This window comes from Anopheles marshallii (genome assembly GCF_943734725.1).
Source record: "Anopheles marshallii chromosome X unlocalized genomic scaffold, idAnoMarsDA_429_01 X_unloc_9, whole genome shotgun sequence".
NCBI lineage: Eukaryota > Metazoa > Arthropoda > Insecta > Diptera > Culicidae > Anopheles > Anopheles marshallii.
The window spans coordinates 192,275-330,598 of NW_026525942.1; the positions used below are offsets into that span (position 1 = coordinate 192,275).

Below are 138,324 nucleotides of genomic sequence, written 5' to 3' on the forward strand. Positions count from 1 at the left end.
GGTGGTAGGTAATGGGTGACTGGTAGGTTGTGGGTGGGTGGCTGACACGGGGTGGTGGGTGGTAGGTGGGAGGTGGGGTGGGTGGTAGGTAATGGGTGACTGGTAGGTTGTGGGTGGGTGACTGACAGGGGGTGGTGGGTGGTAGGTGGGAGGTAGGGTGGGTGGTAGGTAATGGGTGACTGGTAGGTTGTGGGTGGGTGGCTGACACGGGGTGGTGGGTGGTAGGTAGGAGGTAGGGTGGGTGGTAGGTAATGGGTGACTGGTAGGTTGTGGGTGGGTGGCTGACAGGTGGTGGTGGGTGGTAGGTGGGAGGTAGGGTGGGTAGTAGGTAATGGGTGACTGGTAGGTTGTGGGTGGGTGGCTGACACGGGGTGGTGGGTGATAGGTGGGAGGTAGGGTGGGTGGTAGGTTATGGGTGACTGGTAGGTTGTGGGTGGGTGTCTGACACGGGGTGGTGGGTGGTAGGTGGCTGGTAGGGTTGGTGGTAGGTAATGGGTGACTGGTAGGTTGTGGGTGGGTGGCTGACACGGGGTGGTGGGAGGTAGGTGGGAGGTAGGGTGGGTGGTAGGTAATGGGTGACTGGTAGGTTGTGGTTGGATGGCTGACACGGGGTGGTGGGTGGTAGGTAGGAGGTAGGGTGGTGGTAGGTGGGAGGTAGGGTGGGTGGTAGGTAATGGGTGACTGGTAGGTTGTGGGTGGATGGATGACACGGGGTGGTGAGTGGTAGGTGGAAGGTAGGGTGGGTGGTAGGTAATGGGTGACTGGTAGGTTGTGGGTGGGTGGCTGACACGGGGTGGTGGGTGGTAGGTGGGAGGTAGGGTGGGTGGTAGGTAATGGGTGACTAGTAGGTTGTGGTTGGATGGCTGACACGGGGTGGTGGGTGGTAGGTAGGAGGTAGGGTGGTGGTAGGTGGGAGGTAGGGTGGGTGGTAGGTAATGGGTGACTGGTAGGTTGTGGGTGGATGGCTGACACGGGGTGGTGGGTGGTAGGTGGGAGGTAGGGTGGGTGGTAGGTAATGGGTGACTGGTAGGTTGGGGGTGGATGGCTGACACGGGGTGGTGGGTGGTAGCTGGGAGTTAGGGTGGGTGGTAGGTAATGGTTGACTGGTAGGTTGTGGGTGGGTGGCTGCGGTGGTGGGAGGTAGGGTGGGTGGTAGGTAATGGGTGACTGGTAGGTTGTGGGTGGGTGGCAGACACGGGGTGGTGGGTGGTAGGTGGGAGGTAGGGTGGGTGGTAGGTTATGGGTAACTGGTAGGTTGTGGGTGGGTGGCTGACACGGGGTGGTGGGTGGTAGGTGGGAGGTGGGGTGGGTGGTAGGTAATGGGTGACTGGTAGGTTGTGGGTGGATGGCTGACACGGGGTGGTGGGTGGTAGGTAGGAGGTAGGGTGGGTGGTATTTAATGGGTGACTGGTAGGTTGTGGGTGGATGGCTGACACGGGGTGGTGGGTGGTAGGTGGGAGGTAGGGTGGGTGGTAGGTAATGGGTGACTGGTAGGTTGTGGGTGGATGGCTGACACGGGGTGGTGGGTGGTAGGTGGGAGGTAGGGTGGGTGGTAGTTAATGGGTGACTGGTAGGTTGTGGGTGGATGGCTGACACGGGGTGGTGGGTGGTAGGTGGGAGGTAGGGTGGGTGGTAGGTAATGGGTGACTGGTAGGTTGTGGGTGGATGGATGACACGGGGTGGTGGGTGGTAGGTAGGAGATAGGGTGGGTGGTAGGTAATGGGTGACTGGTAGGTTGTGGGTGGGTGGCTGACTCGGGGTGGTGGGTGGTAGGTGGGAGGTAGGGTGGGTGGTAGTTAATGGGTGACTGGTAGGTTGTGGGTGGATGGCTGACACGGGGTGGTGGGTGGTAGGTGGGAGGTAGGGTGGGTGGTAGGTAATGGGTGACTGGTAGATTGTGGGTGGATGGATGACACGGGGTGGTGGGTGGTAGGTAGGAGGTAGGGTGGGTGGTAGGTAATGGGTGACTGGTAGGTTGTGGGTGGATGGCTGACACGGGGTGGTGGGTGGTAGGTGGGAGGTAGGGTGGGTGGTAGTTAATGGGTGACTGGTAGGTTGTGGGTGGATGGATGACACGGGGTGGTGGGTGGTAGGTAGGAGGTAGGGTGGGTGGTAGGTAATGGGTGACTGGTAGGTCGTGGGTGGGTGGCTGACAGGGGGTGGTGGGTGGTAGGTGGGAGGTAGGGTGGGTGGTAGGTAATGGGTGACTGGTAGGTTGTGGGTGGATAGTTGACAGGGGGTGGTGGGTGGTAGGTGGGAGGTAGGGTGGGTGGTAGGTTATGGGTAACTGGTAGGTTGTGGGTGGGTGGCTGACACCGGGTGGTGGGTGGTAGGTGGGAGGTAGGGTGGGTGGTAGGTAATGGTGACTGGTAGGTTGTGGGTGGATGGCTGACACGGGGTGGTGGGTGGTAGGTGGGAGGTAGGGTGGGTGGTAGGTAATGGTGACTGGTAGGTTGTTGGTGGGTGGCTGAGGTGGTGGGAGGTAGGGTGGGTGGTAGGTAATGGGTGACTGGTAGGTTGTGGGTGGGTGGCTGACACGGGGTGGTGGGTGGTAGGTGGCTGGTAGGGTTGGTGGTAGGTAATGGGTGACTGGTAGGTTGTGGGTGGATGGCTGACACGGGGTGGTGGGTGGTTGGTAGGAGGAAGGGTGGGTGGTAGGTAATGGGTGACTGGTAGGTTGTGGGTGGGTGGCTGACACGGGGTGATGGGTGGTAGGTGGGAGGTAGGGTGGGCGGTAGGTAATGGGTGACTGGTAGGTTGTGGGTGGATGGCTGACAGGGGGTGGTGGGTGGTAGGTGGGAGGTAGAGTGGGTGGTAGGTAATGGGTGACTGGTAGGTTGTGGGTGGATGGCTGACAGGGGGTGGTGGGTGGTAGGTGGGAGGTAGGGTGGGTGGTAGGTAATGGGTGACTGGTAGGTTGTGGGTGAGAGGCTGACACGGGGTGGTGGGTGGTAGGTGGGAGGTAGGGTGGGTGGTAGGTAATAGTTGACTGGTAGGTTGTCGGTGGGTGGCTGAGGTGGTGGGAGGTAGGGTGGGTGGTAGGTAATGGGTGACTGGTAGGTTGTGGGTGGGTGGCTGACAGGGGGTGGTGGGTGGTAGGTGGGAAGTAGGGTGGGTGGTAGGTAATGGGTGACTGGTAGGTTGTGAGTGGATGGCTGACACGGGGTGGTGGGTGGTAGGTAGTAGGTAGGGTGGGTGGTAGGTAATGGGTTAGTGGTAGGTTGTGGGTGGGTGGCTGAGGTGGTGGGAGGTAGGGTGGGTGGTAGGTAATGGGTGACTGGTAGGTTGTGGGTGGATGGCTGACACGGGGTGGTGGGTGGTAGGTGGGAGGTAGGGTGGGTGGTAGGTAATGGGCGACTGGTAGGTTGTGGGTGAGAGGCTGACACGGGGTGGTGGGTGGTAGGTGGGAGGTAGGGTGGGTGGTAGGTAATAGTTGACTGGTAGGTTGTCGGTGGGTGGCTGAGGTGGTGGGAGGTAGGGTGGGTGGTAGGTAATGGGTGACTGGTAGGTTGTGGGTGGGTGGCTGACAGGGGGTGGTGGGTGGTAGGTGGGAAGTAGGGTGGGTGGTAGGTAATGGGTGACTGGTAGGTTGTGAGTGGATGGCTGACACGGGGTGGTGGGTGGTAGGTAGGAGGTAGGGTGGGTGGTAGGTAATGGGTTACTGGTAGGTTGTGGGTGGGTGGCTGAGGTGGTGGGAGGTAGGGTGGGTGGTAGGTAATGGGTGACTGGTAGGTTGTGGGTGGATGGCTGACACGGGGTGGTGGGTGGTAGGTGGGAAGTAGGGTGGGTGGTAGGTAATGGGTGACTGGTAGGTTGTGGGTGGATGGCTGACAGGGGGTGGTGGGTGGTAGGTGGGAGGTAGGGTGGGTGGTAGGTGGGAGGTAGGGTGGGTGGTAGGTAATGGGTGACTGGTAGGTTGTGGGTGGATGGCTGACACGGGGTGATGGGTGGTAGGTGGGAGGTAGGGTGGGTGGTAGGTAATGGTTGACTGGTAGGTTGTGGGTGGGTGGCTGAGGTGGTGGGAGGTAGGGTGGGTGGTAGGTAGGAGGTAGGGTGGGTGGTAGGTAATGGGTGACTGGTAGGTTGTGGGTGGGTGGCTGACACGGGTTGGTGGGTGGTAGGTGGGAGGTAGGGTGGGTGGTAGGTAATGGTTGACTGGTAGGTTGTGGGTGGGGGGCTGAGGTGGTGGGAGGTAGGGTGGGTGGTAGGTTATGGGTGACTGGTAGGTTGTGGAGGGGTGGCTGACAGGGGGTGGTGGGTGTTAGGTAGGGTGGGTGGTAGGTAATGGGTGACTGGTAGGTTGTGGGTGGGTGGCTGACACGGGGTGGTGGGTGGTAGGTGAAAAGTAGAGTGGGTGGTAGGTAATGGGTGACTGGTAGGTTGTGGGTGGATGGCTGACAGGGGGTGGTGGGTGGTAGGTGGGAGGTAGGGTGGGTGGTAGGTGGGAGGTAGGGTGGGTGGTAGGTAATGGGTGACTGGTAGGTTGTGGGTGGATGGCTGACAGGGGGTGGGGGGTGGTAGGTGGGAGGTAGGGTGGGTGGTAGGTAATGGTTGACTGGTAGGTTGTGGGTGGGTGGCTGAGATGGTGGGAGGTAGGGTGGGTGGTAGGTTATGGGTGACTGGTAGGTTGTGGGTGGGTGGCTGACAGGGGGTGGTGGGTGGGAGGTAGGGTGGGTGGTAGGTAATGGGTGACTGGTAGGTTGTGGGTGGGTGGCTGACACGGGGTGGTGGGTGGTAGGTGGGAGGTAGGGCGAGTGGTAGGTAATGGGTGACTGGTAGGTTGTGGGTGGATGGCTGACACGGGGTGGTGGGTGGTAGGTGGGAGGTAGGGCGAGTGGTAGGTAATGGGTGACTGGTAGGTTGTGGGAGGATGGCTGACAGGGGGTGGTGGGTGGTAGGTGGGAGGTAGGGTGGGTGGTAGGTAATGGGTGACTGGTAGGTTGTGGGTGGATGGCTGACACGGGGTGGTGGGTGGTTGGTGGGAGGTAGGGTGGGTGGTAGGTAATGGGTGACTGGTAGGTTGTGGGTGGGTGGCTGACACGGGGTGGTGGGTGGTAGGTGGGAGGTAGGGTGGGTGGTAGGTAATGGGTGACTGGTAGGTTGTGGGTGGATGGCTGACACGGGGTGGTGGGTGGTAGGTGGGAGGTAGGGTGGGTGGTAGGTAATGGTGACTGGTAGGTTGTGGGTGGGTGGCTGAGATGGTGGGAGGTAGGGTGGGTGGTAGGTAATGGGTGACTGGAAGGTTGTGGGTGGGTGGCTGACAGGGGGTGGTGGGTGGTAGGTGGGAGGTAGGGTGGGTGGTAGGTAATGGGTGACTGGTAGGTTGTGGGAGGATGGCTGACAGGGGGTGGTGGGTGGTAGGTGGGAGGTAGGGTGGGTGGTAGGTAATGGTTGACTGGTAGGTTGTGGGTGGGAGGCTGAGGTGGTGGGAGGTAGGGTGGGTGGTAGGTAATGGTTGACTGGTAGGTTGTGGGTGGGTGGCTGAGGTGGTGGGAGGTAGGGTGAGTGGTAATGGGTGACTGGTAGGTTGTGGGAGGGTGGCTGACAGGGGGTGGTGGGTGGTAGGTGGGAGGTAGGGTGGGTGGTAGGTAATGGTTGACTGGTAGGTTGTGGGTGGGTGGCTGAGGTGGTGGGAGGTAGGGTGGATGGTAGGTAATGGTGACTGGTAGGTTGTGGGTGGGTGGCTGACAGGGGGTGGTGGGTGGTAGGTGGGAGGTAGGGTGGGTGGTAGGTAATGGTTGACTTGTAGGTTGTGGGTGGGTGGCTGACACGGGGTGGTGGGTGATAGGTGGGAGGTGAGGTGGGTGGTTGGTAATGGTTGACTAGTAGGTTGTGGGTGGGTGGCTGACACGGGGTGGTGGGTGGTAGGTGGGAGGTAGGGTGGGTGGTAGGTAATGGGTGACTGGTAGGTTGTGGGTGGATGACTGACACGGGGTGGTGGGTGGTAGGTGGGAGGTAGGGTGGGTGGTAGGTAATGGGTGACTGGTAGGTTGTGGGTGGATGGCTGACACGGGGTGGTGGGTGGTAGGTGGGAGGTAGGGTGGGTGGTAGGTTATGGTTGACTTGTAGGTTGTGGGTGGGTGGCTGACACGGGGTGGTGGGTGGTAGGTAGGAGATAGGGTGGGTGGTAGGTTATGGGTAACTGGTAGGTTGTGGGTGGGTGGCTGAGGTGGTGGGAGGTAGGGTGGGTGGTAGGTAATGGTTGACTGGTAGGTTGTGGGTGGGAGGCTGAGGTGGTGGGAGGTAGGGTGGATGGTAGGTAATGGGTGACTGGTAGGTTGTGGGAGGGTGGCTTACAGGGGGTGGTGGGTGGTAGGTGGGAGGTAGGGTGGGTGGTAGGTAATGGTTGACTGGTAGGTTGTGGGTGGGTGGCTGATGTGGTGGGAGGTAGGGTGGGTGGTAGGTAATGGGTAACTGGTAGGTTGCGGGTGGGTGGCTGAGATGGTGGGAGGTAGGGTGGGTGGTAGGTAATGGGTGACTGGAAGGCTGTGGGTGGGTGGCTGACAGGATGAGGTGGGTGGTAGGTGGGAGGTAGGGTGGGTGGTAGGTTATGGTTGACTTGTAGGTTGTGGGTGGGTGGCTGACACGGGGTGGTGGGTGGTAGGTAGGAGATAGGGTGGGTGGTAGGTTATGGGTAACTGGTAGGTTGTGGGTGGGTGGCTGAGGTGGTGGGAGGTAGGGTGGGTGGTAGGTAATGGTTGACTGGTAGGTTGTGGGTGGGTGGCTGAGGTGGTGGGAGGTAGGGTGGATGGTAGGTAATGGGTGACTGGTAGGTTGTGGGAGGTTGGCTGACAGGGGGTGGTGGGTGGTAGGTGGGAGGTAGGGTGGGTGGTAGGTAATGGGTGACCCACCCACAGGTGGCTGACAGGGGGTGGTGGGTGGTAGGTGGGAGGTAGGGTGGGTGGTAGGTAATGGGTGACTGGTAGGTTGTGGGTGGGTGGCTGACAGGGGGTGGTGGGTGGTAGGTGGGAGGTAGGTGAGGTAGGGGAGGTGGGAGGTAATGGGTGACTGGTAGGTTGTGGGTGGATGGCTGACACGGGGTGGTGGGTGGTAGGTGGGAGGTAGGGTGGGTGGTAGGTAATGGGTGACTGGTAGGTTGTGGGTGGGTGGCTGACACGGGGTGGTGGGTGGTAGGTGGGAGATAGGGTGGGTGGTAGGTAATGGGTGACTGGTAGGTTGTGGGTGGGTGGCTGACAGGGGGTGGTGGGTGGTAGGTGGGAGGTAGGGTGGGTGGTAGGTAACGGATAACTGGTAGGTTGTGGGTGGATGGCTGACACGGGGTGGTGGGTGGTAGGTGGGTGGTAGGGTGGGTGGTAGGTAATGGGTAACTGGTAGGTTGTGGGTGGGTGGTTGACACGGGGTGGTGGGTGGTAGGTGAGAGGTAGGGTGGGTGGTAGGTAATGGGTGACTGGTAGGTTGTGGGTGGGTGGCTGACACGGGGTGGTGGGTGGTAGGTGGGAGGTAGGGTGGGTGGTAGGTTATGGTTGACTGGTAGGTTGTGGGTGGGTGGCTGACACGGGGTGGTGGGTGGTAGGTGGGAGGTAGGGTGGGTGGTAGGTAATGGGTGACTGGTAGGTTGTGGGTGGATGGCTGACAGGTGGTGGTGGGTGGTAGGTGGGAGGTAGGGTGGATGGTAGTTAATGGGTGACTAGTAGGTTGTGGGTGGGTGGCTGACACGGGGTGGTGGCTGGTAGGTGGGAGGTAGGGTGGGTGGTAGGTAATGGGTGACTGGTAGGTTGTGGGTGGGTGGCTGACAGGGGTTGGTGGGTGGTAGGTGGGAGGTAGGGTGGGTGGTAGGTTATGGTTGACTGGTAGGTTGTGGGTGGGTGGCTGAGGTGGTGGGAGGTAGGGTGGGTGGTAGGTAGGAGGTAGGGTGGGTGGTAGGTAATGGGTGACTGGTAGGTTGTGGGTGGGTGGCTGACACGGGGTGGTGGGTGGTAGGTGGGAGATAGGGTGGGTGGTAGGTGATGGGTGACTGGTAGGTTGTGGGTGGGTGGCTGACAGGGGGTGGTGGGTGGTAGGTGGGAGGTAGGGTGGGTGGTAGGTAATGGGTGACTGGTAGGTTGTGGGTGGGTGGCTGACACGGGGTGGTGGGTGGTAGGTGGGAGATAGGGTGGGTGGTAGGTAATGGGTGACTGGTAGGTTGTGGGTGGGTGGCTGACAGGGGGTGGTGGGTGGTAGGTGGGAGGTAGGGTGGGTGGTAGGTAACGGATAACTGGTAGGTTGTGGGTGGGTGGCTGACACGGGGTGGTGGGTGGTAGGTGGGTGGTAGGGTGGGTGGTAGGTAACGGATAACTGGTAGGTTGTGGGTGGGTGGCTGACACGGGGTGATGGGTGGTAGGTGGGAGGTAGGGTGGGTGGTAGGTAATGGGTGACTGGTAGGTTGTGGGTGGGTGGCTGACAGGGGTTGGTGGGTGGTAGGTGGGAGGTAGGGTGGGTGGTAGGTTATGGTTGACTGGTAGGTTGTGGGTGGATGGCTGACACGTGGTGGTGGGTGGTAGGTGGGAGGTAGGGTGGGTGGTAGGTAATGGGTGACTGGTAGGTTGTGGGTGGGTGGCTGACACGGGGTGGTGGGTGGTAGGTGGGAGATAGGGTGGGTGGTAGGTAATGGGTGACTGGTAGGTTGTGGGTGGATGGCTGACAGGGGGTGGTGGGTGGTAGGTGGGAGGTAGGGTGGGTGGTAGGTAACGGATAACTGGTAGGTTGTGGGTGGGTGGCTGACACGGGGTGGTGGGTGGTAGGTGGGAGGTAGGGTGGGTGGTAGGTAATGGGTGACTGGTAGGTTGTGGGTGGATGGCTGACAGGGGGTGGTGGGTGGTAGGTGGGAGGTAGGGTGGGTGGTAGGTAATGGGTGACTGGTAGGTTGTGGGTGGATGGCTGACAGGGGGTGGTGGGTGGTAGGTGGGAGGTAGGGTGGGTGGTAGGTAATGGTTGACTGGTAGGTTGTGGGTGGGTGGCTGAGGTGGTGGGAGGTAGGGTGGGTGGTAGGTTATGGGTAACTGGTAGGTTGTGGGTGGGTGGCTGACACGGGGTGGTGGGTGGTAGGTGGCGATTAGGGTGGGTGGTAGTTAATGGGTGACTGGTAGGTTGTGGGTGGGTGGCTGACACGGGGTGGTGGGTGGTAGGTGGGAGGTAGGGTGGGTGGTAGGTTATGGGTAACTGGTAGGTTGTGGGTGGGTGGCTGAGGTGGTGGGTGGTAGGGTGGGTGGTAGGTAACGGTTGACTGGTTGGTTGTGGGTGGGTGGCTGAGGTGGTGGGTGGTAGGTGGGAGGTAGGGTGGGTGGTAGGTTATGGGTAACTGGTAGGTTGTGGGTGAGAGGCTGACACGGGGTGGTGGGTGGTAGGTGGGCGGTAGGGTGGGTGGTAGGTAATGGGTGACTGGTAGGTTGTGGGTGGATGGCTGACACGGGGTGGTGGGTGGTAGGTGGGAGGTAGGGTGGGTGGTAGGTAATGGGTGACTGGTAGGTTGTGGGTGGGTGGCTGACACGGGGTGGTGGGTGGTAGGTGGTAGGTAATGGGTGACTGGTAGGTTGTGGGTGGGTGGCTGACACGGGGTGGTGGGTGGTAGGTGAAAAGTAGAGTGGGTAGTAGGTAATGGGTGACTGGTAGGTTGTGGGTGGATGGCTGACACGGGGTGGTGGGTGGTAGGTGGGAGGTAGGGTGGGTGGTAGGTAATGGGTGACTGGTAGGTTGTGGGTGGATGGCTGACACGGGATGGTGGGTGGTAGGTAGGAGGTAGGGTGGGTGGTAGGTTATGGGTAACTGGTAGGTTGTGGGTGAGTGGCTGACACGGGGTGGTGGGTGGTAGGTAGGAGGTAGGGTGGGTGGTAGGTAATGGTTGACTGGTAGGTTGTGGGTGGATGGCTGACACGGGGTGGTGGGTGGTAGGTGGGAGGTAGGGTGGGTGGTAGGTAATGGGTGACTGGTAGGTTGTGGGTGGGTGGCTGACACGGGGTGGTGGGTGGTAGGTGGGAGGTAGGGTGGGTGGTAGGTAATGGGTGACTGGTAGGTTGTGGGTGAGTGGCTGACACGGGGTGGTGGGTGGTAGGTAGGAGGTAGGGTGGGTGGTAGGTTATGGGTAACTGGTAGGTTGTGGGTGAGTGGCTGACACGGGGTGGTGGGTGGTAGGTAGGAGGTAGGGTGGGTGGTAGGTAATGGGTGACTGGTAGGTTGTGGGTGGATGGCTGACACGGGGTGGTGGGTGGTAGGTGGGAGGTAGGGTGGGTGGTAGGTAATGGTTGACTGGTAGGTTGTGGGTGGGGGGCTGAGGTGGTGGGAGGTAGGGTGGGTGGTAGGTAGGAGGTAGGGTGGGTGGTAGGTAATGGGTGTGTGGCGAGACTATCACGCAATCTCGCACGCAAGCTAGGGTGAGAAACAAACGCCGCAGCATAAACCGCATAAGTTCGGATATCCCTATTCGGGTATCCTAAATGTTAACCAACATTAACCTGAACGCTTTAGGCGCAATAAAACGCTCTCTACCATTGTAACAGCGAACCCAATCGGACGTGTTAAGTATTCTTCTCCAAATCCGAAAATAGGTAAATTCTTATCCTATAACTGGTGACCCCGAACGCGAAAACTCGAAAAGTTTAAGTTTCGACTGCAAACATTACAATCGTGTAATTTTTCGTCGCGTAGTTTTACATCCGTGTAAAATCGTATAATTCACCGTTGCGTAATTCATTTCCGCACAAATCGCAAACCTCTCGCGTCGCGTGTACCACGTGTTTTATTAACCCACTTAGTGAACGCGAGTGTTAAACCTTCGACACGATGACGGATCCCGAACCAGGAAAGATGACCAAGCAGGAAGACGCGGGAACCAAAAACCAAAACGCAGAAACAAAATCAGTGGCAAAAATCCGTTTCCCCGATTTCGATCCCGAGGAGGTGGAAACGTGGTTCGTGTGCTTAGAAGCGGCATTCTGTGTGAATAGTGTGATTTCGGACAAGCACAAATTTAACGCGGTGATAGTAGCACTCAACACCCGCGCAAAATTTTTCCATCACGCAATATCTAAATGTAACAAGTCGACCTTGGCTGATCGATATGCTACCATAAAAAAATCGGTCATTGACTTTTATCTGCCGTCGGAAAACCAACGCCTCACAAGCTTACTCTCCGGCGTCGCGCTAGGCGATCGGAAGCCGAGTGTGCTTCTTTCCGAGATGCGCAGAATGGGAGGAGAAGGCTGCTCCGATAGTGTCCTGTGCAACATTTGGCTACGCGCGTTACCGACCACCGTCCGTTCTATCATCGCCGCTATGCCATCAGCATCGCTTGACGATCAGGCCAACGTGGCCGATAAGATACTCGAAGCACCCACCAATGTCATTTGCACCGTAAATGAAACCGATGCACCTGCAACCGCCTGCAGTTTAGAGGCTCGTATCGATGCACTCTCTCGTCGCCTAGACGAAGTTCTATCAGCTCGATCAGCTGATCGATACCCGTATTCGAACGCACACAGAGATCCCCGATCCAGACAGCGCCTTCCGCCTAGACAACCATGGGGGCAACGACCTTTTAGTGCCACGCGGTCACGAACACCATCACGAGCCCCACGCCGCTGGATCTGTTGGTTCCACTATCGCCATGGAAACAAGGCAGAGAAGTGTGAGAAGGAACATTCTGACGATCCACATACTAAATGTATTTTTTTCGGCGAGCATCTCCCGGTTTACTCCCGAAAAAAATAGTGCGTTTCTCTCTCCGCGCGCCTGAAACTCTCACCGGCCCAGCCGAACCCGTTAGCACCAGCTACAACGCATCCTCTCGTCAACCCGCAAGCAGCACCAACTCTTCTTCACACGCCAACACAACGTTAAACACATCCAACACCAGTATCAAGCTGAACCCCAGTAAGGCTGAAATCATCGAGCGAATTTATGTGAACGACAGCAGAACCAACAACAGATTCCTGATCGACACCGGCGCTGAGATTTCGGTCATACCACCGTCTTACAAGGACAGAATGAACCCGACGTCAGCTAGAAAACTCTTCGCAGCGAACGGAAGCTCAATCGGTACGTACGGCACTAAGAACCTCACTTTAGATATCGGTCTTAACCAAACATTTATGTGGCCTTTCACCATAGCAGACGTAGAATCTCACATTATCGGAGCTGATTTTTTAAAGCACTTTGATCTGCTAGTAGATATTAAACGTAATCAGCTGATTAAAAATAAGACCGTCATCACTAACACAATACCAGCCCACGTAGCCGTATGTAGTTCAAGCGATAGTTTCTCTCATCTAATACACGAATACAAGGATATCACAATACTCGACAACAAGCACAAGCCGGTCAACACAAATGTTACGCACCAAATAATCACCACCGGTCCACCTGTCTTTTGTCGCCCTCGTCGTTTGGACCCAGAAAGATTGCGCGAGGCAAAGATAGAATTCGATTTTCTTATCAAAAATGGTATTTGTAAACCATCTAAAAGCTGTTGGGCAAGCCCTTTGCACTTAGTAAAAAAACCTAATGGGAAATGGAGACCATGTGGGGACTACAGAAATTTGAATGCGATCACTGTACCGGACCGTTACCCCGTGCCTCACATACAAGATTTTTCAACAATACTTTTCAACAAGAAATTTTTTTCCTGCATCGACCTACAACGTGCATATCACCAAATCCCCGTCGCCCCTGAAGATATACCAAAAACCGCAATTTCAACACCTTTCGGGTTATTTGAATTCAATTTCATGACATTTGGTCTACGAAATGCTGGTCAAACTCTGCAACGACACTTACACTCCATCCTGGGAGATTTAGATTTCGTGTTTCCATATGTCGACGATTTATGCGTTGCATCGGAAGACAAAAAGCAACACCAACAGCACTTGCGCACAGTATTCGAGCGCTTAAGAAAAAATGGTTTAACCATTAACCCCGAAAAAAGCCAAATTGGTCGTTCAGAGGTCGAATTCCTCGGCCATCTTATAAGCGCAAAAGGTATCAAACCGAAACCCAGTAAGGTACAAGCTATCCTCGACTTCCCGAAACCAGTCATAGCGAGACAATTGAAACGTTTTCTTGGCACGATTAATTTTTACCGGCGTTTTATACCACACGCAGCAGAAAGCCAGCAAATTTTGCACGGCATGATAAATGGTAACATTAAAAATGATTCTACCGTACTGAATTGGAACGAAAAAAGCACTCAAGCCTTTGAAAAGTGTAAGCACGATTTAGCACACGCAGCCTTGCTAGCACATCCTTCACCAAGTGCAAACCTCGTCTTAGATGTTGACGCTTCCAATCATGCTATAGGAGCTGCACTTAACCAACTGACCGCCAAGGGTATCGAACCATTAGCTTTCTTTTCGAAGAAATTGACACCTGCGTTACAGAAAACCAGCACTTATGATCGCGAACTTTACGCCATTTACGAATCTGTCAAACATTTTAAAGACCTTTTGGAAGCTCGCGAATTCACAGTATATACCGACCACAAGCCGTTAACTACAGCGTTTCAGCAGAAGCTCGATAACGCTAACCCCACACAACAAAGACGACTCCTTTTCATCAGCGAGTACACAACCGATATTCGACACGTTTCCGGCAAGCACAACCTGGTTGCTGATATGTTAAGCCGCATTGACTCCTTGAGCACACACATCGATTATCACCACATAGCCGAAGCGCAACAAACCGATACCGAACTAAAAGAATTTTTAAGTAACCCACCGGAAACAACATCACTAGTACTTAAATCATTGACGGTACCAAACTCTACCAAAAAACTGTTTTGCGATATTTCAACAGATCATATTCGACCTTTCGTTCCTAAAGCTCATAGAAGAATGATTATCTCCAAGCTACACAACCTATCGCACCCCGGTATAAGAGGAACCACTGACCTGGTATCAAAACGTTTTGTTTGGCCATCTATACGAAAGGAATGCAAAACGTTAGTAGAGACATGCATTGAATGCCAAAAAAACAAAATAATACGCCACAACAAGTCGCCGATCACTACTATAAATACACCGAACGCACGATTCGCACACGTCCACATGGATCTAATCGGCCCACTACCACCATCAGAAGGAAATGCGTACTGTTTAACGTTGATCGACAAATCGACTGGTAGGTTGTGGGTGGGTGGCTGACACGGGTTGGTGGGTGGTAGGTGGGAGGTAGGGTGGGTGGTAGGTAATGGTTGACTGGTAGGTTGTGGGTGGGTGGCTGAGGTGGTGGGTGGTAGGGTGGGTGGTAGGTTATGGGTGACTGGTAGGTTGTGGGTGGGTGGCTGACAGGGGGTGGTGGGTGGGAGGTAGGGTGGGTGGTAGGTAATGGGTGACTGGTAGGTTGTGGGTGGGTGGCTGACAGGGGGTGGTGGGTGGTAGGTGGGAGGTAGGGCGAGTGGTAGGTAATGGGTGACTGGTAGGTTGTGGGTGGAAGGCTGACACGGGGTGGTGGGTGGTAGGTGGGAAGTAGGGTGGGTGGTAGGTAATGGGTGACTGGTAGGTTGTGGGTGGATGGCTGACAGGGGGTGGTGGGTGGTAGGTGGGAGGTAGGGTGGGTGGTAGGTGGGAGGTAGGGTGGGTGGTAGGTAATGGGTGACTGGTAGGTTGTGGGTGGGTGGCTGAGGTGGTGGGAGGTAGGGTGGGTGGTAGGTAGGAGGTAGGGTGGGTGGTAGGTAATGGGTGACTGGTAGGTTGTGGGTGGGTGGCTGACACGGGTTGGTGGGTGGTAGGTGGGCGGTAGGGTGGGTGGTAGGTAATGGTTGACTGGTAGGTTGTGGGTGGATGGCTGAGGTGGGGGGAGGTAGGGTGGGTGGTAGGTTATGGGTGACTGGTAGGTTGTGGGTGGGTGGCTGACAGGGGGTGGTGGGTGGGAGGTAGGGTGCGTGGTAGGTAATGGGTGACTGGTAGATTGTGGGTGGGTGGCTGACAGGGGGTGGTGGGTGGTAGGTGGGAGGTAGGGCGAGTGGTAGGTAATGGGTGACTGGTAGGTTGTGGGTGGGTGGCTGACAGGGGGTGGTGGGTGGTAGGTGGGAAGTAGGGTGGGTGGTAGGTAATGGGTGACTGGTAGGTTGTGGGTGGATGGCTGACACGGGGTGGTGGGTGGTAGGTGGGAGGTAGGGTGGGTGGTAGGTGGGAGGAAGGGTTGGTGGTAGGTAATGGGTGACTGGTAGGTTGTGGGTGGATGGCTGACACGGGGTGGTGGGTGGTAGGTGGGAGGTAGGGTGGGTGGTAGGTAATGGTTGACTGGTAGGTTGTGGGTGGGGGGCTGAGGTGGTGGGAGGTAGGGTGGGTGGTAGGTAGGAGGTAGGGTGGGTGGTAGGTTATGGGTGACTGGTAGGTTGTGGGTGGGTGGCTGACAGGGGGTGGTGGGTGGGAGGTAGGGTGGGTGGTAGGTAATGGGTGACTGGTAGGTTGTGGGTGGGTGGCTGACAGGGGGTGGTGGGTGGTAGGTGGGAGGTAGGGCGAGTGGTAGGTAATGGGTGACTGGTAGGTTGTGGGTGGAAGGCTGACACGGGGTGGTGGGTGGTAGGTGGGAAGTAGGGTGGGTGGTAGGTAATGGGTGACTGGTAGGTTGTGGGTGGATGGCTGACAGGGGGTGGTGGGTGGTAGGTGGGAGGTAGGGTGGGTGGTAGGTGGGAGGTAGGGTGGGTGGTAGGTAATGGGTGACTGGTAGGTTGTGGGTGGGTGGCTGAGGTGGTGGGAGGTAGGGTGGGTGGTAGGTGGGAGGTAGGGTGGGTGGTAGGTAATGGGTGACTGGTAGATTGTGGGTGGGTGGCTGACAGGGGGTGGTGGGTGGTAGGTGGGAGGTAGGGCGAGTGGTAGGTAATGGGTGACTGGTAGGTTGTGGGTGGGTGGCTGACAGGGGGTGGTGGGTGGTAGGTGGGAAGTAGGGTGGGTGGTAGGTAATGGGTGACTGGTAGGTTGTGGGTGGATGGCTGACACGGGGTGGTGGGTGGTAGGTGGGAGGTAGGGTGGGTGGTAGGTGGGAGGTAGGGTTGGTGGTAGGTAATGGGTGACTGGTAGGTTGTGGGTGGATGGCTGACACGGGGTGGTGGGTGGTAGGTGGGAGGTAGGGTGGGTGGTAGGTAATGGTTGACTGGTAGGTTGTGGGTGGGTGGCTGAGGTGGTGGGAGGTAGGGTGGGTGGTAGGTAGGAGGTAGGGTGGGTGGTAGGTTATGGGTGACTGGTAGGTTGTGGGTGGGTGGCTGACAGGGGGTGGTGGGTGGGAGGTAGGGTGGGTGGTAGGTAATGGGTGACTGGTAGGTTGTGGGTGGGTGGCTGACAGGGGGTGGTGGGTGGTAGGTAGGAGGTAGGGTGGGTGGTAGGTAATGGGTGACTGGTAGGTTGTGGGTGGATGGCTGACACGGGGTGGTGGGTGGTAGGTGGGAGGTAGGGTGGGTGGTAGTTAATGGGTGACTGGTAGGTTGTGGGTGGATGGATGACACGGGGTGGTGGGTGGTAGGTAGGAGGTAGGGTGGGTGGTAGGTAATGGGTGACTGGTAGGTTGTGGGTGGATGGCTGACACGGGGTGGTGGGTGGTAGGTGGGAGGTAGGGTGGGTGGTAGTTAATGGGTGACTGGTAGGTTGTGGGTGGATGGCTGACACGGGGTGGTGGGTGGTAGGTAGGAGGTAGGGTGGGTGGTAGGTAATGGGTGACTGGTAGGTTGTGGGTGGATGGCTGACACGGGGTGGTGGGTGGTAGGTAGGAGGTAGGGTGAGTGGTAGGTAATGGGTGACTGGTAGGTTGTGGGTGGATGGCTGACACGGGGTGGTGGGTGGTAGGTGGGAGGTAGGGTGGGTGGTAGGTTATGGGTAACTGGTAGGTTGTGGGTGGGTGGCTGACACGGGGTGGTGGGTGGTAGGTGGGAGGTAGGGTGGGTGGTAGGTAATGGTGACTGGTAGGTTGTGGGTGGATGGCTGACACGGGGTGGTGGGTGGTAGGTGGGAGGTAGGGTGGGTGGTAGGTAATGGTGACTGGTAGGTTGTTGGTGGGTGGCTGAGGTGGTGGGAGGTAGCGTGGGTGGTAGGTAATGGGTGACTGGTAGGTTGTGGGTGGGTGGCTGACACGGGGTGGTGGGTGGTAGGTGGGAGGTAGGGTGGGTGGTAGGTTATGGGTAACTGGTAGGTTGTGGGTGGGTGGCTGACACGGGGTGGTGGGTGGTAGGTGGGAGGTAGGGTGGGTGGTAGGTAATGGGTGACTGGTAGGTTGTGGGTGGATGGCTGACACGGGGTGGTGGGTGGTTGGTAGGAGGTAGGGTGGGTGGTAGTTAATGGGTGGCTGGTAGGTTGTGGGTGGATGGCTGACAGGGGGTGGTGGGTGGTAGGTAGGAGGTAGGGTGGGTGGTAGGTAATGGGTGACTGGTAGGTTGTGGGTGGATGGCTGACACGGGGTGGTGGGTGGTAGGTGGGAGGTAGGGTGGGTGGTAGGTTATGGGTGACTGGTAGGTTGTGGGTGGATGGCTGACAGGGGGTGGTGGGTGGTAGGTGGGAGGTAGGGTGGGTGGTAGGTAATGGGGGACTGGTAGGTTGTGGGTGGGTGGCTGACACGGGGTGGTGGGTGATAGGTGGGAGGTAGGGTGGGTGGTAGGTTATGGGTAACTGGTAGGTTGTGGGTGGGTGGCTGACACGGGGTGGTGGGTGGTAGGTGGCTGGTAGGGTTGGTGGTAGGTAATGGGTGACTGGTAGGTTGTGGGTGGATGGCTGACACGGGGTGGTGGGTGGTTGGTAGGAGGAAGGGTGGGTGGTAGGTAATGGGTGACTGGTAGGTTGTGGGTGGGTGGCTGACACGGGGTGATGGGTGGTAGGTGGGAGGTAGGGTGGGCGGTAGGTAATGGGTGACTGGTAGGTTGTGGGTGGATGGCTGACAGGGGGTGGTGGGTGGTAGGTGGGAGGTAGAGTGGGTGGTAGGTAATGGGTGACTGGTAGGTTGTGGGTGGATGGCTGACAGGGGGTGGTGGGTGGTAGGTGGGAGGTAGGGTGGGTGGTAGGTAATGGGTGACTGGTAGGTTGTGGGTGGATGGCTGACACGGGGTGGTGGGTGGTAGGTAGGAGGTAGGGTGGGTGGTAGGTAATAGTTGACTGGTAGGTTGTCGGTGGGTGGCTGAGGTGGTGGGAGGTAGGGTGGGTGGTAGGTAATGGGTGACTGGTAGGTTGTGGGTGGGTGGCTGACAGGGGGTGGTGGGTGGTAGGTGGGAAGTAGGGTGGGTGGTAGGTAATGGGTGACTGGTAGGTTGTGAGTGGATGGCTGACACGGGGTGGTGGGTGGTAGGTAGGAGGTAGGGTGGGTGGTAGGTAATGGGTTACTGGTAGGTTGTGGGTGGGTGGCTGAGGTGGTGGGAGGTAGGGTGGGTGGTAGGTAATGGGTGACTGGTAGGTTGTGGGTGGAAGGCTGACAGGGGGTGGTGGGTGGTAGGTGGGAGGTAGGGTGGGTGGTAGGTTATGGGTGACTGGTAGGTTGTGGGTGGGTGGCTGACACGGGGTGGTGGGTGGTAGGTGGGAGGTAGGGTGGGTGGTAGGTAATGGGTGACTGGTAGGTTGTGGGTGGGTGGCTGACAGGGGGTGGTGGGTGGTAGGTGGGAGGTAGGGTGGGTGGTAGGTAATGGGTGACTGGTAGGTTGTGGGTGGATAGTTGACAGGGGGTGGTGGGTGGTAGGTGGGTGGTAGGTGGGAGGTAGGGTGGGTGGTAGGTAATGGGTGACTGGTAGGTTGTGGGTGGGTGGCTGACACGGGGTGGTGGGTGGTAGGTGGGAGGTAGGGTGGGTGGTAGGTAATGGTTGACTGGTAGGTTGTGGGTGGGGGGCTGAGGTGGTGGGCGGTAGGGTGGGTGGTAGGTAGGAGGTAGGGTGGGTGGTAGGTAATGGGTGACTGGTAGGTTGTGGGTGGGTGGCTGACACGGGGTGGTGGGTGGTAGGTGGGAGGTAGGGTGGGTGGTAGGTAATGGTTGACTGGTAGGTTGTGGGTGGGGGGCTGAGGTGGTGGGAGGTAGGGTGGGTGGTAGGTTATGGGTGACTGGTAGGTTGTGGGTGGGTGGCTGACAGGGGGTGGTGGGTGGGAGGTAGGGTGGGTGGTAGGTAATGGGTGACTGGTAGGTTGTGGGTGGGTGGCTGACAGGGGGTGGTGGGTGGTAGGTGGGAGGTAGGGCGAGTGGTAGGTAATGGGTGACTGGTAGGTTGTGGGTGGATGGCTGACACGGGGTGGTGGGTGGTAGGTGGGAGGTAGGGTGGGTGGTAGGTAATGGGTGACTGGTAGGTTGTGGGTGGATGGCTGACAGGGGGTGGTGGGTGGTAGGTGGGAGGTAGGGTGGGTGGTAGGTGGGAGGTAGGGTGGGTGGTAGGTAATGGGTGACTGGTAGGTTGTGGGTGGGTGGCTGACAGAGGGTGGTGGGTGGTAGGTGAGAGGTAGGATGGGTGGTAGGTAATGGGTGACTGGTAGGTTGTGGGTGGATGGCAGACACGGGTTGGTGGGTGGTAGGTGGGAGGTAGGGTGGGTGGTAGGTAATGGTTGACTGGTAGGTTGTGGGTGGGTGGCTGACAGGGGGTGGTGGGTGGTAGGTGGGAGGTAGGGTGGGTGGTAGGTAATGGGTGACTGGTAGGTTGTGGGTGGATGGCTGACAGGGGGTGGTGGGTGGTAGGTGGGAGGTAGGGTGGGTGGTAGGTGGGAGGTAGGGTGGGTGGTAGGTAATGGGTGACTGGTAGGTTGTGGGTGGGTGGCTGACAGAGGGTGGTGGGTGGTAGGTGGGAGGTAGGATGGGTGGTAGGTAATGGGTGACTGGTAGGTTGTGGGTGGATGGCTGACACGGGTTGGTGGGTGGTAGGTGGGAGGTAGGGTGGGTGGTAGGTAATGGTTGACTGGTAGGTTGTGGGTGGGTGGCTGAGGTGGTGGGAGGTAGGGTGGGTGGTAGGTAGGAGGTAGGGTGGGTGGTAGGTAATGGGTGACTGGTAGGTTGTGGGTGGGTGGCTGACACGGGTTGGTGGGTGGTAGGTGGGAGGTAGGGTGGGTGGTAGGTAATGGTTGACTGGTAGGTTGTGGGTGGGTGGCTGAGGTGGTGGGAGGTAGGGTGGGTGGTAGGTTATGGGTGACTGGTAGGTTGTGGGTGGGTGGCTGACAGGGGGTGGTGGGTGTTAGGTAGGGTGGGTGGTAGGTAATGGGTGACTGGTAGGTTGTGGGTGGGTGGCTGACACGGGGTGGTGGGTGGTAGGTGAAAAGTAGAGTGGGTGGTAGGTAATGGGTGACTGGTAGGTTGTGGGTGGATGGCTGACAGGGGGTGGTGGGTGGTAGGTGGGAGGTAGGGTGGGTGGTAGGTGGGAGGTAGGGTGGGTGGTAGGTAATGGGTGACTGGTAGGTTGTGGGTGGATGGCTGACAGGGGGTTGGGGGTGGTAGGTGGGAGGTAGGGTGGGTGGTAGGTAATGGTTGACTGGTAGGTTGTGGGTGGGTGGCTGAGATGGTGGGAGGTAGGGTGGGTGGTAGGTTATGGGTGACTGGTAGGTTGTGGGTGGGTGGCTGACAGGGGGTGGTGGGTGGGAGGTAGGGTGGGTGGTAGGTAATGGGTGACTGGTAGGTTGTGGGTGGGTGGCTGACACGGGGTGGTGGGTGGTTGGTGGGAGGTAGGGCGAGTGGTAGGTAATGGGTGACTGGTAGGTTGTGGGTGGATGGCTGACACGGGGTGGTGGGTGGTAGGTGGGAGGTAGGGTGGGTGGTAGGTAATGGGTGACTGGTGGGTTGTGGGTGGGTGGCTGACACGGGGTGGTGGGTGGTAGGTGGGAGGTAGGGTGGGTGGTAGGTAATGGGTGACTGGTAGGTTGTGGGTGGATGGCTGACACGGGGTGGTAGGTGGTAGGTGGGAGGTAGGGTGTGTGGTAGGTAATGGTTGACTGGAAGGTTGTGGGTGGGTGGCTGACACGGGGTGGTGGGTGGTAGGTAGGAGGTAGGGTGGGTGGTAGGTTATGGGTAACTGGTAGGTTGTGGGTGAGTGGCTGACACGGGGTGGTGGGTGGTAGTTAGGAGGTAGGGTGGGTGGTAGGTAATGGTTGACTGGAAGGTTGTGGGTGGGTGGCTGTGGTGGTGGGAGGTAGGGTGGGTTGTAGGTAATGGGTGACTGGTAGGTTGTGGGTGGATGGCTGACAGGGGGTGGTGGGTGGTAGGTGGGAGGTAGGGTGGGTGGTAGATTATGGGTGACTGGTAGGTTGTGGGTGGGTGGCTGACACGGGGTGGTGGGTGGTAGGTGGGAGGTAGGGTGGGTGGTAGGTAATGGGTGACTGGTAGGTTGTGGGTGGGCGGCTGACACGGGGTGGTGGGTGGTAGGTGGGAGGTAGGGTGGGTGGTAGGTAATGGGTGTCAGCAATGGCTGGGTGGCTGAGGTGGTAGGAGGTAGGGTGGGTGGTAGGTAGGAGGTAGGGTGGGTGGTAGGTAATGGGTAACTGGTAGGTTGTGGGTGAGAGGCTGACACGGGGTGGTGGGAGGTAGGTGGGAGGTAGGGTGGGTGGTAGGTAATGGGTGACTGGTAGGTTGTGGGTGGGTGGCTGACACGGGGTGGTGGGTGGTAGGTGGGTTGTGGGTGGGTGGCTGAGGTGGTGGGAGGTAGGGTGGGTGGTAGGTGGGAGGTAGGGTGGGTGGTAGGTAATGGGTGACTGGTAGGTTGTGGGTGGATGGCTGACACGGGGTGGTGGGTGGTAGGTGGGAGGTAGGGTGGGTGGTAGGTTATGGGTAACTGGTAGGTTGTGGGTGAGAGGCTGACACGGGGTGGTGGGTGGTAGGTGGGAGGTAGGGTGGGTGGTAGGTAATGGGTGACTGGTAGGTTGTGGGTGGGTGGCTGACACGGGGTGGTGGGTGGTAGGTGGGAGGTAGGGTGGGTGGTAGGTAATGGGTGACTGGTAGGTTGTGGGTGGGTGGCTGACACGGGGTGGTGGGTGGTAGGTGGGAGGTAGGGTGGGTGGTAGGTAATGGGTGACTGGTAGGTTGTGGGTGGATGGCTGACACGGGGTGGTGGGCGGTAGGTGGGAGGTAGGGTGGGTGGTAGGTTATGGGTAACTGGTAGGTTGTGGGTGAGAGGCTGACACGGGGTGGTGGGTGGTAGGTGGGAGGTAGGGTGGGTGGTAGGTAATGGGTGACTGGTAGGTTGTGGGTGGATGGCTGACACGGGGTGGTGGGTGGTAGGTGGGAGGTAGGGTGGGTGGTAGGTAATGGGTGACTGGTAGGTTGTGGGTGGGTGGCTGACAGGGGGTGGTGGGTGGTAGGTGGGAGGTAGGGTGGGTGGTAGGTAATGGGTGACTGGTAGGTTGTGGGTGGGTGGCTGACACGGGGTGGTGGGTGGTAGGTAGGAGGTAGGGTGGGTGGTAGTTAATGGGTGACTGGTAGGTTGTGGGTGGATGGCTGACAGGGGGTGGTGGGTGGTAGGTGGGAGGTAGGGTGGGTGGTAGGTAATGGGTGACTGGTAGGTTGTGGGTGGATGGCTGACAGGGGGTGGTGGGTGGTAGGTGGGAGGTAGGGTGGGTGGTAGGTAATGGGTGACTGGTAGGTTGTGGGTGGATGGCTGACACGGGGTGGTGGGTGGTAGGTGGGAGGTAGGGTGGGTGGTAGGTAATGGGTGACTGGTAGGTTGTGGGTGGATGGCTGACACGGGGTGGTGGGTGGTAGGTGGGAGGTAGGGTGGGTGGTAGGTTATGGGTAACTGGTAGGTTGTGGGTGAGAGGCTGACACGGGGTGGTGGGTGGTAGGTGGGAGGTAGGGTGGGTGGTAGGTAATGGGTGACTGGTAGGTTGTGGGTGGGTGGCTGACACGGGGTGGTGGGTGGTAGGTGGGAGGTAGGGTGGGTGGTAGGTAATGGGTGACTGGTAGGTTGTGGGTGGATAGTTGACAGGGGGTGGTGGGTGGTAGGTAGGAGGTAGGGTGGGTGGTAGGTTATGGGTAACTGGTCGGTTGTGGGTGAGAGGCTGACACGGGGTGGTGGGTGGTAGGTGGGAGGTAGGGTGGGTGGTAGGTAATGGCCCAACGAGCAATTGAACCACGCCCATGCCAATTTTACTCGGATCTCTCGTTCTGGCCTACACGCCACGTGAGATAAAAGACAAACACACACGTCATACACACGCGAAATCACGGTACGCCCTCGATCGAGCGTGTACGGACGTACGAAGCGCACCAACACATGCAAAGCGACCGACCGCAAGGCGTGTGTCGACAGCGTACGTACCTATGTACAGTGTGTGTTGCCGCCTGCGCGACCTGGAATGCCAATTCGGAAACAGCGCAGGTGGTTTTCGGACTCGTCGTACTGCCACAGCGCTGGTGCAATTCGGACTCAGCGTACTGCGCTGTACACAGCGCGGGTGCAATTCGGACTCAGCGTACTGCGCTGTACACAGCGAAGGTGCAATTCGGACTCATCGTACTGCGCTGTACACAGCGAGGGTGCAATTCGGACTCATCGTACGGCGTTTTACATAGCGCGGGTGCTTTTCGGACTCATCGTACGGCGTTTTACATAGCACGGGTGCAATTCGGACTCATCGTACTGCGCTGTACACAGCGAAGGTGCAATTCGGACTCATCGTACTGCGCTGTACACAGCGAGGGTGCAATTCGGACTCATCGTACTACGCCGTACACAGCGCGGGTTCAATTCGGACTCATCGTACTGCACCGTACACAGCGCGGGTGCAATTCGGACTCATCGTACAGCGTTTTACATAGCACAGTGTCCGCGTTCGACTTCCGCATGGTTCTATGGAGTCCCGCTTCATGGCATTACCGGTGTGTAATTTCGGTGTTGCATTTCATGCATTTAATAGCATGTAATTTATTATTTATTTACAAACCATCGATTGCAAGGTAATGACAACACTTTAAGCTAATATTTGGAATACTTTTTGCTAATATATTTTGAAAAACAAGTGCTTAAATCAGGGCCAATACTTGGTATAATTAGATACATTCCGAGGCAATGCATTGCGGCGGTCGATTGAGACGGGTGTTTGAGAATAGCAATATTTAAATAATTGTACTAAAAAAAGAAAATTTATTTCTCTATGACTTTCCTATGTAAAATTTTTACTGCCGAAAGAATGAAAAAAATTCGAACAAATATAAATAAAACGAGACTAAAATTATTAATCATTAATGCGATAATAATGAAGCAATACGCAAAACGCGTAAATACAATACAATACGCAGAAAGCATACAATATTTTTTTTTATTCATTAAATTTTTAAAATTAAATTATTTAATAAAATTTTTAATTATTTCGTCTACAAATGTACACTATACGAAATGAAAAAATTTCTTAATATTCGTACATGTAAAATATTTCCCGTTCCGTCTCGTTCATATATGATACGCAACGTACGCAACTCAACAATAGTCAGACGGCAATAATGTAAGTACCACTTTCTTCTGTACCAATGCTTTAATCCAATGTTCTCTTTCATTACAGCACCAGCGACAAGAAAATTGTATGGGAAAAAGAGCGACGTATCGAAAAAAGATACGAGAGCACATACCGAATGCTCCCCATGAGCGTATCGCGCTCACCCCGGCTTGTCGCGGCAGAGAAAAAAATAATAAATTTTATTTTTAGCCAAATTTCCCCCTCCACTCGAATCCAATATTTCGTCATCAAATCGATCATAATTTTGTTGCAACCTGGCGTAAGTCTTCACGCTGCAAACGCCGGAAGGCGACTGAAGCGGGCGTGGCTACGCGGGGCCTTATATACTACCGCGTGAGAGTGTGTGCGTGAAGGTCGAAAGTGTCTGACCATCGGTATCTAGATTGAAGGTCGATTCGGTATATCCGCGGACAAAAGAACAAAAGGTTTTCGGAAACTTTGCATGGCTGGGGGGTAACTGGTCGGTTGTGGGTGAGAGGCTGACACGGGTTGGTGGGTGGTAGGTAGGAGGTAGGGTGGGTGGTAGGTTATGGGTAACTGGTCGGTTGTGGGTGAGAGGCTGACAGGGGGTGGTGGGTGGTAGGTGGGAGGTAGGGTGGGTGGTAGGTAATGGGTGACTGGTAGGTTGTGGGTGGATGGCTGACAGGGGGTGGTGGGTGGTAGGTGGGAGGTAGGGTGGGTGGTAGGTAATGGGTGACTGGTAGGTTGTGGGTGGGTGGCTGACACGGGGTGGTGGGTGGTTGGTGGGAGGTAGGGTGGGTGGTAGGTAATGGGTGACTGGTAGGTTGTGGGTGGGTGGCTGACACGGGGTGGTGGGTGGTAGGTGGGAGGTAGGGTGGGTGGTAGGTAATGGGTGACTGGTAGGTTGTGGGTGGATGGCTGACACGGGGTGGTGGGTGGTAGGTGGGAGGTAGGGTGGGTGGTAGGTTATGGGTAACTGGTAGGTTGTGGGTGAGAGGCTGACACGGGGTGGTGGGTGGTAGGTGGGAGGTAGGGTGGGTGGTAGGTAATGGGTGACTGGTAGGTTGTGGGTGGGTGGCTGACACGGGGTGGTGGGTGGTAGGTGGGAGATAGGGTGGGTGGTAGGTGATGGGTGACTGGTAGGTTGTGGGTGGGTGGCTGACAGGGGGTGGTGGGTGGTAGGTGGGAGGTAGGGTGGGTGGTAGGTAATGGGTGACTGGTAGGTTGTGGGTGGGTGGCTGACACGGGGTGGTGGGTGGTAGGTGGGAGATAGGGTGCGTGGTAGGTAATGGGTGACTGGTAGGTTGTGGGTGGGTGGCTGACAGGGGGTGGTGGGTGGTAGGTGGGAGGTAGGGTGGGTGGTAGGTAACGGATAACTGGTAGGTTGTGGGTGGATGGCTGACACGGGGTGGTGGGTGGTAGGTGGGTGGTAGGGTGGGTGGTAGGTAACGGATAACTGGTAGGTTGTGGGTGGGTGGCTGACACGGGGTGGTGGGTGGTAGGTGGGAGGTAGGGTGGGTGGTAGGTAATGGGTGACTGGTAGGTTGTGGGTGGGTGGCTGACAGGGGTTGGTGGGTGGTAGGTGGGAGGTAGGGTGGGTGGTAGGTTATGGTTGACTGGTAGGTTGTGGGTGGGTGGCTGACACGGGGTGGTGGGTGGTAGGTGGGAGGTAGGGTGGGTGGTAGGTAATGGGTGACTGGTAGGTTGTGGGTGGGTGGCTGACACGGGGTGGTGGGTGGTAGGTGGGAGGTAGGGTGGGTGGTAGGTAATGGGTGACTGGTAGGTTGTGGGTGGATGGCTGACAGGGGGTGGTGGGTGGTAGGTGGGAGGTAGGGTGGGTGGTAGGTAATGGGTGACTGGTAGGTTGTGGGTGGATGGCTGACACGGGGTGGTGGGTGGTAGGTGGGAGGTAGGGTGGGTGGTAGGTAATGGTTGACTGGTAGGTTGTGGGTGGGTGGCTGAGGTGGTGGGAGGTAGGGTGGGTGGTAGGTTATGGGTGACTGGTAGGTTGTGGGTGGGTGGCTGACACGGGGTGGTGGGTGGTAGGTGGCGATTAGGGTGGGTGGTAGGTAATGGGTGACTGGTAGGTTGTGGGTGGGTGGCTGACACGGGGTGGTGGGTGGTAGGTGGGAGGTAGGGTGGGTGGTAGGTTATGGGTAACTGGTAGGTTGTGGGTGGGTGGCTGAGGTGGTGGGTGGTAGGTGGGAGGTAGGGTGGGTGGTAGGTTATGGGTAACTGGTAGGTTGTGGGTGAGAGGCTGACACGGGGTGGTGGGTGGTAGGTGGGCGGTACGGTGGGTGGTAGGTAATGGGTGACTGGTAGGTGGATGGCTGACACGGGGTGGTGGGTGGTAGGTGGGAGGTAGGGTGGGTGGTAGGTAATGGGTGACTGGTAGGTTGTGGGTGGGTGGCTGACACGGGGTGGTGGGTGGTAGGTGGTAGGTAATGGGTGACTGGTAGGTTGTGGGTGGGTGGCTGACAGGGGGTGGTGGGTGGTAGGTGGGCGGTAGGGTGGGTGGTAGGTAATGGGTGACTGGTAGGTTGTGGGTGGATGGCTGACACGGGGTGGTGGGTGGTAGGTGGGAGGTAGGGTGGGTGGTAGGTAATGGGTGACTGGTAGGTTGTGGGTGGGTGGCTGACACGGGGTGGTGGGTGGTAGGTGGGAGGTAGGGTGGGTGGTAGGTAATGGGTGACTGGTAGGTTGTGGGTGAGTGGCTGACACGGGGTGGTGGGTGGTAGGTAGGAGGTAGGGTGGGTGGTAGGTAATGGGTGACTGGTAGGTTGTGGGTGGGTGGCTGACACGGGGTGGTGGGTGGTAGGTGGGAGGTAGGGTGGGTGGTAGGTAATGGGTGACTGGTAGGTTGTGGGTGGGTGGCTGACAGGGGGTGGTGGGTGGTAGGTAGGCGGTAGGGTGGGTGGTAGGTAATGGGTGACTGGTAGGTTGTGGGTGGGTGGCAGACAGGGGGTGGTGGGTGGTAGGTGGGAGGTAGGGTGGGTGGAAGGTAACGGATAACTGGTAGGTTGTGGGTGAGAGGCTGACACGGGGTGGTGGGTGGTAGGTGGGTGGTAGGTAATGGGTAACTGGTAGGTTGTGGGTGGATGGTTGACACGGGGTGGTGGGTGGTAGGTGGGAGGTAGGGTGGGTGGTAGGTAATGGGTGACTGGTAGGTTGTGGGTGGGTGGCTGACACGGGGTGGTGGGTGGTAGGTGGGAGGTAGGGTGGGTGGTGGGTAATGGGTGACTGGTAGGTTGTGAGTGGGTGGCTGACAGGGGGTGGTGGGTGGTAGGTGGGAGGTAGGGTGGGTGGTAGGTAATGGGTGCTGGTAGGTTGTGGGTGGGTGGCTGACACGGGGTGGTGGGTGGTAGGTGGGAGGTAGGGTGGGTGGTAGGTAATGGGTGACTGGTAGGTTGTGGGTGGGTGGCTGACACGGGGTGGTGGGTGGTAGGTGGGAGGTAGGGTGGGTGGTAGGTGGGAGATAGGGTGGGTGGTAGGTAATGGGTGACTGGTAGGTTGTGGGTGGGTGGCTGACAGGGGGTGGTGGGTGGTAGGTGGGAGGTAGGGTGGGTGGTAGGTTATGGGTAACTGGTAGGTTGTGGGTGGATGGCTGACACGGGGTGGTGGGTGGTAGGTAGGAGGTAGGGTGGGTGGTAGGTTATGGTTGACTTGTAGGTTGTGGGTGGGTGGCTGACACGGGGTGGTGGGTGGTAGGTAGGAGGTAGGGTGGGTGGTAGGTTATGGGTAACTGGTAGGTTGTGGGTGGGTGGTAGGTAATGGGTGACTGGTAGGTTGTGGGTGGGTGGCTGACACGGGGTGGTGGGTGGTAGGTGGGTGGTAGGGTGGGTGGTAGGTAATGGTTGACTGGTAGGTTGTGGGTGGGCGGCTGACACGGGGTGGTGGGTGGTAGGTGGGAGGTAGGGTGGGTGGTAGGTAATGGGTGTCAGCAATGGCTGGGTGGCTGAGGTGGTAGGAGGTAGGGTGGGTGGTAGGTAGGAGGTAGGGTGGGTGGTAGGTAATGGGTAACTGGTAGGTTGTGGGTGAGAGGCTGACACGGGGTGGTGGGAGGTAGGTGGGAGGTAGGGTGGGTGGTAGGTAATGGGTGACTGGTAGGTTGTGGGTGGGTGGCTGACACGGGGTGGTGGGTGGTAGGTGGGTTGTGGGTGGGTGGCTGAGGTGGTGGGAGGTAGGGTGGGTGGTAGGTGGGAGGTAGGGTGGGTGGTAGGTAATGGGTGACTGGTAGGTTGTGGGTGGATGGCTGACACGGGGTGGTGGGTGGTAGGTGGGAGGTAGGGTGGGTGGTAGGTTATGGGTAACTGGTAGGTTGTGGGTGAGAGGCTGACACGGGGTGGTGGGTGGTAGGTGGGAGGTAGGGTGGGTGGTAGGTAATGGGTGACTGGTAGGTTGTGGGTGGGTGGCTGACACGGGGTGGTGGGTGGTAGGTGGGAGGTAGGGTGGGTGGTAGGTAATGGGTGACTGGTAGGTTGTGGGTGGGTGGCTGACACGGGGTGGTGGGTGGTAGGTGGGAGGTAGGGTGGGTGGTAGGTAATGGGTGACTGGTAGGTTGTGGGTGGATGGCTGACACGGGGTGGTGGGTGGTAGGTGGGAGGTAGGGTGGGTGGTAGGTTATGGGTAACTGGTAGGTTGTGGGTGAGAGGCTGACACGGGGTGGTGGGTGGTAGGTGGGAGGTAGGGTGGGTGGTAGGTAATGGGTGACTGGTAGGTTGTGGGTGGGTGGCTGACACGGGGTGGTGGGTGGTAGGTGGGAGGTAGGGTGGGTGGTAGGTAATGGGTGACTGGTAGGTTGTGGGTGGGTGGCTGACAGGGGGTGGTGGGTGGTAGGTGGGAGGTAGGGTGGGTGGTAGGTAATGGGTGACTGGTAGGTTGTGGGTGGGTGGCTGACACGGGGTGGTGGGTGGTAGGTAGGAGGTAGGGTGGGTGGTAGTTAATGGGTGACTGGTAGGTTGTGGGTGGATGGCTGACAGGGGGTGGTGGGTGGTAGGTGGGAGGTAGGGTGGGTGGTAGGTAATGGGTGACTGGTAGGTTGTGGGTGGATGGCTGACAGGGGGTGGTGGGTGGTAGGTGGGAGGTAGGGTGGGTGGTAGGTAATGGGTGACTGGTAGGTTGTGGGTGGATGGCTGACACGGGGTGGTGGGTGGTAGGTGGGAGGTAGGGTGGGTGGTAGGTAATGGGTGACTGGTAGGTTGTGGGTGGATGGCTGACACGGGGTGGTGGGTGGTAGGTGGGAGGTAGGGTGGGTGGTAGGTTATGGGTAACTGGTAGGTTGTGGGTGAGAGGCTGACACGGGGTGGTGGGTGGTAGGTGGGAGGTAGGGTGGGTGGTAGGTAATGGGTGACTGGTAGGTTGTGGGTGGGTGGCTGACACGGGGTGGTGGGTGGTAGGTGGGAGGTAGGGTGGGTGGTAGGTAATGGGTGACTGGTAGGTTGTGGGTGGATAGTTGACAGGGGGTGGTGGGTGGTAGGTAGGAGGTAGGGTGGGTGGTAGGTTATGGGTAACTGGTCGGTTGTGGGTGAGAGGCTGACACGGGGTGGTGGGTGGTAGGTGGGAAGTAGGGTGGGTGGTAGGTAATGGGTAACTGGTCGGTTGTGGGTGAGAGGCTGACACGGGTTGGTGGGTGGTAGGTGGGAGGTAGGGTGGGTGGTAGGTAATGGGTGACTGGTAGGTTGTGGGTGGGTGGCTGACACGGGGTGGTGGGTGGTTGGTGGGAGGTAGGGTGGGTGGTAGGTAATGGGTGACTGGTAGGTTGTGGGTGGGTGGCTGACACGGGGTGGTGGGTGGTAGGTGGGAGGTAGGGTGGGTGGTAGGTAATGGGTGACTGGTAGGTTGTGGGTGGATGGCTGACACGGGGTGGTGGGTGGTAGGTGGGAGGTAGGGTGGGTGGTAGGTAATGGTGACTGGTAGGTTGTGGGTGGGTGGCTGAGATGGTGGGAGGTAGGGTGGGTGGTAGGTAATGGGTGACTGGTAGGTTGTGGGTGGGTGGCTGACCGGGGGTGGTGGGTGGTAGGGTGGGTGGTAGGTAATGGGTGACTGGTAGGTTGTGGGTGGGTGGCTGACACGGGGTGGTGGGTGGTTGGTGGGAGGTAGGGTGGGTGGTAGGTAATGGGTGACTGGTAGGTTGTGGGTGGGTGGCTGACACGGGGTGGTGGGTGGTAGGTGGGAGGTAGGGTGGGTGGTAGGTAATGGGTGACTGGTAGGTTGTGGGTGGATGGCTGACACGGGGTGGTGGGTGGTAGGTGGGAGGTAGGGTGGGTGGTAGGTAATGGTGACTGGTAGGTTGTGGGTGGGTGGCTGAGATGGTGGGAGGTAGGGTGGGTGGTAGGTAATGGGTGACTGGTAGGTTGTGGGTGGGTGGCTGACCGGGGGTGGTGGGTGGTAGGTGGGAGGTAGGGTGGGTGGTAGGTAATGGGTGACTGGTAGGTTGTGGGTGGGTGGCTGACACGGGGTGGTGGGTGGTAGGTGGGAGGTAGGGTGGGTGGTAGGTAATGGGAGACTGGTAGGTTGTGGGTGGATGGCTGACACGGGGTGGTGGGTGGTAGGTGGGAGGTAGGGTGGGTGGTAGGTAATGGTTGACTGGTAGGTTGTGGGTGGGAGGCTGAGGTGGTGGGAGGTAGGGTGGGTGGTAGGTAATGGTTGACTGGTAGGTTGTGGGTGGGTGGCTGAGGTGGTGGGAGGTAGGGTGAGTGGTAAAGGGTGACTGGTAGGTTGTGGGAGGGTGGCTGACAGGGGGTGGTGGGTGGTAGGTGGGAGGTAGGGTGGGTGGTAGGTAATGGTTGACTGGTAGGTTGTGGGTGGGTGGCTGAGGTGGTGGGAGGTAGGGTGGATGGTAGGTAATGGTGACTGGTAGGTTGTGGGTGGGTGGCTGACAGGGGGTGGTGGGTGGTAGGTGGGAGGTAGGGTGGGTGGTAGGTAATGGTTGACTTGTAGGTTGTGGGTGGGTGGCTGACACGGGGTGGTGGGTGATAGGTGGGAGGTGAGGTGGGTGGTTGGTAATGGTTGACTAGTAGGTTGTGGGTGGGTGGCTGACACGGGGTGGTGGGTGGTAGGTGGGAGGTAGGGTGGGTGGTAGGTAATGGGTGACTGGTAGGTTGTGGGTGGATGACTGACACGGGGTGGTGGGTGGTAGGTGGAAGGTAGGGTGGGTGGTAGGTAATGGGTGACTGGTAGGTTGTGGGTGGATGGCTGACATGGGGTGGTGGGTGGTAGGTGGGAGGTAGGGTGGGTGGTAGGTTATGGTTGACTTGTAGGTTGTGGGTGGGTGGCTGACACGGGGTGGTGGGTGGTAGGTAGGAGATAGGGTGGGTGGTAGGTTATGGGTAACTGGTAGGTTGTGGGTGGGTGGTAGATGGGAGGTAGGGTGGGTGGTAGGTAATGGGTGACTGGTAGGTTGTGGGTGGGTGGCTGACACGGGGTGGTGGGTGGTAGGTGGGTGGTAGGGTGGGTGGTAGGTAATGGTTGACTGGTAGGTTGTGGGTGGGTGGCTGACACGGGGTGGTGGGTGGTAGGTGGGAGGTAGGGTGGGTGGTAGGTAATGGGTGACTGGTAGGTTGTGGGTGGATGGCTGACAGGTGGTGGTGGGTGGTAGGTGGGAGGTAGGGTGGATGGTAGGTGATGGGTGACTGGTAGGTTGTGGGTGGGTGGCTGACAGGGGGTGGTGGGTGGTAGGTGGGAGGTAGGGTGGGTGGTAGGTAATGGGTGACTGGTAGGTTGTGGGTGGGTGGCTGACACGGGGTGGTGGCTGGTAGGTGGGAGGTAGGGTGGGTGGTAGGTAATGGGTGACTGGTAGGTTGTGGGTGGGAGGCTGACAGGGGTTGGTGGGTGGTAGGTGGGAGGTAGGGTGGGTGGTAGGTTATGGTTGACTGGTAGGTTGTGGGTGGGTGGCTGAGGTGGTGGGAGGTAGGGTGGGTGGTAGGTAGGAGGTAGGGTGGGTGGTAGGTAATGGGTGACTGGTAGGTTGTGGGTGGGTGGCTGACACGGGGTGGTGGGTGGTAGGTGGGAGATAGGGTGGGTGGTAGGTGATGGGTGACTGGTAGGTTGTGGGTGGGTGGCTGACAGGGGGTGGTGGGTGGTAGGTGGGAGGTAGGGTGGGTGGTAGGTAATGGGTGACTGGTAGGTTGTGGGTGGGTGGCTGACACGGGGTGGTGGGTGGTAGGTGGGAGATAGGGTGCGTGGTAGGTAATGGGTGACTGGTAGGTTGTGGGTGGGTGGCTGACAGGGGGTGGTGGGTGGTAGGTGGGAGGTAGGGTGGGTGGTAGGTAACGGATAACTGGTAGGTTGTGGGTGGATGGCTGACACGGGGTGGTGGGTGGTAGGTGGGTGGTAGGGTGGGTGGTAGGTAACGGATAACTGGTAGGTTGTGGGTGGGTGGCTGACACGGGGTGATGGGTGGTAGGTGGGAGGTAGGGTGGGTGGTAGGTAATGGGTGACTGGTAGGTTGTGGGTGGGTGGCTGACAGGGGTTGGTGGGTGGTAGGTGGGAGGTAGGGTGGGTGGTAGGTTATGGTTGACTGGTAGGTTGTGGGTGGGTGGCTGACACGGGGTGGTGGGTGGTAGGTGGGAGGTAGGGTGGGTGGTAGGTAATGGGTGACTGGTAGGTTGTGGGTGGGTGGCTGACACGGGGTGGTGGGTGGTAGGTGGGAGGTAGGGTGGGTGGTAGGTAATGGGTGACTGGTAGGTTGTGGGTGGATGGCTGACAGGGGGTGGTGGGTGGTAGGTGGGAGGTAGGGTGGGTGGTAGGTAATGGGTAACTGGTCGGTTGTGGGTGAGAGGCTGACACGGGTTGGTGGGTGGTAGGTAGGAGGTAGGGTGGGTGGTAGGTTATGGGTAACTGGTCGGTTGTGGGTGAGAGGCTGACAGGGGGTGGTGGGTGGTAGGTGGGAGGTAGGGTGGGTGGTAGGTAATGGGTGACTGGTAGGTTGTGGGTGGGTGGCTGACAGGGGGTGGTGGGTGGTAGGTGGGAGGTAGGGTGGGTGGTAGGTAATGGGTGACTGGTAGGTTGTGGGTGGGTGGCTGACACGGGGTGGTGGGTGGTAGGTGGCGATTAGGGTGGGTGGTAGGTAATGGGTGACTGGTAGGTTGTGGGTGGATGGCTGACACGGGGTGGTGGGTGGTAGGTGGGAGGTAGGGTGGGTGGTAGGTAATGGGTGACTGGTAGGTTGTGGGTGGATGGCTGACACGGGGTGGTGGGTGGTAGGTGGGAGGTAGGGTGGGTGGTAGGTTATGGGTAACTGGTAGGTTGTGGGTGAGAGGCTGACACGGGGTGGTGGGTGGTAGGTGGGAGGTAGGGTGGGTGGTAGGTAATGGGTGACTGGTAGGTTGTGGGTGGGTGGCTGACACGGGGTGGTGGGTGGTAGGTGGGAGGTAGGGTGGGTGGTAGGTAATGGGTGACTGGTAGGTTGTGGGTGGATAGTTGACAGGGGGTGGTGGGTGGTAGGTGGGAGGTAGGGTGGGTGGTAGGTTATGGGTAACTGGTCGGTTGTGGGTGAGAGGCTGACACGGGGTGGTGGGTGGTAGGTGGGAGGTAGGGTGGGTGGTAGGTAATGGGTAACTGGTCGGTTGTGGGTGAGAGGCTGACACGGGTTGGTGGGTGGTAGGTAGGAGGTAGGGTGGGTGGTAGGTTATGGGTAACTGGTCGGTTGTGGGTGAGAGGCTGACAGGGGGTGGTGGGTGGTAGGTGGGAGGTAGGGTGGGTGGTAGGTAATGGGTGACTGGTAGGTTGTGGGTGGGTGGCTGACAGGGGGTGGTGGGTGGTAGGTGGGAGGTAGGGTGGGTGGTAGGTAATGGGTGACTGGTAGGTTGTGGGTGGGTGGCTGACACGGGGTGGTGGGTGGTAGGTGGGAGGTAGGGTGGGTGGTAGGTAATGGGTGACTGGTAGGTTGTGGGTGGGTGGCTGACACGGGGTGGTGGGTGGTAGGTGGGAGGTAGGGTGGGTGGTAGGTAATGGGTGACTGGTAGGTTGTGGGTGGATGGCTGACACGGGGTGGTGGGTGGTAGGTGGGAGGTAGGGTGGGTGGTAGGTTATGGGTAACTGGTAGGTTGTGGGTGAGAGGCTGACACGGGGTGGTGGGTGGTAGGTGGGAGGTAGGGTGGGTGGTAGGTAATGGGTGACTGGTAGGTTGTGGGTGGGTGGCTGACACGGGGTGGTGGGTGGTAGGTGGGAGATAGGGTGGGTGGTAGGTGATGGGTGACTGGTAGGTTGTGGGTGGGTGGCTGACAGGGGGTGGTGGGTGGTAGGTGGGAGGTAGGGTGGGTGGTAGGTAATGGGTGACTGGTAGGTTGTGGGTGGGTGGCTGACACGGGGTGGTGGGTGGTAGGTGGGAGATAGGGTGCGTGGTAGGTAATGGGTGACTGGTAGGTTGTGGGTGGGTGGCTGACAGGGGGTGGTGGGTGGTAGGTGGGAGGTAGGGTGGGTGGTAGGTAACGGATAACTGGTAGGTTGTGGGTGGATGGCTGACACGGGGTGGTGGGTGGTAGGTGGGTGGTAGGGTGGGTGGTAGGTAACGGATAACTGGTAGGTTGTGGGTGGGTGGCTGACACGGGGTGATGGGTGGTAGGTGGGAGGTAGGGTGGGTGGTAGGTAATGGGTGACTGGTAGGTTGTGGGTGGGTGGCTGACAGGGGTTGGTGGGTGGTAGGTGGGAGGTAGGGTGGGTGGTAGGTTATGGTTGACTGGTAGGTTGTGGGTGGGTGGCTGACACGGGGTGGTGGGTGGTAGGTGGGAGGTAGGGTGGGTGGTAGGTAATGGGTGACTGGTAGGTTGTGGGTGGGTGGCTGACACGGGGTGGTGGGTGGTAGGTGGGAGGTAGGGTGGGTGGTAGGTAATGGGTGACTGGTAGGTTGTGGGTGGATGGCTGACAGGGGGTGGTGGGTGGTAGGTGGGAGGTAGGGTGGGTGGTAGGTAATGGGTGACTGGTAGGTTGTGGGTGGATGGCTGACACGGGGTGGTGGGTGGTAGGTGGGAGGTAGGGTGGGTGGTAGGTAATGGTTGACTGGTAGGTTGTGGGTGGGTGGCTGAGGTGGTGGGAAGTAGGGTGGGTGGTAGGTTATGGGTGACTGGTAGGTTGTGGGTGGGTGGCTGACACGGGGTGGTGGGTGGTAGGTGGCGATTAGGGTGGGTGGTAGGTAATGGGTGACTGGTAGGTTGTGGGTGGGTGGCTGACACGGGGTGGTGGGTGGTAGGTGGGAGGTAGGGTGGGTGGTAGGTTATGGGTAACTGGTAGGTTGTGGGTGGGTGGCTGAGGTGGTGGGTGGTAGGTGGGAGGTAGGGTGGGTGGTAGGTTATGGGTAACTGGTAGGTTGTGGGTGAGAGGCTGACACGGGGTGGTGGGTGGTAGGTGGGCGGTAGGGTGGGTGGTAGGTAATGGGTGACTGGTAGGTGGATGGCTGACACGGGGTGGTGGGTGGTAGGTGGGAGGTAGGGTGGGTGGTAGGTAATGGGTGACTGGTAGGTTGTGGGTGGGTGGCTGACACGGGGTGGTGGGTGGTAGGTGGTAGGTAATGGGTGACTGGTAGGTTGTGGGTGGGTGGCTGACAGGGGGTGGTGGGTGGTAGGTGGGCGGTAGGGTGGGTGGTAGGTAATGGGTGACTGGTAGGTTGTGGGTGGATGGCTGACACGGGGTGGTGGGTGGTAGGTGGGAGGTAGGGTGGGTGGTAGGTAATGGGTGACTGGTAGGTTGTGGGTGGGTGGCTGACACGGGGTGGTGGGTGGTAGGTGGGAGGTAGGGTGGGTGGTAGGTAATGGGTGACTGGTAGGTTGTGGGTGAGTGGCTGACACGGGGTGGTGGGTGGTAGGTAGGAGGTAGGGTGGGTGGTAGGTAATGGGTGACTGGTAGGTTGTGGGTGGGTGGCTGACACGGGGTGGTGGGTGGTAGGTGGGAGGTAGGGTGGGTGGTAGGTAATGGGTGACTGGTAGGTTGTGGGTGGGTGGCTGACAGGTGGTGGTGGGTGGTAGGTAGGCGGTAGGGTGGGTGGTAGGTAATGGGTGACTGGTAGGTTGTGGGTGGGTGGCAGACAGGGGGTGGTGGGTGGTAGGTGGGAGGTAGGGTGGGTGGTAGGTAACGGATAACTGGTAGGTTGTGGGTGAGAGGCTGACACGGGGTGGTGGGTGGTAGGTGGGTGGTAGGTAATGGGTAACTGGTAGGTTGTGGGTGGATGGTTGACACGGGGTGGTGGGTGGTAGGTGGGAGGTAGGGTGGGTGGTAGGTAATGGGTGACTGGTAGGTTGTGGGTGGGTGGCTGACACGGGGTGGTGGGTGGTAGGTGGGAGGTAGGGTGGGTGGTGGGTAATGGGTGACTGGTAGGTTGTGAGTGGGTGGCTGACAGGGGGTGGTGGGTGGTAGGTGGGAGGTAGGGTGGGTGGTAGGTAATGGGTGCTGGTAGGTTGTGGGTGGGTGGCTGACACGGGGTGGTGGGTGGTAGGTGGGAGGTAGGGTGGGTGGTAGGTAATGGGTGACTGGTAGGTTGTGGGTGGGTGGCTGACACGGGGTGGTGGGTGGTAGGTGGGAGGTAGGGTGGGTGGTAGGTGGGAGATAGGGTGGGTGGTAGGTAATGGGTGACTGGTAGGTTGTGGGTGGGTGGCTGACAGGGGGTGGTGGGTGGTAGGTGGGAGGTAGGGTGGGTGGTAGGTTATGGGTAACTGGTAGGTTGTGGGTGGATGGCTGACACGGGGTGGTGGGTGGTAGGTAGGAGGTAGGGTGGGTGGTAGGTTATGGTTGACTTGTAGGTTGTGGGTGGGTGGCTGACACGGGGTGGTGGGTGGTAGGTAGGAGATAGGGTGGGTGGTAGGTTATGGGTAACTGGTAGGTTGTGGGTGGGTGGTAGATGGGAGGTAGGGTGGGTGGTAGGTAATGGGTGACTGGTAGGTTGTGGGTGGGTGGCTGACACGGGGTGGTGGGTGGTAGGTGGGTGGTAGGGTGGGTGGTAGGTAATGGTTGACTGGTAGGTTGTGGGTGGGCGGCTGACACGGGGTGGTGGGTGGTAGGTGGGAGGTAGGGTGGGTGGTAGGTAATGGGTGTCAGCAATGGCTGGGTGGCTGAGGTGGTAGGAGGTAGGGTGGGTGGTAGGTAGGAGGTAGGGTGGGTGGTAGGTAATGGGTAACTGGTAGGTTGTGGGTGAGAGGCTGACACGGGGTGGTGGGAGGTAGGTGGGAGGTAGGGTGGGTGGTAGGTAATGGGTGACTGGTAGGTTGTGGGTGGGTGGCTGACACGGGGTGGTGGGTGGTAGGTGGGTTGTTGGTGGGTGGCTGAGGTGGTGGGAGGTAGGGTGGGTGGTAGGTGGGAGGTAGGGTGGGTGGTAGGTAATGGGTGACTGGTAGGTTGTGGGTGGATGGCTGACACGGGGTGGTGGGTGGTAGGTGGGAGGTAGGGTGGGTGGTAGGTTATGGGTAACTGGTAGGTTGTGGGTGAGAGGCTGACACGGGGTGGTGGGTGGTAGGTGGGAGGTAGGGTGGGTGGTAGGTAATGGGTGACTGGTAGGTTGTGGGTGGGTGGCTGACACGGGGTGGTGGGTGGTAGGTGGGAGGTAGGGTGGGTGGTAGGTAATGGGTGACTGGTAGGTTGTGGGTGGGTGGCTGACACGGGGTGGTGGGTGGTAGGTGGGAGGTAGGGTGGGTGGTAGGTAATGGGTGACTGGTAGGTTGTGGGTGGGTGGCTGACACGGGGTGGTGGGTGGTAGGTAGGAGGTAGGGTGGGTGGTAGTTAATGGGTGACTGGTAGGTTGTGGGTGGATGGCTGACAGGGGGTGGTGGGTGGTAGGTGGGAGGTAGGGTGGGTGGTAGGTAATGGGTGACTGGTAGGTTGTGGGTGGATGGCTGACAGGGGGTGGTGGGTGGTAGGTGGGAGGTAGGGTGGGTGGTAGGTAATGGGTGACTGGTAGGTTGTGGGTGGATGGCTGACACGGGGTGGTGGGTGGTAGGTGGGAGGTAGGGTGGGTGGTAGGTAATGGGTGACTGGTAGGTTGTGGGTGGATGGCTGACACGGGGTGGTGGGTGGTAGGTGGGAGGTAGGGTGGGTGGTAGGTTATGGGTAACTGGTAGGTTGTGGGTGAGAGGCTGACACGGGGTGGTGGGTGGTAGGTGGGAGGTAGGGTGGGTGGTAGGTAATGGGTGACTGGTAGGTTGTGGGTGGGTGGCTGACACGGGGTGGTGGGTGGTAGGTGGGAGGTAGGGTGGGTGGTAGGTAATGGGTGACTGGTAGGTTGTGGGTGGATAGTTGACAGGGGGTGGTGGGTGGTAGGTAGGAGGTAGGGTGGGTGGTAGGTTATGGGTAACTGGTCGGTTGTGGGTGAGAGGCTGACACGGGGTGGTGGGTGGTAGGTGGGAGGTAGGGTGGGTGGTAGGTAATGGGTAACTGGTCGGTTGTGGGTGAGAGGCTGACACGGGTTGGTGGGTGGTAGGTGGGAGGTAGGGTGGGTGGTAGGTAATGGGTGACTGGTAGGTTGTGGGTGGGTGGCTGACACGGGGTGGTGGGTGGTTGGTGGGAGGTAGGGTGGGTGGTAGGTAATGGGTGACTGGTAGGTTGTGGGTGGGTGGCTGACACGGGGTGGTGGGTGGTAGGTGGGAGGTAGGGTGGGTGGTAGGTAATGGGTGACTGGTAGGTTGTGGGTGGATGGCTGACACGGGGTGGTGGGTGGTAGGTGGGAGGTAGGGTGGGTGGTAGGTAATGGTGACTGGTAGGTTGTGGGTGGGTGGCTGAGATGGTGGGAGGTAGGGTGGGTGGTAGGTAATGGGTGACTGGTAGGTTGTGGGTGGGTGGCTGACCGGGGGTGGTGGGTGGTAGGGTGGGTGGTAGGTAATGGGTGACTGGTAGGTTGTGGGTGGGTGGCTGACACGGGGTGGTGGGTGGTTGGTGGGAGGTAGGGTGGGTGGTAGGTAATGGGTGACTGGTAGGTTGTGGGTGGGTGGCTGACACGGGGTGGTGGGTGGTAGGTGGGAGGTAGGGTGGGTGGTAGGTAATGGGTGACTGGTAGGTTGTGGGTGGATGGCTGACACGGGGTGGTGGGTGGTAGGTGGGAGGTAGGGTGGGTGGTAGGTAATGGTGACTGGTAGGTTGTGGGTGGGTGGCTGAGATGGTGGGAGGTAGGGTGGGTGGTAGGTAATGGGTGACTGGAAGGTTGTGGGTGGGTGGCTGACCGGGGGTGGTGGGTGGTAGGTGGGAGGTAGGGTGGGTGGTAGGTAATGGGTGACTGGTAGGTTGTGGGTGGGTGGCTGACACGGGGTGGTGGGTGGTAGGTGGGAGGTAGGGTGGGTGGTAGGTAATGGGAGACTGGTAGGTTGTGGGTGGATGGCTGACACGGGGTGGTGGGTGGTAGGTGGGAGGTAGGGTGGGTGGTAGGTAATGGTTGACTGGTAGGTTGTGGGTGGGAGGCTGAGGTGGTGGGAGGTAGGGTGGGTGGTAGGTAATGGTTGACTGGTAGGTTGTGGGTGGGTGGCTGAGGTGGTGGGAGGTAGGGTGAGTGGTAATGGGTGACTGGTAGGTTGTGGGAGGGTGGCTGACAGGGGGTGGTGGGTGGTAGGTGGGAGGTAGGGTGGGTGGTAGGTAATGGTTGACTGGTAGGTTGTGGGTGGGTGGCTGAGGTGGTGGGAGGTAGGGTGGATGGTAGGTAATGGTGACTGGTAGGTTGTGGGTGGGTGGCTGACAGGGGGTGGTGGGTGGTAGGTGGGAGGTAGGGTGGGTGGTAGGTAATGGTTGACTTGTAGGTTGTGGGTGGGTGGCTGACACGGGGTGGTGGGTGATAGGTGGGAGGTGAGGTGGGTGGTTGGTAATGGTTGACTAGTAGGTTGTGGGTGGGTGGCTGACACGGGGTGGTGGGTGGTAGGTGGGAGGTAGGGTGGGTGGTAGGTAATGGGTGACTGGTAGGTTGTGGGTGGATGACTGACACGGGGTGGTGGGTGGTAGGTGGAAGGTAGGGTGGGTGGTAGGTAATGGGTGACTGGTAGGTTGTGGGTGGATGGCTGACATGGGGTGGTGGGTGGTAGGTGGGAGGTAGGGTGGGTGGTAGGTTATGGTTGACTTGTAGGTTGTGGGTGGGTGGCTGACACGGGGTGGTGGGTGGTAGGTAGGAGATAGGGTGGGTGGTAGGTTATGGGTAACTGGTAGGTTGTGGGTGGGTGGTAGATGGGAGGTAGGGTGGGTGGTAGGATATGGGTGACTGGTAGGTTGTGGGTGGGTGGCTGACACGGGGTGGTGGGTGGTAGGTGGGTGGTAGGGTGGGTGGTAGGTAATGGTTGACTGGTAGGTTGTGGGTGGGTGGCTGACACGGGGTGGTGGGTGGTAGGTGGGAGGTAGGGTGGGTGGTAGGTAATGGGTGACTGGTAGGTTGTGGGTGGATGGCTGACAGGTGGTGGTGGGTGGTAGGTGGGAGGTAGGGTGGATGGTAGGTGATGGGTGACTGGTAGGTTGTGGGTGGGTGGCTGACAGGGGGTGGTGGGTGGTAGGTGGGAGGTAGGGTGGGTGGTAGGTAATGGGTGACTGGTAGGTTGTGGGTGGGTGGCTGACACGGGGTGGTGGCTGGTAGGTGGGAGGTAGGGTGGGTGGTAGGTAATGGGTGACTGGTAGGTTGTGGGTGGGTGGCTGACAGGGGTTGGTGGGTGGTAGGTGGGAGGTAGGGTGGGTGGTAGGTTATGGTTGACTGGTAGGTTGTGGGTGGGTGGCTGAGGTGGTGGGAGGTAGGGTGGGTGGTAGGTAGGAGGTAGGGTGGGTGGTAGGTAATGGGTGACTGGTAGGTTGTGGGTGGGTGGCTGACACGGGGTGGTGGGTGGTAGGTGGGAGATAGGGTGGGTGGTAGGTGATGGGTGACTGGTAGGTTGTGGGTGGGTGGCTGACAGGGGGTGGTGGGTGGTAGGTGGGAGGTAGGGTGGGTGGTAGGTAATGGGTGACTGGTAGGTTGTGGGTGGGTGGCTGACACGGGGTGGTGGGTGGTAGGTGGGAGATAGGGTGCGTGGTAGGTAATGGGTGACTGGTAGGTTGTGGGTGGGTGGCTGACAGGGGGTGGTGGGTGGTAGGTGGGAGGTAGGGTGGGTGGTAGGTAACGGATAACTGGTAGGTTGTGGGTGGATGGCTGACACGGGGTGGTGGGTGGTAGGTGGGTGGTAGGGTGGGTGGTAGGTAACGGATAACTGGTAGGTTGTGGGTGGGTGGCTGACACGGGGTGATGGGTGGTAGGTGGGAGGTAGGGTGGGTGGTAGGTAATGGGTGACTGGTAGGTTGTGGGTGGGTGGCTGACAGGGGTTGGTGGGTGGTAGGTGGGAGGTAGGGTGGGTGGTAGGTTATGGTTGACTGGTAGGTTGTGGGTGGGTGGCTGACACGGGGTGGTGGGTGGTAGGTGGGAGGTAGGGTGGGTGGTAGGTAACGGATAACTGGTAGGTTGTGGGTGGATGGCTGACACGGGGTGGTGGGTGGTAGGTGGGTGGTAGGGTGGGTGGTAGGTAACGGATAACTGGTAGGTTGTGGGTGAGAGGCTGACACGGGGTGGTGGGTGGTAGGTGGGCGGTAGGGTGGGTGGTAGGTAATGGGTGACTGGTAGGTGGATGGCTGACACGGGGTGGTGGGTGGTAGGTGGGAGGTAGGGTGGGTGGTAGGTAATGGGTGACTGGTAGGTTGTGGGTGGGTGGCTGACACGGGGTGGTGGGTGGTAGGTGGTAGGTAATGGGTGACTGGTAGGTTGTGGGTGGGTGGCTGACAGGGGGTGGTGGGTGGTAGGTGGGCGGTAGGGTGGGTGGTAGGTAATGGGTGACTGGTAGGTTGTGGGTGGATGGCTGACACGGGGTGGTGGGTGGTAGGTGGGAGGTAGGGTGGGTGGTAGGTAATGGGTGACTGGTAGGTTGTGGGTGGATGGCTGACACGGGATGGTGGGTGGTAGGTAGGAGGTAGGGTGGGTGGTAGGTTATGGGTAACTGGTAGGTTGTGGGTGAGTGGCTGACACGGGGTGGTGGGTGGTAGGTAGGAGGTAGGGTGGGTGGTAGGTAATGGGTGACTGGTAGGTTGTGGGTGGATGGCTGACACGGGGTGGTGGGTGGTAGGTGGGAGGTAGGGTGGGTGGTAGGTAATGGGTGACTGGTAGGTTGTGGGTGGGTGGCTGACACGGGGTGGTGGGTGGTAGGTGGGAGGTAGGGTGGGTGGTAGGTAATGGGTGACTGGTAGGTTGTGGGTGAGTGGCTGACACGGGGTGGTGGGTGGTAGGTAGGAGGTAGGGTGGGTGGTAGGTAATGGGTGACTGGTAGGTTGTGGGTGGGTGGCTGACACGGGGTGGTGGGTGGTAGGTGGGAGGTAGGGTGGGTGGTAGGTAATGGGTGACTGGTAGGTTGTGGGTGGGTGGCTGACAGGGGGTGGTGGGTGGTAGGTGGGCGGTAGGGTGGGTGGTAGGTAATGGGTGACTGGTAGGTTGTGGGTGGGTGGCAGACAGGGGGTGGTGGGTGGTAGGTGGGAGGTAGGGTGGGTGGTAGGTAACGGATAACTGGTAGGTTGTGGGTGAGAGGCTGACACGGGGTGGTGGGTGGTAGGTGGGTGGTAGGTAATGGGTAACTGGTAGGTTGTGGGTGGATGGTTGACACGGGGTGGTGGGTGGTAGGTGGGAGGTAGGGTGGGTGGTAGGTAATGGGTGACTGGTAGGTTGTGGGTGGGTGGCTGACACGGGGTGGTGGGTGGTAGGTGGGAGGTAGGGTGGGTGGTGGGTAATGGGTGACTGGTAGGTTGTGAGTGGGTGGCTGACAGGGGGTGGTGGGTGGTAGGTGGGAGGTAGGGTGGGTGGTAGGTAATGGGTGCTGGTAGGTTGTGGGTGGGTGGCTGACACGGGGTGGTGGGTGGTAGGTGGGAGGTAGGGTGGGTGGTAGGTAATGGGTGACTGGTAGGTTGTGGGTGGGTGGCTGACACGGGGTGGTGGGTGGTAGGTAGGAGGTAGGGTGGGTGGTAGGTGGGAGATAGGGTGGGTGGTAGGTAATGGGTGACTGGTAGGTTGTGGGTGGGTGGCTGACAGGGGGTGGTGGGTGGTAGGTGGGAGGTAGGGTGGGTGGTAGGTTATGGGTAACTGGTAGGTTGTGGGTGGATGGCTGACACGGGGTGGTGGGTGGTAGGTAGGAGGTAGGGTGGGTGGTAGGTAATGGGTGACTGGTAGGTTGTGGGTGGGTGGCTGACACGGGGTGGTGGGTGGTAGGTGGGTGGTAGGGTGGGTGGTAGGTAATGGGTGACTGGTAGGTTGTGGGTGGGTGGCTGACAGGGGGTGGTGGGTGGTAGGTGGGCGGTAGGGTGGGTGGTAGGTAATGGGTGACTGGTAGGTTGTGGGTGGGTGGCTGACAGGGGGTGGTGGGTGGTAGGTGGGAGGTAGGGTGGGTGGTAGGTTATGGGTAACTGGTAGGTTGTGGGTGGATGGCTGACACGGGGTGGTGGGTGGTAGGTAGGAGGTAGGGTGGGTGGTAGGTAATGGGTGACTGGTAGGTTGTGGGTGGGTGGCTGACACGGGGTGGTGGGTGGTAGGTAATGGGTGACTGGTAGGTTGTGGGTGGATGGCTGACACGGGGTGGTGGGTGGTAGTTGGGAGGTAGGGTGGGTGGTAGGTAATGGGTGACTGGTAGGTTGTGGGTGGGTGGCTGACACGGGGTGTTGGGTGGTAGGTGGGAGGTAGGGTGGGTGGTAGGTTATGGGTAACTGGTAGGTTGTGGGTGGGTGGTTGACACGTGGTGGTGGGTGGTAGGTGGGAGGTAGGGTGGGTGGTAGGTAATGGGTGACTGGTAGGTTGTGGGTGGGTGGCTGACACGGGGTGGTGGGTGGTAGGTGGGAGGTAGGGTGGGTGGTAGGTAATGGGTGACTGGTAGGTTGTGAGTGGATGGCTGACACGGGGTGGTGGGTGATAGGTGGGTGGTAGGGTGGGTGGTAGGTTATGGGTAACTGGTAGGTTGTGGGTGGGTGGCTGACACGGGGTGGTGGGTGGTAGGTGGGAGGTAGGGTGAGTGGTAGGTAATGGGTGACTGGTAGGTTGTGGGTGGATGGCTGACACGGGGTGGTGGGTGATAGGTGGGTGGTGAGGTGGGTGGTAGGTAATTGTTGACTGGTAGGTTGTGGGTGGATGGCTGCTACGGGGTGGTGGGTGGTAGGTGGGAGGTAGGGTGGGTGGTAGGTAATGGTTGACTGGTAGGTTGTGGGTGGGTGGCTGACAGGGGTTGGTGGGTGGTAGGTGGGAGGTAGGGTGGGTGGTAGGTTATGGTTGACTGGTAGGTTGTGGGTGGGTGGCTGACACGGGGTGGTGGGTGGTAGGTGGGAGGTAGGGTGGGTGGTAGGTAATGGGTGACTGGTAGGTTGTGGGTGGATGGCTGACAGGGGGTGGTGGGTGGTAGGTGGGTGGTAGGGTGGGTGGTAGGTAATGGGTGACTAGTAGGTTGTGGGTGGGTGGCTGACACGGGGTGGTGGCTGGTAGGTGGGAGGTAGGGTGGGTGGTAGGTAATGGGTGACTGGTAGGTTGTGGGCGGGTGGCTGACAGGGGTTGGTGGGTGGTAGGTGGGAGGTAGGGTGGGTGGTAGGTAGGAGGTAGGGTGGGTGGTAGGTAATGGGTAACTGGTAGGTTGTGGGTCAGAGGCTGACACGGGGTGGTGGGTGGTAGGTGGGAGGTAGGGTGGGTGGTAGGTAATGAGTGACTGGTAGGTTGTGGGTGAATGGCTGACACGGGGTGGTGGGTGGTAGGTGGGTTGTTGGTGGGTGGCTGAGGTGGTGGGAGGTAGGGTTGGTGGTAGGTAATGGGTGACTGGTAGGTTGTGGGTGGGTGGCTGACAGTGGGTGGTGGGTGGTAGGCGGGAGGTAGGGTGGGTGGTAGGTTATGGGTAACTGGTAGGTTGTGGGTGAGAGGCTGACACGGGGTGGTGGGTGGTAGGTGGGAGGTAGGGTGGGTGGTAGGTAATGGGTGACTGGTAGGTTGTGGGTGGATGGCTGACAGGGGGTGGTGGGTGGTAGGTGGGAGGTAGGGTGGGTGGTAGGTAATGGGTGACTGGTAGGTTGTGGGTGGGTGGCTGACAGGGGGTGGTGGGTGGTAGGTGGGAGGTAGGGTGGGTGGTAGGTGGGAGGTAGGGTGGGTGGTAGGTGGGAGGTAGGGTGGGTGGTAGGTAATGGGTGACTGGTAGGTTGTGGGTGGGTGGCTGACACGGGGTGGTGGGTGGTAGGTGGGAGGTAGGGTGGGTGGTAGGTTATGGGTAACTGGTAGGTTGTGGGTGAGAGGCTGACACGGGGTGGTGGGTGGTAGGTGGGAGGTAGGGTGGGTGGTAGGTAATGGGTGACTGGTAGGTTGTGGGTGGATGGCTGACAGGGGGTGGTGGGTGGTAGGTGGGAGGTAGGGTGGGTGGTAGGTAATGGATGACTGGTAAGTTGTGGGTGGGTGGCTGACAGGGGGTGGTGGGTGGTAGGTGGGAGGTAGGGTGGGTGGTAGGTAATGGGTGACTGGTAGGTTGTGGGTGGATGGCTGACACGGGGTGGTGGGTGGTAGGTGGGAGGTAGGGTGGGTGGTAGGTTATGGGTAACTGGTAGGTTGTGGGTGAGAGGCTGACACGGGGTGGTGGGTGGTAGGTGGGAGGTAGGGTGGGTGGTAGGTAATGGGTGACTGGTAGGTTGTGGGTGGGTGGCTGACACGGGGTGGTGGGTGGTAGGTGGGAGGTAGGGTGGGTGGTAGGTAATGGGTGACTGGTAGGTTGTGGGTGGATAGTTGACAGGGGGTGGTGGGTGGTAGGTAGGAGGTAGGGTGGGTGGTAGGTTATGGGTAACTGGTCGGTTGTGGGTGAGAGGCTGACACGGGGTGGTGGGTGGTAGGTGGGAGGTAGGGTGGGTGGTAGGTAATGGGTGACTGGTAGGTTGTGGGTGGATGGCTGACAGGGGGTGGTGGGTGGTAGGTGGGAGGTAGGGTGGGTGGTAGGTAATGGGTGACTGGTAGGTTGTGGGTGGATGGCTGACACGGGGTGGTGGGTGGTAGGTGGGAGGTAGGGTGGGTGGTAGGTAATGGGTGACTGGTAGGTTGTGGGTGAGAGGCTGACACGGGGTGGTGGGTGGTAGGTGGGAGGTAGGGTGGGTGGTAGGTAATGGGTGACTGGTAGGTTGTGGATGGATAGTTGACAGGGGGTGGTGTGTGGTAGGTGGGAGGTAAGGTGGGTGGTAGGTAATGGGTAACTGGTAGGTTGTGGGTGAGAGGCTGACACGGGGTGGTGGGTGGTAGGTGGGAGGTAGGGTGGGTGGTAGGTTAAGGGTAACTGGTAGGTTGTGGGTGAGAGGCTGACACGTGGTGGTGGGTGGTAGGTGGGAGGTAGGGTGGGTGGTAGGTAATGGGTGACTGGTAGGTTGTGGGTGGGTGGCTGACACGGGGTGGTGGGTGGTAGGTGGGAGGTAGGGTGGGTGGTAGGTAATGGGTGACTGGTAGGTTGTGGGTGGATAGTTGACAGGGGGTGGTGGGTGGTAGGTAGGAGGTAGGGTGGGTGGTAGGTTATGGGTAACTGGTCGGTTGTGGGTGAGAGGCTGACACGGGGTGGTGGGTGGTAGGTGGGAGGTAGGGTGGGTGGTAGGTAATGGGTAACTGGTCGGTTGTGGGTGAGAGGCTGACACGGGTTGGTGGGTGGTAGGTGGGAGGTAGGGTGGGTGGTAGGTAATGGGTGACTGGTAGGTTGTGGGTGGGTGGCTGACAGGGGGTGGTGGGTGGTAGGTGGGAGGTAGGGTGGGTGGTAGGTAATGGGTGACTGGTAGGTTGTGGGTGGGTGGCTGACACGGGGTGGTGGGTGGTAGGTGGGAGGTAGGGTGGGTGGTAGGTAATGGGTGACTGGTAGGTTGTGGGTGGGTGGCTGACACGGGGTGGTGGGTGGTTGGTGGGAGGTAGGGTGGGTGGTAGGTAATGGTTGACTGGTAGGTTGTGGGTGGGTGGCTGAAGTGGTGGGAGGTAGGGTGGGTGGTAGGTAATGGGTGACTGGTAGGTTGTGGGTGGGTGGCTGACAGGGGGTGGTGGGTGGTAGGTGGGAGGTAGGGTGGGTGGTAGGTAATGGGTGACTGGTAGGTTGTGGGTGGATGGCTGACAGGGGGTGGTGGGTGGTAGGTGGGAGGTAGGGTGGGTGGTAGGTAATGGGTGACTGGTAGGTTGTGGGTGGGTGGCTGACAGGGGGTGGTGGGAGGTAGGTGGGTGCTACGGTGGGTGGTAGGTTATGGGTGACTGGTAGGTTGTGGGTGGGTGGCTGACAGGTGGTGGTGGGTGGTAGGTGGGAGGTAGGGTGGGTGGTAGGTAATGGGTGACTGGTGGAGGTTGTGGGTGGATGGCCGACAGGGGGTGGTGGGTGGTAGGTGGGATTTAGGGTGGGTGGTAGGTAATGGGTGACTGGTAGGTTGTGGGTGGGTGGCTGAGATGGTGGGAGGTGGGAGGTAGGGTGGGTGGTAGGTAATGGGTGACTGGTAGGTTGTGGGTGGATGGCTGACACGGGGTGGTGGGTGGTAGGTGGGAGGTAGGGTGGGTGGTAGGTAATGGGTGACTGGTAGGTTGTGGGTGGGTGGCTGACACGGGGTGGTGGGTGGTAGGTGGGAGGTAGGGTGGGTGGTAGGTTATGAGTGACTGGTAGGTTGTGGGTGGCAGGTGGGAGGTAGGGTGGGTGGTAGGTAATGGGTGACTGGTAGGTTGTGGGTGGGTGGCTGACAGGGGGTGGTGTGAGGTAGGGTGGGTGGTAGGTAATGGGTGACTGGTAGGTTGTGGGTGGATGGCTGACACGGGGTGGTGGGTGGTAGGTGGGAGGTAGGGTGGGTGGTAGGTAATGGGTGACTGGTAGGTTGTGGGTGGATGGCTGACACGGGGTGGTGGGTGGTAGGTAGGAGGTAGGGTGGGTGGTAGGTAGGAGGTAGGGTGGGTGGTAGGTAATGGTTGACTGGTAGGTTGTGGGTGGATGGCTGACACGGGGTGGTGGGTGGTAGGTGGGAGGTAGGGTGGGTGGTAGGTTATGGGTGACTGGTAGGTTGTGGGTGGGTGGCTGACAGGGGGTGGTGGGTGGTAGGTGGGAGGTAGGGTGGGTGGTAGGTAATGGGTGACTGGTAGGTTGTGGGTGGGTGGCTGACACGGGGTGGTGGGTGGTAGGTAGGAAGCAGGGTGGGTGGTAGGTAATGGGTGACTGGTAGGTTGTGGGTGGGTGGCTGACAGGGGGTGGTGGGTGGTAGGTGGGAGGTAGGGTGGGTGGTAGGTAATGGGTGACTGGTAGGTTGTGGGTGGGTGGCTGACACGGGTTGGTGGGTGGTAGGTGGGAGGTAGGGTGGGTGGTAGGTAATGGGTGACTGGTAGGTTGTGGGTGGGTGGCTGACACGGGGTGGTGGGTGGTAGGTGGGAGGTAGGGTGGGTGGTAGGTAATGGGTGACTGGTAGGTTGTGGGTGGATGGCTGACACGGGGTGGTGGGCGTTAGGTAAGAGGTAGGGTGGGTGGTAGGTAATGGGTGAGTGGTAGGTTGTGGGTGGGAGGCTGACAGGGGAAGGTGGGTGGTAGGTGGGAGGTAGGGTGGGAGGTAGGGTGGGTGGTAGGTAATGGGTGACTGGTAGGTTGTGGGTGGGTGGCTGACAGGGGGTGGTGGGTGGTAGGTGGGAGGTAGAGTGGGTGGTAGGTAATGGGTGACTGGTAGGTTGTGGGTGGGTGGCTGACAGGGGGTGGTGGGTGGTAGGTGGGAGGTAGGGTGGGTGGTAGGTTATGGGTAACTGGTCGGTTGTGGGTGCGAGGCTGACACGGGGTGGTGGGTGGTAGGTGGGAGGTAGGGTGGGTGGTAGGTAATGGGTGACTGGTAGGTTGTGGGTGGGTGGCTGACACGGGGTGGTGGGTGGTAGGTAGGAAGCAGGGTGGGTGGTAGGTAATGGGTGACTGGTAGGTTGTGGGTGGGTGGCTGACAGGGGGTGGTGGGTGGTAGGTGGGAGGTAGGGTGGGTGGTAGGTAATGGGTTACTGGTAGGTTGTGGGTGGGTGGCTGACAGGGGGTGGTGGGTGGTAGGTGGGAGGTAGGGTGGGTGGTAGGTTATGGGTAACTGGTAGGTTGTGGGTGGATGGCTGACAGGGGGTGGTGGGTGGTAGGTAGGAGGTAGGGTGGGTGGTAGGTAATGGGTGACTGGTAGGTTGTGGGTGGGTGGTTGAGGTGGTGGGAGGTAGGGTGGGTGGTAGGTAATGGGTGACTGGTAGGTTGTGGGTGGATGGCTGACACGGGGTGGTGGGTGGTAGGTGGGAGGTAGGGTGGGTGGTAGGTAATGGGTGACTGGTAGGTTGTGGGTGGGTGGTTGAGGTGGTGGGAGGTAGGGTGGGTGGTAGGTAATGGGTGACTGGTAGGTTGTGGGTGGATGGCTGACACGGGGTGGTGGGTGGTAGGTGGGAGGTAGGGTGGGTGGTAGGTTATGGTTGACTGGTAGGTTGTGGGTGGGTGGCTGACACGGGGTGGTGGGTGGTAGGGTGGGTGGTAGGTAATGGGTGACTGGTAGGTTGTGGGTGGATGGCTGACACGGGGTGGTGGGTGGTAGGTAGGAGGTAGGGTGGGTGGTAGGTAATGGTTGACTGGTAGGTTGTGGGTGGGTGGCTGACACGGGGTGGTGGGTGGTAGGTGGGAGATAGGGTGGGTGGTAGGTAATGGGTGACTGGTAGGTTGTGGGTGGGTGGCTGACAGGGGGTGGTGGGTGGTAGGTGGGAGGTAGGGTGGGTGGTAGGTTATGGGTAACTGGAAGGTTGTGGGTGGGTGGCTGACACGGGGTGGTGGGTGGTAGGTAGGAGGTAGGGTGGGTGGTAGGTAATGGGTGACTGGTAGGTTATGGGTGGGTGGCTGACACGGGGTGGTGAGTGATAGGTGGGAGGTAGGGTGGGTGGTAGGTAATGGTGACTGGTAGGTTGTGGGTGGGTGGCTGACAGGGGGTGGTGGGTGGTAGGTGGGAGGTAGGGTGGGTGGTAGGTAATGGTTGACTTGTAGGTTGTGGGTGGGTGGCTGACAAGGGGTGGTGGGTGATAGGTGGGAGGTGAGGTGGGTGGTAGGTAATGGTTGACTGGTAGGTTGTGGGTGGATGGCTGACACGGGGTGGTGGGTGGTAGGTGGGAGGTAGGGTGGGTGGTAGGTAATGGGTGACTGGTAGGTTGTGGGTGGATGGCTGACAGGGGGTGGTGGGTGGTAGGTAGGAGGTAGGGTGGGTGGTAGGTAGTGGGTGACTGGTAGGTTGTGAGTGGGTGGCTGACACGGGGTGGTGGTTGGTAGGTGGGAGGTAGGGTGGGTGGTAGGTAATGGTTGACTGGTAGGTTGTGGGTGGGTGGCTGACACGGGGTGGTGGGTGGTAGGTGGGAGATAGGGTGGGTGGTAGGTAATGGGTGACTGGTAGGTTGTGTGTGGGTGGCTGACAGGGGGTGGTGGGTGGTAGGTGGGAGGTAGGGTGGGTGGTAGGTTATGGGTAACTGGTAGGTTGTGGGTGGGTGGCTGACACGAGGTGGTGGGTGGTAGGTAGGAGGTAGGGTGGGTGGTAGGTAATGGGTGACTGGTAGGTTGTGGGTGGGTGGCTGACACGGGGTGGTGAGTGATAGGTGGGAGGTAGGGTGGGTGGTAGGTAATGGTGACTGGTAGGTTGTGGGTGGGTGGCTGACAGGGGGTGGTGGGTGGTAGGTGGGAGGTAGGGTGGGTGGTAGGTAATGGTTGACTTGTAGGTTGTGGGTGGGTGGCTGACAAGGGGTGGTGGGTGATAGGTGGGAGGTGAGGTGGGTGGTAGGTAATGGTTGACTGGTAGGTTGTGGGTGGGTGGCTGACACGGGGTGGTGGGTGGTAGGTGGGAGGTAGAGTGGGTGGTAGGTAATGGGTGACTGGCAGGTTGTGAGTGGGTGGCTGACACGGGGTGGTGGTTGGTAGGTGGGAGGTAGGGTGGGTGGTAGGTAATGGTTGACTGGTAGGTTGTGGGTGGGTGGCTGACACGAGGTGGTGGGTGGTAGGTGGGAGATAGGGTGGGTGGTAGGTAATGGGTGACTAGTAGGTTGTGGGTGGGTGGCTGACACGGGGTGGTGGGTGGTAGGTAGGAGGTAGGGTGGGTGGTAGGTAGTGGGTGACTGGTAGGTTGTGAGTGGGTGGCTGACACGGGGTGGTGGTTGGTAGGTGGGAGGTAGATTGGGTGGTAGGTAATGGTTGACTGGTAGGTTGTGGGTGGGTGGCTGACACGGGGTGGTGGGTGGTAGGTGGGAGATAGGGTGGGTGGTAGGTAATGGGTGACTGGTAGGTTGTGGGTGGGTGGCTGACAGGGGGTGGTGGGTGGTAGGTGGGAGGTAGGGTGGGTGGTAGGTTATGGGTAACTGGAAGGTTGTGGGTGGGTGGCTGACACGGGGTGGTGGGTGGTAGGTAGGAGGTAGGGTGGGTGGTAGGTAATGGGTGACTGGTAGGTTGTGGGTGGGTGGCTGACACGGGGTGGTGAGTGATAGGTGGGAGGTAGGGTGGGTGGTAGGTAATGGTGACTGGTAGGTTGTGGGTGGGTGGCTGACAGGGGGTGGTGAGTGGTAGGTGGGAGGTAGGGTGGGTGGTAGGTAATGGTTGACTTGTAGGTTGTGGGTGGGTGGCTGACAAGGGGTGGTGGGTGATAGGTGGGAGGTGAGGTGGGTGGTAGGTAATGGGTTACTGGTAGGTTGTGGGTGGGTGGCTGACACGGGTTGGTGGGTGGTAGGTGGGAGGTAGGGTGGGTGGTAGGTAATGGGTGACTGGTAGGTTGTGGGTGGGTGGCTGACACGGGGTGGTGGGTGGTAGGTGGGAGGTAGGGTGGGTGGTAGGTAATGGGTGACTGGTAGGTTGTGGGTGGATGGCTGACACGGGGTGGTGGGCGTTAGGTAAGAGGTAGGGTGGGTGGTAGGTAATGGGTGAGTGGTAGGTTGTGGGTGGGAGGCTGACAGGGGAAGGTGGGTGGTAGGTGGGAGGTAGGGTGGGTGGTAGGTAATGGGTGACTGGTAGGTTGTGGGTGGGTGGCTGACAGGGGGTGGTGGGTGGTAGGTGGGAGGTAGAGTGGGTGGTAGGTAATGGGTGACTGGTAGGTTGTGGGTGGGTGGCTGACAGGGGGTGGTGGGTGGTAGGTGGGAGGTAGGGTGGGTGGTAGGTTATGAGTAACTGGTAGGTTGTGGGTGGGTGGCTGACACGGGGTGGTGGGTGGTAGGTGGGAGGTAGGGTGGGTGGTAGGTAATGGGTGACTGGTAGGTTGTGGGTGGATGGCTGACACGGGGTGGTGGGTGGTAGGTAGGAGGTAGGGTGGGTGGTAGGTAATGGGTGACTGGTAGGTTGTGGGTGGGTGGCTGACACGGGGTGGTGGGTGGTAGGTAGGAAGCAGGGTGGGTGGTAGGTAATGGGTGACTGGTAGGTTGTGGGTGGGTGGCTGACAGGGGGTGGTGGGTGGTAGGTGGGAGGTAGGGTGGGTGGTAGGTAATGGGTTACTGGTAGGTTGTGGGTGGGTGGCTGACAGGGGGTGGTGGGTGGTAGGTGGGAGGTAGGGTGGGTGGTAGGTTATGGGTAACTGGTAGGTTGTGGGTGGGTGGCTGACACGGGGTGGTGGGTGGTAGGTGGGAGGTAGGGTGGGTGGTAGGTAATGGGTGACTGGTAGGTTGTGGGTGGGTGGTTGAGGTGGTGGGAGGTAGGGTGGGTGGTAGGTAATGGGTGACTGGTAGGTTGTGGGTGGATGGCTGACACGGGGTGGTGGGTGGTAGGTGGGAGGTAGGGTGGGTGGTAGGTTATGGGTAACTGGTAGGTTGTGGTTGGGTGGCTGACACGGGGTGGTGGGTGGTAGGGTGGGTGGTAGGTAATGGGTGACTGGTAGGTTGTGGGTGGGTGGCTGACACGGGGTGGTGGGTGGTAGGTAGGAGGTAGGGTGGGTGGTAGGTAGTGGGTGACTGGTAGGTTGTGAGTGGGTGGCTGACACGGGGTGGTGGTTGGTAGGTGGGAGGTAGGGTGGGTGGTAGGTAATGGGTTACTGGTAGGTTGTGGGTGGGTGGCTGACAGGGGGTGGTGGGTGGTAGGTGGGAGGTAGGGTGGGTGGTAGGTAATGGGTGACTGGTAGGTTGTGGGTGGGTGGTTGAGGTGGTGGGAGGTAGGGTGAGTGGTAGGTAATGGGTGACTGGTAGGTTGTGGGTGGATGGCTGACACGGGGTGGTGGGTGGTAGGTGGGAGGTAGGGTGGGTGGTAGGTAATGGGTGACTGATAGGTTGTGGGTGGGTGGTTGAGGTGGTGGGAGGTAGGGTGGGTGGTAGGTAATGGGTGACTGGTAGGTTGTGGGTGGATGGCTGACACGGGGTGGTGGGTGGTAGGTGGGAGGTAGGGTGGGTGGTAGGTTATGGGTAACTGGTAGGTTGTGGTTGGGTGGCTGACACGGGGTGGTGGGTGGTAGGGTGGGTGGTAGGTAATGGGTGACTGGTAGGTTGTGGGTGGGTGGCTGTCACGGGGTGGTGGGTGGTAGCTGGGAGGTAGGGTGGGTGGTAGGTAATGGGTGACTGGTAGGTTGTGGGTGGGTGGTTGAGGTGGTGGGTGGTAGGGTGGGTGGTAGGTAATGGGTGACTGGTAGGTTGTGAGTGGGTGGCTGACACGGGGTGGTGGTTGGTAGGTGGGAGGTAGGGTGGGTGGTAGGTAATGGTTGACTGGTAGGTTGTGGGTGGGTGGCTGACACGGGGTGGTGGGTGGTAGGTGGGAGGTAGGGTGGGTGGTAGGTAATGGGTGACTGGTAGGTTGTGGGTGGGTGGCTGACACGGGGTGGTGAGTGATAGGTGGGAGGTAGGGTGGGTGGTAGGTAATGGTGACTGGTAGGTTGTGGGTGGGTGGCTGACAGGGGGTGGTGGGTGGTAGGTGGGAGGTAGGGTGGGTGGTAGGTAATGGTTGACTTGTAGGTTGTGGGTGGGTGGCTGACAAGGGGTGGTGGGTGATAGGTGGGAGGTGAGGTGGGTGGTAGGTAATGGTTGACTGGTAGGTTGTGGGTGGGTGGCTGACACGGGGTGGTGGGTGGTAGGTGGGAGGTAGGGTGGGTGGTAGGTAATGGGTGACTGGTAGGTTGTGGGTGGGTGGCTGACAGGGGGTGGTGGGTGGTAGGTAGGAGGTAGGGTGGGTGGTAGGTAGTGGGTGACTGGTAGGTTGTGAGTGGGTGGCTGACACGGGGTGGTGGTTGCTAGGTGGGTGGTAGGGTGGGTGGTAGGTAATGGTTGACTGGTAGGTTGTGGGTGGATGGCTGACACGGGGTGGTGGGTGGTAGGTGGGAGGTAGGGTGGGTGGTAGGTAATGGGTGACTGATAGGTTGTGGGTGGGTGGTTGAGGTGGTGGGAGGTAGGGTGGGTGGTAGGTAATGGGTGACTGGTAGGTTGTGGGTGGATGGCTGACACGGGGTGGTGGGTGGTAGGTGGGAGGTAGGGTGGGTGGTAGGTTATGGGTAACTGGTAGGTTGTGGTTGGGTGGCTGACACGGGGTGGTGGGTGGTAGGGTGGGTGGTAGGTAATGGGTGACTGGTAGGTTGTGGGTGGGTGGCTGTCACGGGGTGGTGGGTGGTAGCTGGGAGGTAGGGTGGGTGGTAGGTAATGGGTGACTGATAGGTTGTGGGTGGGTGGTTGAGGTGGTGGGAGGTAGGGTGGGTGGTAGGTAATGGGTGACTGGTAGGTTGTGGGTGGATGGCTGACAGGGGGTGGTGGGTGGTAGGTGGGAGGTAGGGTGGGTGGTAGGTAATGGGTGACTGGTAGGTTGTGGGTGGGTGGTTGAGGTGGTGGGAGGTAGGGTGAGTGGTAGGTAATGGGTGACTGGTAGGTTGTGGGTGGATGGCTGACACGGGGTGGTGGGTGGTAGGTGGGAGGTAGGGTGGGTGGTAGGTAATGGGTGACTGATAGGTTGTGGGTGGGTGGTTGAGGTGGTGGGAGGTAGAGTGGGTGGTAGGTAATGGGTGACTGGTAGGTTGTGGGTGGATGGCTGACACGGGGTGGTGGGTGGTAGGTGGGAGGTAGGGTGGGTGGTAGGTTATGGGTAACTGGTAGGTTGTGGTTGGGTGGCTGACACGGGGTGGTGGGTGGTAGGGTGGGTGGTAGGTAATGGGTGACTGGTAGGTTGTGGGTGGGTGGCTGTCACGGTGTGGTGGGTGGTAGCTGGGAGGTAGGGTGGGTGGTAGGTAATGGGTGACTGGTAGGTTGTGGGTGGGTGGTTGAGGTGGTGGGTGGTAGGGTGGGTGGTAGGTAATGGGTGACTGGTAGGTTGTGAGTGGGTGGCTGACACGGGGTGGTGGTTGGTAGGTGGGAGGTAGGGTGGGTGGTAGGTTATGGGTAACTGGAAGGTTGTGGGTGGGTGGCTGACACGGGGTGGTGGGTGGTAGGTGGGAGGTAGGGTGGGTGGTAGGTAATGGGTGACTGGTAGGTTGTGGGTGGGTGGCTGACACGGGGTGGTGAGTGATAGGTGTGAGGTAGGGTGGGTGGTAGGTAATGGTGACTGGTAGGTTGTGGGTGGGTGGCTGACAGGGGGTGGTGGGTGGTAGGTGGGAGGTAGGGTGGGTGGTAGGTAATGGTTGACTTGTAGGTTGTGGGTGGGTGGCTGACAAGGGGTGGTGGGTGATAGGTGGGAGATGAGGTGGGTGGTAGGTAATGGTTGACTGGTAGGTTGTGGGTGGGTGGCTGACACGGGGTGGTGGGTGATAGGTGGGAGGTAGGGTGGGTGGTAGGTAATGGTGACTGGTAGGTTGTGGGTGGGTGGCTGACAGGGGGTGGTGGGTGGTAGGTGGGAGGTAGGGTGGGTGGTAGGTAATGGTTGACTTGTAGGTTGTGGGTGGGTGGCTGACAAGGGGTGGTGGGTGATAGGTGGGAGGTGAGGTGGGTGGTAGGTAATGGTTGACTGGTAGGTTGTGGGTGGGTGGCTGACACGGGGTGGTGGGTGGTAGGTGGGAGGTAGGGTGGGTGGTAGGTAATGGGTGACTGGTAGGTTGTGGGTGGGTGGTTGAGGTGGTGGGTGGTAGGGTGGGTGGTAGGTAATGGGTGACTGGTAGGTTGTGAGTGGGTGGCTGACACGGGGTGGTGGTTGGTAGGTGGGAGGTGAGGTGGGTGGTAGGTAATGGTTGACTGGTAGGTTGTGGGTGGGTGGCTGACACGGGGTGGTGGTTGCTAGGTGGGTGGTAGGGTGGGTGGTAGGTAATGGTTGACTGGTAGGTTGTGGGTGGGTGGCTGACACGGGGTGGTGGGTGGTAGGTGGGAGGTAGGGTGGGTGGTAGGTAATGGGTGACTGGTAGGTTGTGGGTGGGTGGTTGAGGTGGTGGGTGGTAGGGTGGGTGGTAGGTAATGGGTGACTGGTAGGTTGTGAGTGGGTGGCTGACACGGGGTGGTGGTTGGTAGGTGGGAGGTGAGGTGGGTGGTAGGTAATGGTTGACTGGTAGGTTGTGGGTGGGTGGCTGACACGGGGTGGTGGTTGCTAGGTGGGTGGTAGGGTGGGTGGTAGGTAATGGTTGACTGGTAGGTTGTGGGTGGGTGGCTGACACGGGGTGGTGGGTGGTAGGTGGTAGATAGGGTGGGTGGTAGTTAATGGGTGACTGGTAGGTTTTGGGTGGATGGCTGACAGGGGGTGGTGGGTGGTAGGTGGGAAGTAGGGTGGGTGGTAGGTTATGGGTAACTGGTAGGTTGTGGGTGGGTGGCTGACACGAGGTGGTGGGTGGTAGGTAGGAGGTAGGGTGGGTGGTAGGTAATGGGTGACTGGTAGGTTGTGGGTGGGTGGCTGACACGGGGTGGTGAGTGATAGGTGGGAGGTAGGGTGGGTGGTAGGTAATGGTGACTGGTAGGTTGTGGGTGGGTGGCTGACAGGGGGTGGTGGGTGGTAGGTGGGAGGTAGGGTGGGTGGTAGGTAATGGTTGACTTGTAGGTTGTGGGTGGGTGGCTGACAAGGGGTGGTGGGTGATAGGTGGGAGGTGAGGTGGGTGGTAGGTAATGGTTGACTGGTAGGTTGTGGGTGGGTGGCTGACACGGGGTGGTGGGTGGTAGGTGGGAGGTAGGGTGGGTGGTAGGTAATGGGTGACTGGTAGGTTGTGGGTGGGTGGCTGACACGGGGTGGTGGGTGGTAGGTGGGAGGTAGGGTGGGTGGTAGGTTATGGGTAACTGGTAGGTTGTGGGTGGGTGGCTGACACGGGGTGGTGGGTGGTAGGGTGGGTGGTAGGTAATGGGTGACTGGTAGGTTGTGGGTGGGTGGCTGACACGGGGTGGTGGGTGGTAGGTAGGAGGTAGGGTGGGTGGTAGGTAGTGGGTGACTGGTAGGTTGTGAGTGGGTGGCTGACACGGGGTGGTGGTTGGTAGGTGGGAGGTAGGGTGGGTGGTACGTAATGGTTGACTGGTAGGTTGTGGGTGGGTGGCTGACACGGGGTGGTGGGTGGTAGGTGGGAGATAGGGTGGGTGGTAGGTAATGGGTGACTAGTAGGTTGTGGGTGGGTGGCTGACACGGGGTGGTGGGTGGTAGGTAGGAGGTAGGGTGGGTGGTAGGTAGTGGGTGACTGGTAGGTTGTGAGTGGGTGGCTGACACGGGGTGGTGGTTGGTAGGTGGGAGGTAGAGTGGGTGGTAGGTAATGGTTGACTGGTAGGTTGTGGGTGGATGGCAGACACGGGGTGGTGGGTGGTAGGTGGGAGATAGGGTGGGTGGTAGGTAATGGGTGACTGGTAGGTTGTGGGTGGGTGGCTGACAGGGGGTGGTGGGTGGTAGGTGGGAGGTAGGGTGGGTGGTAGGTTATGGGTAACTGGAAGGTTGTGGGTGGGTGGCTGACACGGTGTGGTGGGTGGTAGGTAGGAGGTAGGGTGGGTGGTAGGTAATGGGTGACTGGTAGGTTGTGGGTGGGTGGCTGACACGGGGTGGTGAGTGATAGGTGGGAGGTAGGTTGGGTGGTAGGTAATGGTGACTGGTAGGTTGTGGGTGGGTGGCTGACAGGGGGTGGTGGGTGGTTGGTGGGAGGTAGGGTGGGTGGTAGGTAATGGTTGACTTGTAGGTTGTGGGTGGGTGGCTGACAAGGGGTGGTGGGTGATAGGTGGGAGATGAGGTGGGTGGTAGGTAATGGTTGACTGGTAGGTTGTGGGTGGGTGGCTGACACGGGGTGGTGGGTGGTAGGTGGGAGGTAGGGTGGGTGGTAGGTAATGGTTGACTGGTAGGTTGTGGGTGGGTGGCTGACACGGGGTGGTGGGTGGTAGGTGGGAGGTAGGGTGGGTGGTAAGTGATGGGTGACTGGTAGGTTGTGGGTGGATGGCTGACACGGGGTGGTGGGTAGTAGGTGGGAGGTAGGGTGGGTGGTAGGTAATGGTGACTGGTAGGTTGTGGGTGGGTGGCTGAGGTGGTGGGAGGTAGGGTAGGTGGTAGGTAATGGGAGACTGGAAGGTTGTGGGTGGGTGGCTGACAGGGGGTGGTGGGTGTTAGGTGGGAGGTAGGGTGGGTGGTAGGTAATGGTTGACTTGTAGGTTGTGGGTGGGTGGCTGACAAGGGGTGGTGGGTGATAGGTGGGAGGTGAGGTGGGTGGTAGGTAATGGTTGATTGGTAGGTTGTGGGTGGATGGCTGACACGGGGTGGTGGGTGGTAGGTAGGAGGTAGGATGGGTGGTAGTTAATGGTTGACTGGTAGGTTGTGGGTGGGTGGCTGAGGTGTTGGGTGATAGCTCTTACCAGCCTACCTACTCTATCACATAAAAATTACCCACCTGCTTTTACCTACCACTCGCCCATTACCTATCACCAACCACCTCCAGCCACTCACCACCTGCTTTCTACCTACCACTCACCCACAACCTACCAACCACAACACCTCTTACCAGCCTACCTAGTCTATCACCTAAAAATTACCCACGTCCTATTACCTACCACTCGCCCATTACCTATCACCAACCAGCTCCTGCCACTCACCACCTGCTTTCTACCTACCACTCACCCACAATCTACCAACCACAACACCTCTTACCAGCCTACCTACTCTATCACCTAAAAACAACCCACCTCCTATTACCTACCCCTCACCCATTACCTACCACCAACCACCTCCTACCACTCACCACCTGCTTTCTACCTACCACTCACCCACAACCTACCAGCCACCCACCCACCTGCTTTCATCCTACCACTCACCCACAACCTACCAGCCACCCACCCAACACCTCTTACCAGCCTACCTACTCTATCACCTAAAAACCACCCACCTCCTATTACCTACCCCTCGCCCATTACCTACCTCCAACCACCTCCTACCACTCACCACCTGCTTTCTACCTACCACTCACCCACAACCTACCAACCACAACACCTCTTACCAGCCTACCTACTCTATCACCTAAAAACCACCCACCTCCTATTACCTACCCCTCGCCCATTACCTACAACCAACCACCTCCTACCACTCACCACCTGCTTTCTACCTACCACTCACCCACAACCTACCAACCACAACACCTCTTACCAGCCTACCTACTCTTTCACCTAAAAACCACCCACCTCCTATTACCTACCACTCGCCCATTACCTACCTCCAACCACCTCCTACCACTCACCACCTGCTTTCTACCTACCACTCACCCACAACCTACCAACCACAACACCTCTTACCAGCCTACCTACTCTATCACCTAAAAATTACCCACCTCCTATTACCTACCCCTCGCCCATTACCTACCTCCAACCACCTCCTACCACTAACCCACAACCTACCAACCACAACACCTCTTACCAGCCTACCTACTCTATCACCTAAAAATTACCCACGTCCTATTACCTACCACTCGCCCATTACCTACCACCAACCACCTCCTACCACTCACCACCTGCTTTCTACCTACCACTCACCCACAACCTACCAGCTACCCACCCACCTGCCTTCATCCTACCACTCACCCACAACCTACCAGCCACCCACCCAACACCTCTTACCAGCCTTCCTACTCTATCACCTAAAAACCACCCACCTCCTATTACCTACCCCTCACCCATTGCCTACCATCAACCACCACCTACCACTCACCACCTGCTTTCTACCTACCACTCACCCACAACCTACCAGCCACCCATTACCAACCACCCACCCAACACCTGTTACCAGCTACCCACTACCACCTCCTAACAGCCACCCATTTCCTACCTATCACTCACTCCCAGCTACCTGCCATTCACCACCCATACAACACCTCGCACTAGCTAGCTCACACTGATCCCACAACAGTTCGCGTTATGGTTAAGTACATTTTTAGATCCCCTCGGGTAAAAAACAACAAACATTTAATAACACCCACCCCAATAAAATTACAATGGCACCGCTCACACAGCACATCGGTTTGAGGTTTGAGGTATCGGAACAAAAGTGTTTGTTCATTCGAGTACGGACAGGCAAACTGTGACCCAGTTTCTGGAAACGAAGAAGGTCGAGTTCTTCACACACGACCTACAAGAAGATCGACCTTTTAAGGCAATCATTCGCGGTCTCCCACTGATGGAGACCATCGACATCTTAAACGAGCTGAAAGCATCGTATCAGCTAGATGTCCTTGAAGTGCATCGCATTAAGCGACGCAACGAAGAAAGTGTGAGCTATCACCAACAGCTCTACCTCGTGCACTTCAAACGAGGTTCATGCTCCTTGAGCAAACTAAATTCTGTTTTAACAATCCAACACATCATTATCCGTTGGGAAAACTATCGAGGAGGTAACAAAGGCCCAACTCAGTGTCTCCGATGCCAAGCCTTTGGCCACGGTACTCGCCACTGTCGAATCCAGCCTCGCTGCGCGGTTTGTGCGGAGCCGCATCTAACTGATGCGTGCAATTCAAACAGCTCTCAAGGAGCAACAGTTAAATGTGCAAATTGTGGCAGTAACCATCGTGCGCGAGACATTGAATGTCCACAACGTGCAAAATACAGTGAAATCCGCAAGATTGTGAATGAGCGCAAGCGCAAGCCGCAAATGGGACGTAACACCACTGCACGAGTCCCGCCGCCGGCACTATCATCATTGGAGCACTTCCCTCCGCCTACCTCGGGCATGCCGTCCTCTGCTCCACGCAGTACCGCATGGCCAGCCAAACCCATTGTTCCAGTGATCCCTCCTGGCTTTGAACGCAATCTGGCTCAGCGTCTCATTAACGCCCAAGCTGAACCATCACCTCCAGCTTCCGATGAACTTCACGATGCGACTACCCTCTTGGGGATTTTCCGAGAAATGGCTGTCAAAATGCGAAATTGCCGCACCAAGGTAGACCAGATCACCGTACTTGGGGAATTATTAATCCAGTATGGATAAACTAAAAATATTGTTCTGGAATGCAAACTCCCTCAAGCCAAAGATCATCCTGCTAGCTGACTTCCTACAACAAAATGATATTGATGTTGCCCTCATTGCGGAGACACATCTTAAGCCAGATGTCAACGTTTATTTACAAGGCTACGTCATCCATAGGCTTGATCGCTCTGGTTCTCGAAGACGTGGAGGAGTGGCCATAGCAATCAAGCTCAACATTAATCATTTGCTTCTCCCGAACTTCAATACTAATATCATTGAAGTTCTTGGTGTGAGTATACCATCTGCTTCTGGCCCTCTCCATCTTATAAGCGCCTACTGCCCAAACCAATGTCAAACGAAAAATCTGGCCATCATGTTCAAGCAAGACCTAGTAAAAATTACTAGTACCAAAAGCCGGCTGATAATTGGTGCAGATCTTAACGCTCGTCATAACTTGTGGGGAAATTCAAAAAATAACAAAAATGGCACTCTGCTGGCCCAACAACTCCTCAATGGCAGCGCGAAAATAGAATATCCCGATCAAGCCACCTTCATTCCGCTTAATGGCAATCGACCAACGACACTGGATTTGTTCCTGACTAACATTTCTTTGAGCAAACCTCAAGTCATTGATGGCCTTACCTCGGACCACTTCCCAGTAATAACATCAGTCGATCTGAATACTAACCGTTTGCCTCAATCTAAACGCCGGAACTACAAGCTCGTAAATTGGGAAAAGTTCGGTCAAGTTGTCGATCTCAACATCACCAGCACAGAAGTCTACACAACATCGGACATTGACTGTGCAATAGACAATCTGGAGCATGCCATCAAAACAGCAGAATCCGAATGTGTACCAGAAGTAATTACAAGGAGACCCGTAATTACTCTCGACCCTCTCACTAAAAAACTCATCACAGATAGAAACACGTTCAGGCGCCAATTCCAACGTACCCGAGATTCAGCAACGAAGAATCGAACTGCTATGTTGGGCCGAATCATCAGAGATCGAGTAAATATGATTCGCAACAACAATTTCTCAGACATGGTTGAGAAATTAGAACCCAGTTCTAACACATTCTGGAAACTCTCCAAAGTTCTTCGAAAAAGACCCAGACCTATTCCACCTCTTAACGTCAACGGGAAAATCATCATAACAACGTCTGGAAAAGCTGCAACGATTGGTGAGCAATTTGCTCAAGCTCATCTCATCGGAAATAATATGCACAGCCGACATGAGTCTTCTGTAGCTGCCACCCTGCAGAAACTGGATGACCCAAGAAATCCGAACTCTTCTGATACCATCGTTACAGTAGAAGACATCAAAGCCTCTTTGAAAACCATGGCCAACATGAAAGCTCCTGGATCCCATGCTATATTCAATCTGCTGATAAAACGTCTGTCTCCTCGTGCCCTCGAGTTGCTATCAAACATCTTCTCCAGATGCTTGCAATTGGGCTATTTCCCGAGCTGCTGGAAATGCGCCAAGGTCATCCCGATCTTGAAACCAGGGAAAGATCCAACACTGTCTTCAAGCTTCCGGCCGATCAGCCTACTTGCGGCATTAGGGAAGCTGTTTGAGAAGCAAATTCATAGGAGGCTAAGGGATGCAGTTCATGAGCTGAATCTTCTCCCTCCTGAGCAATTTGGCTTTCGGGTTGGTCACTCCACGACTCATCAACTGCTTCGACTGCACAACACCATCATGAGAAACAAACGAGTATCGAAGTCCACCGGAGTCATCATGTTGGACTTTGAAAAAGCGTTCGACAACGTCTGGCATGACGGCCTGCTGCACAAGATGTTCATCATGGGTCTACCCATCTCGCTCGTGCGTATCGTATGAAGTTATCTGCAACAACGATCATTTCGCGTTCACCTAGGAGAAACATCGTCTGACATCTTCAATATCCCGGCCGGAGTCCCACAAGGAAGCGTTCTCGGTCCCCTGCTTTTCACCATCTTCCTGGCAGACCTACCATCTCTACCGAATGGCTGCGATCTTTTTCTGTTTGCAGACGATACAGCTATAGCTGTAAAAGGAAGAACTCTTACTGAAATCAGGAACAGTGCCCAGCGATGTCTGGATATAATTTTAAACTTCATTAAAGACTGGAAACTCAAGCTTAATGAGAGTAAAACTCAGGCCATCATCTTCCCCCATAAGAAGAAACAATCACTCCTCAACCCATCTGGGATCAGTGTTAAGGTAGGAGACACTACTATTACCTGGTTAAAAACAGTAAAATACTTAGGAGTCACTTTTGACCAAAAACTTCTTTTCAAAGATCAAATCAACTCTCTGGTACAGAAAAATATAATCTTAACAACAAGACTTTTTCCACTGATAAACAGAAGATCAAAGCTCTCTAGAAAAAACAAAATTAATATATTTAAAGCCATAATTTTTCCGGCAATCACTTATGGCATAAACATCTGGTGGAATTGCGCAACTGTTCACCACAAAAAAATACAAGTTAGTCTAAATCGTACTTTAAGATTAATTCTCAATAGGCCCTACAAAACTAAAAGAACTGATCTCTATAGGTTAGCAAACACCATGTCACTTGATGACTTTGAATATACCTCTAGACAAGCACTAAAGGTTAAATGTAGTGCAACAGATGATCTCCTTATCAAACAGTTATTCATGGTATGAATACAAATCTTTTGTAAATATTAGTTATTAAGATAGTTAAGTTTAGTTTTAAGAAAGGTTAAGGTTTCATATAATTTTCACTTACAACCGCTCCTTATATAGAAAAACAAAAACATAACTGCCAAACAAGGCAACAAAAAAATTTCTACGTTGAAAAGCGACTTACGCTGTATCTCGTATTATAAAACTATCTCTGTACAAATAAATTGAAATAAACACACTTTGAAAGTAAAAGTAAGCTGTGGGATCAGTGTGAGCTAGCTAGTGAGAGGTGGTGGATGGCAGGTAGGTGGTAGTGAGTGATATTGATAGGGTGGTAGTTGGAGGATGGGAGGAGGCGGTAGAGGGAAGCTGGTAGGAGGTGTTAGGTGGGTGGCTGATAAGGAGTAGTGGTTGGTGGTAGAAAGTGGGTGGGCGAGCGGGTGGTGGTTTGCTGGTGGGGTTTGGAGGTGGTGTAGTTAGGAAGTGGGTGCTAAGAGGTGATGGGTGGGTGGTAGGTTAAGAGTGGGTGGCTGACAGGGGGTGGTGGGTGGATGGTAGGAGGTAGGATGGGTGGTAGGTAATGGGTGACTGGTAGGTTGTGGGTGGATGGCTGACACGGGGTGGTGGCTGAGGTGGTGGGAGATAGGGTGGGTGGTAGGTAATGGGTGACTGGTAGGTTGTGGGTGGATGGCTGACACGGGGTGGTGGGTGGTAGGTGGGAGGTAGGGTGGGTGGTAGGTAATGGGTGACTGGTAGGTTGTGGGTGGGTGGCTGACAGGGGGTGGTGGGTGGTAGGTGGGAGGTAGGGTGGGTGGTAGGTAATGGGTGACTGGTAGGTTGTGGGTGGATAGTTGACAGGGGGTGGTGGGTGGTAGGTGGGAGGTAGGGTGGGTGGTAGGTTATGGGTAACTGGTAGGTTGTGGGTGAGAGGCTGACACGGGGTGGTGGGTGGTAGGTGGGAGGTAGGGTGGGTGGTAGGTTATGGGTAACTGGTAGGTTGTGGGTGAGAGGCTGACACGTGGTGGTGGGTGGTAGGTGGGAGGTAGGGTGGGTGGTAGGTAATGGGTGACTGGTAGGTTGTGGGTGGATGGCTGACACGGGTTGGTGGGTGGTAGGTGGGAGGTAGGGTGGGTGGTAGGTAATGGGTGACTGGTAGGTTGTGGGTGGATGGCTGACACGGGGTGGTGGGTGGTAGGTGGGAGGTAGGGTGGGTGGTAGGTTATGGGTGACTGGTAGGTTGTGGGTGGTTGGCTGACACGGGGTGGTGGGGTGTAGGTGGGAGGTAGGGTGGGTGGTAGGTAATGGGTGACTGGTAGGTTGTGGGTGGATGGCTGACACGGGGTGGTGGGTGGTAGGTGGGAGGTAGGGTGGGTGGTAGGTAATGGGTGACTGGTTGGTTGTGGATGGGTGGCTGACACGGGGTGGTGGGTGGTAGGTAGAAGGTAGGGTGGGTGGTAGGTAATGGGTGACTGGTAGGTTGGTGGGTGGTAGGTGGGAGGTAGGGTGGGTGGTAGGTTATGGGTGACTGGTAGGTTGTGGGTGGATGGCTGACACGGGGTGGTGGGGTGTAGGTGGGAGGTAGGGTGGGTGGTAGGTAATGGGTGACTGGTAGGTTGTGGGTGGATGGCTGACACGGGGTGGTGGGTGGTAGGTGGGAGGTAGGGTGGGTGGTAGGTAATGGGTGACTGGTAGGTTGTGGGTGGATGGCTGACAGGGGGTGGTGGGTGGTAGGTGGGAGGTAGGGTGGGTGGTAGGTAATGGGTGACTGGTAGGTTGTGGGTGGATGGCTGACACGGGGTGGTGGGTTGTAGGTGGGAGGTAGGGTGGGTGGTAGGTAATGGGTGACTGGTAGGTTGTGGGTGGGTGGCTGATACGGGGTGGTGGGTGGTAGGTGGGAGGTAGGGTGGGTGGTAGGTTATGGGTAACTGGTAGGTTGTGGGTGAGAGGCTGACACGGGGTGGTGGGTGGTAGGTGGGAGGTAGGGTGGGTGGTAGGTAATGGGTGACTGGTAGGTTGTGGGTGGGTGGCTGACAGGGGGTGGTGGGTGGTAGGTGGGAGGTAGGGTGGGTGGTAGGTAATGGGTGACTGGTAGGTTGTGGGTGGATGGCTGACACGGGGTGGTGGGTGGTAGGTGGGAGGTAGGGTGGGTGGTAGGTGGGAGGTAGGGTGGGTGGTAGGTTATGGGTGACTGGTAGGTTGTGGGTGGGTGGCAGACACGGGGTGGTGGGTGGTAGGTGGAAGGTAGGGTGGGTGGTAGGTAATGGGTGACTGGTAGGTTGTGGGTGGGAGGCTGACACGGGGTGGGGGGTGGTAGGTGGGAGGTAGGGTGGGTGGTAGGTTATGGGTAACTGGTAGGTTGTGGGTGGGTGGCTGACACGGGGTGGTGGGTTGTAGGTGGGAGGTAGGGTGGGTGGTAGGTAATGGGTTACTGGTAGGTTGTGGGCGGGTGGCAGACACGGGGTGGTGGGTGGTAGGTGGAAGGTAGGGTGGGTGGTAGGTAATGGGTGACTGGTAGGTTGTGGGTGGGAGGCTGACACGGGGTGGGGGGTGGTAGGTGGGAGGTAGGGTGGGTGGTAGGTAATGGGTGACTGGTAGGTTGTGGGTGGATAGTTGACAGGGGGTGGTGGGTGGTAGGTGGGAGGTAGGGTGGGTGGTAGGTTATGGGTAACTGGTAGGTTGTGGGTGAGAGGCTGACACGGGGTGGTGGGTGGTAGGTGGGAGGTAGGGTGGGTGGTAGGTTATGGGTAACTGGTAGGTTGTGGGTGAGAGGCTGACACGTGGTGGTGGGTGGTAGGTGGGAGGTAGGGTGGGTGGTAGGTAATGGGTGACTGGTAGGTTGTGGGTGGATGGCTGACACGGGGTGGTGGGTGGTAGGTGGGAGGTAGGGTGGGTGGTAGGTAATGGGTGACTGGTTGGTTGTGGATGGGTGGCTGACACGGGGTGGTGGGTGGTAGGTAGAAGGTAGGGTGGGTGGTAGGTAATGGGTGACTGGTAGGTTGGTGGGTGGTAGGTGGGAGGTAGGGTGGGTGGTAGGTTATGGGTGACTGGTAGGTTGTGGGTGGATGGCTGACACGGGGTGGTGGGGTGTAGGTGGGAGGTAGGGTGGGTGGTAGGTAATGGGTGACTGGTAGGTTGTGGGTGGATGGCTGACACGGGGTGGTGGGTGGTAGGTGGGAGGTAGGGTGGGTGGTAGGTAATGGGTGACTGGTAGGTTGTGGGTGGATGGCTGACAGGGGGTGGTGGGTGGTAGGTGGGAGGTAGGGTGGGTGGTAGGTAATGGGTGACTGGTAGGTTGTGGGTGGATGGCTGACACGGGGTGGTGGGTGGTAGGTGGGAGGTAGGGTGGGTGGTAGGTAATGGGTGACTGGTTGGTTGTGGATGGGTGGCTGACACGGGGTGGTGGGTGGTAGGTAGAAGGTAGGGTGGGTGGTAGGTAATGGGTGACTGGTAGGTTGGTGGGTGGTAGGTGGGAGGTAGGGTGGGTGGTAGGTTATGGGTGACTGGTAGGTTGTGGGTGGATGGCTGACACGGGGTGGTGGGGTGTAGGTGGGAGGTAGGGTGGGTGGTAGGTAATGGGTGACTGGTAGGTTGTGGGTGGATGGCTGACACGGGGTGGTGGGTGGTAGGTGGGAGGTAGGGTGGGTGGTAGGTAATGGGTGACTGGTAGGTTGTGGGTGGATGGCTGACAGGGGGTGGTGGGTGGTAGGTGGGAGGTAGGGTGGGTGGTAGGTAATGGGTGACTGGTAGGTTGTGGGTGGATGGCTGACACGGGGTGGTGGGTTGTAGGTGGGAGGTAGGGTGGGTGGTAGGTAATGGGTGACTGGTAGGTTGTGGGTGGGTGGCTGATACGGGGTGGTGGGTGGTAGGTGGGAGGTAGGGTGGGTGGTAGGTTATGGGTAACTGGTAGGTTGTGGGTGAGAGGCTGACACGGGGTGGTGGGTGGTAGGTGGGAGGTAGGGTGGGTGGTAGGTAATGGGTGACTGGTAGGTTGTGGGTGGGTGGCTGACAGGGGGTGGTGGGTGGTAGGTGGGAGGTAGGGTGGGTGGTAGGTAATGGGTGACTGGTAGGTTGTGGGTGGATGGCTGACACGGGGTGGTGGGTGGTAGGTGGGAGGTAGGGTGGGTGGTAGGTGGGAGGTAGGGTGGGTGGTAGGTTATGGGTGACTGGTAGGTTGTGGGTGGGTGGCAGACACGGGGTGGTGGGTGGTAGGTGGAAGGTAGGGTGGGTGGTAGGTAATGGGTGACTGGTAGGTTGTGGGTGGGAGGCTGACACGGGGTGGGGGGTGGTAGGTGGGAGGTAGGGTGGGTGGTAGGTTATGGGTAACTGGTAGGTTGTGGGTGGGTGGCTGACACGGGGTGGTGGGTTGTAGGTGGGAGGTAGGGTGGGTGGTAGGTAATGGGTTACTGGTAGGTTGTGGGCGGGTGGCAGACACGGGGTGGTGGGTGGTAGGTGGAAGGTAGGGTGGGTGGTAGGTAATGGGTGACTGGTAGGTTGTGGGTGGGAGGCTGACACGGGGTGGGGGGTGGTAGGTGGGAGGTAGGGTGGGTGGTAGGTAATGGGTGACTGGTAGGTTGTGGGTGGATGGCTGACACGGGGTGGTGGGTGGTAGGTGGGAGGTAGGGTGGGTGGTAGGTAATAATTGACTGGTAGGTTGTCGGTGGGTGGCTGAGGTGGTGGGAGGTAGGGTGGGTGGTAGGTAATGGGTGACTGGTAGGTTGTGGGTGGTAGGCTGACAGGGGGTGGTGGGTGGTAGGTGGGAGGTAGGGTGGGTGGTAGGTAATGGGTGACTGGTAGGTTGTGGGTGGATGGTTGACACGGGGTGGTGGGTGGTAGTTGGGAGGTAAGGTGGGTGGTAGGTAATGGGTGACTGGTAGGTTGTGGGTGGATGGCTGACACGGGGTGGTGGGTGGTAGGTGGGAGGTAGGGTGGGTGGTAGGTAATGGGTGACTGGTAGGTTGTGGGTGGATGGCTGACACGGGGTGGTGGGTGGTAGGTAGGAGGTAGGGTGGGTGGTAGGTAATGGGTGACTGGTAGGTTGTGGGTGGATGGCTGACACGGGGTGGTGGGTGGTAGGTGGGAGGTAGGGTGGGTGGTAGGTAATGGGTGACTGGTAGGTTGTGGGTGGATGGCTGACACGGGGTGGTGGGTGGTAGGTGGGAGGTAGGGTGGGTGGTAGGTAATGGGTGACTGGTAGGTTGTGGGTGGATGGCTGACACGGGGTGGTGGGTGGTAGGTAGGAGGTAGGGTGGGTGGTAGGTAATGGGTGACTGGTAGGTTGTGGGTGGATGGCTGACACGGGGTGATGGGTGGTAGGTGGGAGGTAGGGTGGGCGGTAGGTAATGGGTGACTGGTAGGTTGTGGGTGGATGGCTGACAGGGGGTGGTGGGTGGTAGGTAGGTGGTAGGGTGGGTGGTAGGTAATGGGTGACTGGTAGGTTGTGGGTGGATGGCTGACAGGGGGTTGTGGGTGGTAGGTGGGAGGTAGGGTGGGTGGTAGGTAATGGGTGACTGGTAGGTTGTGGGTGGATGGCTGACACGGGGTGGTGGGTGGTAGGTGGGAGGTAGGGTGGGTGGTAGGTGGGAGGTAGGGTGGGTGGTAGGTAATGGTTGACTGGTAGGTTGTGGGTGGGTGGCTGAGGTGGTGGGAGGTAGGGTGGGTGGTAGGTTATGGGTGACTGGTAGGTTGTGGGTGAGAGGCTGACACGGGGTGGTGGGTGGTAGGTGGGAGGTAGGGTGGGTGGTAGGTAATGGGTGACTGGTAGGTTGTGGGTGGATGGCTGACACGGGGTGGTGGGTGGTAGGTGGGAGGTAGGGTGGGTGGTAGGTTATGGGTAACTGGTAGGTTGTGGGTGAGAGGCTGACACGGGGTGGTGGGTGGTAGGTGGGAGGTAGGGTGGGTGGTAGGTAATGGGTGACTGGTAGGTTGTGGGTGGGTGGCTGACACGGGGTGGTGGGTGGTAGGTGGGAGGTAGGGTGGGTGGTAGGTAATGGGTGACTGGTAGGTTGTGGGTGGATGGCTGACACGGGGTGGTGGGTGGTAGGTGGGAGGTAGGGTGGGTGGTAGGTTATGGGTAACTGGTAGGTTGTGGGTGAGAGGCTGACACGGGGTGGTGGGTGGTAGGTGGGAGGTAGGGTGGGTGGTAGGTAATGGGTGACTGGTAGGTTGTGGGTGGGTGGCTGACAGGGGGTGGTGGGTGGTAGGTGGGAGGTAGGGTGGGTGGTAGGTTATGGGTAACTGGTAGGTTGTGGGTGAGAGGCTGACACGGGGTGGTGGGTGGTAGGTGGGAGGTAGGGTGGGTGGTAGGTAATGGGTGACTGGTAGGTTGTGGGTGGGTGGCTGACAGGGGGTGGTGGGTGGTAGGTAGGAGGTAGGGTGGGTGGTAGGTAATGGGTGACTGGTAGGTTGTGGGTGGGTGGCTGAGGTGGTGGGAGGAAGGGTGGGTGGTAGGTAATGGGTAACTGAGAGGTTGTGGGTGGGTGGCTGACGGGGTGGTGGGTGGTAGGTGGGAGGTAGGGTGGGTGGTAGGTAATGGGTGACTGGTAGGTTGTGGGTGGATGGCTGACAGGGGGTGGTGGGTGGTAGGTGGGAGGTAGGGTGGATGGTAGGTAATGGTTGACTGGTAGGTTGTGGGTGGGTGGCTGAGGTGGTGGGAGATAGGGTGGGTGGTAGGTAATGGGTGACTGGTAGGTTGTGGGTGGATGGCTGACACGGGGTGGTGGGTGGTAGGTAGGAGGTAGGGTGGGTGGTAGGTAATGGGTGACTGGTAGGTTGTCAGTGGGTGGCTGACACGGGGTGGTGGGTGGTAGGTGGGAGGTAGGGTGGGTGGTAGGTAATGGGTGATTGGTAGGTTGTGGGTGGATGGCTGACACGGGGTGGTGGGTGGTAGGTGGGAGGTAGGGTGGGTGGTAGGTAATGGTTGACTGGTTGTTTGTGAGTGGGTGGCTGACACGGGGTGGTGGGTGGTAGGTGGGAGGTAGGGTGGGTGGTAGGTTATGGGTAACTGGTAGGTTGTGGGTGAGAGGCTGACACGGGGTGGTGGGTGGTAGGTAATGGGTGACTGGTAGGTTGTGGGTGGATGGCTGACACGGGGTGGTGGGTGGTAGGTGGGAGGTAGGGTGGGTGGTAGGTAATGGGTGACTGGTAGGTTGTGGGTGGATGGCTTACAGGGGGTGGTGGGTGGTAGGTAGGAGGTAGGGTGGGTGGTAGGTAATGGGTGACTGGTAGGTTGTGGGTGGGTGGCTGAGGTGGTGGAAGGAAGGGTGGGTGGTAGGTAATGGGTAACTGGTAGGTTGTGGGTGGGTGGCTGACACGGGGTGGTGGGTGGTAGGTGGGAGGTAGGGTGGGTGGTAGGTAATGGGTGACTGGTAGGTTGTGGGTGGATGGCTGACACGGGGTGGTGGGTGGTAGGTGGGAGGTAGGGTGGGTGGTAGGTTATGGGTGACTGGTAGGTTGTGGGTGGGTGGCTGACACGGGGTGGTGGGTGGTAGGTGGGAGGTAGGGTGGGTGGTAGGTTATGGGTAACTGGTAGGTTGTGGGTGGATGGCTGGCACGGGGTGGTGGGTGGTAGGTGGGAGGTAGGGTGGGTGGTAGGTTATGGGTGACTGGTAGGTTGTGGGTGGATGGCTGACAGGGGGTGGTGGGTGGTAGGTGGGAGGTAGGGTGGGTGGTAGGTAATGGGTGATTGGTAGGTTGTGGGTGGGTGGCTGACACGGGGTGGTGGGTGGTAGGTGGGAGGTAGGGTGGGTGGTAGGTAATGGGTGACTGGTAGGTTGTGGGTGGGTGGCTGAGGTGGAGGGAGGAAGGGTGGGTGGTAGGTAATGGGTAACTGGTAGGTTGTGGGTGGGTGGCTGACACGGAGTGGTGGGTGGTAGGTGGGAGGTAGGGTGGGTGGTAGGTAATGGGTGACTGGTAGGTTGTGGGTGGATGGCTGACAGGGGGTGGTGGGTGGTAGGTTGGAGGTAGGGTGGATGGTGGGTAATGGTTGACTGGTAGGTTGTGGGAGGATGGCTGACACGGGGTGGGGGGTGGTAGGTGGGAGGTAGGGTGGGTGGTAGGTAATGGGTGACTGGTAGGTTGTGGGTGGATGGCTGGCACGGGGTGGTGGGTGGTAGGTGGGAGGTAGGGTGGGTGGTAGGTTATGGGTGACTGGTAGGTTGTGGGTGGATGGCTGACAGGGGGTGGTGGGTGGTAGGTGGGAGGTAGGGTGGGTGGTAGGTAATGGGTGATTGGTAGGTTGTGGGTGGGTGGCTGACACGGGGTGGTGGGTGGTAGGTGGGAGGTAGGGTGGGTGGTAGGTAATGGGTGACTGGTAGGTTGTGGGTGAGTGGCTGACACGGGGTGGTGGGTGGTAGGTGGGAGGTAGGGTGGGTGGTAGGTAATGGGTGACTGGTAGGTTGTGGGTGGATGGCTGACACGGGGTGGTGGGTGGTAGGTGGGAGGTAGGGTGGGTGGTAGGTAATGGGTGACTGGTAGGTTGTGGGTGGATGGCTGACAGGGGGTGGTGGGTGGTAGGTGGGAGGTAGGGTGGGTGGTAGGTAATGGGTGACTGGTAGGTTGTGGGTGGATGGCTGACACGGGGTGGTGGGTGGTAGGTGGGAGGTAGGGTGGGTGGTAGGTAATGGGTGACTGGTAGGTTGTGGGTGGATGGCTGACACGGGGTGGTGGGTGGTAGGTGGGAGGTAAGGTGGGTGGTAGGTAATGGGTGACTGCTAGGTTGTGGGTGGATGGCTGACACGGGGTGGTGGGTGGTAGTTGGGAGGTAAGGTGGGTGGTAGGTAATGGGTGACTGGTAGGTTGTGGGTGGGTGGCTGACACGGGGTGGTGGGTGGTAGGTGGGAGGTAGGGTGGGTGGTAGGTAATGGGTGACTGGTAGGTTATGGGTGGATGGCTGACACGGGGTGGTGGGTGGTAGGTAGGAGGTAGGGTGGGTGGTAGGTAATGGGTGACTGGTAGGTTGTGGGTGAATGGCTGACACGGGGTGGTGGGTGGTAGGTGGGAGGTAGGGTGGGTGGTAGGTAATGGGTGACTGGTAGGTTGTGGGTGGATGGCTGACACGGGGTGGTGGGTGGTAGGTGGGAGGTAGGGTGGGTGGTAGGTAATGGGTGACTGGTAGGTTGTGGGTGGATGGCTGACACGGGGTGGTGGGTGGTAGGTAGGAGGTAGGGTGGGTGGTAGGTTATGGGTGACTGGTAGGTTGTGGGTGGATGGCTGACACGGGGTGATGGGTGGTAGGTGGGAGGTAGGGTGGGCGGTAGGTAATGGGTGACTGGTAGGTTGTGGGTGGATGGCTGACACGGGGTGGTGGGTGGTAGGTAGGTGGTAGGGTGGGTGGTAGGTAATGGGTGACTGGTAGGTTGTGGGTGGATGGCTGACACGGGGTGATGGGTGGTAGGTGGGAGGTAGGGTGGGCGGTAGGTAATGGGTGACTGGTTGGTTGTGGGTGGATGGCTGACACGGGGTGGTGGGTGGTAGGTGGGAGGTAGGGTGGGTGGTAGGTGGGAGGTAGGGTGGGTGGTAGGTAATGGTTGACTGGTAGGTTGTGGGTGGGTGGCTGAGGTGGTGGGAGGTAGGGTGGGTGGTAGGTTATGGGTGACTGGTAGGTTGTGGGTGGGTGGCTGACAGGGGGTGGTGGGTGGTAGGTAGGAGGTAGGGTGGGTGGTAGGTAATGGTTGACTGGTTGTTTGTGGGTGGGTGGCTGACAGGGGGTGGTGGGTGGTAGGTGGGAGGTAGGGTGGGTGGTAGGTTATAGGTAACTGGTAGGTTGTGGGTGAGAGGCTGACACGGGGTGGTGGGTGGTAGGTGGGAGGTAGGGTGGGTGGTAGGTAATGGGTGACTGGTAGGTTGTGGGTGGGTGGCTGACACGGGGTGGTGGGTGGTAGGTGGGAGGTAGGGTGGGTGGTAGGTAATGGGTGACTGGTAGGTTGTGGGTGGGTGGCTGACACGGGGTGGTGGGTGGTAGGTGGGAGATAGGGTGGGTGGTAGGTAATGGGTGACTGGTAGGTTGTGGGTGGATGGCTGACACGGGGTGGTGGGTGGTAGGTGGGAGGTAGGGTGGGTGGTAGGTAATGGGTGACTGGTAGGTTGTGGGTGGATGGCTGACACGGGGTGGTGGGTGGTAGGTGGGAGGTAGGGTGGGTGGTAGGTAATGGGTGACTGGTAGGTTGTGGGTGGATGGCTGACACGGGGTGGTGGGTGGTAGGTGGGAGGTAGGGTGGGTGGTAGGTAATAAGTGACTGGTAGGTTGTGGGTGGGTGGCTGACACGGGGTGGTGGGTGGTAGGTGGGAGGTAGGGTGGGTGGTAGGTAATGGGTGACTGGTAGGTTGTGGGTGGATGGCTGACACGGGGTGGTGGGTGGTAGGTAGGAGGTAGGGTGGGTGGTAGGTAATGGGTGACTGGTAGGTTGTGGGTGGGTGGCTGACACGGGGTGGTGGGTGGTAGGTGGGAGGTAGGGTGGGTGGTAGGTAATGGGTGACTGGTAGGTTATGGGTGGATGGCTGACAGGAGGTGGTGGGTGGTAGGTGGGAGGTAGGGTGGGTGGTAGGTTATGGATAACTGGTAGGTTGTGGGTGGGAGACACGGGGTGGTGGGTGGTAGGTGGGAGGTAGGGTGGGTGGTAGGTAATGGGTGACTGGTAGGTTGTGGGTGGGTGGCTGACACGGGGTGGTGGGTGGTAGGTGGGAGGTAGGGCGAGTGGTAGGTAATGGGTGACTGGTAGGTTGTGGGAGGATGGCTGACACGGGGTGGTGGGTGGTAGGTAGGAGGTAGGGTGGGTGGTAGGTAATGGGTGACTGGTAGGTTGTGGGTGGGTGGCTGACACGGGGTGGTGGGTGGTAGGTGGGAGGTAGGGTGGGTGGTAGGTAATGGGAGACTGGTAGGTTGTGGGTGGATGGCTGACACGGGGTGGTGGGTGGTAGGTAGGAGGTAGGGTGGGTGGTAGGTAATGGGTGACTGGTAGGTTGTGGGTGGATGGCTGACAGGGGGTGGTGGGTGGTAGGTGGGAGGTAGGGTGGGTGGTAGGTAATGGGTGACTGGTAGGTTGTGGGTGGATGGCTGACACGCGGTGGTGGGTGGTAGGTGGGAGGTAGGGTGGGTGGTAGGTAATGGTTGACTGGTAGGTTGTGGGTGGGTGACACGGGGTGGTGGGTGGTAGGTGGGAGGTAGGGTGGGTGGTAGGTAATGGGTGACTGGTAGGTTGTGGGTGGATGGCTGACACGGGGTGATGGGTGGTAGGTGGGAGGTAGGGTGGGCGGTAGGTAATGGGTGACTGGTAGGTTGTGGGTGGATGGCTGACACGGGGTGGTGGGTGGTAGGTAGGTGGTAGGGCGAGTGGTAGGTAATGGGTGACTGGTACGTTGTGGGAGGATGGCTGACACGGGGTGGTGGGTGGTAGGTAGGAGGTAGGGTGGGTGGTAGGTAATGGGTGACTGGTAGGTTGTGGGTGGGTGGCTGACACGGGGTGGTGGTTGGTAGGTGGGAGGTAGGGTGGGTGGTAGGTAATGGGTGACTGGTAGGTTGTGGGTGGATGGCTGACACGGGGTGGTGGGTGGTAGGTGGGAGGTAGGGTGGGTGGTAGGTAATAAGTGACTGGTAGGTTGTGGGTGGGTGGCTGAGGTGGTGGGAGGTAGGGTGGGTGGTAGGTTATGGGTGACTGGTAGGTTGTGGGTGGGAGGCTGACAGGGGGTGGTGGGTGGGAGGTAGGGTGGGTGGTAGGTAATGGGTGACTGGTAGGTTGTGGGTGGGTGGCTGACAGGGGGTGGTGGGTGGTAGGTGGGAGGTAGGGCGAGTGGTAGGTAATGGGTGACTGGTAGGTTGTGGGAGGATGGCTGACACGGGGAGTTAGGTGGTAGGTGGGAGGTAGGGTGGGTGGTAGGTAATGGGTGACTGGTAGGTTGTGGGTGGGTGGCTGACACGGGGTGGTGGGTGGTAGGTGGGAGGTTGGGTGGGTGGTAGGTGGGAGGTAGGGTGGATGGTAGGTAATGGGTGACTGGTAGGTTGTGGGTGGGTGGCTGACACGGGGTGGTGGGTGGTAGGTGGGAGGTTGGGTGGGTGGTAGGTAATGGGTGACTGGTAGGTTGTGGGTGGGTGGCTGACACGGGGAGTTAGGTGGTAGGTGGGAGGTAGGGCGAGTGGTAGGTAATGGGTGACTGGTAGGTTGTGGGAGGGTGGTTGACAGGGGGTGGTGGGTGGTAGGTGGGAGGTAGGGTGGGTGGTAGGTAATGGGTGACTGGTAGGTTGTGGGTGGGTGGCTGACACGGGGTGGTGGGTGGTAGGTGGGAGGTTGGGTGGGTGGTAGGTAATGGGTGACTGGTAGGTTGTGGGTGGGTGGCTGACACGGGGAGTTAGGTGGTAGGTGGGAGGTAGGGTGGGTGGTAGGTAATGGGTGACTGGTAGGTTGTAGGTGGGTGGCTGACACGGGGTGGTGGGTGGTAGGTGGGAGGTTGGGTGGGTGCTAGGTGGGAGGTAGGGTGGATGGTAGGTAATGGGTGACTGGTAGGTTGTGGGTGGGTGGCTGACACGGGGTGGTGGGTGGTAGGTGGGAGGTTGGGTGGGTGGTAGGTAATGGGTGACTGGTAGGTTGTGGGTGGGTGGCTGACACGGGGAGTTAGGTGGTAGGTGGGAGGTAGGGTGGGTGGTAGGTAATGGGTGACTGGTAGGTTGTGGGTGGATGGCTGACAGGGGGTGGTGGGTGGTAGGTGGGAGGTAAAGCGAGTGGTAGGTAATGGGTGACTGGTAGGTTGTGGGAGGATGGCTGACACGGGGTGGTGGGTGGTAGGTAGGAGGTAGGGTGGGTGGTAGGTAATGGGTGACTGGTAGGTTGTGGGTGGGTGGCTGACACGGGGTGGGGGGTGGTAGGTGGGAGGTAGGGTGGGTGGTAGGTAATAAGTGACTGGTAGGTTGTGGGTGGGTGGCTGACACGGGGTGGTGGGTGGTAGGTGGGAGGTAGGGTGGGTGGTAGGTAATGGGTGACTGGTAGGTTGTGGGTGGGTGGCTGACAGGGGGTGGTGGGTGGTAGGTGGGAGGTAGGGTGGGTGGTAGGTAATGGGTGACTGGTAGGTTGTGGGTGGGTGGCTGACACGGGGTGGTGGGTGGTAGGTGGGAGGTAGGGTGGGTGGTAGGTAATGGGTGACTGGTAGGTTGTGGGTGGATGGCTGACACGGGGTGGTGGGTGGTAGGTGGGAGGTAGGGTGGGTGGTAGGTAATGGGTGACTGGTAGGTTGTGGGTGGGTGGCTGACACGGGGTGGTGGGTGGTAGGTGGGTGGTAGGGTGGGTGGTAGGTAATGGGTGACTGGTAGGTTGTGGGTGGATGGCTGACAGGGGGTGGTGGTTGGTAGGTGGGAGGTAGGGTGGGTGGTAGGTAATGGGTGACTGGTAGGTTGTGGGTGGGTGGCTGACACGGGGTGGGGGGTGGTAGGTGGGAGGTAGGGTGGGTGGTAGGTAATAAGTGACTGGTAGGTTGTGGGTGGGTGGCTGAGGTGGTGGGAGGTAGGGTGGGTGGTAGGTTATGGGTGACTGGTAGGTTGTGGGTGGGTGGCTGACAGGGGGTGGTGGGTGGGAGGTAGGGTGGGTGGTAGGTAATGGGTGACTGGTAGGTTGTGGGTGGGTGGCTGACAGGGGGTGGTGGGTGGTAGGTTGGAGGTAGGGCGAGTGGTAGGTAATGGGTGACTGGTAGGTTGTGGGAGGATGGCTGACACGGGGTGGTGGGTGGTAGGTAGGAGGTAGGGTGGGTGGTAGGTAATGGGTGACTGGTAGGTTGTGGGTGGGTGGCTGACACGGGGTGGTGGGTGGTAGGTGGGTGGTAGGGTGGGTGGTAGGTAATGGGTGACTGGTAGGTTGTGGGTGGGTGGCTGACAGGGGGTGGTGGGTGGTAGGTGGGAGGTAGGGTGGGTGGTAGGTGGGAGGTAGGGTGGATGGTAGGTAATGGGTGACTGGTAGGTTGTGGGTGGGTGGCTGACACGGGGTGGTGGGTGGTAGGTGGGAGGTTGGGTGGGTGGTAGGTAATGGGTGACTGGTAGGTTGTGGGTGGGTGGCTGACACGGGGAGTTAGGTGGTAGGTGGGAGGTAGGGTGGGTGGTAGGTAATGGGTGACTGGTAGGTTGTGGGTGGGTGGCTGACAGGGGGTGGTGGGTGGTAGGTGGGAGGTAAAGCGAGTGGTAGGTAATGGGTGACTGGTAGGTTGTGGGTGGGTGGCTGACACGGGGTGGTGGGTGGTAGGTGGGTGGTAGGGTGGGTGGTAGGTAATGGGTGACTGGTAGGTTGTGGGTGGATGACTGACAGGGGGTGGTGGTTGGTAGGTGGGAGGTGGGAGGTAGGGTGGGTGGTAGGTAATGGGTGACTGGTAGGTTGTGGGTGGGTGGCTGACACGGGGTGATGGGTGGTAGGTGGGAGGTAGGCTGGGTGGTAGGTAATGGTTGACTGGTAGGTTGTGGGTGGGTGGCTGAGGTGGTGGGAGGTAGGATGGGTGGTAGGTTATGGGTGACTGGTAGGTTGTGGGTGGGTGGCTGACACGGGGTGGTGGGTGGGAGGTAGGGTGGGTGGTAGGTAATGGGTGACTGGTTGTTTGTGGGTGGGTGGCTGACAGGGGGTGGTGGGTGGTAGGTGGGAGGTAGGGTTGGTGGTAGGTTATGGGTAACTGGTAGGTTGTGGGTGAGGGGCTGGCACGGGGTGGTGGGTGGTAGGTAGGAGGTAGGGTGGGTGGTAGGTAATGGGTGACTGGTAGGTTGTGGGTGGATGGCTGACACGGGGTGGTGGGTGGTTGGTGGGAGGTAGGGTGGGTGGTAGATAATGGGTGACTGGTAGGTTGTGGGTGGGTGGCTGACACGGGGTGGTGGGTGGTAGGTGGGAATTAGGGTGGGTGGTAGGTAATGGGTGACTGGTAGGTTGTGGGTGGATGGCTGACACGGGGTGGTGGGTGGTAGGTGGGAGGTAGGGTGGGTGGTAGGTAATGGTTGACTGGTAGGTTGTGGGTGGGTGGCTGAGGTGGTGGGAGGTAGGGTGGGTGGTAGGTTATGGGTGACTGGTAGGTTGTGGGTGGGTGGCTGACAGGGGGTGGTGGGTGGTAGGTAATGGGTGACTGGTAGGTTGTGGGTGGGTGGCTGACAGGGGGTGGTGGGTGGTAGGTGGGAGGTAGGGCGAGTGGTAGGTAATGGGTGACTGGTAGGTTGTGGGTGGATGGCTGACACGGGGTGGTGGGTGGTTGGTGGGAGGTAGGGTGGGTGGTAGATAATGGGTGACTGGTAGGTTGTGGGTGGGTGGCTGACACGGGGTGGTGGGTGGTAGGTGGGAGGTTGGGTGGGTGGTAGGTAATGGGTGACTGGTAGGTTGTGGGTGGGTGGCTGACACGGGGTGGTGGGTGGTAGGTGGGAGGTAGGGTGGGTGGTAGGTAATGGGTGACTGGTAGGTTGTGGGTGGATGGCTGACAGGGGGTGGAGGGTGGTATGTGGGAGGTAGCGTGGGTGGTAGGTAATGGGTGACTGGTAGGTTGTGGGTGGATGGCTGACACGGGGTGGTGGGTGGTAGGTGGGAGGTAGGGTGGGTGGTAGGTAATGGGTGACTGGTAGGTTGTGGGTGGGTGGCTGACACGGGGTGGTGGGTGGTAGGTGGGAGGTAGGGTGGGTGGTAGGTAATGGGTGACTGGTTGGTTGTGGGTGGATGGCTGACACGGGGTGGTGGGTTGTAAGTGGGAGGTAGGGTGGGTGGTAGGTAATGGGTAATTGGTAGGTTGTGGGTGGGTGGCTGACACGGGGTGGTGGGTGGTAGGTGGAAGGTAGGGTGGGTGGTAGGTAATGGGTGACTGGTAGGTTGTGGGTGGGTGGCTGACAGGGGGTGGTGGGTGGTAGGTGGGAGGTAGGGCGAGTGGTAGGTAATGGGTGACTGGTAGGTTGTGGGTGGATGGCTGACACGGGGTGGTGGGTGGTAGGTGGGAGGTAGGGTGGGTGGTAGATAATGGGTGACTGGTAGGTTGTGGGTGGGTGGCTGACACGGGGTGGTGGGTGGTAGGTGGGAGGTTGGGTGGGTGGTAGGTAATGGGTGACTGGTAGGTTGTGGGTGGGTGGCTGACACGGGGTGGTGGGTGGTAGGTGGGAGGTAGGGTGGGTGGTAGGTGGGAGGTAGGGTGGGTGGTAGGTAATGGGTGACTGGTAGGTTGTGGGTGGATGGCTGACAGGGGGTGGAGGGTGGTAGGTGGGAGGTAGCGTGGGTGGTAGGTAATGGGTGACTGGTAGGTTGTGGGTGGATGGCTGACACGGGGTGGTGGGTGGTAGGTGGGAGGTAGGGTGGGTGGTAGGTAATGGGTGACTGGTAGGTTGTGGGTGGGTGGCTGACACGGGGTGGTGGGTGGTAGGTGGGAGGTAGGGTGGGTGGTAGGTAATGGGTGACTGGTTGGTTGTGGGTGGATGGCTGACACGGGGTGGTGGGTTGTAGGTGGGAGGTAGGGTGGGTGGTAGGTAATGGGTAATTGGTAGGTTGTGGGTGGGTGGCTGACACGGGGTGGTGGGTGGTAGGTGGAAGGTAGGGTGGGTGGTAGGTAATGGGTGACTGGTAGGTTGTGGGTGGGTGGCTGACACGGGGTGGTGGGTGGTAGGTGGGAGGTAGGGTGGGTGGTAGGTAATGGGTGACTGGTAGGTTGTGGGTGGGTGGCTGACAGGGGGTGGTGGGTGGTAGGTGGGAGGTAGGGTGGGTGGTAGGTAATGGGTGACTGGTAGGTTGTGGGTGGGTGGCTGACAGGGGGTGGTGGGTGGTAGGTGGGAGGTAGGATGGGTGGTAGGTAATGGGTGACTGGTAGGTTGTGGGTGGATGGCAGACACGGGGTGGTGGGTGGTAGGTGGGAGGTAGGGTGGGTGGTAGGTAATGGTTGACTGGTAGGTTGTGGGTGGGTGGCTGAGGTGGTGGGAGGTAGGGTGGGTGGTAGGTTATGGGCGACTGGTAGGTTGTGGGTGGGTGGCTGACAGGGGGTGGTGGGTGGTAGGTAGGAGGTAGGGTGGGTGGTAGGTAATGGTTGACTGGTTGTTTGTGGGTGGGTGGCTGACAGGGGGTGGTGGGTGGTAGGTGGGAGGTAGGGTGGGTGGTAGGTTATGGGTAACTGGTAGGTTGTGGGTGAGAGGCTGACACGGGGTGGTGGGTGGTAGGTGGGAGGTAGGGTGGGTGGTAGGTAATGGGTGACTGGTAGGTTGTGGGTGGATGGCTGACACGGGGTGGTGGGTGGTAGGTGGGAGGTAGGGTGGGTGGTAGGTAATGGGTGACTGGTAGGTTGTGGGTGGATGGCTGACACGAGGTGGTGGGTGGTAGGTGGGAGGTAGGGTGGGTGGTAGGTAATGGGTGACTGGTAGGTTGTGGGTGGGTGGCTGACAGGGGGTGGTGGGTGGTAGGTGGGAGGTAGGGTGGGTGGTAGGTAATGGGTGACTGGTAGGTTGTGGGTGGGTGGCTGACAGGGGGTGGTGGGTGGTAGGTGGGAGGTAGGGTGGGTGGTAGGTAATGGGTGACTGGTAGGTTGTGGGTGGATGGCAGACACGGGGTGGTGGGTGGTAGGTGGGAGGTAGGGTGGGTGGTAGGTAATAGTTGACTGGTAGGTTGTGGGTGGGTGGCTGAGGTGGTGGGAGGTAGGGTGGGTGGTAGGTTATGGGTGACTGGTAGGTTGTGGGTGGGTGGCTGACAGGGGGTGGTGGGTGGTAGGTAGGAGGTAGGGTGGGTGGTAGGTAATGGTTGACTGGTTGTTTGTGGGTGGGTGGCTGACAGGGGGTGGTGGGTGGTAGGTGGGAGGTAGGGTGGGTGGTAGGTTATGGGTAACTGGTAGGTTGTGGGTGAGAGGCTGACACGGGGTGGTGGGTGGTAGGTGGGAGGTAGGGTGGGTGGTAGGTAATGGGTGACTGGTAGGTTGTGGGTGGATGGCTGACACGGGGTGGTGGGTGGTAGGTGGGAGGTAGGGTGGGTGGTAGGTAATGGGTGACTGGTAGGTTGTGGGTGGGTGGCTGACACGGGGTGGTGGGTGGTAGGTGGGAGGTAGGGTGGGTGGTAGGTAATGGGTGACTGGTAGGTTGTGGGTGGATGGCTGACACGGGGTGGTGGGTGGTAGGTGGGAGGTACGGTGGGTGGTAGGTAATGGGTGACTGGTAGGTTGTGGGTGGATGGCTGACACGGGGTGGTGGGTGGTAGGTGGGAGGTAGGGTGGGTGGTAGGTAATGGGTGACTGGTAGGTTGTGGGTGGATGGCTGACACGGGGTGGTGGGTGGTAGGTGGGAGGTAGGGTGGGTGGTAGGTAATGGGTGACTGGTAGGTTGTGGGTGGATGGCTGACACGGGGTGGTGGGTGGTAGGTGGGAGGTAGGGTGGGTAGTAGGTAATGGGTGACTGGTAGGTTGTGGGTGGATGACTGACAGGGGGAGGTGGGTGGTAGGTGGGAGGTAGGGTGGGTAGTAGGTAATGGGTGACTGGTAGGTTGTGGGTGGATGACTGACAGGGGGAGGTGGGTGGTAGGTGGGAGGTAGGGTGGGTGGTAGGTAATGGGTGACTGGTAGGTTGTGGGTGGATGGCTGACACGGGGTGGTGGGTGGTAGGTGGGAGGTAGGGTGGGTGGTAGGTAATGGGTGACTGGTAGGTTGTGGGTGGATGGCTGACAGGGGGTGGTGGGTGGTAGGTGGGAGGTAGGGTGGGTGGTAGGTAATGGGTGACTGGTAGGTTGTGGGTGGGTGGCTGACACGGGGTGGTGGGTGGTAGGTAGGAGGTAGGGTGGGTGGTAGGTAATGGTTGACTGGTAGGTTGTGGGTGGGAAGCTGAGGTGGTGGGAGGTAGGGTGGGTGGTAGGTAATGGGTGACTGGTAGGTTGTGGGTGGATGGCTGACAGGGGGTGGTGGGTGGTAGGTGGGAGGTAGGGTGGGTGGTAGGTAATGGGTGGCTGGTAGGTTGTGGGTGGATGGCTGACACGGGGTGGTGGGTGGTAGGTGGGAGGTAGGGTGGGTGGTAGGTGGGAGGTAGGGTGGGTGGTAGGTAATGGGTGACTGGTAGGTTGTGGGTGGGTGGCTGACAGGGGGTGGTGGGTGGTAGGTGGGAGGTGAGGTGGGTGGTAGGTAATGGTTGACTGGTAGGTTGTGGGTGGGTGGCTGACAAGGGGTGGTGGGTGATAGGTGGGTGGTGAGGTGGGTGGTAGGTAATGGGTGACTGGTAGGTTGTGGGTGGGTGGCTGACACGGGGTGGTGGGTGGTAGGTAGGAGGTAGGGTGGGTGGTAGGTAATGTTTGACTGGTAAGTTTTGGGTGGGAGGCTGAGGTGGTGGGAGGTAGGGTGGGTGGTAGGTAATGGTTGACTGGTAGGTTGTGGGTGGGTGGCTGAGGTGGTGGGAGGTAGGGTGGGTGGTAGGTAATGGGTGACTGGTAGGTTGTGGGTGGATGGCTGACAGGGGGTGGTGGGTGGTAGGTGGGAGGTAGGGTGGGTGGTAGGTAATGGTTGACTGGTAGGTTGTGGGTGGGTGGCTGAGGTGGTGGGAGGTAGGGTGGGTGGTAGGTAATGGGTGACTGGTAGGTTGTGGGTGGATGGCTGACACGGGGTGGTGGGTGGTAGGTGGGAGGTAGGGTGGGTGGTAGGTAATGGGTGACTGGTAGGTTGTGGGTGGGTGGCTGACAGGGGGTGGTGGGTGGTAGGTGGGAGGTAGGGTGGGTGGTAGGTAATGGGTGACTGGTAGGTTGTGGGTGGATGGCTGACACGGGGTGGTAGGTGGTAGGTGGGTGGTAGGGTGGGTGGTAGGTTATGGGTAACTGGTAGGTTGTGGGTGGGTGGCTGAGGTGGTGGGAGGTAGGGTGGGTGGTAGATAATGGTTGACTGGTAGGTTGTGGGTGGGTGGCTGAGGTGGTGGGAGGTAGGGTGGGTGGTAGGTAATGGGTGACTGGTAGATTGTGGGAGGGTGGCTGACAGGGGGTGGTGGGTGGTAGGTGGGAGGTAGGGTGGGTGGTAGGTAATGGGTGACTGGTAGGTTGTGGGTGGATGGCTGACAGGGGTAGGTGGGTGGTAGGTGGGAGGTAGGGTGGGTGGTAGGTAATGGGTGACTGGTAGGTTGTGGGTGGATGGCTGACACGGGGTGGTGGGTGGTATGTGGGAGGTAGGGTGGGTGGTAGGTAATGGGTGACTGGTAGGTTGTGGGTGGATGGCTGACAGGGGGTTGTGGGTGGTAGGTGGGAGGTAGGGTGGGTGGTAGGTAATGGGTGACTGGTAGGTTGCGGGTGGGTGGCTGACACGGGGTGGTGGGTGGTAGGTAGGAGGTAGGGTGGGTGGTAGGTAATGGTTGACTGGTAGGTTGTATGTGGGTGGCTGAGGTGGTGGGAGGTAGGGTGGGTGGTAGGTAATGGTTGACTGGTAGGTTGTGGGTGGGTGGCTGAGGTGGTGGGAGGTAGGGTGAGTGGTAATGGGTGACTGGTAGGTTGTGGGAGGGCGGCTGACAGGGGGTGGTGGGTGGTAGGTGGGAGGTAGGGTGGGTGGTAGGTAATGGGTGACTGGTAGGTTGTGGGTGGGTGGCTGACACGGGGTTGTGGGTGGTAGGTGGGAGGTAGGGTAGGTGGTAGGTAATGGGTAACTGGTAGGTTGTGGGTGGATGGTTGACACGGGGTGGTGGGTGGTAGGTGGGAGGTAGGGTGAGTGGTAGGTAATGGGTGACTGGTAGGTTGTGGGTGGGTGGCTGACACGGGGTGGTGGGTGGTAGGTGGGTGGTAGGGTGGGTGGTGGGTAATGGGTGACTGGTAGGTTGTGGGTGGGTGGCTGACAGGGGGTGGTGGGTGGTAGGTGGGAGGTAGGGTGGGTGGTGGGTAATGGGTGACTGGTAGGTTGTGGGTGAGAGGCTGACAGGGGGTGGTGGGTGGTAGGTGGGAGGTAGGGTGGGTGGTAGGTAATGGGTGACTGGTAGGTTGTGGGTGGGTGGCTGACACGGGGTGGTGGGTGGTAGGTGGGAGGTAGGGTGGGTGGTAGGTGGGTGATAGGGTGGGTGGTAGGTAATGGGTGACTGGTAGGTTGTGGGTGCGTGGCTGACAGGGGGTGGTGGGTGGTAGGTGGGAGGTAGGGTGGGTGGTAGGTTATGGGTAACTGGTAGGTTGTGGGTGGGTGGCTGACACGGGGTGGTGGGTGGTAGGTGGGAGGTAGGGTGGGTGGTAGGTAATGGTTGACTGGTAGGTTGTGGGTGGGTGGCTGACACGGGGTGGTGGGTGGTAGGTGGGAGGTAGGGTGGGTGGTGGGTAATGGGTGACTGGTAGGTTGTGGGTGGGTGGCTGACAGGGGGTGGTGGGTGGTAGGTGGGAGGTAGGGTGGGTGGTAGGTAATGGGTGACTGGTAGGTTGTGGGTGGGTGGCTGACACGGGGTGGTGGGTGGTAGGTGGGAGGTAGGGTGGGTGGTAGGTAATGGTTGACTGGTAGGTTGTGGGTGGGTGGCTGACGCGGGGTGGTGGGTGGTAGGTAATGGTTGACTGGTAGGTTGTGGGTGGGAAGCTGAGGTGGTGGGAGGTAGGGTGGGTGGTAGGTAATGGGTGACTGGTAGATTGTGGGAGGGTGGCTGACAGGGGGTGGTGGGTGGTAGGTGGGTGATAGGGTGGGTGGTAGGTAATGGGTGACTGGTAGGTTGTGGGTGGGTGGCTGACACGGGGTGGTGGGTGGTAGGTGGGAGGTAGGGTGGGTGGTAGGTGGGAGATAGGGTGGGTGGTAGGTAATGGGTGACTGGTAGGTTGTGGGTGGGTGGCTGACACGGGGTGGTGGGTGGTAGGTGGGAGGTAGGGTGGGTGGTAGGTAATGGGTGACTGGTAGGTTGTGGGTGGGTGGCTGACACGGGGTGGTGGGTGGTAGGTGGGAGGTAGGGTGGGTGGTAGGTAATGGTTGACTGGTAGGTTGTGGGTGGGTGGCTGAGGTGGTGGGAGGTAGGGTGGGTGGTAGGTAATGGGTGACTGGTAGGTTATGGGTGGATGGCAGACACGGGGTGGTGGGTGGTAGGTAGGAGGTAGGGTGGGTGGTAGGTAATGGGTGACTGGTAGGTTGTGGGTGGGTGGCTGACACGGGGTGGTGGGTAGTAGGTGGGAGGTAGGGTGGGTGGTAGGTAATGGGTGACTGGTAGGTTGTGGGTGGGTGGCTGACACGGGGTGGTGGGTGGTAGGTGGGAGGTAGGGTGGGTGGTAGGTGGGAGGTAGGGTGGGTGGTAGGTAATGGGTGACTGGTAGGTTGTGGGTGGGTGGCTGACAGGGGGTGGTGGGTGGTAGGTGGGAGGTAGGATGGGTGGTAGGTAATGGGTGACTGGTAGGTTGTGGGTGGATGGCAGACACGGGATGGTGGGTGGTAGGTGGGAGGTAGGGTGGGTGGTAGGTAATGGTTGACTGGTAGGTTGTGGGTGGGTGGCTGAGGTGGTGGGAGGTAGGGTGGGTGGTAGGTAATGGGTGACTGGTAGGTTGTGGGAGGGTTGCTGACAGGGGGTGGTGGGTGGTAGGTGGGAGGTAGGGTGGGTGAAAGGTAATGGGTGACTGGTAGGTTGTGGGTGGATGACTGACAGGGGGAGGTGGGTGGTAGGTGGGAGGTAGGGTGGGTGGTAGGTAATGGGTGACTGGTAGGTTGTGGGTGGGTGGCTGACACGGGGTGGTGTGTGGTAGGTGGGAGGTAGGGTGGGTGGTAGGTAATGGGTGACTGGTAGGTTGTGGGTGGACGGCTGACAGGGGGTGGTGGGTGGTAGGTGGGAGGTAGGGTGGGTGGTAGGTAATGGGTGACTGGTAGGTTGTGGGTGGGTGGCTGACGCGGGGTGGTGGGTGGTAGGTAATGGTTGACTGGTAGGTTGTGGGTGGGAAGCTGAGGTGGTGGGAGGTAGGGTGGGTGGTAGGTAATGGGTGACTGGTAGGTTGTGGGTGGATGGCTGACAGGGGGTGGTGGGTGGTAGGTGGGAGGTAGGGTGGGTGGTAGGTAATGGGTGACTGGTAGGTTGTGGGTGGATGGCTGACACGGGGTGGTGGGTGGTAGGTGGGAGGTATAATGGGTGGTAGGTGGGAGGTAGGGTTGGTGGTAGGTAATGGGTGACTGGTAGGTTGTGGGTGGGTGGCTGACAGGGGGTGGTGGGTGGTAGGTGGGAGGTGAGGTGGGTGGTAGGTAATGGGTGACTGGTAGGTTGTGGGTGGTCGGCTGACACGGGGTGGTGGGTGGTAGGTAGGAGGTAGGGTGGGTGGTAGGTAATGGTTGACTGGTAGGTTGTGGGTGGGAGGCTGAGGTGGTGGGAGGTAGGTGGGTGGTAGGTAATGGGTGACTGGTAGGTTGTGGGTGGGTGGCTGACATGGGGTGGTGGGTGGTAGGTGGGAGGTAGGGTGGGTGGTAGGTAATGGTTGACTTGTAGGTTGTGGGTGGGTGGCTGACAAGGGGTGGTGGGTGATAGGTGGGTGGTAAGGTGGGTGGTGGGTAATGGGTGACTGGTAGGTTGTGGGTGGGTGGCTGACACGGGGTGGTGGGTGGTAGGTAGGAGGTAGGGTGGGTGGTAGGTAATGGTTGACTGGTAGGTTTTGGGTGGGTGGCTGAGGTGGTGGGAGGTAGGGTGGGTGGTAGGTAATGGTTGACTGGTAGGTTGTGGGTGGGTGGCTGAGGTGGTGGGAGGTAGGGTGGGTGGTAGGTAATGGGTGACTGGTAGGTTGTGGGTGGATGGCTGAAAGGGGTTGGTGGGTGGTAGGTGGGAGGTAGGGTGGGTGGTAGGTAATGGTTGACTGGTAGGTTGTGGGAGGGTGGCTGAGGTGGTGGGAGGTAGGGTGGGTGGTAGGTAATGGGTGACTGGTAGGTTGTGGGTGGATGGCTGACACGGGGTGGTGGGTGGTAGGTAGGAGGTAGGGTGAGTGGTAGGTAATGGGTGACTGGTAGGTTGTGGGTGGGTGGCTGACAGGGGGTGGTGGGTGGTAGGTGGGAGGTAGGGTGGGTGGTAGGTAATGGGTGACTGGTAGGTTGTGGGTGGATGGCTGACACGGGGTGGTAGGTGGTAGGTGGGAGGTAGGGTGGGTGGTAGGTTATGGGTAACTGGTAGGTTGTGGGTGGGTGGCTGTGGTGGTGGGAGGTAGGGTGGGTGGTAGATAATGGTTGACTGGTAGGTTGTGGGTGGGTGGCTGAGGTGGTGGGAGGTAGGGTGGGTGGTAGGTAATGGGTGACTGGTAGATTGTGGGAGGGTGGCTGACAGGGGGTGGTGGGTGGTAGGTGGGAGGTAGGGTGGGTGGTAGGTAATGGGTGACTGGTAGGTTGTGGGTGGATGGCTGACAGGGGTAGGTGGGTGGTAGGTGGGAGGTAGGGTGGGTGGTAGGTAATGGGTGACTGGTAGGTTGTGGGTGGATGGCTGACACGGGGTGGTGGGTGGTATGTGGGAGGTAGGGTGGGTGGTAGGTAATGGGTGACTGGTAGGTTGTGGGTGGTTGGCTGACAGGGGGTGGTGGGTGGTAGGTGGGAGGTAGGGTGGGTGGTAGGTAATGGGTGACTGGTAGGTTGTGGGTGGATGGCTGACACGGGGTGGTGGGTGGTAGGTAGGAGGTAGGGTGGGTGGTAGGTAATGGTTGACTGGTAGGTTGTGGGTGGGTGGCTGAGGTGGTGGGAGGTAGGGTGGGTGGTAGGTAATGGTCGACTGGTAGGTTGTGGGTGGGTGGCTGAGGTGGTGGGAGGTAGGGTGAGTGGTAATGGGTGACTGGTAGGTTGTGGGAGGGCGGCTGACAGGGGGTGGTGGGTGGTAGGTGGGAGGTAGGGTGGGTGGTAGGTAATGGGTGACTGGTAGGTTGTGGGTGGGTGGCTGACACGGGGTGGTGGGTGGTAGGTGGGAGGTAGGGTGGGTGGTAGGTAATGGGTGACTGGTAGGTTGTGGGTGGGTGGGGTGATGGGTGGTAGGTGGGAGGTAGGGTGGGTGGTAGGTAATGGGTGACTGGCAGGTTGTGGGTGGATGGCTGACACGGGGTGGTGGGTGGTAGGTGGGAGGTAGGGTGGGTGGTAGGTAATGGGTGACTGGTAGGTTGTGGGTGGATGGCTGACAGGGGGTGGTGGGTGGTAGGTGGGAGGTAGGGTGGGTGGTAGGTGGGAGATAGGGTGGGTGGTAGGTAATGGGTGACTGGTAGGTTGTGGGTGCGTGGCTGACAGGGGGTGGTGGGTGGTAGGTGGGTGGTAAGGTGGGTGGGTGGTAGGAGGTAGGGTGGGTGGTAGGTAATGGGTGACTGGTAGGTTGTGGGTGGATGGCTGACACGGTGTGGTGGGTGGTAGGTGGGAGGTAAGGTGGGTGGTAGGTTATGGGTGACTGGTAGGTTGTGGGTGGGTGGCTGACACGGGGTGGTGGGTGGTAGGTGGGAGGTAGGGTGGGTGGTAGGTTATGGGTGACTAGTAGGTTGTGGGTGGATGGCTGACACGGGGTGGTGGGTTGTAGGTGGGAGGTAGGGTGGGTGGTAGGTAATGGGTGACTGGTAGGTTGTGGGTGGGTGGCTGAGGTGGTGGGAGGTAGGGTGGGTGGTAGGTAATGGGTAACTGTTAGGTTGTGGATGAGTGGCTGACACGGGGTGGTGGGTGGTAGGTGGGAGGTAGGGTGGGTGGTAGGTAATGGGTAACTGGTAGGTTGTGGGTGAGTGGCTGACACGGGGTGGTGGGTGGTAGGTGGGAGGTAGGGTGGGTGGTAGGTAATGGGTTACTGGTAGGTTGTGGGTGGATGGCTGACATGGGGTGGTGGGTGGTAGGTGGGAGGTAGGGTGGGTGGTAGGTAATGGTTGACTGGTAGGTTGTGGGTGGGTGGCTGAAGTGGTGGGAGGTAGGGTGGGTGGTAGGTAATGGGTGACTGGTAGGTTGTGGGTGGGTGGCTGACACGGGGTGGTGGGTGGTAGGTGGGAGGTAGGGTGGGTGGTAGGTAATGGGTGACTGGTAGGTTGTGGGTGGGTGGCTGACACGGGGTGGTGGGTGGTAGGGTGGGTGGTAGGTAATGGGTGACTGGTAGGTTGTGGGTGGGTGGCTGACACGGGGTGGTGGGTGGTAGGTGGGTGGTAGGGTGGGTGGTAGGTAATGGGTGACTGGTAGGTTGTGGGTGGATGGCTGACAGGGGGTGGTGGGTGGTAGGTGGGAGGTAGGGTGGGTGGTAGGTAATGGGTGACTGGTAGGTTGTGGGTGGGTGGGGTGATGGGTGGTAGGTGGGAGGTAGGGTGGGTGGTAGGTAATGGGTGACTGGTAGGTTGTGGGTGGATGGCTGACACGGGGTGGTGGGTGGTAGGTGGGAGGTAGGGTGGGTGGTAGGTAATGGGTGACTGGTAGGTTGTGGGTGGATGGCTGACAGGGGGTGGTGGGTGGTAGGTGGGAGGTAGGGTGGGTGGTAGGTAATGGGTGACTGGTAGGTTGTGGGTGGGAGGCTGACACGGGGTGGTGGGTGGTAGGTAGGAGGTAGGGTGGGTGGTAGGTAATGGTTGACTGGTAGGTTGTGGGTGGGTGGCTGAGGTGGTGGGAGGTAGGGTGGGTGGTAGGTAATGGGTGACTGGTAGGTTGTGGGTGGGTGGCTGACACGGGGTGGAGGGTGGTAGGTAGGAGGTAGGGTGGGTGGTAGGTAATGGGTGACTGGTAGGTTGTGGGTGGGTGGCTGACACGGGGTGGTGGGTGGTAGGTGGGAGGTAGGGTGGGTGGTAGGTAATGGGTGACTGGTAGGTTGTGGGTGGGTGGGGTGATGGGTGGTAGGTGGGAGGTAGGGTGGGTGGTAGGTAATGGGTGACTGGTAGGTTGTGGGTGGATGGCTGACACGGGGTGGTGGGTGGTAGGTGGGAGGTAGGGTGGGTGGTAGGTAATGGGTGACTGGTAGGTTGTGGGTGGATGGCTGACAGGGGGTGGTGGGTGGTAGGTGGGAGGTAGGGTGGGTGGTAGGTAATGGGTGACTGGTAGGTTGTGGGTGGGTGGCTGACACGGGGTGGTGGGTGGTAGGTAGGAGGTAGGGTGGGTGGTAGGTAATGGGTGACTGGTAGGTTGTGGGTGGATGGCTGACACGGGGTGGTGGGTGGTAGGGTGGGTGGTAGGTAATGGGTGACTGGTAGGTTGTGGGTGGATGGCTGACAGGGGGTGGTGGGTGGTAGGTGGGAGGTAGGGTGGGTGGTAGGTAATGGGTGACTGGTAGGTTGTGGGTGGGTGGCTAACACGGGGTGGTGGGTGGTAGGTGGGAGGTAGGGTGGGTGGTAGGTTATGGGTAACTGGTAGGTTGTGGGTGGGTGGCTGACACGGGGTGGTGGGTGGTAGGTGGGAGGTAGGGTGGGTGGTAGGTAATGGGTGACTGGTAGGTTGTGGGTGGGGGGCTGAAGTGGTGGGAGGTAGGGTGGGTGGTAGGTTATGGGTAACTGGTAGGTTGTGGGTGGGTGGCTGACACGGGGTGGTGGGTGGTAGGTGGGAGGTAGGGTGGGTGGTAGGTAATGGGTGACTGGTAGGTTGTGGGTGGATGGCTGACACGGGGTGGTGGGTGGTAGGGTGGGTGGTAGGTAATGGGTGACTGGTAGGTTGTGGGTGGATGGCTGACAGGGGGTGGTGGGTGGTAGGTGGGAGGTAGGGTGGGTGGTAGGTAATGGGTGACTGGTAGGTTGTGGGTGGGTGGCTGACACGGGGTGGTGGGTGGTAGGTAGGAGGTAGGGTGGGTGGTAGGTAATGGGTGACTGGTAGGTTGTGGGTGGATGGCTGACAGGGGGTGGTGGGTGGTAGGTGGGAGGTAGGGTGGGTGGTAGGTAATGGGTGACTGGTAGGTTTTGGGTGGGTGGCTGACACGGGGTGGTGGGTGGTAGGTAGGAGGTAGGGTGGGTGGTAGGTTATGGGTAACTGGTAGGTTGTGGGTGGGTGGCTGACACGGGGTGGTGGGTGGTAGGTGGGAGGTAGGGTGGGTGGTAGGTAATGGGTGACTGGTAGGTTGTGGGTGGATGGCTGACACGGGGTGGTGGGTGGTAGGTGGGAGGTAGGGTGGGTGGTAGGTAATGGGTGACTGGTAGGTTGTGGGTGGGGGGCTGAAGTGGTGGGAGGTAGGGTGGGTGGTAGGTTATGGGTAACTGGTAGGTTGTGGGTGGGTGGCTGACACGGGGTGGTGGGTGGTAGGTGGGAGGTAGGGTGGGTGGTAGGTAATGGGTGACTGGTAGGTTGTGGGTGGATGGCTGACACGGGGTGGTGGGTGGTAGGGTGGGTGGTAGGTAATGGGTGACTGGTAGGTTGTGGGTGGATGGCTGACAGGGGGTGGTGGGTGGTAGGTGGGAGGTAGGGTGGGTGGTAGGTAATGGGTGACTGGTAGGTTGTGGGTGGGGGGCTGAAGTGGTGGGAGGTAGGGTGGGTGGTAGGTAATGGGTGACTGGTAGGTTGTGGGTGGATGGCTGACACGGGGTGGTGGGTGGTAGGTGGGAGGTAGGGTGGGTGGTAGGTAATGGGTGACTGGTAGGTTGTGGGTGGATGGCTGACAGGGGGTGGTGGGTGGTAGGTGGGAGGTAGGGTGGGTGGTAGGTAATGGATGACTGGTAGGTTGTGGGTGGATGGCTGACACGGGGTGGTGGGTGGTAGGTAATGGGTGACTGGTAGGTTGTGGGTGGATGGCTGACACGGGGTGGTGGGTGGTAGGTGGGAGGTAGGGTGGGTGGTAGGTAATGGGTGACTGGTAGGTTGTGGGTGGGTGGCTGACAGGGGGTGGTGGGTGGTAGGTAGGAGGTAGGGTGGGTGGTAGGTAATGGGTGACTGGTAGGTTGTGGGTGGATGGCTGACACGGGGTGGTGGGTGGTAGGTGGGAGGTAGGGTGGGTGGTAGGTAATGGTTGACTGGTAGGTTGTGGGTGGGTGGCTGACACGGGGTGGTGGGTGGTAGGTAGGAGGTAGGGTGGGTGGTAGGTAATGGGTGACTGGTAGGTTGTGAGTGGATATCTGACACGGGGTGGTGGGTGGTAGGTGGGAGGTAGGGTGGGTGGTAGGTAATGGGTGACTGGTAGGTTGTGGGTGGGTGGCTGACACGGGGTGGTGGGTGGTAGGTGGGAGGTAGGGTGGGTGGTAGGTAATGGGTGACTGGTAGGTTGTGGGTGGATGGCTGACACGGGGTGGTGGGTGGTAGGTGGGAGGTAGGGTGGGTGGTAGGTAATGGGTGACTGGTAGGTTGTGGGTGGGTGGCTGACAGGGGGTGGTGGGTGGTAGGTAGGAGGTAGGGTGGGTGGTAGGTAATGGGTGACTGGTAGGTTGTGGGTGGATGGCTGACACGGGGTGGTGGGTGGTAGGTGGAAGGTAGGGTGGGTGGTAGGTAATGGGTGACTGGTAGGTTGTGGGTGGGTGGCTGACACGGGGTGGTGGGTGGTAGGTGGGAGGTAAAGCGAGTGGTAGGTAATGGGTGACTGGTAGGTTGTGGGTGGGCGGCTGACACGGGGTGGTGGCTGAGAGGTGAGTGGTAGGGTGGGTGGTAGGTAATGGGTGACTGGTAGGTTGTGGGTGGATGGCTGACACGGGGTGGTGGGTGGTAGGTGGGAGGTAGGGTGGGTGGTAGGTAATGGTTGACTGGTAAGTTGTGGGTGGGTGGCTGAAGTGGTGGGAGGTAGGGTGGGTGGTAGGTAATGGGTGACTGGTAGGTTGTGGGTGGATGGCTGACACGGGGTGGTGGTTGGTAGGGATTAGGTAGGGTGGGTGGTAGGTAATGGGTGACTAGTAGGTTGTGGGTGGGTGGCGGACACGGGGTGGTGGGTGGTAGGTGGGAGGTAGGGTGGGTGGTAGGTAATGGGTGACTGGTAGGTTGTGGGTGGATGGCTGACACGGGGTGGTGGGTGGTAGGTGGGAGGTAAGGTGGGTGGTAGGTTATGGGTGACTGGTAGGTTGTGGGTGGGTGGCTGACACGGGGTGGTGGGTGGTAGGTGGGAGGTAAAGCGAGTGGTAGGTAATGGGTGACTGGTAGGTTGTGGGTGGGCGGCTGACACGGGGTGGTGGCTGAGAGGTGAGTGGTAGGGTGGGTGGTAGGTAATGGGTGACTGGTAGGTTGTGGGTGGATGGCTGACACGGGGTGGTGGGTGGTAGGTGGGAGGTAGGGTGGGTGGTAGGTAATGGTTGACTGGTAGGTTGTGGGTGGGTGGCTGAAGTGGTGGGAGGTAGGGTGGGTGGTAGGTAATGGGTGACTGGTAGGTTGTGGGTGGATGGCTGACACGGGGTGGTGGTTGGTAGGGATTAGGTAGGGTGGGTGGTAGGTAATGGGTGACTAGTAGGTTGTGGGTGGGTGGCGGACACGGGGTGGTGGGTGATAGGTGGGAGGTAGGGTGGGTGGTAGGTAATGGTTGACTGGTAGGTTGTGGGTGGGTGGCTGAAGTGGTGGGAGGTAGGGTGGGTGGTAGGTAATGGGTGACTGGTAGGTTGTGGGTGGGTGGCTGACCGGGGGTGGTGGGTGGTAGGTAGGAGGTAGGGTGGGTGGTAGGTAATGGGTGACTGGTAGGTTGTGGGTGGATGGCTGACACGGGGTGGTGGGTGGTAGGTGGAAGGTAGGGTGGGTGGTAGGTAATGGGTGACTGGTAGGTTGTGGGTGGGTGGCTGACACGGGGTGGTGGGTGGTAGGTGGGAGGTAAAGCGAGTAGTAGGTAATGGGTGACTGGTAGGTTGTGGGTGGGCGGCTGACACGGGGTGGTGGCTGAGAGGTGAGTGGTAGGGTGGGTGGTAGGTAATGGGTGACTGGTAGGTTGTGGGTGGATGGCTGACACGGTGTGGTGGGTGGTAGGTGGGAGGTAAGGTGGGTGGTAGGTTATGGGTGACTGGTAGGTTGTGGGTGGGTGGCTGACACGGGGTGGTGGGTGGTAGGTGGGAGGTAAAGCGAGTGGTAGGTAATGGGTGACTGGTAGGTTGTGGGTGGGCGGCTGACACGGGGTGGTGGCTGAGAGGTGAGTGGTAGGGTGGGTGGTAGGTAATGGGTGACTGGTAGGTTGTGGGTGGATGGCTGACACGGGGTGGTGGGTGGTAGGTGGGAGGTAGGGTGGGTGGTAGGTAATGGTTGACTGGTAGGTTGTGGGTGGGTGGCTGAAGTGGTGGGAGGTAGGGTGGGTGGTAGGTAATGGGTGACTGGTAGGTTGTGGGTGGATGGCTGACACGGGGTGGTGGTTGGTAGGTGGGTGGTAGGGTGGGTGGTAGGTAATGGGTGACTGGTAGGTTGTGGGTGGATGGCTGACACGGGGTGGTGGGTGGTAGGTGGGAGGTAGGGTGGGTGGTAGGTAATGGGTGACTGGTAGGTTGTGGGTGGGTGGCTGACACGGGGTGGTGGGTGGTAGGTGGGAGGTAGGGTGGGTGGTAGGTTTTGGGTGACTGGTACGTTGTGGGTGGGTGGCTGACAGGGGGTGGTGGGTGGTAGGTGGGAGGTAGGGTGGGTGGTAGGTAATGGGTGACTGGTAGGTTGTGGGTGGATGGCTGACACGGGGTGGTGGGTGGTAGGTGGAAGGTAGGGTGGGTGGTAGGTAATGGGTGACTGGTAGGTTGTGGGTGGGTGGCTGACACGGGGTGGTGGGTGGTAGGTGGGAGGTAAAGCGAGTGGTAGGTAATGGGTGACTGGTAGGTTGTGGGTGGGCGGCTGACACGGGGTGGTGGCTGAGAGGTGAGTGGTAGGGTGGGTGGTAGGTAATGGGTGACTGGTAGGTTGTGGGTGGATGGCTGACACGGGGTGGTGGGTGGTAGGTGGGAGGTAGGGTGGGTGGTAGGTAATGGTTGACTGGTAGGTTGTGGGTGGGTGGCTGAAGTGGTGGGAGGTAGGGTGGGTGGTAGGTAATGGGTGACTGGTAGGTTGTGGGTGGGTGGCTGACACGGGGTGGTGGGTGGTAGGTGGGAGGTAAAGCGAGTGGTAGGTAATGGGTGACTGGTAGGTTGTGGGTGGGCGGCTGACACGGGGTGGTGGCTGAGAGGTGAGTGGTAGGGTGGGTGGTAGGTAATGGGTGACTGGTAGGTTGTGGGTGGATGGCTGACACGGGGTGGTGGGTGGTAGGTGGGAGGTAGGGTGGGTGGTAGGTAATGGGTGACTGGTAGGTTGTGGGTGGGTGGCTGACAGGGGGTGGTGGGTGGTAGGTAGGAGGTAGGGTGGGTGGTAGGTAATGGGTGACTGGTAGGTTGTGGGTGGATGGCTGACACGGGGTGGTGGGTGGTAGGTGGAAGGTAGGGTGGGTGGTAGGTAATGGGTGACTGGTAGGTTGTGGGTGGGTGGCTGACACGGGGTGGTGGGTGGTAGGTGGGAGGTAGGGTGGGTGGTAGGTTATGGGTGACTGGTAGGTTGTGGGTGGGTGGCTGACACGGGGTGGTGGGTGGTAGGTGGGAGGTAGGGTGGGTGGTAGGTAATGGTTGACTGGTAGGTTGTTGGTGGGTGGCTGAAGTGGTGGGAGGTAGGGTGGGTGGTAGGTAATGGGTGACTGGTAGGTTGTGGGTGGATGGCTGACACGGGGTGGTGGTTGGTAGGGATTAGGTAGGGTGGGTGGTAGGTAATGGGTGACTAGTAGGTTGTGGGTGGGTGGCGGACACGGGGTGGTGGGTGGTAGGTGGGAGGTAGGGTGGGTGGTAGGTAATGGGTGACTGGTAGGTTGTGGGTGGATGGCTGACACGGTGTGGTGGGTGGTAGGTGGGAGGTAAGGTGGGTGGTAGGTTATAGGTGATTGGTAGGTTGTGGGTGAGAGGCTGACACGGGGTGGTGGGTTGTAGGTGGGAGGTAGGGTGGGTGGTAGGTAATGGGTGACTGGTAGGTTGTGGGTGGGTGGTAGGTGGGAGGTAGGGTGGGTGGTAGGTTATGGGTGACTGGTAGGTTGTGGGTGAGAGGCTGACACGGGGTGGTGGGTGGTAGGTGGGAGGTAGGGTGGGTGGTAGGTAATGGGTGACTGGTAGGTTGTGGGTGGGTGGTAGGTGGGAGGTAGGGTGGGTGGTAGGTTATGGGTGACTGGTAGGTTGTGGGTGGATGGCTGACACGGGGTGGTGGGTGGTAGGTGGGAGGTAGGGTGGGTGGTAGGTAATGGGTGACTGGTAGGTTGTGGGTGGGTGGTTGACAGGGGGTGGTGGGTGGTAGGTAGGAGGTAGGGTGGGTGGTAGGTAATGGGTGACTGGTAGGTTGTGGGTGGGTGGCTGACACGGGGTGGTGGGTGGTAGGTGGAAGGTAGGGTGGGTGGTAGGTAATGGGTGACTGGTAGGTTGTGGGTGGATGGCTGACACGGGGTGGTGGGTGGTAGGTGGGAGGTAAAGCGAGTGGTAGGTAATGGGTGACTGGTAGGTTGTGGGTGGGTGGTTGACACGGGGTGGTGGGTGGTAGGTGGGAGGTAGGGTGGGTGGTAGGTTATGGGTGACTGGTAGGTTGTGGGTGGATGGCTGACACGGGGTGGTGGGTGGTAGGTGGGAGGTAGGGTGGGTGGTAGGTAATGGTTGACTGGTAGGTTGTGGGTGGGTGGCTGAAGTGGTGGGTGGTAGGGTGGGTGGTAGGTAATGGGTGACTGGTAGGTTGTGGGTGGGTGGCTGACACGGGGTGGTGGGTGGTAGGTGGGAGGTAAGGTGGGTGGTAGGTAATGGGTGACTGGTAGGTTGTGGGTGGGTGGTTGACACGAGGTGGTGGGTGGTAGGTGGGAGGTAGGGTGGGTGGTAGGTTATGGGTGACTGGTAGGTTGTGGGTGAGAGGCTGACACGGGGTGGTGGGTGGTAGGTGGGAGGTAGGGTGGGTGGTAGGTAATGGTTGACTGGTAGGTTGTGGGTGGGTGGCTTAAGTGGTGGGTGGTAGGGTGGGTGGTAGGTAATGGGTGACTGGTAGGTTGTGGGTGAGAGGCTGACACGGGGTGGTGGGTGGTAGGTGGGAGGTAGGGTGGGTGGTAGGTAATGGGTGACTGGTAGGTTGTGGGTGGGTGGTAGGTGGGAGGTAGGGTGGGTGGTAGGTAATGGGTGACTGGTAGGTTGTGGGTGGGTGGCTGACACGGTGTGTGGGGTGGTAGGTGGGAGGTAGGGTGGGTGGTAGGTAATGGGTGACTGGTAGGTTGTGGGTGGATGGCTGACACGGGGTGGTGGGTGGTAGGTGGGAGGTAGGGTGGGTGGTAGGTAATGGGTGACTGGTAGGTTGTGGGTGGGTGGCTGACAGGGGGTGGTGGGTGGTAGGTAGGAGGTAGGGTGGGTGGTAGGTAATGGGTGACTGGTAGGTTGTGGGTGGGTGGCTGACACGGGGTGGTGGGTGGTAGGTGGAAGGTAGGGTGGGTGGTAGGTAATGGGTGACTGGTAGGTTGTGGGTGGATGGCTGACACGGGGTGGTGGGTGATAGGTGGGAGGTAAAGCGAGTGGTAGGTAATGGGTGACTGGTAGGTTGTGGGTGGGTGGTTGACACGGGGTGGTGGGTGGTAGGTGGGAGGTAGGGTGGGTGGTAGGTTATGGGTGACTGGTAGGTTGTGGGTGGATGGCTGACACGGGGTGGTGGGTGGTAGGTGGGAGGTAGGGTGGGTGGTAGGTAATGGTTGACTGGTAGGTTGTGGGTGGGTGGCTGAAGTGGTGGGTGGTAGGGTGGGTGGTAGGTAATGGGTGACTGGTAGGTTGTGGGTGGATGGCTGACACGGGGTGGTGGGTGGTAGGTGGGAGGTAGGGTGGGTGGTAGGTAATGGGTGACTGGTAGGTTGTGGGTGGGTGGCTGACACGGGGTGGTGGGTGGTAGGTGGGAGGTAGGGTGGGTGGTAGGTAATGGGTGACTGGTAGGTTGTGGGTGGATGGCTGACACGGGGTGGTGGGTTGTAGGTGGGAGGTAGGGTGGGTGGTAGGTAATGGTTGACTGGTAGGTTGTGGGTGGGTGGCTGACACGGGGTGGTGGGTGGTAGGTGGGAGGTAGGGTGGGTGGTAGGTTATGGGTGACTGGTAGGTTGTGGGTGAGAGGCTGACACGGGGTGGTGGGTGGTAGGTGGGAGGTAGGGTGGGTGGTAGGTAATGGGTGACTGGTAGGTTGTGGGTGGATGGCTGACACGGGGTGGTGGGTGGTAGGTGGGAGGTAGGGTGGGTGGTAGGTAATGGTTTTCTGGTAGGTTGTGGGTGGGTGGCTGAAGTGGTGGGAGATAGGGTGGGTGGTAGGTAATGGGTGACTGGTAGGTTGTGGGTGGGTGGCTGACAGGGGGTGGTGGGTGGTAGGTGGGAGGTAGGGTGGGTGGTAGGTTATGGGTGACTGGTAGGTTGTGGGTGGATGGCTGACACGGGGTGGTGGGCGGTAGGTAAGAGGTATGATGGGTGGTAGGTAATGGGTGAGTGGTAGGTTGTGGGTGGGTGGCTGAAACGGGGTGGTGGGTGGTAGGTGGGAGGTAGGGTGGGTGGTAGGTAATGGGTGACTGGTAGGTTGTGGGTGGGTGGCTGACACGGGGTGGGGGGTGGTAGGTGGGAGGTAGGGTGGGTGGTAGGTTATGGGTAACTGGTAGGTTGTGGGTGGGTGGCTGACACGGGGTGGTGGGTGGTAGGTGGGAGGTAGGGTGGGTGGTAGGTAATGGGTGACTGGTAGGTTGTGGGTGGATGGCTGACACGGGGTGGTGGGTGGTAGGTGGGAGGTAGGGTGGGTGGTAGGTAATGGGTGACTGGTAGGTTGTGGGTGGATGGCTGACACGGGGTGGTGGGTGGTAGGTAGGAGGTAGGGTGGGTGGTAGGTAATGGGTGACTGGTAGGTTGTGGGTGAGAGGCTGACAGGGGGTGGTGGGTGGTAGGTAGGAGGTAGGGTGGGTGGTAGGTAATGGGTGACTGGTAGGTTGTGGGTGGGTGGCTGACACGGGGTGGTGGGTGGTAGGTGGGAGGTAGGGTGGGTGGTAGGTAATGGGTAACTGGTAAGTTGTGGGTGGGTGGCTGACACGGGGTGGTGGGTGGTAGGTGGGAGTTAGGGTGGGTGGTAGGTAATGGGTGACTGGTAGGTTGTGGGTGGATGGCTGAAACGGGGTGGTGGGTGGTAGGGTGGGTGGTAGGTAATGGGTGACTGGTAGCTTGTGGGTGGATGGCTGACAGGGGGTGGTGGGTTGTTGGTGGGAGGTAGGGTGGGTGGTAGGTAATGGGTGACTGGTAGGTTGTGGGTGGGTGGCTGACACGGGGTGGTGGGTGGTAGGTAGGAGGTAGGGTGACTGGTAGGTAATGGGTGACTGGTAGGTTGTGGGTGGATGGCTGACACGGGGTGGTGGGTGGTAGGTGGGAGGTAGGGTGGGTGGTAGGTAATGGATGACTGGTAGGTTGTGGGTGGATGGCTTACAGGGGGTGGTGGGTGGTAGGTGGGAGGTAGGGTGGGTGGTAGGTAATGGGTGACTGGTAGGTTGTGGGTGGGTGGCTGACACGGGGTGGTGGGTGGTAGGTGGGAGGTAGGGTGGGTGGTAGGTAATGGGTGACTGGTAGGTTGTGGGTGGGTGGCTGACACGGGGTGGTGGGTGGTAGGTGGGAGGTAGGGTGGGTGGTAGGTAATGGGTGACTGGTAGGTTGTGGGTGGATGGCTGACACGGGGTGGTGGGTTGTAGGTGGGAGGTAGGGTGGGTGGTAGGTAATGGGTGACTGGTAGGTTGTGGGTGGGTGGCTGACACGGGGTGGTGGGTGGTAGGTGGGAGGTAGGGTGGGTGGTAGGTTATGGGTGACTGGTAGGTTGTGGGTGAGAGGCTGACACGGGGTGGTGGGTGGTAGGTGGGAGGTAGGGTGGGTGGTAGGTAATGGGTGACTGGTAGGTTGTGGGTGGATGGCTGACACGGGGTGGTGGGTGGTAGGTGGGAGGTAGGGTGGGTGGTAGGTAATGGTTTTCTGGTAGGTTGTGGGTGGGTGGCTGAAGTGGTGGGAGATAGGGTGGGTGGTAGGTAATGGGTGACTGGTAGGTTGTGGGTGGGTGGCTGACAGGGGGTGGTGGGTGGTAGGTGGGAGGTAGGGTGGGTGGTAGGTTATGGGTAACTGGTAGGTTGTGGGTGAGAGGCTGACACGGGGTGGTGAGTGGTAGGTGGGAGATAGGGTGGGTGGTAGGTAATGGGTGACTGGTAGGTTGTGGGTGGGTGGCTGACACGGGGTGGTGGGTGGTAGGTGGGAGGTAGGGTGGGTGGTAGGTAATGGGTGACTGGTAGGTTGTGGGTGGATGGCTGACACGGGGTGGTGGGCGGTAGGTAAGAGGTATGATGGGTGGTAGGTAATGGGTGAGTGGTAGGTTGTGGGTGGGTGGCTGAAACGGGGTGGTGGGTGGTAGGTGGGAGGTAGGGTGGGTGGTAGGTAATGGGTGACTGGTAGGTTGTGGGTGGGTGGCTGACACGGGGTGGGGGGTGGTAGGTGGGAGGTAGGGTGGGTGGTAGGTTATGGGTAACTGGTAGGTTGTGGGTGGGTGGCTGACACGGGGTGGTGGGTGGTAGGTGGGAGGTAGGGTGGGTGGTAGGTAATGGGTGACTGGTAGGTTGTGGGTGGATGGCTGACAGGGGGTGGTGGGTGGTAGGTGGGAGGTAGGGTGGGTGGTAGGTAATGGGTGACTGGTAGGTTGTGGGTGGATGGTTGACACGGGGTGGTGGGTGGTAGGTGGGAGGTAGGGTGGGTGGTAGTTAATGGGTGACTGGTAGGTTGTGGGTGGGTGGCTGACACGGGGTGGTGGGTGGTAGGTGGGAGGTAGGGTGGGTGGTAGGTAATGGGTGACTGGTAGGTTGTGGGTGGATGGCTGACACGGGGTGGTGGGTGGTAGGTAGGAGGTAGGGTGGGTGGTAGGTTGTGGGTGGATGGCTGACACGGGTGACTGGTAGGTTGTGGGTGGATGGCTGACACGGGGTGGTGGGTGGTAGGTGGGAGGTAGGGTGGGTGGTAGGTAATGGGTGACTGGTAGGTTGTGGGTGGGTGGCTGACACGGGGTAGTGGGTGGTAGGTGGGAGGTAGGGTGGGTGGTAGGTAATGGGTGACTGGTAGGTTGTGGGTGGATGGCTGACAGGGGGTGGTGGGTGGTAGGTAGGAGGTAGGGTGGGTGGTAGGTAATGGGTGACTGGTAGGTTGTGGGTGGGAGGCTAACACGGGGTGGTGGGTGGTAGGTGGGAGGTAGGGTGGGTGGTAGGTTATGGGTAACTGGTAGGTTGTGGGTGGGTGGCTGACACGGGGTGGTGGGTGGTAGGTGGGAGTTAGGGTGGGTGGTAGGTAATGGGTGACTGGTAGGTTGTGGGTGGGGGGCTGACACGGGGTGGTGGGTGGTAGGGTGGGTGGTAGGTAATGGGTGACTGGTAGGTTGTGGGTGGATGGCTGACACGGGGTGGTGGGTGGTAGGTGGGAGGTAGGGTGGGTGGTAGGTAATGGTGACTGGTAGGTTGTGGGTGGGTGGCTGAGGTGGTGGGAGGTAGGGTGGGTGGTAGGTAATGGGTGACTGGTAGGTTGTGGGTGGGTGGCTGACAGGGGGTGGTGGGTGGTAGGTGGGAGGTAGGGTGGGTGGTAGGTTATGGGTAACTGGTAGGTTGTGGGTGAGAGGCTGACACGGGGTGGAGGATGGTAGGTGGGAGGTAGGGTGGGTGGTAGGTAATGGGTGACTGGTAGGTTGTGGGTGGATGGCTGACACGGGGTGGTGGGTGGCAGGTAGGAGGTAGGGTGGGTGGTAGGTAATGGGTGACTGGTAGGTTGTGGGTGGGTGGCTGACACGGGGTGGTGGGTGGTAGGTAGGAGGTAGGGTGGGTGGTAGGTAATGGGTTACTGGTAGGTTGTGGGTGGGTGGCTGACACGGGGTGGTGGGTGGTAGGTGGGAGGTAGGGTGGGTGGTAGGTAATGGGTGACTGGTAGGTTGTGGGTGGGAGGCTGACACGGGGTGGTGGGTGGTAGGTGGTAGGTAAAGCGAGTGGTAGGTAATGGGTGACTGGTAGGTTGTGGGTGGGTGGCTGAGGTGGTGGGAGGTAGGGTGGGTGGTAGGTAATGGGTGACTGGTAGGTTGTGGGTGGGTGGCTGACAGGGGGTGGTGGGTGGTAGGTGGGAGATAGGGTGGGTGGTAGGTAATGGTGACTGGTAGGTTGTGGGTGGGTGGCTGAGGTGGTGGGAGGTAGGGTGGGTGGTAGGTAATGGGTAACTGGTAGGTTGTGGGTGGATGGCTGACACGGGGTGGTGGGTGGTAGGTGGGAGGTAAGGTGGGTGGTAGGTTATGGGTGACTGGTAGGTTGTGGGTGGGTGGCTGACACGGGGTGGTGGGTGGTAGGTGGGAGGTAAAGCGAGTGGTAGGTAATGGGTGACTGGTAGGTTGTGGGTGGGCGGCTGACACGGGGTGGTGGGTGGTAGCTGGGAGTTAGGGTAGGTGGTAGGTAATGGTTGACTTGTAGGTTGTGGGTGGGTGGCTGAGGTGGTGGGTGGTAGGGTGGGTGGTAGGTAATGGGTGACTGGTAGGTTGTGGGTGGATGGCTGACACGGGGTGGTGGGTGGTAGATGGGAGGTAGGGTGGGTGGTAGGTAATGGGTGACTGGTAGGTTGTAGGTGGGTGGTTGAAGTGGTGGGAGGTAGGGTGAGTGGTAGGTTATGGGTGACTGGTAGGTTGTGGGTGGGTGGCTGACACGGGGTGGTGGGTGGTAGGTGGAAGGTAGGTTGGGTGGTAGGTAATGGGTGACTGGTAGGTTGTGGGTGGATGGCTGACACGGGGTGGTGGGTGGTAGATGGGAGGTAGGGTGGGTGGTAGGTAATGGGTGACTGGTAGGTTGTAGGTGGGTGGTTGAGGTGGTGGGAGGAAGGGTGGGTGGTAGGTAATGGGTAACTGGTAGGTTGTGGGTGGGTGGCTGACACGGGGTGGTGGGTGGTAGGTGGAAGGTAGGGTGGGTGGTAGGTTATGGGTGACTAGTAGGTTGTGGGTGGATGGCTGACACGGGGTGGTGGGTGGTAGGTGGAAGGTAGGGTGGGTGGTAGGTAATGGGTGATTGGTAGGTTGTGGGTGGGTGGCTGACACGGGGTGGTGGGTGGTAGGTAGGAGGTAGGGTGGGTGGTAGGTAATGGTTGACTGGTAGGTTGTGGGTGGGTGGCTGAGGTGGTGGGAGGAAGGGTGGGTGGTAGGTAATGGGTAACTGGTAGGTTGTGGGTGGGTGGCTGACACGGGGTGGTGGGTGGTAGGTGGGAGGTAGGGTGGGTGGTAGGTAATGGGTGACTGGTAGGTTGTGGGTGGATGGCTGACACGGGGTGGTGGGTTGTAGGTGGGAGGTAGGGTGGGTGGTAGGTAATGGGTGACTGGTAGGTTGTGGGTGGGTGGCTGACACGGGGTGGTGGGTGGTAGGTGGGAGGTAGGGTGGGTGGTAGGTTATGGGTAACTGGTAGGTTGTGGGTGGGTGGCTGACACGGGGTGGTGGGTGGTAGGTGGGAGGTAGGGTGGGTGGTAGGTAATGGGTGACTGATAGGTTGTGGGTGGATGGCTGACACGGGGTGGTGGGTGGTAGGTGGGAGGTAGGGTGGGTGGTATGTAATGGGTGACTGGTAGGTTGTGGGTGGGTGGCTGACAGGGGGTGGTGGGTGGTAGGTAGGAGGTAGGGTGGGTGGTAGGTAATGGGTAACTGGTAGGTTGTGGGTGGGTGGCTGACACGGGGTGGTGGGTTGTAGGTGGGAGGTAGGGTGGGTGGTAGGTAATGGGTGACTGGTAGGTTGTGGGTGGGTGGCTGACACAGGGTGGGGGGTGGTAGGTGGGAGGTAGGGTGGGTGGTAGGTAATGGGTGGCTGGTAGGTTGTGGGTGGGAGGCTGACACGGGGTGGTGGGTGGTAGGTGGGAGGTAGGGTGGGTGGTATGTAATGGGTAACTGGTAGGTTGTGGGTGGGTGGCTGACACGGGGTGGTGGGTGGTAGGTGGGAGGTAGGGTGGGTGGTAGGTAATGGGTGACTGGTAGGTTGTGGGTGGATGGCTGACACGGGGTGGTGGGTTGTAGGTGGGAGGTAGGGTGGGTGGTAGGTAATGGGTGACTGGTAGGTTGTGGGTGGGTGGCTGACACGGGGTGGTGGGTGGTAGGTGGGAGGTAGGGTGGGTGGTAGGTTATGGGTAACTGGTAGGTTGTGGGTGGGTGGCTGACACGGGGTGGTGGGTGGTAGGTGGGAGGTAGGGTGGGTGGTAGGTAATGGGTGACTGGTAGGTTGTGGGTGGATGGCTGACACGGGGTGGTGGGTGGTAGGTGGGAGGTAGGGTGGGTGGTAGGTAATGGGTGACTGGTAGGTTGTGGGTGGATGGCTGACACGGGGTGGTGGGTGGTAGGTGGGAGGTAGGGTGGGTGGTAGGTAATGGGTGACTGGTAGGTTGTGGGTGGATGGCTGACACGGGGTGGTGGGTGGTAGGTGGGAGGTAGGGTGGGTGGTAGGTAATGGGTGACTGGTAGGTTGTGGGTGGGTGGCTGACACGGGGTGGTGGGTGGTAGCTGGGAGTTAGGGTAGGTGGTAGGTAATGGTTGACTTGTAGGTTGTGGGTAGGTGGCTGAGGTGGTGGGAGGTAGGGTGGGTGGTAGGTAATGGGTGACTGGTAGGTTGTGGGTGGGTGGCTGACACGGGGTGGTGGGTGGTAGCTGGGAGTTAGGGTAGGTGGTAGGTAATGGTTGACTTGTAGGTTGTGGGTGGGTGGCTGAGGTGGTGGGAGGTAGGGTGGGTGGTAGGTAATGGGTGACTGGTAGGTTGTGGGTGGATGACTGACACGGGGTGGTGGGTGGTAGGTGGGAGGTAGGGTGGGTGGTAGGTAATGGGTGACTGGTAGGTTGTGGGTGGGTGGCTGACACGGGGTGGTGGGTGGTAGGTAGGAGGTAGGGTGGGTGGTAGGTAATGGGTGACTGGTAGGTTGTGGGTGGATGGCTGACACGGGGTGGTGGGTGGTAGGTGGGAGGTAGGGTGGGTGGTAGGTTATGGGTGACTGGTAGGTTGTGGGTGGGTGGCTGACACGGGGTGGGGGGTGGTAGGTGGGAGGTAGGGTGGGTGGTAGGTAATGGGTGACTGGTAGGTTGTGGGTGGATGGCTGACACGGGGTGGTGGGTGGTAGGTGGGAGGTAGGGTGGGTGGTATGTAATGGGTGACTGGTAGGTTGTGGGTGGGTGGCTGACACGGGGTGGTGGGTGGTAGGTAGGAGGTAGGGTGGGTGGTAGGTAATGGGTGACTGGTAGATTGTGGGTGGATGGCTGACACGGGGTGGTGGGTGGTAGGTGGGAGGTAGGGTGGGTGGTAGGTAATGGGTGACTGGTAGGTTGTGGGTGGATGGCTGACACGGGGTGGTGGGTGGTAGGTGGGAGGTAGGGTGGGTGGTAGGTAATGGGTGACTGGTAGGTTGTGGGTGGATGGCTGACACGGGGTGGTGGGTGGTAGGTGGGAGGTAGGGTGGGTGGTAGGTAATGGGTGACTGGTAGGTTGTGGGTGGATGGCTGACACGGGGTGGTGGGTGGTAGGTGGGAGGTAGGGTGGGTGGTAGGTAATGGGTGACTGGTAGGTTGTGGGTGGATGGCTGACACGGGGTGGTGGGTGGTAGGTGGGAGGTAGGGTGGGTGGTAGGTAATGGGTGACTGGTAGGTTGTGGGTGGATGGCTGACACGGGGTGGTGGGTGGTAGGTGGGAGGTAGGGTGGGTGGTAGGTTATGGGTAACTGGTAGGTTGTGGGTGGATGGCTGACACGGGGTGGTGGGGGGTAGGTGGGAGGTAGGGTGGGTGGTAGGTAATGGTTGACTGGTAGGTTGTGGGTGGGTGGCTGAGGTGGTGGGAGGTAGGGTGGGTGGTAGGTAATGGGTGACTGGTAGGTTATGGGTGGATGGCTGACACGGGGTGGTGGGTGGTAGGTGGGAGGTAGGGTGGGTGGTAGGTAATGGGTGACTGGTAGGTTGTGGGTGGGTGGCTGACACGGGGTGGTGGGTGGTAGGTGGGAGGTAGGGTGGGTGGTAGGTTATGGGTAACTGGTAGGTTGTGGGTGGGTGGCTGACACGGGGTGGTGGGTGGTAGGTGGGAGGTAGGGTGGGTGGTAGGTAATGGGTGACTGGTAGGTTGTGGGTGGGAGGCTGACACGGGGTGGTGGGTGGTAGGTGGGAGGTAGGGTGGGTGGTAGGTAATGGGTGACTGGTAGGTTGTGGGTGGGTGGCTGAGGTGGTGGGAGGTAGGGTGGGTGGTAGGTAATGGGTGACTGGTAGGTTATGGGTGGATGGCAGACACGGGGTGGTGGGGTTGTAGGTGGGAGGTAGGGTGGGTGGTAGGTAATGGGTGACTGGTAGGTTGTGGGTGGATGGCTGACACGGGGTGGTGGGTGGTAGGTGGGAGGTAGGGTGGGTGGTAGGTTATGGGTAACTGGTAGGTTGTGGGTGGATGGCTGACACGGGGTGGTGGGGGGTAGGTGGGAGGTAGGGTGGGTGGTAGGTAATGGTTGACTGGTAGGTTGTGGGTGGGTGGCTGAGGTGGTGGGAGGTAGGGTGGGTGGTAGGTAATGGGTGACTGGTAGGTTATGGGTGGATGGCTGACACGGGGTGGTGGGTGGTAGGTGGGAGGTAGGGTGGGTGGTAGGTAATGGGTGACTGGTAGGTTGTGGGTGGGTGGCTGACACGGGGTGGTGGGTGGTAGGTGGGAGGTAGGGTGGGTGGTAGGTTATGGGTAACTGGTAGGTTGTGGGTGGGTGGCTGACACGGGGTGGTGGGTGGTAGGTGGGAGGTAGGGTGGGTGGTAGGTAATGGGTGACTGGTAGGTTGTGGGTGGGAGGCTGACACGGGGTGGTGGGTGGTAGGTGGGAGGTAGGGTGGGTGGTAGGTAATGGGTAACTGGTAGGTTGTGGGTGGGTGGCTGACACGGGGTGGTGGGTGGTAGGGTTGGTGGTAGGTAATGGGTGACTGGTAGGTTGTGGGTGGGTGGCTGACACGGGGTGGTGGGTGGTAGGTAGGAGGTAGGGTGGGTGGTAGGTAATGGGTGACTGGTAGGTTGTGGGTGGATGGCTGACACGGGGTGATGGGTGGTAGGTGGGAGGTAGGGTGGGTGGTAGGTAATGGTTGACTGGTAGGTTGTGGGTGGGTGGCTGAGGTGGTGGGAGGTAGGGTGGGTGGTAGGTAATGGGTGACTGGTAGGTTATGGGTGGATGGCAGACACGGGGTGGTGGGTGGTAGGTGGGAGGTAGGGTGGGTGGTAGGTAATGGGTGACTGGTAGGTTGTGGGTGGGTGGCTGACACGGGGTGGTGGGTGGTAGGTGGGAGGTAGGGTGGGTGGTAGGTAATGGGTAACTGGTAGGTTGTGGGTGGGTGGCTGACACGGGGTGGTGGGTGGTAGGTGGGAGGTAGGGTGGGTGGTAGGTAATGGGTGACTGGTAGGTTGTGGGTGGATGGCTGACAGGGGGTGGTGGGTGGTAGGTGGGAGGTAGGGTGGGTGGTTGGTAATGGGTGACTGGTAGGTTGTGGGTGGATGGTTGACACGGGGTGGTGGGTGGTAGGTGGGTGGTAGGTGGGAGGTAGGGTTGGTGGTAGTTAATGGGTGACTGGTAGGTTGTGGGTGGGTGGCTGACACGGGGTGCTGGGTGGTAGGTGGGAGGTAGGGTGGGTGGTAGGTAATGGGTGACTGGTAGGTTGTGGGTGGGTGGCTGACACGGGGTGGTGGGTGGTAGGTAGGAGGTAGGGTGGGTGGTAGGTAATGGGTGACTGGTAGGTTGTGGGTGGGTGGCTGACAGGGGGTGGTGGGTGGTAGGTAGGAGGTAGGGTGGGTGGTAGGTAATGGGTTACTGGTAGGTTGTGGGTGGGTGGCTGACACGGGGTGGTGGGTGGTAGGTGGGAGGTAGGGTGGGTGGTAGGTAATGGGTGACTGGTAGGTTGTGGGTGGGAGGCTGACACGGGGTGCTGGGTGGTAGGTGGGAGGTAGGGTGGGTGGTAGGTTATGGGTAACTGGTAGGTTGTGGATGAGAGGCTGACACGGGGTGGAGGATGGTAGGTGGGAGGTAGGGTAGGTGGTAGGTAATGGGTGACTGGTAGGTTGTGGGTGGATGGCTGACACGGGGTGGTGGGTGGTAGGTAGGAGGTAGGGTGGGTGGTAGGTAATGGGTGACTGGTAGGTTGTGGGTGGATGGCTGACACGGGGTGATGGGTGGTAGGTGGGAGGTAGGGTGGGTGGTAGGTAATGGGTTACTGGTAGGTTGTGGGTGGGTGGCTGACACGGGGTGGTGGGTGGTAGGTGGGAGGTAGGGTGGGTGGTAGGTAATGGGTGACTGGTAGGTTGTGGGTGGGTGGCTGACACGGGGTGGTGGGTGGTAGGTGGGAGGTAGGGTGGGTGGTAGGTAATGGGTAACTGGTAGGTTGTGGGTGGGTGGCTGACACGGGGTGGTGGGTGGTAGGGTTGGTGGTAGGTAATGGGTGACTGGTAGGTTGTGGGTGGATGGCTGACACGGGGTGGTGGGTGGTAGGTAGGAGGTAGGGTGGGTGGTAGGTAATGGGTGACTGGTAGGTTGTGGGTGGATGGCTGACACGGGGTGATGGGTGGTAGGTGGGAGGTAGGGTGGGTGGTAGGTAATGGTTGACTGGTAGGTTGTGGGTGGGTGGCTGAGGTGGTGGGAGGTAGGGTGGGTGGTAGGTAATGGGTGACTGGTAGGTTATGGGTGGATGGTAGACACGGGGTGGTGGGTGGTAGGTGGGAGGTAGGGTGGGTGGTAGGTAATGGGTGACTGGTAGGTTGTGGGTGGGTGGCTGACACGGGGTGGTGGGTGGTAGGTGGGAGGTAGGGTGGGTGGTAGGTAATGGGTAACTGGTAGGTTGTGGGTGGGAGGCTGACACGGGGTGGTGGGTGGTAGGTGGGAGGTAGGGTGGGTGGTAGGTAATGGGTGACTGGTAGGTTGTGGGTGGATGGCTGACAGGGGGTGGTGGGTGGTAGGTGGGAGGTAGGGTGGGTGGTTGGTAATGGGTGACTGGTAGGTTGTGGGTGGATGGTTGACACGGGGTGGTGGGTGGTAGGTGGGTGGTAGGTGGGAGGTAGGGTTGGTGGTAGTTAATGGGTGACTGGTAGGTTGTGGGTGGGTGGCTGACACGGGGTGCTGGGTGGTAGGTGGGAGGTAGGGTGGGTGGTAGGTAATGGGTGACTGGTAGGTTGTGGGTGGGTGGCTGACACGGGGTGGTGGGTGGTAGGTAGGAGGTAGGGTGGGTGGTAGGTAATGGGTGACTGGTAGGTTGTGGGTGGGTGGCTGACAGGGGGTGGTGGGTGGTAGGTAGGAGGTAGGGTGGGTGGTAGGTAATGGGTGACTGGTAGGTTGTGGGAGGATGGCTGACACGGGGTGGTGGGCGGTAGGTGGGAGGTAGGGTGGGTGGTAGGTTATGGGTAACTGGTAGGTTGTGGGTGGGTGGCTGACACGGGGTGGTGGGTGGTAGGTGGGAGGTAGGGTGGGTGGTAGGTAATGGGTGACTGGTTGGTTGTGGGTGGATGGCTGACACGGGGTGGTGGGTGGTAGGGTGGGTGGTAGGTAATGGGTGACTGGTAGGTTGTGGGTGGGTGGCTGACACGGGGTGGTGGGTGGTAGGTGGGAGGTAGGGTGGGTGGTAGGTAATGGTGACTGGTAGGTTGTGGGTGGGTGGCTGAGGTGGTGGGAGGTAGGGTGGGTGGTAGGTAATGGGTGACTGGTAGGTTGTGGGTGGGTGGCTGACAGGGGGTGGTGGGTGGTAGGTGGGAGGTAGGGTGGGTGGTAGGTTATGGGTAACTGGTAGGTTGTGGGTGAGAGGCTGACACGGGGTGGAGGATGGTAGGTGGGAGGTAGGGTGGGTGGTAGGTAATGGGTGACTGGTAGGTTGTGGGTGGATGGCTGACACGGGGTGGTGGGTGGTAGGTAGGAGGTAGGGTGGGTGGTAGGTAATGGGTGACTGGTAGGTTGTGGGTGGGTGGCTGACACGGGGTGGTGGGTGGTAGGTAGGAGGTAGGGTGGGTGGTAGGTAATGGGTTACTGGTAGGTTGTGGGTGGGTTGCTGACACGGGGTGGTGGGTGGTAGGTGGGAGGTAGGGTGGGTGGTAGGTAATGGGTGACTGGTTGGTTGTGGGTGGGAGGCTGACACGGGGTGGTGGGTGGTAGGTGGGAGGTAGGGTGGGTGGTAGGTTATGGGTAACTGGTAGGTTGTGGGTGAGAGGCTGACACGGGGTGGAGGATGGTAGGTGGGAGGTAGGGTAGGTGGTAGGTAATGGGTGACTGGTAGGTTGTGGGTGGATGGCTGACACGGGGTGGTGGGTGGTAGGTAGGAGGTAGGGTGGGTGGTAGGTAATGGGTGACTGGTAGGTTGTGGGTGGGTGGCTGACACGGGGTGGTGGGTGGTAGGTAGGAGGTAGGGTGGGTGGTAGGTAATGGGATACTGGTAGGTTGTGGGTGGGTGGCTGACACGGGGTGGTGGGTGGTAGGTGGGAGGTAGGGTGGGTGGTAGGTAATGGGTGACTGGTAGGTTGTGGGTGGGAGGCTGACACGGGGTGGTGGGTGGTAGGTGGGAGGTAGGGTGGGTGGTAGGTAATGGGTGACTGGTAGGTTGTGGGTGGATGGCTGACAGGGGGTGGTGGGTGGTAGGTGGGAGGTAGGGTGGGTGGTAGGTAATGGGTGACTGGTAGGTTGTGGGTGGGTCAGACGCTTGCGAACAGCCGAACGGAGCAGACGTGTCCGCACCCCGCTCCCGCTTTGGTTAAAGAGTTCTACGAAGCTTCTCCTACCTGCGGCCCGCCGTACGGAGGAAATAAGTGGAGTGCTCTGTGCAGTGTAAATCAGCGATAAGAAGAAGAAGAAGTCAGTGCTCGTGCTTGTGTGTGATCGTTCGTACAAAAGGAAGAGCGCAGGGCGGATTTTCTCACTATAGTTTGAGAATTCGCCGGAGAAGGTCGTGCTGTGTGATAGTGCTGTGAAGTGATCGTGTATTCTGTCGTGTGTGTTATTGCCTTCTGCATAACGGTGTTCTGCATGCGCCTTCTGTGTCACGCCGCCGTTTGTTTAATTGTTGTGTTCTTTTAAATATTCTTTAATTAAGTTGCCTTCTGCGACATTTTGCCGACGGCTTTTTGTTAAATTCTCTAATCCTTTCGTCCGTCGGCAAATTTAATCCAAACTTCCATTCCAATTAACGTCTCTAAATTCCATTTCCCCACTTGCGGTTTATTTAAATTGTGATAGTTTTTTAAAAATATTCTTTTATTAAGTTGCCTTCTGCGACATTTTGCCGACGGCTTTTTGTAAAATTTTCATTATTCATCTTTCTCCGTCGGCAAAATAAATCTTTCAATTAATTCGTTTTCCTTTTGCTTTCCTTTTCCAACGGCACTTATTATCGCCTTCTGCGAGTTTATTCCGACGGTTACTTGTTAAATTTAATTTGTTAAATTTAATTAGCTCTCATTCCGTCGGCAAATTAAAATTAGTTTTTCTCTCACTTTCCCGCCGGCATTTTTTGCGCCTTCTGCGACTTTTTCGACGGCTTTTAATCCCGATTTGATTTAAATTTCGATAAAGTCTTTTCCTCTCTAGCCGGCAATTTAATTATTCAGTCCGTTTTTAATTCCGTTAACTTATTTTAATATACTATCGCCGTATAGCTGCTTTCCCTTTTCCGTCGGCATTCCCTCAAACGCCTTCTGCGACTTCCGACGGCTTTTTATTCATTGCTCTATCATTACAACCGCGGCAATTAATTAATTCTTTCGCTCATCCTTAACAATCCTTTTAACCAAATCAAGCAAACTATTTATCTTTTAACCGCCTTCAGCAAAATCGACTTTCTATTAAAATTCACAGCGACAGAATACAGTGATCTCGTGTAACTCAGTGTGTTGTGCAGTGTAGTACAAGTGGGAGGCTTCCGCGTTTGTTGATTACCATTGATTAATTGTCTTCTGCAATTTAATAAGGATTATCGACAAACGGCGTAGAGGCCGCAAATTGGTACGGCCTTCAGCCAAACCAGTCCCATCTTGAAAGTGCAGTGCCGCGTCGACAGCATACAGTAATCTTGTGTAGCGCAGTGTAGTAAAAGTGGGAGGCTTCCGCGTTTGTTGATTACCATTGATTAATTGTCTTCTACAATTTAATACGGATTATCGACAAACGGCGTAGAGGCCACAAATTGGTACGGCCTTCAGCCAAACCAGCCCCATCTTGAAAGTGCAGTGCCGCGTCGACAGCATACAGTGATCTTGTGTAGCGCAGTGTAATAAAAGTGGGAGGCTTCCGCGTTTGTTGATTACCATTGATTAATTGTCTTCTACAATTTAATACGGATTATCGACAAACGGCGTAGAGGCCACAAATTGGTACGGCCTTCAGCCAAACCAGTCCCATCTTTAAAGTGCAGTGCCGTGGTTTTTTGCGTGTGTGTTTGTACTCCAGAGCGCTGTTTCGTCCGACTGCGAGAAGATTTATTCATCGAGCAACGAAGCATCCTCCCAACGCTAACACCTCATCAAACCGGCAAATATTTAGATAATAAGATAGTTTAAATTAATATAGATTATCGTAGACCTTCGAGCAGAATCCTTTTAACCTTGCATGCTAAAGCTTAAAATCTTCCCAAATAATCCCAACCGACCGTTAACGGCTATTCAAACCAGGCACCCCCTTTCAAAATACCACACACACCACAGTTATTTTTTTTTTTCGCACCCTCTGGGCTATTCCAAGACGGGCAATTTTGTATTATTCGTATTTCCCCTCGCACAAACTCCCACAAAAAAATAATTTTACGTAACACACCCCGATTTCACCAATAGCCGTTCAACCCACAATATATTATCCGTTTCCCTTTGGTCAATTTGCCACGTACGCCATAATTATTTTCCGCACCTGCCGGGTTATCCCTATTCTCCATTTAAATTCTACCCCCGACCGCACCGTGTATTACCATTTGCTTTCCCCCGTGTTCGTATTCCTACGCTTACACACTGTACCTGCGGTATATTCCAAACCGAGGCGTAACATAGATAATTATTTTCACACCGGGCAATTCCCATCCTGCATTTAAATTCCACCCGCGATCGCATCGTGTATTTTCCATTGCCGTTCCTCCTATTCCATATTCTTCCCTCGCGCACCTGCGGAATATTACAATTCGAGGCGTAACTGAGTTGGTTATTCCATTCTCCACTTCTCACACTCCCACGTTTAAAATACTTTTACACATACCCGGTTTAACATTTTTCCAAGGCTCCGAAAGTCACGTACACCATAATTCCTCCTCAACAATCTCTCTCTCTTTCTATCCTCCCAAATATTGAAATTTTCTGAATAAACCCATTCATTCCTTGCCAATTAACCGATCTTCATTGTTGCCGACGGCAATTTAATCACCCGATCAATCATTTTTCCGATCATTCTAATTCTTTCTATTTCCCCTTCCTTCTTTGCACTCCAATAAAACTTCCTTTTATACAATTGAATAATACCTTAATTAAATTCCAACACTGTTGTTCATATTTTCCCCAGACGGCCTTTTATCAATCAAATATAACTTTCCCCGACGGCCTTCATTATCCCTGCTCTATTTTATTAGATCGTTGGTCGAATCAAATTATCATTTCTTAATCGTTCTTCTTCTTAATTAAATTCAAATTACTATTGCCGATTAAACTGTATTTCTATTTTATTGATAGAGCTTAAAATCTTCCCAAATAATCCCAACCGACCGTTAACGGCAATTCAAATCAGGCACCCCGCTTTCAAAATACTACACACACCACAGTTATTTTTTTCGCACCCTCTGGGCTATTCCAAGACGGACAATTTTATTATTCCTATTCCCCTTGCACAAACTCCCACAAAATAATAAATTTACGTAACACACCCCGATTTCACCAATAGCCGTTCAACCCACAATATATTATCCATTTCCCTTTGGTTAATTTGCCACGTACGCCATAATTATTTTCCGCACCTGCCGGGTTATCCCTATTCTCCATTTAAATTCTACCCCCGACCGCACCGTGTATTACCATTTGCTTTCCCCCGTGTTCGTATTCCTACGCTTACACACTGTACCTGCGGTATATTCCAAACCGAGGCGTAACATAGATAATTATTTTCACACCGGGCAATTCCCATCCGGCATTTAAATTCCACCCGCGATCGCATCGTGTATTTTCCATTGCCGTTCCTCCTATTCCGTATTCTTCCCTCGCGCACCTGCGGAATATTACAATTCGAGGCGTAACTGAGTTGGTTACTCCATTCTCCACTTCTCACACTCCCACGTTTAAAATACTTTTACACATACCCGGTTTAACATTTTTCCTTGGCTCCAAAGTCACGTACGCCATAATTCCTCCACAACAATCTCTCTCTCTTTCTATCCTCCCAAATACTGATTTTTTTCTGAATAAACCCATTCATTCCTTGCCAATTAACCGATCTTCTTTTTTGCCGACGGCAATTTAAACACCCGATCAATCATTTCCCGATTATTAATCAAACTTCCAATAATTCCTTCTATTGCCCCTTCCTCCTTTGCACTCCAATAAATCTTCCCCTTTATACAATTGAATTAAACCTAAATTAAATTCCAACACTGTTGCTCAATCCTTCCCCAGACGGCCTTTTATCGATCAAATATAACTTTTCCCTGACGGCCTTCATTATTCCAGCTCTATTTTATTTGATCGTTGGTCGAATTAAATAATCATTTCTTAATCGTTCTTCTTCTTAGTAAAAATTCAAATTACTATTGCCGATTAAAATTATAATTTTTACTATCGATAATCAACTTCCCCGACGGCCCTCGTAATCCATTCCATTTCCATCTCTATCCTTACATTTTATTCCTTTATATTCAATCTAATCGAGCAATTTAAATTATAATTACGTTGTCCTCTCGTTTCCCCGACGGCCTTTTGCAAATATTAATTTCACCTAACGGATAATTGCAATTCCTGACCTAGTCTATTAATCAGTTCCATTCCCCGATTATTTTATTCACATTACTCCTAATTATTGCCTTTTATAATTTTATTGCACCCCATCATCACAACGACTTATAAAAACCCTTTATCAAACCTTCCCTTGTAAACCTTGACATCTTCTCTTCATTTAAAATATCAATAAATCCTTCAGCTCATTTATTTCAATCAATCAGAATAAAAAACCAATTAACTTGCTTACTCCTGCACTCAACGGCCTTATCCCTCATAGTGCAACTTTCTACCGACGGCCTTTTTATTTTCTCTGATCTTGTATAACAAATCATTGGCAAATTAACCTTCCCATCCTTAATTAATTCTGTTCTATAAAATCCAATCATTACAAAATATTATTCACTACTATCCTATCATACTCCGACGACCCTCAAATCGCCTCAACAAATTTTCCCCGACGGCCTTGCAATCCTCGGCACGATCACTTTGGTTCCGAATAATTTAATCACCTTTATCTAATTCTAATCTATTTAATTTATTTAATCATTCCTTCGCATTCTTCTTTCCACTTTTAACGACCGCCCCAGTGCACGTACCTATCACACCAGCCAAAGACAATTCCCCGTCGGCCTGATATCGTACATAACATTACCTTTCACTCTCTCCTTTGTCACATAACATACGTTCCTCACAATCGCGCTACCCTTTTTCCTCCTACATACTTTAGCCACGCATAAGAATTCCTTCTCTTCGCACATTCTTTCGCATTCCTCTTTATACTTTTCACGACCGCCCCATCGCACGTACCTATTACACCAGCCAACGACAATCCCCCGTCGGCCTAATATCGTACATAATAGGACTACTCACTCCTTCCTCTTTCACATAACATACGTTCCTACCATCACGCCATCCCCTTTCCTCTTCCTTTAAAATATCAATAAATCCCTCAGCTCATTTATTTCAATCAATCAGAATAAAAAACCAATTAACTTGCTTACTCCTGCACTCAACGGCCTTATCCCTCATAGTGCAACTTTCTACCGACGACCTTTTTATTTTCTCTGATCTTGTATTACAAATCATTGGCAAATTTACCTTCCCATCCTTAATTAATTTTGTTTTATAAAATCCAATCATTACAAAATATTATTCACTACTATCCTATCATACTCCGACGATCCCCAAATCGCCTCAACAAATTTTCCCCGACGGCCTTGTAATCCTCGGCACGATCACTTCCCTTCGGTTCCGAATAATTTAATCATCTTTATCTATCCTAATCTATCTAATTTATTTAATCATTCCCTCGCATTCCTCTTTCCACTTTTAACGACCGCCCCAGTGCACGTACCTATCACACCAGCCAAAGACAATTCCCCGTCGGCCTGATATCGTACATAACATTACCTTTCACGCTCTCCTTTGTCACATAACATACGTTCCTCACAATCGCGCTATCCTTTTTCCTCCTACATACTTTAGCCACGCATAAGAATTCCTTCTCTTCGCACATTCTTTCGCATTCCTCTTTATACTTTAAACGACCGCCCCAGTGCACGTACCTATTACACCAGCCAACGACAATTCCCCGTCGGCCCAATATCGTACATAATAGGACTTCTCACTCTTTCCACTGTCACATAACATACGTTCCCAACATCACACCATCCTCTTTTCTCCTAGCCACCTTTAAACATTTATCAATCCTTTACTTCGCACACATTCTTGCATCGTCTCCTTTCCTCCTTCATCTCGTTAATTTCCCCATCCACGCATTTGTCCTTCCTTCTTTATTGATTCTATCGCCACCGCTTTGCCAATTCTATCCCCAACAAAGAAATTAATCAATTAGTGCAGCCCCGACGGCATTATAATTGCCTATTAATCCTCTCCAGCCGGAATTTATTTAGAAAATTCCGCTTCTCCGATTATTCCTCAAAGTATTTCCCAACCAAATCATTTTAATCTAAACTCCATTCCAAATACTCCAACAGTTGCCTCCGCGATATTCCAATCTTTCACTTTCACCACCTCCCCATTTACCCAAACCAAGGCCATTCTTTCCCCCTCATATCCGATACCACACTCTCTTCAGCTTTAAGGATACTTTCCTACTCTTTTCTTCTCGTCCTTCCAAATTCTCTCCTTTTCACCTAACTCAAATATAACCAATTCTCTTCCTTTATCCTCTCCAAATTCGATACAAAACTCTTTCTTCTTCTAGGTTGTCCGTTCTCTCCTTCATTCCAATATTCTTTTCATTGTCCCTCACCCAATCAAAGGCCTCAATCTCCTCAGAAATTACGGTTCTCCATTTCCTTTTTTCCTCCCTCATATTCTTTTCTTCTCTTCACCCAAACAAGACCTCCCTTTCCTATCCAAATTACGATACTACACTCTTTCCTCGTCCCAGGATTTTCGTTTCTTTATTTCTCCTAGTTCCTGTTTTCTTACTTCTCTTACAGATCCTCTGTCCTTCTTCCCTCTCCAAATTACGATACTACACTCTCCTCTCGTTCCAGGATTTTCGTTTTCTTTATTTCTCCTAGTTCCCGTTTTCTTATTTTCCCTTACAGATCCTTTGTCCTTTTCCTTCTTTCAATTACGATACTACACTCTCCTCTCGTTCCAGGATTTTCGTTTTCTTTATTCTCTCTAGATTCTAGTTCTCCTACTTTCTCCCACAGAATCTCAATCCCCATTCCCTCTCCAAATTCGATACTACACTCTTCTTTCTTTTCAGGTTTTCCGTTCTCATCTACCTTTTCTTTCTTCCTTTCTTCTTTTTCTTTTGCTTCTTTCCCAGACAAGGACCCCTCTTTCCTTCTAAATCACGATACTACACTCCCCTTTTCGTTCCAGGGATTTTATCTTCTTGCTTTCCCCCTTCTCTTTAGCTCTCAATCTCGCACTTCTCACAGAATCTCATTCCGCTCCTAGACAACTAATCATGCCCATAATGACACGCAGCACCTCGCAGTCCCGACTATCGGCGACCATGACATCGCACCGGAAGACCACCCAACGGCTATCTGACCCCCCGAAGATGACAGCCAGACAAGAGACCCTGTTTACTCGGCGAATGACACTAGGCTCTTTGTCGACCGCATCAGCCCCTCCACTCGCGGCTGCTACCGCACCATCGAAAAGAGTTTCGAAGGTTGGAACGGGCTTGACTAGGCGGTCGTCATTGCAGCCGGTCATCGAGGAGTGTGCGAGTCTGTCAGGCGCACCATCGGTCGGGTGCAGCACAGAAACCGTGTCAACTCAGTGTCCAGACGGTGGCAGACCAGCGGAACCGGTGGAGGAGGCGCGCTCACTGTTAACTGGCTTCATGCGTACAATACGAGACGGCCAGAGGACAAAGGGCTTTGCCACTCTGCCACGGGACTGGGAGGATGTCATCGGCTCAGTCCTGGCCGCGCTTGCCAGGATCCAGGGACAATCTGACGAACACCATACGGAAAAACGCGACACAGACACACAGACGGAATCCTCTCACCATCAGGGACAGCAGAGCAAATTTCAGATGTTAAAAATCCTCCTTAAAGCCAACATGAACATCATGGACGACTTGTACGAAGACCTTCCGGACAACCTTCCGGACAAAGCACACAATACACAAGACCAAGCCACCCAAACCGACGGAACAGCCGACGTTGTCCAAACAACGGACAGCCCTCAGCAGGACGCCACAACCAATACTCCTTACACAGAAACACACACCTCTAACACAACAGATACTCCACACACAGAAACACACACCTCTAACACAACCAATACTCCACACACAGAAACACACACCTCTAACACAACCAATACTCCACACACAGAAACACACACCTCTAACACAACCAATACTCCACACACAGAAACACACACCTCTAACACAACAGATACTCCACACACAGAAACACACACCTCTAACACAACCAATACTCCACACACAGAAACACACACCTCTAACACAACCAATACTCCACACACAGAAACACACACCTCTAACACAACAGATACTCCACACACAGAAACACACACCTCTAGCACAACAGATACATCCAAGACTAACAAAAAGAACAACAAACGCAAACGGATACGGAACAAGAACAAGACCACGACCGACAGCAACGGACAAGAGACGGACCAAACCCAGGCACCGGAACCCGGATGGCCAAAGGTTCTGAGCAAAAACGCGAAACGTCGGGCACGAAGGAAGCAGCGGAAGCAGGAGGCAGCGGCACAAGGAGCAGCAAAGCAGCAACAGCAGCAGCCGGAGCACCAGCAGCAACCGAAACAGCCAAAAAAGCACAGAGTACCGGACGCTCTAGAGCTAGAGGCGATTAACGACACCATGCCGGACGAAATAATGCGGACTCTGAAGGAAAAACTCGGCGAGGACAGGCAGGTGGTGGAGCGAGTCAGGATGAACTTCCAAGGGAATCTTCTCCTGGAATTGTCCTGCAAAACGCACACCGAAACGCTTGACATGTGGAGAAAGGTGTCCGCGGCACTCGACGGCAAAGCGAAAGCCCGACCACGGACCCCCATTACACGGCTAACTTGCACTAATATACCGCCAAGCTGCACCAGCGCAGAAATCGCCATGGATCTTAGCACCGCCCTGGGAGTGACGCTGTATGCGGACCAGGTAACGACCGTTAAGTCGAATTACGGTACGTTGGTCGGATTCTTCGGATGCCCGGAAGCGGCGGTGACGGCGGAGGTGCTGGAAAAACAACACGTCGTAGGGCTCAGTCGGTGCTGTAGGCTGAAGAAGGTGGAAACCAAGCGTCAATGCTACCGGTGCTACGAGTACGGCCACACTGCAACGAACTGCCGCGGGAAGGATCGGTCCAGCAGATGCCATCGCTGTGCAGAGCCCAAGCACTCAGGACCATGCAGTAAGGAGCGGAAATGCCTCGTCTGTAAGGGCCCGGAAGCAATCGGGCACTCGTTCGGCCAGCGCAACTGCCGCCACGCAAGAGAAGGGGTAATCAACCGGCCGCGTAATGATTAAAGTTCTTCAGCAGAACCTCAACCACTGCCAGCTGGCCCAGGATATGCTGCTGCAAACGGCCCGGTCAGAAGGCTGCGACATAGTGTTGATCTCGGACCCATACCGGATTCCCGAGAACAACGGCAACTGGGTCGCGGATCCGACGGGCAAAGTGGCAGCAGTATCGACAGGAAAGTACCCCATCCAACGTATCATCGAGAACCGACGGGATTGTTTCGTCGCGGTCGAGATGCGAGGCATCGTTTTTTGCTCCGTCTACCTACCTCCCGTGGGTCCCGATTCGTCTGTAGAGGATTTCCGACGCAAATGGACCGAGATTGCGTCGGTGATACCGCGGAACCGGGACACCGTGATCGGCGGTGATGTCAACGCCTGGTCAGGAGCCTGGGGAATGGAACGCCGAAACAACGATGGAGAACGGGTGCACAGGGGAGCCGTCGTGATGGATGCTGCAGCTTCGCTAGGGCTGGTCCTGTTGAATCAGGGCAACCAACCAACTTGGATTAGCCACAGCGGTCGCAGCTCAATCGTCGATGTATCCTTCTGCAGCCCGTCGCTCGTGGGAGACAACAACTGGCGAGTCTGTGACGAAAATCCGAGCGACCACAACACCATCAAGTTCACGGTCGAGCGGACGACGGCACAGCACAACCTGGGACAGAGCGAACAGCAAGCGACGGAAAGGAGATGGGCGACCCGGTACTTCAACAAAGATCTCTTCGTTGAAATCCTGGGGTCACTGGACATCCACAACCGCACTCTCTTGGCGGACGAGCTGACTCAGGCCATGACAACCGCCTGTGACGCAACGATGCCGAGATTGCCAGCAGCCCGCGGCGGACGACGATCGGTGTACTGGTGGAACGATGAGATCGCCCAGTTACGCCGGGTGTACATCGGGACGCGGAGACGGCTCAGGAGAGCACGGACGGACGAGCAGCGGGAAGAACGGCGGACGGCCTGTACAGCAGCAAGAGCAGCATTGGAGCGAGCGGTCAAGCTGAGCAAGAAGGAGCATGGCGACGAGCTTACTGAGCAACTGGGGCCCCACGGATTCGGGCCTGGTTACAAGATCAGGAAGCAGCAGTGGCAAGGAGCTCGCGTGCCAATGGAACGGGACCCCGCAAAGCTGCAGCACATCGTCGGCGAACTCTTTCCGGAACAACCGCACATGGAGTGGCCCTCAACGACAGGATGGACACAGGACGACACGGAACGGGACCCCGTAACCGAGGGCGAGCTGCTGAGCATTGCAAAATCGCTCAATCCACAGCGGGTCCCCGGAGACGACAACATCCCGAACGTGGCCCTGATAGCGGCGATGACGGCCTTCCCCGGTGTCTTCAGAAGAACGTTCCAGCACTACATCGACTCAGGCCACTTCCCGGACGAATGGAAGAGGCAACGGTTAGTGCTGTTCTCCAAGGCAGGGAAACCACCCGGGGAACCGTCGTCATACCGACCAATCTGCCTGCTGAGCGTCCTCGGGAAAGTATTGGAGCGACTCATACAGCGAAGACTCACGGAGCATCTCGACACGACGGGGGGTCTCTCTGATGCCCAATACGGTTTCCGGAAAGGACGCTCCACCATGGATGCCATTCAGCGGGTTCTCGCCAACGGAAAGGTTGCGCTCGACAAAAAGCGCAAGGGCGACCGACTGTGCGCAATGGTGACCATCGACGTGAAGAACGCCTTCAACACAGCCAATTGGACAGCGATCGGAGAAGCTCTGCAGCGAAGGAACACGCCACCGTACCTCTTGGCAATGCTGCGGAACTACTTCGAGAATCGCACGCTCCACTACGAGACGGATGAAGGACTGGTGTCGTTACCCGTGTCGGCAGGAGTCCCCCAGGGTTCGGTTCTAGGGCCAACACTGTGGAACGTCATGTACGACGACCTTCTCCGGCTGGAGCTGTCTGGGTTGCGCGCGGACATCATTGGGTTTGCTGACGACATGACATTCACCCTTCTTGGGAGGGACATTCAGGACATCAGCGACCATGCTACGAGGAACCTGGAAACGATCGAGCGTTGGATGAGTGGAGTGGGATTGCAGCTGGCCCATCAAAAGACCGGCTACATGATCTTCTGCACCCATCATACCCCGCAGATAGGCCAACTACGAGCGGGGGGACACACGATCGTTTCCACGGAGACGCTCAAATACCTCGGGGTTGAGCTCTGCCGCAAACAGCACCACGGACGACATTTGGAGCAGGTTTGCAGCAAGGCATCTCGTATCACGAATGCCTTGACCGCCCTCATGCCGAACAAGTGTGGCCCAAAAAGCAGCAGACGGAGACCCCTGGTGAACGTCGGGAATAGCATTGTCCGATACGCAGCACCGGCGTGGGGACGACAGCTTCTTCAGAGAGACATTCATCGCACCACAATCCAAAGGACGCACCGCACCGGAGTACTCCGAGTAGCCAGCGCCTTCCAAACGGTTTCCTATGACGCCGCTTGCGTGGTTGCAAGCACCATACCACTAGCCCTCCTCATAGAGGAGGATATCCGCTGCCACGACGAAAAGGCGGCGACGGGAGGTTCAGCACCAGACATACGCAAGAGACAACGCGAGGAAACCATGGAGCGCTGGCAGCAGCAGTGGACAGCCGGCGCAGAGCAGCAGAGTTCGCCAGGTTTGAAGACAAGGGGGCTGATTCCGGACATCTCGTCATGGGTCGGCCGCAAGCACGGAGAGATAGATTTCTATCTTACCCAGGTCCTTACAGGGCATGGGTTCCTCCGGAGCTACTTCGTCAACAAAGGCATCCTGGAGGGCTCGCCTAACTGTTCGGTGTGTGAACACGACGTGGAGGATGTCAACCACGTGATGTTCCACTGTCCACGGTTCGCTCGGACACAACAAGAGATGCAGCAGCAAAGCCACACCCGCTTGACGATGGACAATCTTGCAACGGAAATGTGCGCCAGCCGCAGTACATGGGAAGCAGTCCGGACAGCCGCTCGGACTATCTTCAAAACTCTCCAAGTGAGGTGGAATGAAGAAAGTCCCCCAACGGCACGACGACGACGACAACAACGACGGCGGAACACAAATCGAGCGGAGCAGCAATAGCGACCTCCGCTCACCGCAACAAAAGGCGACGACAATAGACGCAGCGGCAGCAGCGACGAGTAACCAGAGCAGCAGCAGGAGCTAAGGCCCACCCGGGAGTAGCGGCCACGGACGGGTGGACTAGGAGCAGCAGCGGCAGAAGGAAGGCACGAAGCAGCAGCAGCAGCGAAGACAACAAGGAAGGACGACGCAGCAGTGCGTCAACAGATTGGGTGCAACGCACAAACGACCCTGCATGGAGTACTACGCACATCAGCGCATCGGCAGGGGTCGGATCAGGTCGAGGAGTGGTTTAGTGAGGTCACGTCGGCTGCTGGGTTCGCCTCACGGGCCCAGCGGAACCGATGAATCCCACATAACCCATCTAGAGAGGAATTGTCGAGCCGCGACGAATCCCTCTAGGTGGGTACTTTTCGAAGGTTCCCTGCCCGTTAACAAAAAAAAAAAAAAAAAAAAAAAAAAAAAAAAAAAAAAAAAAAAAAAAAAAAAAAAAAAAAAAAAAGGTTGTGGGTGGGTGGCTGACACGGGGTGGTGGGTGGTAGGTGGGAGGTAGGGTGGGTGGTAGGTAATGGGTGACTGGTAGGTTGTGGGTGGATGGCTGACACGGGGTGGTGGGTGGTAGCTGGGAGTTAGGGTGGGTGATAGGTAATGGTTGACTGGTAGGTTGTGGGTGGGTGGCTGAGGTGGTGGGAGGTAGGGTGGGTGGTAGGTAATGGGTGACTGGTAGGTTGTGGGTGGATGGCTGACACGGGGTGGTGGGTGATAGGTGGGAGGTAGGGTGGGTGGTAGGTTATGGGTAACTGGTAGGTTGTGGGTGGGTGGCTGACACGGGGTGGTGGGTGGTAGGTGGGTGGTAGGGTTGGTGGTAGGTAATGGGTGACTGGTAGGTTGTGGGTGGATGGCTGACACGGGGTGGTGGGTGGTAGGTAGGAGGTAGGGTGGGTGGTAGGTAATGGGTGACTGGTAGGTTGTGGGTGGATGGCTGACACGGGGTGGTGGGGGGTAGGTGGGAGGTAGGGTGGGTGGTAGGTAATGGTTGACTGGTAGGTTGTGGGTGGGTGGCTGACACGGGGTGGTGGATGGAAGGTGGGAGGTAGGGTGGGTGGTAGGTTATGGGTGACTGGTAGGTTGTGGGTGGGTGGCTGACACGGGGTGGTGGGTGGTAGGTGGGAGGTAGGGTGGGTGGTAGGTAAGGGTGACTGGTAGGTTGTGGGTGGGTGGTTGACAGGGGTTGGTGGGTGGTAGGTGGGAGGTAGGGTGGGTGGTAGGTTATGGATGACTGGTAGGTTGTGGGTGGGTGGCTGACACGGGGTGGTGGGTGGTAGGTGGGAGGTAGGGTGGGTGGTAGGTAATGGTTGACTGGTAGGTTGTCGGTGAGTGGCTGAGGTGGTGGGAGATAGGGTGGGTGGTAGGTAATGGGTGACTGGTAGGTTGTGGGTGGGTGGCTGACACGGGGTGGTGGGTGGTAGGTGGGAGGTAGGGTGGGTGGTAGGTTAATGGTAACTGGTAGGTTGTGGGTGGATGGCTGACACGGGGTGGTGAGTGGTAGGTGGGAGATAAGGTGGGTGGTAGGTAATGGGTGACTGGTAGGTTGTGTGTGGGTGGCTGACACGGTACTGGTACCAGAGGTGGTGATGGGTGACTGGTAGGTTGTGGGTGGATGGCTGACAGGGGGTGGTGGGTGGTAGGTGGGAGGTAGGGTGGGTGGTAGGATATGGGTAACTGGTAGGTTGTGGGTGAGAGGCTGACACGGGGTGGTGGGTGGTAGGTGGGAGGTAGGGTGGGTGGTAGGTAATGGGTGACTGGTAGGTTGTGGGTGGGTGGCTGACACGGGGTGGTGGGTGGTAGGTAGGAGGTAGGGTGGGTGGTAGGTAATGGGTGACTGGTAGGTTGTGGGTGGGTGGCTGACACGGGGTGGTGGGTGGTAGGTAGGAGGTAGGGTGGGTGGTAGGTAATGGGTTACTGGCAGGTTGTGGGTGGATGGCTGACACGGGGTGGTGGGTGGTAGGTGGGAGGTAGGGTGGGTGGTAGGTAATGGGTGACTGGTAGGTTGTGGGTGGATGGCTAACACGGGGTGGTGGGTGGTAGGTGGGAGGTAGGGTGGGTGGTAGGTAATGGGTGACTGGTAGGTTGTGGGTGGATGGCTGACAGGGGGTGGTGGGTGGTAGGTGGGTGGTAGGGTGGGTGGTAGGTAATGGGTGACTGGTAGGTTGTGGGTGGATGGCTGACACGGGGTGGTGGGTGGTAGGTGGGAGGTAGGGTGGGTGGTAGGTTATGGGTGACTGGTAGGTTGTGGGTGGATGGCTGACACGGGGTGATGGGTGGTAGGTAGGAGGTAGGGTGGGTGGTAGGTAATGGTTGACTGGTAGGTTGTGGGTGGGTGGCTGAGGTGGTGGGAGGTAGGGTGGGTGGTAGGTAATGGGTGACTGGTAGGTTGTGGGTGGGTGGCTGACAGGTGGTGGTGGGTGGTAGGTGGGTGGTAGGGTGGGTGGTAGGTAATGGGTGACTGGTGGAGGTTGTGGGTGGGTGGCTGACAGGGGGTGGTGGGTGGTAGGTAAGAGGTAGGGTGGGTGGTAGGTAATGGTTGACTGGTAGGTTGTGGGTGGGCGGCTGAGGTGGTGGGAGGTAGGGTGGGTGGTAGGTAATGGGTGACTGGTAGGTTGTGGGTGGATGGCTGACACGGGGTGGTGGGTGGTAGGTGGGAGGTAGGGTGGGTGGTAGGTAATGGTTGACTGGTAGGTTGTGGGTGGATGGCTGACAGGGGGTGGTGGGTGTTAGGTGGGAGGTAGGGTGGGTGGTAGGTAATGGGTGACTGGTAGGTTGTGGGTGGATGGCTGACACGGGGTGGTGGGTGGTAGGTGGGAGGTAGGGTGGATGGTAGGTAATGGGTGACTGGTAGGTTGTGGGTGGATGGCTGACACGGGGTGATGGGTGGTAGGTAGGAGGTAGGGTGGGTGGTAGGTAATGGTTGACTGGTAGGTTGTGGGTGGGTGGCTGACACGGGGTGGTGGGTGGTAGGTGGGAGGTAGGGTGGGTGGTAGGTAATGGGTGACTGGTAGGTTGTGGGTGGATGGCTGACACGGGGTGGTGGGTGGTAGGTGGGAGGTAGGGTGGGTGGTAGGTATTGGTGACTGGTAGGTTGTTGGTGGGTGGCTGACACGGGGTGGGTGGTAGGTAGGAAGTAGGATGGGTGGTAGGTAATGGGTGACTGGTAGGTTGTGGGTGGATGGCTGACACGGGGTGGTGGGTGGTAGGTGGGAGGTAGGGTGGGTGGTAGGTAATGGTGACTGGTAGGTTGTTGGTGGGTGGCTGAGGTGGTGGGAGGTAGGTAGGAAGTAGGATGGGTGGTAGGTAATGGGTGACTGGTAGGTTGTGGGTTAATGGCTGACACGGGGTGGTGGGTGGTAGGTGGGAGGTAGGGTGGGTGGTAGGTAATGGTGACTGGTAGGTTGTTGGTGGGTGGCTGAGGTGGTGGGTGGTAGGTAGGAAGTAGGATGGGTGGTAGGTAATGGGTGACTGGTAGGTTGTGGGTGGATGGCTGACACGGGGTGGTGGGTGGTAGGTGGGAGGTAGGGTGGGTGGTAAGTAATGGGTGACTGGTAGGTTGTGGGTGGGTGGCTGACACGGGGTGGTGGGTGGTAGGTGGGAGGTAGGGTAGGTGGTAGGTAATGGGTGACTGGTAGGTTGTGGGTGGATGGCTGAGGTGGTGGGAGGTAGGGTGGGTGGTAGGTAATGGGTGACTGGTAGGTTGTGGGTGGGTGGCTGACAGGGGGTGGTGGGTGGTAGGTGGGAGGTAGGGTGGGTGGTAGGTTATGGGTGACTGGTAGGTTGTGGGTGGATGGCTGACACGGGGTGGTGGGTGGTAGGTGGGAGGTAGGGTGGGTGGTAGGTAATGGTGACTGGTAGGTTGTTGGTGGGTGGCTGAGGTGGTGGGTGGTAGGTAGGAAGTAGGATGGGTGGTAGGTAATGGGTGACTGGTAGGTTGTGGGTGGATGGCAGACACGGGGTGGTGGGTGGTAGGTGGGAGGTAGGGTGGGTGGTAGGTAATGGGTGACTGGTAGGTTGTGGTTGGGTGGCTGACAGGGGGTGGTGGGTGGTAGGTGGGAGGTAGGGTGGGTGGTAGGTAATGGGTGACTGGTAGGTTGTGGGTGGGTGGCTGACAGGGGTTGGTGGGTGGTAGGTGGGAGGTAGGGTGGGTGGTAGGTAATGGGTGACTGGTAGGTTGTGGGTGGGTGGCTGACACGGGGTGGTGGGTGGTAGGTGGGAGGTAGGGTGGGTGGTAGGTAATGGGTGACTGGTAGGTTGTGGGTGGATGGCTGACACGGGGTGGTGGGTGGTAGGTGGGAGGTAGGGTGGGTGGTAGGTAATGGTGACTGGTAGGTTGTTGGTGGGTGGCTGACACGGGGTGGTGGGTGGTAGGTAGGAGGTAGGGTGGGTGGTAGGTAATGGGTGACTGGTAGGTTGTGGGTGGATGGCTGACAGGGGGTGGTGGGTTGTTGGTGAGAGGTAGGGTGGGTGGTAGGTAATGGGTGACTGGTAGGTTGTGGGTGGGTGGCTGACACGGGGTGGTGGGTGGTAGGTAGGAGGTAGGGTGGGTGGTAGGTAATGGATGACTGGTAGGTTGTGGGTGGATGGCTGACAGGGGGTGGTGGGTGGTAGGTGGGAGGTAGGGTGGGTGGTAGGTAATGGGTAACTGGTAGGTTGTGGGTGGGTGGCTGACAGGGGGTGGTGGGTTGTTGGTGGGAGGTAGGGTGGGTGGTAGTTAATGGGTGACTGGTAGGTTGTGGGTGGGTGGCAGACACGTGGTGGGGGGTGGTAGGTGGGAGGTAGGGTGGGTGGTTGGTAATGGGTGACTGGTAGGTTGTGGGTGGATGGCTGACACGGGGTGGTGGGTGGTAGGTGGGAGGTAGGGTGGGTGGTAGGTGGGAGGTAGGGTGACTGGTAGGTAATGGGTGACTGGTAGGTTGTGGGTGGATGGCTGACACGGGGTGGTGGGTGGTAGGTAGGAGGTAGGGTGGGTGGTAGGTGATGGGTGACTGGTAGGTTGTGGGTGGATGGCTGACAGGGGGTGGTGGGTTGTTGGTGGGAGGTAGGGTGGGTGGTAGGTAATGGGTGACTGGTAGGTTGTGGGTGGGTGGCTGACACGGGGTGGTGGGTGGTAGGTGGGAGGTAGGGTGGGTGGTATGTAATGGGTGACTGGTAGGTTGTGGGTGGGCGGCTGACAGGGGGTGGTGGGTGGTAGGTAGGAGGTAGGGTGGGTGGTAGGTTATGGGTGACTGGTAGGTTGTGGGTGGATGGCTGACAGGGGGTGGTGGGTTGTTGGTGGGAGGTAGGGTGGGTGGTAGGTAATGGGTGACTGGTAGGTTGTGGGTGGGTGGCTGACACGGGGTGGTGGGTTGTAGGTGGGAGGTAGGGTGGGTGGTAGGTAATGGGTTACTGGTAGGTTGTGGGCGGATGGCAGACACGGGTTGGTGGGTGGTAGGTGGGAGGTAGGGTGGGTGGTAGGTAATGGATGACTAGTAGGTTGTGGGTGGATGGCTGACAGGGGGTGGTGGGTGGTAGGTGGGAGGTAGGGTGGGTGGTAGGTAATGGGTAACTGGTAGGTTGTGGGTGGGTGGCTGACACGGGGTGGTGGGTTGTAGGTGGGAGGTAGGGTGGGTGGTAGGTAATGGGTTACTGGTAGGTTGTGGGCGGGTGGCAGACACGGGGTGGTGGGTGGTAGGTGGGAGGTAGGGTGGGTGGTAGGTAATGGGTGACTGGTAGGTTGTGGGTGGATGGCTGACACGGGGTGGTGGGTGGTAGGTAGGAGGTAGGGTGGGTGGTAGGTAATGGGTGACTGGTAGGTTGTGGGTGGATGGCTGACAGGGGGTGGTGGGTTGTTGGTGAGAGGTAGGGTGGGTGGTAGGTAATGGGTGACTGGTAGGTTGTGGGTGGGTGGCTGACACGGGGTGGTGGGTGGTAGGTAGGAGGTAGGGTGGGTGGTAGGTAATGGATGACTGGTAGGTTGTGGGTGGATGGCTGACAGGGGGTGGTGGGTGGTAGGTGGGAGGTAGGGTGGGTGGTAGGTAATGGGTAACTGGTAGGTTGTGGGTGGGTGGCTGACAGGGGGTGGTGGGTTGTAGGTGGGAGGTAGGGTGGGTGGTAGGTAATGGGTTACTGGTAGGTTGTGGGCGGGTGGCAGACACGGGGTGGTGGGTGGTAGGTGGGAGGTAGGGTGGGTGGTAGGTAATGGGTGACTGGTAGGTTGTGGGAGGATGGCTGACACGGGGTGGTGGTTGGTAGGTGGGAGGTAGTGTGGGTGGTAGGTAATGGGTGACTGGTAGGTTGTGGGTGGGTGGCTGAGGTGGTGGGAGGTAGGGTGAGTGGTAGGTAATGGGTGACTGGTAGGTTGTGGGTGGATGGCTGACACGGGGTGGTGGGTGGTAGGTAGGAGGTAGGGTGGGTGGTAGGTAATGGGTGACTGGTAGGTTGTGGGTGGATGGCTGACACGGGGTGGTGGGTGGTAGGTGGGAGGTAGGGTGGGTGGTAGGTAATGGGAGACTGGTAGGTTGTGGGTGGATGGCAGACAGGGGGTGGTGGGTGGTAGGTGGGAGGTAGGGTGGGTGGTAGGTAATGGGTGACTGGTAGGTTGTGGGCGGGTGGCAGACACGGGGTGGTGGGTGGTAGGTGGAAGGTAGGGTGGGTGGTAGGTAATGGGTGACTGGTAGGTTGTGGGTGGGAGGCTGACACGGGGTGGGGGGTGGTAGGTGGGAGGTAGGGTGGGTGGTAGGTAATGGGTGACTGGGAGGTTGTGGGTGGATGGCTGACAGGGGGTGGTAGGTGGGAGGTAGGGTGGGTGGTAGGTAATGGGTGACTGGTAGAATGTGGGTGGGTGGCTGAGGTGGTGGGAGGTAGGGTGGGTGGTAGGTAATGGGTGACTGGTAGGTTGTGGGTGGATGGCTGACACGGGGTGGTGGGTGGTAGGTAGCAGGTAGGGTGGGTGGTAGGTAATGGGTGACTGGTAGGTTGTGGGTGGATGGCTGACATGGGGTGGTGGGTGGTAGGTAGGAGGTAGGGTGGGTGGTAGGTAATGGGAGACTGGTAGGTTGTGGGCGGATGGCAGACAGGGGGTGGTGGGTGGTAGGTAGCAGGTAGGGTGGGTGGTAGGTAATGGGTGACTGGTAGGTTGTGGGTGGATGGCTGACATGGGGTGGTGGGTGGTAGGTAGGAGGTAGGGTGGGTGGTAGGTAATGGGTGACTGGTAGGTTGTGGGTGAGAGGCTGACACGGGGTGGTGGGTGGTAGGTGGGAGGTAGGGTGGGTGGTAGGTAATGGGTGACTGGTAGGTTGTGGGCGGGTGGCAGACACGGGGTGGTGGGTGGTAGGTGGGAGGTAGGGTGGGTGGTAGGTAATGGGTGACTGGTAGGTTGTGGGTGGGAGGCTGACACGGGGTGGGGGGTGGTAGGTGGGAGGTAGGGTGGGTGGTAGGTAATGGGTGACTGGGAGGTTGTGGGTGGATGGCTGACACGGGGTGGTGGGTGGTAGGTGGGAGGTAGGGTGGGTGGTAGGTAATGGGTGACTGGTAGGTTGTGGGTGGATGGCCGACACGGGGTGGTGGGTGGTAGGTAGGAGGTAGGGTGGGTGGTAGGTAATGGGTGACTGGTAGGTTGTGGGTGGATGGCTGACAGGGGGTGGTGGGTGGTAGGTGGGAGGTAGGGTGGGTGGTAGGTAATGGGTGACTGGTAGGTTGTGGGTGGGTGGCTGACACGGGGTGGTGGGTGGTAGGTGGGAGGTAGGGTGGGTGGTATGTAATGGGTGACTGGTAGGTTGTGGGAGGGTGGCTGACAGGGGGTGGTGGGTGGTAGGTAGGAGGTAGGGTGGGTGGTAGGTTATGAGTAACTGGTAGGTTGTGGGCGGGTGGCTGACACGGGGTGTTGGGTTGTAGGTGGGAGGTAGGGTGGGTGCTAGGTAATGGGTGACTGGTAGGTTGTGGGCGGGTGGCAGACACGGGGTGGTGGGTGGTAGTTGGGAGGTAGGGTGGGTGGTAGGTAATGGGTGACTGGTAGGTTGTGGGTGGGTGGCTGACACGGGGTGGTGCGTGGTAGGTGGGAGGTAGGGTGGGTGGTAGGTTATGGGTGACTGGTAGGTTGTGGGTGGATGGCTGACATGGGGTGGTAGGTGGAAGGTGGGAGGTAGGGTGGGTGGTAGGTAATGGGTGACTGGTAGGTTGTGGGTGGATGGCAGACACGGGTAGGTGGGTGGTAGGTAGGTGGTAGGGTGGGTGGTAGGTAATGGGTGACTGGTAGGTTGTGGGTGGATGGCTGACACGGGGTGGTGGGTGGTAGGTAGGAGGTAGGGTGGGTGGTAGGTAATGGGTTACTGGTAGGTTGTGGGTTGGTGGCTGACACGGGGTGGTGGGTGGTAGGTGGGAGGTAGGGTGGGTGGTAGGTAATGGGTGACTGGTAGGTTGTGGGTGGATGGCTGACAGGGGGTGGTGGGTTGTTGGTGGGAGGTAGGGTGGGTGGTAGGTAATGGGTGACTGGTAGGTTGTGGGTGGGTGGCTGACACGGGGTGGTGGGTTGTAGGTGGGAGGTAGGGTGGGTGGTAGGTAATGGGTTACTGGTAGGTTGTGGGCGGGTGGCAGACACGGGTTGGTGGGTGGTAGGTGGGAGGTAGGGTGGGTGGTAGGTAATGGATGACTGGTAGGTTGTGGGTGGATGGCTGACAGGGGGTGGTGGGTGGTAGGTGGGAGGTAGGGTGGGTGGTAGGTAATGGGTAACTGGTAGGTTGTGGGTGGGTGGCTGACACGGGGTGGTGGGTTGTAGGTGGGAGGTAGGGTGGGTGGTAGGTAATGGGTTACTGGTAGGTTGTGGGCGGGTGGCAGACACGGGGTGGTGGGTGGTAGGTGGGAGGTAGGGTGGGTGGTAGGTAATGGGTGACTGGTAGGTTGTGGGTGGATGGCTGACACGGGGTGGTGGGTGGTAGGTAGGAGGTAGGGTGGGTGGTAGGTAATGGGTGACTGGTAGGTTGTGGGTGGATGGCTGACAGGGGGTGGTGGGTTGTTGGTGGGAGGTAGGGTGGGTGGTAGGTAATGGGTGACTGGTAGGTTGTGGGTGGGTGGCTGACACGGGGTGGTGGGTGGTAGGTAGGAGGTAGGGTGGGTGGTAGGTAATGGATGACTGGTAGGTTGTGGGTGGATGGCTGACAGGGGGTGGTGGGTGGTAGGTGGGAGGTAGGGTGGGTGGTAGGTAATGGGTAACTGGTAGGTTGTGGGTGGGTGGCTGACAGGGGGTGGTGGGTTGTAGGTGGGAGGTAGGGTGGGTGGTAGGTAATGGGTTACTGGTAGGTTGTGGGCGGGTGGCAGACACGGGGTGGTGGGTGGTAGGTGGGAGGTAGGGTGGGTGGTAGGTAATGGGTGACTGGTAGGTTGTGGGAGGATGGCTGACACGGGGTGGTGGTTGGTAGGTGGGAGGTAGTGTGGGTGGTAGGTAATGGGTGACTGGTAGGTTGTGGGTGGGTGGCTGAGGTGGTGGGAGGTAGGGTGAGTGGTAGGTAATGGGTGACTGGTAGGTTGTGGGTGGATGGCTGACACGGGGTGGTGGGTGGTAGGTAGGAGGTAGGGTGGGTGGTAGGTAATGGGTGACTGGTAGGTTGTGGGTGGATGGCTGACACGGGGTGGTGGGTGGTAGGTGGGAGGTAGGGTGGGTGGTAGGTAATGGGAGACTGGTAGGTTGTGGGTGGATGGCAGACAGGGGGTGGTGGGTGGTAGGTGGGAGGTAGGGTGGGTGGTAGGTAATGGGTGACTGGTAGGTTGTGGGCGGGTGGCAGACACGGGGTGGTGGGTGGTAGGTGGAAGGTAGGGTGGGTGGTAGGTAATGGGTGACTGGTAGGTTGTGGGTGGGAGGCTGACACGGGGTGGGGGGTGGTAGGTGGGAGGTAGGGTGGGTGGTAGGTAATGGGTGACTGGGAGGTTGTGGGTGGATGGCTGACAGGGGGTGGTAGGTGGGAGGTAGGGTGGGTGGTAGGTAATGGGTGACTGGTAGGTTGTGGGTGGGTGGCTGAGGTGGTGGGAGGTAGGGTGGGTGGTAGGTAATGGGTGACTGGTAGGTTGTGGGTGGATGGCTGACACGGGGTGGTGGGTGGTAGGTAGCAGGTAGGGTGGGTGGTAGGTAATGGGTGACTGGTAGGTTGTGGGTGGATGGCTGACATGGGGTGGTGGGTGGTAGGTAGGAGGTAGGGTGGGTGGTAGGTAATGGGAGACTGGTAGGTTGTGGGCGGATGGCAGACAGGGGGTGGTGGGTGGTAGGTAGCAGGTAGGGTGGGTGGTAGGTAATGGGTGACTGGTAGGTTGTGGGTGGAAGGCTGACATGGGGTGGTGGGTGGTAGGTAGGAGGTAGGGTGGGTGGTAGGTAATGGGTGACTGGTAGGTTGTGGGTGAGAGGCTGACACGGGGTGGTGGGTGGTAGGTGGGAGGTAGGGTGGGTGGTAGGTAATGGGTGACTGGTAGGTTGTGGGCGGGTGGCAGACACGGGGTGGTGGGTGGTAGGTGGAAGGTAGGGTGGGTGGTAGGTAATGGGTGACTGGTAGGTTGTGGGTGGGAGGCTGACACGGGGTGGGGGGTGGTAGGTGGGAGGTAGGGTGGGTGGTAGGTAATGGGTGACTGGGAGGTTGTGGGTGGATGGCTGACACGGGGTGGTGGGTGGTAGGTGGGAGGTAGGGTGGGTGGTAGGTAATGGGTGACTGGTAGGTTGTGGGTGGATGGCCGACACGGGGTGGTGGGTGGTAGGTAGGAGGTAGGGTGGGTGGTAGGTAATGGGTGACTGGTAGGTTGTGGGTGGATGGCTGACAGGGGGTGGTGGGTGGTAGGTGGGAGGTAGGGTGGGTGGTAGGTAATGGGTGACTGGTAGGTTGTGGGTGGGTGGCTGACACGGGGTGGTGGGTGGTAGGTGGGAGGTAGGGTGGGTGGTATGTAATGGGTGACTGGTAGGTTGTGGGAGGGTGGCTGACAGGGGGTGGTGGGTGGTAGGTAGGAGGTAGGGTGGGTGGTAGGTTATGAGTAACTGGTAGGTTGTGGGCGGGTGGCTGACACGGGGTGTTGGGTTGTAGGTGGGAGGTAGGGTGGGTGCTAGGTAATGGGTGACTGGTAGGTTGTGGGCGGGTGGCAGACACGGGGTGGTGGGTGGTAGTTGGGAGGTAGGGTGGGTGGTAGGTAATGGGTGACTGGTAGGTTGTGGGTGGGTGGCTGACACGGGGTGGTGCGTGGTAGGTGGGAGGTAGGGTGGGTGGTAGGTAATGGGTGACTGGTAGGTTGTGGGTGGGTGGCTGACACGGGGTGGGGGGTGGTAGGTGGGTGGTAGGGTGGGTGGTAGGTAATGGGTGACTGGTAGGTTGTGGGTGGATGGCTGACACGGGGTGGTGGGTGGTAGGTGGGAGGTAGGGTGGGTGGTAGGTAATGGGTGACTGGTAGGTTGTGGGTGGATGGCTGACACGGGGTGGTGGGTGGTAGGTAGGAGGTAGGGTGGGTGGTAGGTAATGGGTGACTGGTAGGTTGTGGGTGGATGGCTGACAGGGGGTGGTGGGTGGTAGGTAGGAGGTAGGGTGGGTGGTAGGTAATGGGTGACTGGTAGGTTGTGGGTGGGTGGCTGACACGGGGTGGTGGGAGGTAGGTGGGAGGTAGGGTGGGTGGTATGTAATGGGTGACTGGTAGGTTGTGGGTGGGCGGCTGACAGGGGGTGGTGGGTGGTAGGTAGGAGGTAGGGTGGGTGGTAGGTTATGGGTGACTGGTAGTTTGTGGGTGGGTGGCTGACACGGGGTGGTGGGTTGTAGGTGGGAGGTAGGGTGGGTGGTAGGTAATGGGTTACTGGTAGGTTGTGGGCGGGTGGCAGACACGGGTTGGTGGGTGGTAGGTGGGAGGTAGGGTGGGTGGTAGGTAATGGGTGACTGGTAGGTTGTGGGTGGGTGGCTGACACGGGGTGGGGGGTGGTAGGTGGGAGGTAGGGTGGGTGGTAGGTAATGGGTGACTGGTAGGTTGTGGGTGGGTGGCTGACACGGGGTGGTGGGTGGTAGGTGGGAGGTAGGGTGGGTGGTAGGTAATGGGTGACTGGTAGGTTGTGGGTGGATGGCTGACACGGGGTGGTGGGTGGTAGGTAGGAGGTAGGGTGGGTGGTAGGTAATGGGTGACTGGTAGGTTGTGGGTGGATGGCTGACAGGGGGTGGTGGGTTGTTGGTGGGCGGTAGGGTGGGTGGTAGGTAATGGGTGACTGGTAGGTTGTGGGTGGGTGGCTGACACGGGGAGGTGGGTGGTAGGTAGGAGGTAGGGTGGGTGGTAGGTAATGGATGACTGGTAGGTTGTGGGTGGGTGGCTGACAGGGGGTGGTGGGTGGTAGGTGGGAGGTAGGGTGGGTGGTAGGTTATGGGTAACTGGTAGGTTGTGGGTGGGTGGCTGACACGGGGTGGTGGGTTGTAGGTGGGAGGTAGGGTGGGTGGTAGGTAATGGGTTACTGGTAGGTTATGGTCGGGTGGCAGACACGGGGTGGTGGGTGGTAGGTGGGAGGTAGGGTGGGTGGTAGGTAATGGGTGACTGGTAGGTTGTGGGAGGATGGCTGACACGGGGTGGTGGTTGGTAGGTAAGAGGTAGTGTGGGTGGTAGGTAATGGGTGACTGGTAGGTTGTGGGTGGGTGGCTGAAGTGGTGGGAGGTAGGGTGGGTGGTAGGTAATGGGTGACTGGTAGGTTGTGGGTGGATGGCTGACACGGGGTGGTGGGTGGTAGGTAGGAGGTAGGGTGGGTGGTAGGTAATGGGTGACTGGTAGGTTGTGGGTGGATGGCTGACACGGGGTGGTGGGTGGTAGGTGGGAGGTAGGGTGGATGGTAGGTAATGGGTGACTGGTAGGTTGTGGGTGGATGGCAGACAGGGGGTGGTGGGTGGTAGGTGGGAGGTAGGGTGGGTGGTAGGTAATGGGTGACTGGTAGGTTGTGGGTGGATGGCTGACATGGGGTGGTAGGTGGAAGGTAGGGTGGGTGGTAGGTAATGGGTGACTGGTAGGTTGTGGGTGGGTGGCTGAGGTGGTGGGAGGTAGGGTGGGTGGTAGGTAATGGGTGACTGGTAGGTTGTGGGTGGATGGCTGACACGGGGTGGTGGGTGGTAGGTAGGAGGTAGGGTGGGTGGTAGGTAATGGGTGACTGGTAGGTTGTGGGTGGATGGCTGACATGGGGTGGTGGGTGGTAGGTAGGAGGTAGGGTGGGTGGTAGGTAATGGGTGACTGGTAGGTTGTGGGTGGATGGCTGACACGGGGTGGTGGGAGGTAGGGTGGGTGGTAGGTAATGGGTGACTGGTAGGTTGTGGGAGGACGGCTGACACGGGGTGGTTTGTGGTAGGTGGGAGGTAGGGTGGGTGGTAGGTAATGGGTGACTGGTAGGTTGTGGGTGGGTGGCTGAGGTGGTGGGAGGTAGGGTGGGTGGTAGGTAATGGGTGACTGGTAGGTTGTGGGTGGGTGGTTGACACGGGGTGGTGGGTGGTAGGTAGGAGGTAGGGTGGGTGGTATGTAATGGGTGACTGGTAGGTTGTGGGTGGATGGCTGACACGGGGTGGTGGGTGGTAGGTAGGAGGTAGGGTGGGTGGTAGGTTATGGGTAACTGGTAGGTTGTGGGTGGGTGGCTGACACGGGGTGGTGGGTTGTAGGTGGGAGGTAGGGTGGGTGGTAGGTAATGGGTTACTGGTAGGTTGTGGGCGGGTGGCAGACACGGGGTGGTGGGTGGTAGGTGGAAGGTAGGGTGGGTGGTAGGTAATGGGTGACTGGTAGGTTGTGGGTGGGAGGCTGACACGGGGTGGGGGGTGGTAGGTGGGAGGTAGGGTGGGTGGTAGGTAATGGGTGACTGGTAGGTTGTGGGTGGATGGCTGACACGGGGTGGTGGGTGGTAGGTGGGAGGTAGGGTGGGTGGTAGGTAATGGGTGACTGGTAGGTTGTGGGTGGATGGCCGACACGGGGTGGTGGGTGGTAGGTAGGAGGTAGGGTGGGTGGTAGGTAATGGGTGACTGGTAGGTTGTGGGTGGATGGCTGACAGGGGGTGGTGGGTGGTAGGTGGGAGGTAGGGTGGGTGGTAGGTTATGGGTGACTGGTAGGTTGTGGGTGGGTGGCTGACACGGGGTGGTGGGTGGTAGGTGGGAGGTAGGGTGGGTGGTATGTAATGGGTGACTGGTAGGTTGTGGGAGGGTGGCTGACAGGGGGTGGTGGGTGGTAGGTAGGAGGTAGGGTGGGTGGTAGGTTATGAGTAACTGGTAGGTTGTGGGTGGGTGGCTGACACGGGGTGGTGGGTTGTAGGTGGGAGGTAGGGTGGGTGCTAGGTAATGGGTGACTGGTAGGTTGTGGGCGGGTGGCAGACACGGGGTGGTGGGTGGTAGTTGGGAGGTAGGGTGGGTGGTAGGTAATGGGTGACTGGTA

General features: G+C 58.2%; 1 pseudogene; it reads left to right on the plus strand.

Moving 5' to 3' along the window:
- Positions 1-11,513: 11,513 nt before the first annotated feature.
- LOC128717736 (uncharacterized) lies at positions 11,514-118,749 on the plus strand (annotated as a pseudogene).
- The last annotated feature ends 19,575 nt before the right edge of the window (positions 118,750-138,324 follow it).